Below are 144,179 nucleotides of genomic sequence, written 5' to 3'. Positions count from 1 at the left end.
ACGTGCTGTGACATGTCTAGAGTATGACATGCTCACTCATATTTGTAATACCAGGCAGACAGCAAAAAATAAAAAATAAAGCTCTGTTTGGGCTGGCAGACATGCCTAGTGGGCTCTGTTCAGCTTTGCAAGTCAGCAGTTCAGCAAGATTGTCTGACTCTGAATCCTGCAAGCAATTACAAGGTACTGGAAGCAAGTTAGTAAAAAAATAAACTAAATTAAAAATCAGTGTACACCAGTTTATGGCAAATAATTCAGCTAAGGGAATTCTCCAGGGCAACTAATCTCTATCGTCTGGAGGTCATTTTTAATTCTGGGACCTCTCTAGTCCCAAATGGAGACTGGCAATTTTAAATCCATCCCTGTTCAACAGACTATTAATTGATTGATAAGGCTGCCAGCTCTGGGTTGGGAAATACCTTGAGATTTGGGGAGTGGAGCCTGAGGAGAGCAGGGTTTGGGGAGGGGTGGGACTCCAATGGGGTGTAACACCATACAATTTTCCTTCCAAAGCAGCCATTTTCTCCAGGTGAACGGATTTCTGTCACCTGGAAAACATTGTAATCCCAGAAGGGAAGAGGGGCACATCATACTGCCCACCAAGGGTGGAATTCTAGCAGGAGCTCCTTTGCATATTAGGCCACAGACCCTTGATGTAGCCAATCCTCCAAGAGCTTCCAAAAAAAGAGCCTTGTAAGCTCTTGGAGGATTGGCTACATCAGGGGTATGTGGCCTAATATGCAAAGGAGCTCCTGCTAGAATTCCACCCCTGTTGTCCATCCATGATGAGTGGGAGGCAAAATCAACAGGAGGAAGACTGGTGGCTTATTCGAAGATCACTTACATGTACAGTAAGCCTTGTCATTCACATCACTCTGGGGCTGGGTAGATGATTTCCAATACTCCTTTGCAGGGCTTTTTTTGTAGAAAAAGCCCTGGCAGGAACTCATTTACATATGAGGCCACACCTCCAATGCCAAGCCAGCTGGAACTGTGTCCCTGTGCATTCTGGCTCAAAAAAAGCCCTGCTCCTTTGGAATATCTGAGTTCTCACTCTGTTTCTTCTTGGGCGGATCCCTGTTGCTCTTTTGGTGAGACATTCCCCAAAGCCTTCATCTGCAGTCTCCTACTACTGGCTGCCTTCCTGCTCTCTCCTCCTCTTCCTCTCTGCTCATCCTCCTTAATAGCAACTGCCACCTTTGCTCCACTCCTTGACTCCTCCCCATGCAACCTTCTCCTTCCGTGAGGTGTCTCCAATACTTGCCTTGCCACCTCCCTCCATAGTAGGCTTGCCAGTTAACCCCTTGCCCTATCCAGGACTAGCAGTTGTCCTGGCTCTCGACCAGTGTATTCAAGGCTGGCAAGCCAACTCCAGCAGGCCAATTTCTGTCTTCCACCAGCGGCATATAGTGGGTCAACTGACAGTCTGGTTTGTCCCCACAGCCAACACTGCTCCTGGTGTGTCTGGTTTTGCAGGCTTGTCAGATGGTGGGCTTCACCATCAGGATGGCATGTTGGCTTCTGGGCCCACTGTGTGGTTATGTCCTCAACCAAACTTTGGCAACAGGCGAATGCAGGAAAGCAACGTTGCACCTGGCTGCTCAGGCTTCTCCTTACACAAAGCCATTTGAGTTTTGCTGCTCCTTTTTAGGGATGCTACCAGCCCCTTCTCACTGTGATCTTTGTGGCAGTCTTGGTGCAGGTTAGCATTCTGTATGGTGTTGTCAGAGGCTGCCCTATTGTATTGCCTGTTTGAAACCCTAGGCAGCACACCTTTCAGTGGAAAGGTCGTTTATCTCACCATCAGTCCTAGGCGTATCTGACGGACTCCTCATGTGCAGGGCTTCTTTTGTAGAAAAAGCCCAGCAGGAACTCATTTGCACATTAGGCCACACCCACTGATGTCACCACTGTTTCACACAGCAAGAACTCACTTGAACATTAGGCCACACCCCCTGATGTCACCACTGTTTCGCAGAGCAAGAACTCACTTGCACATTAGGCCACATCCCCTGATGTCACCACTGTTTCGCACAGCAAGAACTCACTTGCATATTAGGCCACACCCCTTGGTGTTAAGCCAGCTGGAACTGAGTTCCTGTGCGCTCCTGCTCAGAAAAGCCCTGCTTACATGTGCGCTCCTGCTCAGAAAAGCCCTGCTTACATAATACTGCTTATTCTCTTTAATAAAAGAGAAAAGATTGGGCAAGTGATTCAAAAGAAATGGGTAAAACACAATTCCTCTGTCTGTTACCGATTCCTCAATAGCAGTTGCTCCGCCCCCAGGCTTCTGCTTTCCTCGGAGAAAGTGACCAATTCCCCACTAGTTGCTGCTTGGCCACATTTTGACTCCTGGCTCCCTCCAGTTTCCCTCATGGCAACTTGGGTCTTGTTTCTGGAGATCCAGAAGCTGCAAGAGAAATTGTTGGGAGTTAAATGCAGGAGTTAAATGCGGCCATGCAGCAACTAGTGGGGAATTAGTCATTTGCTCTCAGGAAAGCAGAAGCCCGGGGGTGGAGCGATTGCTAGTGAGGAATTGGTACCTCTCTCTAGACATGCCCAATCAAATGTTAAAATATAGAACAGGCTCCTTAGGACATTATAGATCTCTATAGTGTGATCATTACCTTGCAGCTTCTTCCAACTCTTCAGGCCAGAACATAGTTAATGGCCACCTCCTCCAGATTTCAGATTTCAGTCTGCTCTGATAGACTCAGCACAAAAGAGATCTTCATCCTTGCTTCTAAGGGTTTGATTACCTCTCTTTTCCCCACTCACTGATCAGGTCAAGTCAGAGAACTTTTTCCCTAGGGATTCTTCAGGAATTCCTTCCTTAGTCTCTCTAGTATTTAACACTTCCAAGTCTCTGTTCCCTGCTTGAAACGGGGACAGCTTGACCATCCCTTGTCTAGACCTATTACATTTGAATGAAGATGAGCTGAGGTAAGTCTGGAAGGCAACTGAACTGCTTGTTTTCTGCCCAGAGAGAAATTTTTTTAAAAAAAACTCAGAGTAAAGGTTTTGCTCATTTCAAAGAGGTCCTGTCTTTTAGAGACTAGGATCTTGTGTCATCACAGGCCTCACTCCAGTCTCCCAGATCATCCATGTCTCTGAGGCAGGGAAAGAAACTCCTACTTGGAGCCTCTCTCTACCTTGTGTCCAATTATGGTTCTTCTCATGGTGAAGAGAACTGTTCTAGTATGATACCATAGTTTCTATTCGATTGAGAACATGGGTTAGGTATCTCCTTCATTGCCTGGGCAGCACCTTATAAAGATCTAGGTGGCCAGATGGGAACCAGATGCTGCCTATTAGCCTATGGTCACCCAACTTCCAAAATATGCACTAGTAGTACTGCAGGGGAAAAGAATTAGGCTTGGGTATTTCAACTGCTCAGGCAAATTCTCCTACACATTATGAGGGTGATACTTTCTAATTATCAACCAGAAATCCAAAGAACTGTAACGTAATTCTTATTAACGTGATGGCAGGTTAAGAACTGAAAAAGATATAGGGAGGAAAAATCCCACCTGGCTTGTACTCCTCCATCTTTTCAAGAGTGTATTACTTAGCTACCACCAGCCGTCCACCTACGAACAATTATTTATCCTTCAGATCTAACTCAATATAATGCCTGATGGCAACCATAGCAACCATTTGCTTAGATTTCAGTTTCCTTCTGGAACGCTGTTCTTTGATAAACTGATTCGAAGACTCTTAAGCACCAAATTTCTGGTTCAGGAGGTAATCTTAGCCCAGATGGATGAAGAAGAAAGAGAATATGTACCAGGGTTTCTTGATATACATTATCACTAGGGGTGTGGAAAAAATCGGGGGTGGGGGGGTGGGTTGTATTTTCTGGTACTCCCAGATCCCAATATTGGTGAGGTATTCAGATTCAGGAGTTTTTGCGACCACCAGATAATCAAAGTTAAAGGGTATTAAAAAGGACTGTAGTCTCTTTAAATGCCCTTAACTTTGACTATCTGGTGTTTACAGAAATCCCAAATATTTTTGGGATCTTGGAAGCTTGACCATTTTGGATAGCTGAAAAAATATCCAAATCTATATCTGGCTGAAAGAATATCTGGAAAATACCAATAAGGTATTTTTAGATATTTTTAGGCTTAGATGTAGCTGATTATTACATATACACTAGAAGAAGAAACCAGCATTCCTGTAATGCCTTACTACGATTGTTTTGATAATATTCTCTGTGTTTAATAGCATGTATTGGACAAGCCCACAGTGCTCTAAACCAATCCAGGAGTAACATCTCTTCTACCATAAATGGCCTTGAACCATATTTTTTTAAAAAGATCTCGCAAGCTTTCCAATGGTGGAGTTTTCCAAAAGAAACCCACGTAGGAGATGATGAGTTGTCATCTGTTAAGTGGCACTTCTGTCTTCTGATTCAGCACAGAATGGGAGTTTGGAAGGACCATTTTTAGATGAGAATCAGGATTTAGTTTTTGACCATCTGTGGCTATTTAATATTTTCTGTTGTTTTCTCATAAGGATAGTGGGAAGTGTCTTAGCAAAATGCCAGTGTGGCTAATTACTTTTCTGCCTACTTAAAAAGTCCAGCCTCTTTAACGCAAAATAAAGAATTTTTTTTTAAATGGACTACATCAGGTTTTGTAATATGCATTGTAAAGTCTTACTGGGTGTCAGAGTCTAAATTACACACAATATGGATAGCTACTAATACATTAAAACTTGGGGGAGGGGATATGATTCAGAGGCATGCTTGGAATATGAAAAGTCCCAGGTTCAATCCATGGCATCTCCAGATAAAAAAGATTCTGTAGCCGTGTTGGTCTGCAGCAGAACAGCTAGATTTGTGTCCAGTAGCACCTTAGAGACCAACAAGATTTTGGGGGTGTAAACTGTTGAGAGTCAAAGCTCCCTTCATCAGATGAGGACTCGGTAATAAATCAGATTAGGATTACATATAAGTAAAGTGGTGTCATGGATCAAAGTACAGAATCCTTTTCAGGCAGAGAGACAAAGACTCAGGTAAAGATGGGGATGAGGATCTGACAACACCACGGAAAGAGGCAGTTGAGACCCCTTTGGGAACCCCCTTTGATGTACAAGATGAGCCCCTGGAGACTGAGCCAACCCTGTCACCCTGGAATACACCCTACCTGTGGACGTGGACTCTGAACCATCCACTCTAGAGACCTCTGCAACACCAGAGGTCTCTCCACATCTGAAAGCTCAAGACTCGTAGAGTCCTAATGTACTTTTGTTGTAGTGCTCACTGCAGTAATCAGGCCTGGCACCTTTAAGAACTGATGACCTGCTTCTGATAGGGCAGGGTTTGGATCTCTGTCTCCTTACAGAAGTATTTAAGGCCTCGGTTCACCCTACTCCTTTGCTGGAACAAGATCTAACTTCCGATATGGATGGCCCCAGTGCCTTGTCTCCTGGACACCGTTCTTGAGCAGAATGAGTGAAAGACCACTGTCCAAGACCTTGAGGATCTTCTGCTCGTTGGTGAAGACAGTGCTGACCTTTGTAGACCAATGGTCTGGCATAGAATAAAGCAGCTTCATGTGTATGCAATGAGGAAAGAAAAAGACGGAAAAAGAGGAAAGAAAGATAGTAACGCCTTTTGCTTAAAGATCAAAGATGTGATGGTAAAGAGTCATTGTTAGGGTCTTATATGGTTTTGTAGGGGAGGAGCTTGTACTAACTACCAACGATGTAGCTCCTTTGAAAATCTGCAGAAGTTACTATCTAATAACAGATCGCCTCTGTCACGGGCTGGGGCCGGGTCAGGCAAAATCCAGCGGCAGTCCAAGGTCTGTAGCCGGTGAGCAAAGAGGGTCCAAGGCGCCAAAACCAAATCACAGTCCAGGTATCGCAGGTCAGAGGTTCAGAAGCCGAAGTCAGGGGGTCCAGGAGTCAAAGCCAAAGTCAGGGGGTCCAGAAGCCAAAGTCAAAAGCCGAAGTGGATGCTAGAACGTCAGGTAAGTGACTAGTTCCTTCCACAAAGCCTCCTCCCAAAGCCCACAGCTATATAGCCCTCTGCTGTCTGTTGCCCATTTGGGCTAATTGCTGGCTCAGAGAGGCAGCCAGGATCCTGCTGAGACTCAAGCATCCTCACTCCTAGAAGGGCCAGAATCCTTTCAAAACTCAGGGCTCAGGGAGCGTCTTGCTCGTGAGCGTGCCACCCTCCTCCGATCCCTGAGGTCCTGACGAAGGTGGTCACACACACGAGCCACCCGAGAGGGCGAGGCAGGGGGGCTTGGATCTTCTCCAGCAGGAGGCAGGGGCACTGGTGCAGGTGGCAGGGGCACAGTTTCTTCTGCAGGCTCAGCTTCTTCTGCAGGGTCCCCAGTACCCACGACAGCCCTTACTGTTCTGCTTTTATCCTTGGAAACCCATTGCAACACAGAGTTGAAAGTACTGGGCTAGCTGGATCATTCCTTCATATCAGATGTGCCTGCCCTGCCCTGTGGGCTTGGCCATTCAAAATGAATGTTAAAGAAAAGGGTAAGCAATCAGCTACCCTAATCACACTTAACATCAAGGCTCCTTCTTTATGAAGGATCCACTCCGAGTGCCATGATGATAGGGTAGCAATTGTGATCCACTGGCCCAAAGCTTCCTAGGCCACCCCTTCCCTGTTAGATATCTGGCAACCCTCTCTTCCTCCACCTGTAATAAAAAGGATATCTCTTTTGCTACCACATTTTGATTCTTGGGGGAGTAGGGTTGCCAGCCCTGAATGGAGGAATACCTGGAGATTTGGGGCATGGAGCCTGGGGAGGGCATTGTTTGGGGGAGGGGAGGGACTTCAGGGGGGGAACTAGAGATCAACTATAATAATGGGAGATCTCCAGATCCCGCCTGGTGGTTGAAAACCCTATGGGAGAGGGTGGCACTTTTCAAATCCCTCAGATTTTGCTTCTACTGGAATCCATACAGGTTCCTTGAGGGATGCTGCAAAGATGGAAGAAAGTTATCACTTACCTGCGCCAATATTGCTGGATGCCTTGCACCATGCTGGAGTGATATGGGAGGCAGCCCACCAGGTGCATGGCCAGAGGAGATCTGCTCTCTTCTGGGTAGGAGATAAGAACAGTGTTCTCCATAGAAGTTGACATGCCCAAATAATTTCATCTAATTAATTGTCCGCTTTCATCCTTGCTTATAATTATGCCTATTTCTGATTGCCAAGGGACAGTTCTTGTACAGATGCAATCATTACTGTAATACGAGTTCTGAAATTCTTTTTCTGTTGGTAGCAGGGCTTTTTTCCTGGGGGGAATGTGGCAGAACAGAGTTCTGGAACCTCTTTGTGGAAACAAAAGTCTCAAAAATGTTTAAAAGGTAGTGAGGGGCACCTGTGTATTTCTCCTTTATTTCCCTCTCTTTTATTTCCCTCTTTTTTCCAGAAAAAAAAAAAAGCCCTGGTTAGTGAAAAGGTAAAATAACAACAACAACAGCCATTTCAAAGTAACCCCCTCAAAGTTAATAACAGAGTCTGAGAATGCAGAGCTGTCTCAGACAAAAAAACAAACACTGACAACTCAGAATGGTGCACAAAAGCATAGTAGATAATAAGAATGAGGATGTGGTCAGCACCAAGGGGAGGGGAAAGGAAACCTGAACTGGCACTGAATGAATGGAATCTTCCCTTCCCTCACAAGTCCTTGAATAGTTTAATATTATCAAAACCATGTTTTAAGTGCCCTTTTGGAAAAATAATTAAGGAAGTGAAAGAACTGCCAATTTTTTGGTTAGAAAGAGGCCACTTTTAACATTCTCTTGTTCTTAGTTGTGATAACAGATCAAAACGAGTTTTAAAAACAGAAGGGAAAAAACTCAGGTATCTTTCTAACACCAAACATCACCAATTATTATTTATTTATTAGTTATTTATTCTATTCAGCTTATATCCCGCCCTCCCTCCAAGCAGAGATCCCTACTGGTTAATTAAAGAGCAGTGTAGATTTGACCAGAGAAAGAAACTTTTGCAACTTGCCACAGTCTTGGAGAGTTGCTCTTGTTTTTGACGGGGTGGGGCTGGTGTTATTTTAGGATTAGTAATACCTGTAAGCATTTCTGTACCTATAGTACCACCTGTGCATGTTTAATTTCCCACTGCTCAACCTATACCTTTAAGCGGTTTACTACAAAAGGCAGAATAAGCTTCCAGGATTCTAACAAGGAAGTTCACAGGTAAGCCTACCATGTCAAATTCTGCAGTTTGAGAAAGGGAAGAGCAAAAACACTGTTTTAGATGACAGAGGTTTGCCCAGAAACCTTGAGTAAGAATAATGAAAAATGTCTCTGAGCATGTGCCAAATGTCTTTCCCTCAGGACTGAGAAATGACAGCCAGTTCATACTTGTATCTGGCAGTTGGGGGAAAGGACTACCTCCCAGGGCAAAACCACACAGATAAGATTTAGCTTCAGCTGTTTCAGGCAAGTGATGCACATAAATTACCACCAAGATTTACAACAATAATATTAACATGTGAGATTCTAATTAAAAATATTCCACTTCTGTGCCCTGGTACACGGACGTTAAAAAAAACAACAACCTCTGAACGCCATTGTTATACAATGTCCAGCCAGAAAATGTGTCTCTTTTGCAGAATACTTGGGGTTTGGTATAGGAAGGAAGTACTTCTTCACCCAAAGGGTGATTAACATGTGGAATTCACTGCCAAAGGAGGTGGTGGAGGCTACAAGCATAGCCAGCTTTAAGACAAGATTGGATAAAAATATGGAGCAGAGGTCCATCAGTGGCTATTAGCCACAGTGTGTGTGTGTGTATATATATATATATATATATGTGTGTGTGTGTGTGTGTGTGTATATGTGTGTGTGTGTATATACACACACACACACATATATTGGCCACTGTGTGACACAGAGTGTTGGACTGGATGGGCCATTGGCCTGAGCCAACATGGCTTCTCTTCTGTTCTTATGTGACACAGAGTGTTGGACTGGATGGGCCATTGGCCTGATCCAACATGGCTTCTCTTCTGTTCTTATGTAACACAGTGTTGGACTGGATGGGCCATTGGCCTGATCCAACATGGCTTCTCTTCTGTTCTTATGTGACACAGAGTGTTGGACTGGATGGGCCATTGGCCTGAGCCAACATGGCTTCTCTTATGTTCTTAACAATGCTTATTCACAATCCATTGAGCTTTCTAAGATTTGATCTCTTCTCTGGAACCAAGTCTAGTATTTTTCAAGCTTGCATCACAGGAATTTATTTCCTAAGAAACAACATAAATCTAAAGAGACATTTTACAAGGTTGACCTGTATCCATTCCTTGTTTCAAGCAATCTAACAAACAGCTGCAGGGAGGAGATCAGAGATTTCATTTGGATGTCAATAATCACTGTTTTCGCTTTTGGTCTAGTCTACCTAAATAATGTTAGACAGGGTGCTTTGTGTGTGGGGGGGAAAAAAGGTGCCAGGACTCTCAAGAGGGAAATGAAGGGGAAATACACGGGTGCTCATGAATTTTTAAACAATTTTTTACATTTTCCCTCCCCCACAAAGAGTTTCCAGAACTCTCTTCCACCAGAAAAAAAGCCCTGATCTGAGACACTAAGCACATCAGCAGTAATGGCTTGGTATAGTCAAACCTTATCTTATTAGTTGTATAACACTAATCTAACCAAAAGGAGGTGATTGTCTGGTTACTCTGGTAGACTGCACTGCTGCTTGCAGAAAAAGAGAGAGGGAATGCAAGACTATTAGAAAATAGCTGTTGCGGACTTACTCAAATATAGGATCTTTGTGGTCACTTCGTTTGAGAGACAGTCACTGCTATGCTATTTCTCCAGAAGCTCCACCTTCAAAGTGGGTCATTCTGTCAGCCTTCTGGTATATGGTTGGGTTATTCTTGTCATGTCCAGTATTAAATTAGTCACAAGCATTCCCTGCCTTTTCTTTTCCAGCTGTTCAGAAACATCACAGTGAGCAGGCGGCATACTTAAAAAGAAAGCTAGTTAATGAATTAAACAATTATCTATAGGCTACTTGATAAGCTTCCTTCCTTACCCCATGTCACGTTCTCAGGGCGCAGGCAGGCAGGAGTCCAAAGCTGGTCCAAGGTCAAAGTCCAGGAAGTCAAGCAGGATCCAAGTCACCAATGCAGAATCACAAACCGGAATCAGAAGTCAATGTCCAAAAGCCAAAAGGTCAGGGTGCCAAGGAAATCAAGCAGGTCAGGATCAGGAACGAGCGTGGAGAAGAATAGACTTCTCCAGAGAATAGACTTGTTGCTTCCGCAAGGTTACCAGGTCCTGGGTGGGAGCTATATGGGAGTCTCCATCAGCTTGCTTCCTGGGTGGAAGTGACTCTGCTAGAACTCAGGGCTGAGAGATCTGAAGCATTGGCGTGCCTCATGTCATCGCTCTGAAATTTCTTTCCGGAGCCTGCTTCAAACTCTTGAGATGGGAGGAGGAGAGCTTGGAGGAGATTGATCATCAACAGCTGACACTGGTGCCTGGAGAGTGATTGATGGGCCAGCTGCTGTTTGTTCAGCTGAGGAACTGGCTGGAAACCTTCCAGCTCCTCCTCATCAGGGCTCATGACACCCCATCTCTCTGTTGTGCAGAGAAAAGCCAGCCTTGAAGACTGACACAGGCTGCAAAGCCTGAGCTCCGTTTTCTTTCCTTCCTTCCCCCGTCTCTGTGACATAATTCCTGTCTCCCGGCTCCACCCCCAAATTTTAGTGGGCCATGAAGGAGAAGTGTAAAAATAACCGGGCCACAGGGGGGAAAAGTTTGGGAAACCCTGGACTAGAGCCTTTGTGAATTTGTTTCCACTGGGTTGCATTCCTATTGTTGCTTAAGCTTTTTACAAGCCGGAGCCCGCTTTGTCAGATGGATGAAGTGTTACTGGCAGTAGCAGAAATACAAACACATACACACACAGATATATATATATATCAGATTCAGTGGGAGCTCACAGGAGCACAGCTCCTGAACCTTTCTGAAAGTTCCTCCTCCTCCTCCTGAGAGTTCCACCTCCTTGTCTATTGAATAGTAAGTGCAGCTGCATAACAATCCCTGGATGGGCTCCACCACCTATTTTTCTACAAAATGACCGCTGTGTGTGAGTGTGTATATATATACACAGACATACATACAAAAAAAGGGTACAAACAGAAGGAGGGTGGAGGAGGCTGAGAAAAATAACATGGGCCTTCTGCCACCCATTATAATAACTTCTCCCCCATCCTCCTTCTGCTTGTCTTCTTGCACATATGCATTTATGCCAACTGAATACAACATTTCATGCGCTTGATTAAGTAGTCTCTCTCTCAACTTATGCTACTGCAAACCTGTTAGAGTTCATGAGAAAAGGAGGAGGAGGAGTTGGTTTTTATACCCTGCTTTTCTCTACCCAAAGGAGTCTCAAAGCAGCCTACAATCACCTTCCTTTCCTCCCCACAACAGACTCCCTGTAAGGTGGGGCTAAGATCTTGTATTTTTTAACAAAAATGACCTGTAGCATCCTGAAGGCTGACAAATTTATTTTAATTCAAAGTTGTATTTCATCATACGCATCGTGTGGATATGGAAGATGCTGGATATTCTGTGGAGTGAGCAATTTTAAAATGCCTTTTAGACATTTCTAATTGCCTGGGACACACACACACACATTTCTGAGGAGGGAAGCAGGGAAAGCTGAAGACTATGGGGGCAGATAAAGGTAGTTTGGTTGATGGGTGGAAGGAAAGAAGAGAAGGAAGCGGGGAAAGGAAAAGGCCATTGGGGGTTGCCAGGAGGAGGGAAAAAGGAAATAATATGGAGAGGAGGATAGTATGGAGGAGGAGGCTGAACTCTAAGGCATTGTATCCCACTGAGGTCCCTGCGCTCCCCAGGCTCCATCGCCAAGTCGCCAGGAATTTCCAACCTGGAGCTGGTAACCCTACCCCCTACCCCCCACCAGTGGCTGGGGGCACCTTGGAAATCTGCATCCTGCAAATACTCACAGGTCCCCTGATTATGAAATCTAAAATATACTGCATTCTGTACAGGGTTTCAGACGATGAGCTTTGGCAGTGTTTATTTTCTATCACCACATATTATTTATGTATTTAAAACATTTATTTAACACCTTTCTGCCTGAGTGAGCTCCAGGCAGCTTACAACATCAGGTGAAATATGTAAAACAAAGAACATAAAAACTTTAGAATCACAATTCCAGACTGCTAATAAATTTAACCAAAGGTGGTCCTAATTAAAACAGTGTTCAACTGCCTCTTAAAGATTGAAATTGAAAGGGCCAGGTAGACCTCCCTGGGGAGTATATCCCATAGCACAGTGTTTTAATTAATTTTAATGTTTATTGGGTTTTTAAACATTTTGCAACCTTAGGAAAGTTCCTGAAGAGGTGGCATAATCCCCCCCAATAAACAAACAAACAAATAATGAAATTAGCCAAGGTAGAGTTAGTACAGGCAGGTTAAGATTTTAACTAGTAGCCAGCAGATGTTATGGGAGACTTTTCAGTTTTATGAAATATGCACCAAAATGTAATTTTTATAGTGTTTTGATCTAGTTTCTCTGTATTTTATTGTACATTGTTTTATTGTTTATAACAACCATTGGTCCTATGCAATAAAACTGATCTATCTAAATGATGAAATTGCTGTGAGATCCAAGAAATTTCACAACCGCTATGCAAAAAAGATCAATATGCTTATTGTGCAGATGATAATAGCTTTTTTTGCTATTTGTTTGCAATTTTATTTGGTGGTTTTGTAATAAAGCTAGAGAATTTTGGAAATTGGCTACAGAAGTAAGTGCAATAATTTTTATGGGATGGTTAATGTTAGATTCTGTAGTTAGGCTGGGCAGAGAAGTATAAAAATAGTGAGAGTGCTGTTGGAATGTAGTTATCACAGACAACACTGGGCATTGGCTGTGACATCAGTAGTGATGAGTAACACATCTCTTTCTCAGTTAGTGATGACTAACATTGTGTAGCCTTTTGTAAAGTTCTATTTGCTTGTTAGGACTATTTTAGTTCTCAATAGACTGAGTGCTCTAAACTATGCCATTCCAGTCTAGGACTATTTATCTATGGAGACCACTTGAAAGTTAGGTCCCATCCTTCTTCAACATCACCCCGCTTTCATAATAACTTTTCTTGTTTCTTCCTTATTATTTTTAAAAGAGTAGCTATTTGAAATCTATACATTCCCTCTGCCCGCCAATGAAGTACTCATCTATCTTGATTTTTAAAGAATACTTTATTAATGATTACTTTGTAAAGGGCATTTTTTAAAACAAAGATGTGACCACAGACATCCTCCTGTGGCAAAGCTATCCTTTTTCTTATTACATGGGGTTTGGACGTTGAGTTTGGTCAGGATTATCTATAGTAATAATTCTCTTATCCCCATGGCCAAATCGAGGATGGCCATTTGCTGATATTTTGAGAACAAATTATTGGTTGACATGTCGGTTAGTGTCTCTGGCCTCCCACTGGCTGATTTCCCCGCCTCTCCTACTCAGGCCCAGGAATGCTGAACATACTGACATAAGCAGTCTTACCTCAGAGGCAGCCACATCTCTCAGCTCTTCTCTGTCAGCTGGCCTCAGAAAGGGCTACAGAGCTCCTGCAGCCTCACAAAAGGCCCTATCAATGGCCCACACAGATGGCCTCCTAACATATGCAGCCTCCGAAGGCTGCTGCAATAGTCAGGGAGCCTGGCACCGCCTCAGAGGACATGGCTGTCCCACCTTTACTATCTTTCACTCAATCTCTCCCTCCTCCCCTCAGCCTCACTCCAGGATGGTTGCCTGAGAAGGAAGCCTCACATGGGTTGTTGTTCAGATCAAAGGGGGGAGAGGAATGAGGAGAATGATGTAAGCTGCTTTGGTCCCCCCCCCTCGCACTGTGAAGAAAGACTGTCCCTTTCCAATCTAGAGGCTGCAGGGTTGCCAACTCCAGGTTAGCAAATTCCAGATGGCAGAGATCAGCTCTCCTTGAGGTGGTGGGAGTGGATGCCTTCACTTGAGCGGATGGGAAGACAGCAAGGCTAAGGAGGGGCACTCACCCAGGGGCCTTTAGTGATACCTTTCCAGGTTGGTGGGAAATTCCTAAGGTAACACAGACACACCATCCCAAGAGGAAGCCTTTCAATCGGAGACGGAAGCCTCCGGAGGTGGAAAGGCACACGGTCCTCTGGGTGCGGGGCTTCCCCCCACCGGCCAGCTGACTGGGGGCGGGAAGGAGCCTGGGAAAGCGGAAGAACCCTGCTGGGACCTGGGGATTGGCAAGCCTAGTGAGATAGTCCCACAGAACAGAGGTCTAATTTATGAACCTGGCATTGCACAACAACAGTGTTGGAGGAGGTGCATTCTCCTAACCCCACAACCAATATTCCTCAGTATGGGGCAAAGGTAGGAAGGGGATTGAGTATTTCTATATCTCTGCCTCCTTCCCACATTACAGCCTGCCCCACCACTATTTCTCCCCGGCCCCCTATAACTGGGATCCCCAACCCTTGCATGGCCCCTCTTGACAGGTCTTCTGGACTTAACTGATCCTCCCAAACCTATGCACAGAATCACCAGGATCAGATTCCCATACAGTCAATGGTCCACTCAATAACAATCCACGTCTAATTAAGCAATAAAATCCACAAATAACTTCCACAGCTCTACTTCCCACTGCTCAAAAGTCTCTTCTTACTCCTCCCCTTTTACCACTGAGTAAGAAAAATAAATCTAATTCTAGCTAATATCATAATGGGCAGGAACAATATCCAGCCACTTTAACCTAACTAGACCTAAAGTAAACCGTAATCTAATCTAAAAATGGCAGCAGAGATAAATCTTGCCAGGATTACAGCTCATCGAGGGACCACCAAACCCTCAACGGCAGATCGAGTAGTCCAGGAAAACTGGGCATGTTGCAGCAAACTGTTCTTCCTCAATTCTTCAAAACTGTCTAGAGAGGCCTGCCATAGTCCAAGGAGTCCCAGTTCTAGGCCAATCCAGGCTTTCCAGTGGTCCTCCAAATATCTCTAATCCACTAGACAGGCCACAGTTGTTCCAGAATCAGTAGACTCACAGTGGGAATGGAGAATGCCACAGTACAGCTGACAATTGCTGCAAAAGGAGCAGATGACCACCCAGCTGTCCTGAGGAACGCCACGGCCCTCCTGAGAGTGGCGAATGTTGTGGCAATGCTGGAAAACACCATGGCAGGAGCAACAGCAGGTGCCATGGCCAAACTGGACAACACTGTGGAAGCAGCAAAGATGGTCAGGGCAACCTGCCAATCCTTCCATTCTTGGCCTCACAGGTGGGAGAAGGAAATTCTGTGGTGACTTGCTGAACTCTTCTTCTTCAATCACCACTAGCGCCAATGGTGGCAAAAAGAGCAGTAGCAAGACCAGTGTTAATGCTGAACAAGCACTGAGGTAGTGGCTACTGCAGGGGGCGGGGAGCTTAAGATAGAGGGGCAGGCTAGGTTGGCTGTAGAGTGGGAAGGAGATAGGTTTGCCAGCTCAAAAATAGGAAATTGCTAGAGATTTGGGAGGTGGAGACTGGAAAAGGTGGAGTTTGAGGACGAGAGGGACCTCAGAAGGGTATAATGCCATAGATTCCACCCTCCAAAGCAAACATTACCTCCATGGGAACCAAAGTTGCCAGTCTCCAGGTGTGGTCTGGAATTACAGGGACTCTCCAGATGACAGAGATCAGTTTCCCTGGAGAAAATGGCTGCACTGAAAGGTGGACTCTATGGTATTATACCATGCTGAGGCTGCTTCCCGTCCCAAACCTCATCTCCACCCAAGGAATTTTCCAACCTGGAGCTGGTGACCCTAAGGGAGATCTCTGTAGTTCAGTTATCTGTTGTGATTCCAGGAGGTCTCCAGGCCCCACCTGGAGGCTGGCAGTCCTAGAAGGAGAGAAGGAATCAGGGAAAGGGGAGAGGCTATGGGAGCTTTCAGGAAAGGGAAAGAAAAAATGGGGGGAGGGGAAAACGTGGTGCCTCCTGCAAGTTCCCCCTTGTAGATGTTCTAAAAAGACAAGGGATGAAATTCACCAAGTTGACCTTTTATCGTTAACTGCTCAGAAACCCAGCAAACCCTCCAATGAAATGAACAGATGCACCCTGACAGCAGTATTTGGTGGATCGTGAGCCGTATTTGGAGATGAATCCCATTAACTCACTTTTGTGACTAAATCCGATGCTCTTTTTTGCTGGCGTGGATCTGAAGTGAGTATGGCAATTAATTTGTGGAGTGCTCAGTTGTGCTTGCCAGCAGAGCATTAATAACACGTTCTAAAAGAAACCTTGGAGTCTAAATGTCTTTGCTGTTAGAAGTCTACCAGTGAGAGAGCTGAAGTGCATGTTCAAATGCCAAGTGATAGATGTGGCAGCCAAGGAAAGCATTTTTTTCTTAGCCAAGTTGGAGGGGGAAATGGGCATAATGAAGCCAAAAGGATCAGAGTTGAAGAATCAATCCATGTTCAGTTGGCACAGTGGGGTATAAAGAATACACACCGGAACAAACAGGATGAGGATAACCACATCCCTGTATCTGGTGGATTTGAGTGTCCTCTTTGCTGGTATGTAGTTCAGATCAAAAACTAAGATCATGGCATCCAGCCCCGTCACACCACGGCAAATAGAAGGGGAAGACATGGAAGCAGTGACAGACTTCACATTTCTGGGATCCAAGATCACTGCAGATGGTGACTGTAGCCATGAAATCTAAAGACGTTTGCTCCTTGAGGACAGCTATGGCGAACCTAGGCAGTATAATAAAAAGTAGAGACATCACCCTGCCAACAAAAATCCGTATTGTCAAAGTGATGGTATTCCCGGTAGTAACGTATGGCTGTGAGAGCTGGACCATAAGGAAGGCAGAGCGCAGAAGAATAGATGCCTTTGAGATCTGGTGCTGGAGAAGACTCTTGAGAGTCCCTTGGACGGCAAGAAGATCCAATCAGTCAGTCCTAAGGGAAATCAACCCTGACTGTTCCCTGGAAGGTCAGGTGCTGAAGCTGAAGCTCAAATACTTTGGCCATCAAATGAGAAGGGAGCACTCGCTGGAGAAGATCCTGATGCTAGGAAAGACAGAAGGCAAAAGAAGAAGGGGACTGCAAAAGATGAGATGGCTAGACAGCGTTACTGATGTAACAAACACGAATTTGAGCAGACTTTGGAGGATGGTGGAAGACAGGAGGGCCTGGCGTGACTTTGTCCACGAAGTCGCAAGGAGTCGGACTCGACTGCGAGACTGAACAACAAAGTTCATATCATGGGATCTTTTCTGAAAATAAATACGATCAGCTTAGTTGCATAAAATGGTCTTCAACCTATGGGATGTGAACTTCAACCAAGTTGCCTTTAGAGCACACATTGAGATCTGCAGTGGCTCGAGTCACACCACATGCTGAGTTGTAAGCATCCATAGATCCAGCCCCCCTCCCCTTTTTGTCTTTCAAGTTGGCTCTAAAGAGCATTTCTTTACAGCTACACATTTTGCTGTAATAAACCTTCTGGTGATAACCTTTTTATCCTGAACCTCTTGCTCAACTACATGGACTCTGTTCTGAAAACTGGCATGCAGAGAAGCGTCTGCGGCCAGACTAAGCATCATTTTAATGCTTTTGCATATGATTTATTCAATGATGTAAATGTGTTTTCTTACGAACATTAATATTGCAAGGTGGGGAGGAAGTAACTTGGAAAGCTGAACAACCATTTGTGTGACAAATTCCAAGAGAAGTGCCTGAGTTAGTCTGTTGTAGTCAAAACAACTGTGTGGCTCTTTAAATATTTCCAAATGTATTGTGTCATAAGTCCGCTTTAAATATTTCTAAATGTATTGTGTCAGACGTTTGATCCACAGCTAACTTTGTCAGATGCAGGGGGTTTTTTTGAGCAGGAACGCCCAAGAATGCAGTTCCAGCTGGCTTGATGTCAGGGGGTGTGGCCTAATATGCAAATAAGTTCCAGCTGGGCTTTTTCTCTTAAAAAGTCCTGGTCAGATGTATGAAGTATTACTTTTGCTTGGTAGATACACGTACTAGGATACATACAGGAGGAGGAAGAGAGGTTATTGCAAAGCAGAAGTTCAATATTCTAAGATGTAGGTGTATTAGTGTTAACATTACATTGAAGATTTCAGGTGAAAATTGCATCCAGTCAAAAATGTAACGAGTCAAAGATGGTGTGGATCAGTTCAAGGCAACTGCCATGAGTTAATTATAACTTACTGTGATTCCAGAGCGTTTTCAAGGGAAGAGGCAAAAGAGGTCATTTACCATTCTCTGCCTCTGCATAGGGACCCTGGATTTCCCTGTTGGTTTCTCATCCAAGTACTAATGAAGGCTGACGCTGCATAGCTTCCAATATTGGGCTCACCCGGACTGTCCAGCTCAGGGTAAATAAGATGAATAGAGGGACAATTACTTTCCATACCAAGAACCATTCCCACTTTCTGTTAGGCCCAAGCCTGAGATGGTTAAATATGGATATGAATTCCCCACTCAGTGCTTGAAGTCTCCCTTTGAATTATTTTTGCTGAAATTTGGTAATCTTTTAATCTGTTGTGTACTTTCAGGGATTTATTTCTTTAAAACATTTATATCCTGCTTTGCCTCTTTGGACTCATGCTGGCAAGATATTCACCCACTGCTTTCTGAATGTTTCCTTTTCAAAATGGCTGATATGTGTCCATTGGTCCTCTTGCACAGAGAACTTGGCCAATGTAAATGGCAGAAAAGCAGTTATAGTCCGTGGCAGAGAATGTGCAAGTGAATGAGCCTTTGATGGTATGGCTTAGTGTCCTTGGATACTAATGGACGGTCGGCCTGACTGCGTCCCGGAAAACCTGGACCTAGCATTGCAGGCCATGGCAGGTTGGCTCAGGCTGAGTGGGCTGAAGTTGAATCCAATGAAGACAGAGGACCTTTGCTTGGGCCGCGGTGCCCTGGGAAGGGAAATCCCCCTTCCGGTTTTTGACGGTGTGCCGCTGAAAGCGGCCCACAGGGTCAAGAGCTTGGGGGTTCTTCTGGAACCTTCATTATCAATGGAGGCACAGATAGCGGCCACTGCCAAGTCCGCGTTTTTTCACCTTCGACGGGCGAAGCAGTTGGCCCCCTTCCTTGGTCGCCGGGACCTAGCAACGGTGATCCATGCAACGGTCACCTCGAGACTGGACTAGTGTAACGCCCTCTACATGGGGCTGCCCTTGTGCTGAACCCAGCGGCTGCAGCTAGTGCAGAACACGGCGGCTAGGCTGTTGTTGGGACTCCCAAGATGGGAGCACATACGGCCGGGGCTGCGCTGACTGCACTGGCTGCCAGTGTTGTACCAAGTTCGTTACAAAGTGCTGGTTATTACCTTTAAAGCCCTAAATGGCCGAGGACCTGCCTACCAGAGGGACCGTCTCTCCCCATATGAACCCCAGAGAGCGCTGAGGTCAGCTGGAAAGAACCAGCTGAATATCCCTGGGCCAAGGGAGGCCAGATTGAAGACTACTTAGGACCGGGCCTTCTCCATTGCAGCTCCACTGCTGTGGAATCAACTTCCGGAGGAGGTGCGGGCCCTGCGATGTCTAGACCAATTCCGCAGGGCCTGCAAGACCTACCTCTTTAAAATAGCCTTCACTTAATACCGAGCCAAGAAAGTCTCGCTGGATATGTTTTAGTCACTGAGTTTTATAGAAGATCTGAGTCATAGCACCATAATGTTAATTTTAATTCAAGTTGATTTAATGATTTAATGATGGTTTATATAATTGTAATTGTAATTATCGTGTATGGTTTTATTGTACATTGTATTTATGTGTTGTGAGCCGCCCTGAGCCTGCCTCGGCAGGGAGGGCGGGATATAAATAAAAAGTATTATTATTATTATTATTATTATATTGGGCTCTAACGGCATGGAAACTGAATTGGCATTGCCACTCTGGGTTTATTGCAGAAGCTGGCAAATGTTAGTAGTGGTTGGTTGCTGGTGAATATCAGGTTGAATGAGATTGAAAGGCTGTCTGTAAGCAAGGGCAGGCTGTCCCGCCAAGCCCCATCAGAGGGCAAGGTCATTTGTATTTGTGAGTGGCTAGTTTTACAAGCTGTTTGGTCTGTAATTGCCAGTATTTGCTCACTCATTTTTTTTTTTACTGACAATCCAGACAACATGGTGGTCAACCTTTTGCATTCTAGTATTTTTCACGGAGTTTTTTTCATAATTTTTCACACCTAATTTATGGTGACTTTCAGGGCTTTTTTTGAGCAGGAACCTGGATTGTCCAGCTCAGGGTAAATAAGATGAATAGAGGGACAATTACTTTCCATACCAAGAACCATTCCCACTTTCTGTTAGGCCCAAGCCTGAGATGGTTAAATATGGATATGAATTCCCACTCAGTGCTTGAAGTCTCCCTTTGAATTATTTTTGCTGAAATTTGGTAATCTTTAAATCTGTTGTGTACATTCAGAGATTTATGGGGAGGGACGGTGGCTCAGTGATAGAGCATCTGCTTGGCAAGCAGAAGGTCCCAGGTTCAATCCCTGGCATCTCCAACTAAAAAGGGTTCAGGTAAGCAGGTGTGAAAAACCTCAGCTTGATACCCTGGAGAGCCACTGCCAGTCTGAGTGGACAATACTGACCTTGATGGACCGAGGGTCTGATTTAGTAGAAGGCAGCTTCATACGTTCATATGTTCTAGCTGGCTTACCATCAGGGGGTGTAACCTAATATGCAAATGACTGTCTGCTGGTCTTTTCCCACAAAAAGCCCTGTGTGAAACAATGGTGATGTCAGGGGGTGTGGCCTTATATGCAAATAAGTTCCCGCTGGGCTTTTTCTATAAATAAAGCCCTGGTGACTTTTTCTTTTTAAACTTAAAACACAATTGCAGCTGGAGGCAATCCCATGTGGACCAGTCAGAGTGCTACTGAGGCTCCATAGGGCTACTGTCTCTCAAGTTCTTCTCCTGCCAGCCTAATTAGTTGTCTGAACATATGAAGCTGCCTTATACTGAATCAGACCCTTGGTCCATCAAAGTCAGTATTGTCTTCTCAGACTGGCAGCGGCTCTCCAGGGTCTCAAGCGGAGGTTTTTCACACCATTTTGCCTGGACCTTTTTAGTTGGAGATGCCAGGGATTGAACCTGGGACCTTCTGCTCCCCAAGCAGATGCTCTACCACTGAGCCACCGTCCCTCCACCGTCTGTAGGATTGCTAGCACTGGGTTGGGAAATAAATGAAGATTTTGGGGGGTGGAACCTTGGCAAGGTGGGGTTTGGGGAGAGGCATGACCTCAGCAGGGTATAGTACCATAGAGCCCACCCTCCAAAGCAGTCATTTTTTTCTCCAGGGAAACTGATCTTGATCTTATGGAGATCAATTATAATACCGGGAGATATCCATTCCAGGTAACGCTTGGAGGTTGGCAACTCTAGCTTGTTTGGCATTGGTTAGCTTGTAATGATATTATTACAATAATAAATAATAAAATTAAAAATGATCAGCAGTGGCTTTTGACTTGGTCTACTGTGTCATTCTTCAGTGACTCTTCTCCTGGTGATGTCCTTAGGGTTGTCTCTCTGACAATAGTCCTTTCACAGGCATTCATTGTGGTAGGTCCATTCCTCTGGGATGGCCTACCAGAACAGATGCGCCAGGAACCTTCATTTGCTGTCTTCAGGAAGGTGTGTAATGCTCTTCTGTCCCAGAGGGCATTTGGTGGAAGGTAAACTGGTTTGGGCTGTGTTTTAATCTACGCACACTGGCTTTTCACTGTGTGTATTAATTGTGTACTGGTTTTAACTTGTTGCTTTTGCTGTTCTATTAATCACTGTGCGTTTGTGGAGACAAGGCAGGGCATAAATATTTTAAATAGAATTTTAAAATTAACTAAAGTTCCCTCTTCCAGCAGCAGCCAATGATTAACAATTTGGCTAGTGAGGAAAGACAAGGAAATAATTAGACTAAGTGCAAAGGAATGGGGGGATATGGGTTTTTTACTGAATGAGATTTACTTCCAAGTGGAATCTTGCTGGGGGGGGGGGGGCAGGCACTGCCAGATTCTATGGGGAAATATAAGAAGATATTGGATTTATATCCCGCCCTCCACTCCAAAGAGTCTCAGAGCGGCTCACAATCTCCTTTCCCTTCCTCCCCCACAACAGACACCCTGTGAGGCAGATGAAGATATTGGATTTATATCCCGCCCTCCACTCCAAAGAGTCTCAGAGCGGCTCACAATCTCCTTTCCCTTCCTCCCCCACAACAGACACCCTGTGAGGTAGATGAAGATATTGGATTTATATCCCGCCCTCCACTCCGAAGAGTCTCAGAGCGGCTCACAATCTCCTTTACCTTCCTCCCCCACAACAGACACCCTGTGAGGTGGGTGGGGCTGGAGAAGGCTCTCACAGCAGCTGTCCTTTCAAGGACAACCTCTGCCAGAGCTATGGCTAACCCAAGGCCATTCCAGCAGCTGTATGTGGAAGAGTGGGGAATCAAACCCGGTTCTCCCAGATAAGAGTCTGCGCACTTCACCACTACGCCAAACTGGCTCTCCTTCTATAAGGCTATAGAAGTGCTATGCTGAACCATCCTTTGAATTCTAATTGCATCTTACAATGAGAAAGAGATCCTTCAGTTGCACAAAAAGGTCATAGTATGGAATCACACAAGTAGAGGGATGTCTGCTTTAAGCTCTGCACTATCTTCAGAATGAATTTCGTGACAACCTAGAATCCTGTTGGCAAAGAAGGTTGCTTGGAACCAGCCAGACATCTTTTTTTAAAAAATCCCAAAGGAATATTAATTTTTTTGTTAGGAAAAGTTAAAGGCAGCAGAAAAAGAGGAAGACCCTACACGAGATGGGTTGATTCGAGAGAGCCAGTTTGGAGTAGTGGTTAAGTGTGTGGACTCTTATCTGGGAGAACCAGGTTTGATTCCCCACTCCTCCACCTGCTGGCATGGCCTTGGGTCAGCCATAGCTATTGCAGGAGGTGTCCTTGAAAGGGCAGCTGCTGGGAGAGCCCTCTCCAGCCCCACCCACCTCACAGGGTGTCTGTTGTGGGGGAGGAAGATAAAGGAGATTGTGAGCCGCTCTGAGACTCTTCAGAGTGGAGGGCAGGATATAAATCCAATATCATCATCATCATCATCATCGATCAAAGAAGCCATGGCCTTCAGTTTGCAAGACCCAAGCAAGGCTGTTAATAGGGCTGCCAGCTGCATGTTGGGAAATACCTGGATATTTTGAGGGCAGAGCCTCAGGATGGTGGGGTTTGAGGAGGGGAGGAACATCAATGGGGTATAATGCCATAGACTCTAGAGGTTGCCCTCCGAAGCAGACATTTTCTCCAGGTGAACTGATCTCTGTTGCCTGGAGATCAGTTGTAATCAGGGCCGGTGTGTGGGAGTAGGCGGGGTAGATGGTGGCTTGGGTGCTACCCCGCCTGGGGGGCACCATGAGGCGCCCCCTTACCCACACAGAGTGCTCCTCCGACCCTGCCCTGAAGGCAGCATTGGAGGAGTGTTTTCCCCTGCAGTACGCTCAGTGCACTGAACTTACTGCAAGGGGAAAGAGGCAGCGCAGCAGCACTGTTGTGTACCGCCCGTTGCTCTCTCTCCTCCCTGCCACCCTGCACGATGATGTCACTTTTGGTGATGTCATTGTGCCACACGCATGCTTTGCACACACACGATATCAGCTCCATAGAGGGAGCTTTTCTGGGGGGAGGGGGTGGTGCAGGGGGCTGCCTCTAGCGGCAGAACCGCTAGCGCCGGCCCTGGTTGTAATTCCAGATCTTCAGACACTACTTGGAGGTTGGCAACCTTAGCTGTTATTAATACAGGGTTGCCAAGTCCAATTCAAGAAATATCTGGGGACTTTGGGGGTGGAGCCAGGAGACACTGGGGCGGAGCCAGGAGCAAGGGTGTGACAAGCATAATTGAACTCCAAGGGAGTTTTGGCCATCACATTTAAAGGGACAGCACACCTTTTAGAATGCCTTCCTTCCATAGAAAATAATGAATCTTTTTGAAACTGGGGAGGTATTTTGGGGAGAGGCACTAGATGCTATACTGAAAATTTGGCGCCTCTACCTCAAACAACAGCCCCCCCAGAGCCCCTGACACCCGCGGATCAATTCCCCATCATTCCCTATGGGAATGGTTCCTGGAGGTGCACAATGGCTGTGGGGGTGGAGCTTCCCCCGCCGGCCAGCTGGCTGGGGGAGGGGGGAAGCCTGTAAAACCAGGGGATTCCCTGCTGGGACCTGGGGATTGGGAAGCCTATATTAATAGGCCATTTTGGAGGTAATTAATTCATAGAGTCCCCAATGTTTTAAATGGTTTAAATGTCTTAAAATTTTAAATGTATTAATTATTTTAACTGTTTTTATGCTTAAATTCTATTTATGTCAAATTTTTTATGTTGTGAGCCGCCCTGAGCCACTTGTTGGGAAGGGCGGGGTATAAATCATAGAATAAAATAAATAAATAGAGTTACTGTAAGTTGGAAACAACTTGATGGCACAACATACACAGGGATATTTAACGTGGCATTCCCCATTGTATAAAAAAAAAGGTAAAGGTAGTCCCCTGTGCAAGCACAAGTCGTTTCCGACTCTGGTGTGACGTTGCTTTCACGTTTTCACGGCAGACTTTTTATGGGGTGGTTTGCCATCGCCTTCCCCAGTCATCTACATTTTCCCCTTTGCTGGATACTCATTTTACTGACCTCGGAAGGATCCCCATTGTATACACTAGGATAAAAATGAAGGCAAAGTGCAAAGAGGACAGCGGGCTGAAGACATTTTTGTAACGAGGCTTGTAATATTCCTAGTTGTGTTCCAAGAATCCTACTTATGTATTTTTATGGCCATTTTAATCTACTAGAACTGGGAGTAATTCCACCCCAGGTTTTAACGTTTGCTGCGCAAGCTGAACCAGGCCTAGCAGTGATGAGAACATGTAGGCCTCACGCTCCATTCCCTGTTTCTATTGGACATGTTCCAGCAAAGCTGATCTATTTATGCTGATTGTGTCTCTGCTTCTTCCTTTCTAACACTCGTGATTAGCTAACTGTTGAGCGTTTATCGCAAATTGGATGCTGCAATCCTAAAATAGCAAGTTGGGAATATCCAGTCAATGTTGTCCTGACAACTGTCTTGCTGTGCCATATGCCCATTGACTACCTCTCTGAGCTTCAGAACCCACCCCATCCGTAAATTACAAATACGACTTGCATACTTAATAGGTTCTTCAGCCCAAAATTTTCACAGAACAAAGATGGTAAGGAGATAATAATTAGGACTTATTCCACCCCCCCTTTAACCAAACGGTCTCAAGATTATCCATAAGAAGCAACCTAGAACAATGGGGAAAAGTTAGATTTTTGATGGTTTCCCTGAGATTTCCAAGCACGGCTAGCCAACATATCTGTCATATTGCTTGTGTATCTGCATGACCATTGACTTACCTTTTGTAATGCAAGCAGCAGCGGCAATACCCTCTTTGCAGAAGAAAGAAGTTGATTAAGTACTTGTTAAGTGGATTATCTTCAAAGGCTCTGTCAAGGCTGAGGGATTCCAGCTCTTCAATTCCGAATTGCTTCTATCACTGGATCTCAAAACTGTTCAAAGGGTCACCCTTGAGAAATAGTTGATTGCTTAAAGTTCACATCAAATCTAAATGTTTTATATTCCTTGGGAATACATGCACGCCACAATTAAGAACATAAGAAGAGCTTTACCAGATTAGACTGATGGCCTATCTAGTCCACCATCCTGTCTCACACAGTGGCAAACCGGTTCTTGTGAAAGGCCAACAGCAGGGAATAGAGGTGGAGACTTTCCTTGGTGTTGCTTCCTGGCACTGGGAATCAGAAATTGACTGCCTCTGAATGTGGACTTTTCTTCAGTCCAAAATTAAATATAGATTCAATAGGTGAATGCAACAGATATGCTAAAGAGTGTTCATGAAATCATTGCTACTCCCCAAAATAATATGATAAAATGTTCCCTTCCAAGAAATGATTGTATACTATTTTTTAAAACAGCTGCTTCTTTCACAAACACGTATGCAATAAATATGCAGTTTTGTTCATAACTGAACTTGCAAGAAGTATAGAAAGAAGTGTGGATGAGTAAACTCTCTGTAGCTCAAAGTAGTTTTGTTTTTCTCCTGTTGGATTCTCTTGTTTCTTCCCCCCCCCCCATTTCTATTCTGCTCCTCAAAACCACTATAGCAAAAAAGGGAAGTAGTAGTCTCTGAATGAAAGTGTTTGTTACAGAACACAGCTTCGTTTCTTCCACTTTCTACAAAAATATACAATTCTTTCATTCCCTAATGCATTACAGAATTTGTCAAGGATAGAGGTATAATTGTACTTGTACTATTTCACCTGGAGGGACTACCAGCTTCATTCTAAGTATAATTAAACACAAGTGCTTTGCTTTCTTTGCTTTAATTTCGGTTGATTTCAACTGTACTGAGGTTAACAAAAATGTAGCCAGTGAAGCAAAGATAAGAGATGAGGTCCTTTTGCTCTGTTTCAGATGTAAAAACTGGAAAAGGTCTTATCAGGTCTTTGCCAACGGGGCAGGTATAGTGTTAAATGGAGATTAGACATTCAGAGGCTGTGTCTGCCTGAATACCAAGTGAAAAAGATAAACACCTTCTCAGAGTCCAGTGCTGGAAACTGGATGCTGAATTAGCTGGATCCTTGATCTAGTTAGCAGAACTCTTTTTATTCAAGCAGCAGCTGCTAGTTTACCTTCAATTCCAGACACAAAGGAAACTATGCTGGTGTGGAACAATGTGCATACTTAGAAGTAGGACAAGCAGTAATGAAATGTCATTACTATAATGGAGATAGGAAATGAAGGTCCACCTACAAAAAGGAATGAAGGAATACAAGACAAGAGAACTTGAACAACTGACTGTAAATAGTTTTTATGTGGAGATGCCATAGCTTCAGCTTGGGATCTTTTTGGATGTGAAGCGGGGGTTATGCCAGAGAACTGTGCATCTCCCTTTAATCCATATGATCTCTATGAGAACAGAGACTGTCAAAATTATATCCCGTAACTGACAAGTTCTACAAATATAATTTTAATACTTGAAAGTTACAAATTGAAAAACAGAAAACTTACATTTAAAATCTATCAAACATTGTTGAAATGAGATCCAAAATATTGATTCTTAATATTTTTCTCATTTCCAAAACTATGTGGTTCTAAAGGGAACGCCAGTTAGTAATCCATATCAGAAGTATTATTTAAATGATAGACTATAAACTCAAAGCAGTCCCTAGTTTATGTAAACAGATATGTGAAAAGATTCAAAAAGCTCTTTTTAAAAGTTAGTATATAGATTTTTTTATATTGTCACTGAAAAAGCGAGATAACCTTTTTTTTTTAAGTAAGTAGTTCAGTTTGAGCCTGTTTAAATGCAGAATGTTTTTAGTAGTAAGACTCAGCTAGAATACCTAACAAGAGCCTCTGATCAACTAAATCCAAAGGTTATGAAATTTTAGGGCCGATATGGTTATAACATTGAGGAGAAACACATGTATAGTGTTCTATGCTCTTTGGAGACAGGTCAGAATAGAAGTGTGGTAGAAAGCTCATACAATACCCCTTCCAAGAAGGCAGTCGCTGCATAGGATTACCAACTCTGATTTAGGAAATACCTGGAGATTTTGCGGGTGGTGATTAGGGAGGTCAGGGTTTGGGAAGGAGAGAGACCTCACCTCAGTGGGGTCTAATGCCATAGAGTCCACCCGCTAAAGCAGCCATTTTCTCCAGGGAAACTGGTCTTGGCTGTTCGGAGGTCAATTGTAATAGCTGGAGATCTCTAGGCGTCACCTGGAGGGTGGCGGCCATACAGCCACAACCTTTCTCTTTGCAGAAACGGGGGGAATTCCGTAATAGCCAGAGGCCAGCCGTATAACGACTGTACATTTGACATAGACGATGCTAACGTATTCAGACTTGTGGCCTTTTTGCTCCTGTTCAAGAGAAGACGTTGAACAGAGCCTTAGTTTGGTTGTTAAGTTGAGTTTGGGGGGAGTGTTCGTATTTTTAAATTCATGAGGTTGCCTCTATAATGAACATAGGAAGCTGCCTTATACTGAATCAGACCCTCGGTCCATCCAAGTCAGTATTGTCTTCTCAGACTGGCAGCGGCTCTCCAGGGTCTCAAGCGGAGGTTTTTCACACCTATTTGCCTGGACCTTTTTTGAGTTGGAGATGCCAGGGATTGAACCTGGGACCTTCTGCTCCCCAAGCAGATGCTCTACCACTGAGCCACCGTCCCTCCCCCTAACGAATCAGTAATTGTTCTGTGCATTCTTTTATGGATTCTTATAGGTGCCATCTGGGAAAAAAAAAGAAGCAAGGATTGCTTAGCAATCTATATCTGCCTCAACAGTGAAACAAAACAAACCCGTTTGAAAGATTAGGAAACCTTTAGGAAAGCTTACGCTAGGGTAGAAAGAAGGTGTTCGTCTGGGTAACCAGACTTCTGTTTAATCATTACGCGACCTGTATTGTCCTCGGGGAGCTGCACTCTTGAGATAAAGGAGGGGATAAGGGAGGAGGCGGGAAGAACAGCCGAGCAGGTCAGAGGCAAGAAACGGAGCAGCTCCCAGACAGGTGCGGGAGCCCACCGGTGTGTGCGCGCGGCGGAGACTGCAGCGGCTGCGTCACGTCTGCCTCTGCGCCGGCACTGAGCGTCGATCTCCTTTTAGCCCTGCAGGGGGCGCCTGCGGCAACGCCTGGGTTGGCGCCGGGAGGAAATGATGTGCCTGCCGCCTGCTTCATTACAGCCCCGCACGCCCATTGGCAGAGCAGGGAGCAGCCATTTCCTCCTTCTGCTGCAGTCGCAGCCTCGCCCCACCTCCTCGGCTGGAGCCTGCCTTTGCAACTCGCCTTGTGCCAACTTTGGCTTCGCCGCGGCTCGACGGGAAGTTGGGCTCTCCCGGCTCGCGAGGGCGCCGCCGAGAAGGCAGCAGCAGCAGCAGCAGCAGACGCCGCCGGGAGATGCGGCGGGGAGCGGCGCAGTGATCAGAGCGCCGACGGGGCTCGGCGGCCGTCGCTGGGCTTCCACCGGGCGCCTCTTCCCAGCTCCCAGCCGCTGCAGCAAACCCATGGCAGGGAAGTTCCTGCGGCTGGCGCTCCTCCTCCTCCTCCTCTAGCTGCGCCTGGGGATCCCGCCGCGCCTGCCCCCTGCCGTCTTTGTCTGCGGTGCTATGTGGAGGTGAGCGGGGCTGGGCTGGAGCTTGGGAGGCTGGGGGGGGGACGGAGCTGGCCGCGTTCCTCTCCCCCTTCCGCTTTGGCCACCGTGCTTTGGATTCTCTCCCTCCTTCCCCCCCCAAAATACCTTTAAAGGTAACTCCCCTTTCCTCCCTCTCTGCATTTTGGGAATGTGCTTCTGGGGGTTCAGTGGCTGGATGTGCGCTTTCCAACTGGAGGCGGGCACGCCTTCGGAGGGGAAACCGCGAGACATTCCGCGGCTCCTTTTGCGCTTCTGGGATGCAGCTTTTTGGAAACTTGGGGTGGTGGAGGGAGGGAGGGGAGGGGAGGCAGGCGGGGCTCTTCCGCGCAGGAAGGGAGGAGGCGGAGGCGACGGGGAGGAAAGGGAATCTGTAAACTTTCCTTCCCTCCCTCCCTCCCTCCCCTTTCCTGGCTCCAGGCTGCAGCGGCATCAAAGGCAAGAATGGGGGGGATTCGTCTTCTTGAGATGCCCACAGGGCGGCTGTGGTTACAGATGTTACTGGTTACTGTGCCAAGTTGCAGGCCCTTCCTTCCCTCTGTGCTGTAATGCTGAGAGAGACAGGGAAGAGCTTGGGAAAGCCAGAAATAAAAACTGGGGGGGGGGGGGGAGGATGCGCGGGGGAGAGGAAGGGAAGGATAATTTTGGATGGAAAGGAGAGTGCTGCTTTCAAGGCCTGTTGTGCGGGTTTAAGGTTTTGTATGCGTGTTTGAGACTTAAGAGTCTTTAAAGTAAGAGGTTGCTCCGGGTATGACTTGCGCAGCGTCAGGCTTTTCCTGTGCCAAACTGCTGAGGAATGTTTCAAAAGAGAGTCGAGGGGTGGAGATCTCAGCCTTTTTTGTTGACATCCCTAAAAGAAGCGTGGGCTCTGCGTTGATTTTGTTTCTTAAATGCATTTGAAAGAACAATACGGGAGACTTGTGGCAGGTTGGGGTCTTGTCGCCGTATTGGCTTTGCTATGGTTTGCTTAGCAAGAGGTAGGGAATGGTTTACTCCAGAAGGGAGCCTCATGTTTGGGTCTGTTCCATTAGAGGAGTTTCCATGAATCTGCACAGCAGAATGAGAAGTTGTGTGGCTCTTCTAAGAAGAAAGTTCAAAGTCAGTCTAAGAAGTTGGGTTTTTTTAGTGAATGTGTGCCTTCGCCTGCTTCTTGTTTGTTTGTTCTGGTCAGCTGATATGCTAAAGCTAACCCATCCAGTGGCTGCTGAACCTCATTCACAGAAAACAAAAATGTATCTATGGGATTTTTATTCTGTTGAATTTTGATCCCATATATCCCTGAACTTTTATTTATGCTGTCCCTCATGGGTGTTGAAACCTTCATTTGCAGCTGACTGGCTGGTATGTTGTGTTAGGAGCTTTGAGAGGCAAAAAGCTTGCTGCATCAAGTGTGTGTCATGCCGGTTTACTAGACTACAAAAGCACCACAGTACTTGACTCTCTTGGCTTTTGATTTTAACAACTAGTAATCTGCATCTTGTTACACATTTGTGCACTTAAAGGACGTTGCAACGAAGCAAGGCTTGCGATAGCCTACATTATATATACGTATGTCTCAACGTCGGTATGAAGATACAGGGTTAACATACATTAGTTAACAGCAGTCTCATTAAGTTAGATGAATACCAATAATATAGGCAGGATAATCTTGTGTAGTCAGGGATTCCCTTCCCCCCTTTTTTGTGTTACTGATTCCCTCTCATGTACATGTGAAAGTGCAGTTCTGTAACCCACTCTCCAGTGTGGTGCCCTTAAGTGCCATGGAGCCCAACACTACTATGTTTCCTAGCATTTGTTTCCTTCTTTCCACAAAGCAAAGAGCCAATCCTGGTTTTGCTCCGGCTTATTGTAGCAGGAGGTGCTTCAGAAGAGCCCAGGAGGCGTCATGTATGTGTCTGGGAAAAGGACCACAAACAACTGCTTCTATTATAAACAGTTATCCATTATGAGATAGTGCTAGGCTTGAACCATGAGTTGGTTATGACTTGATGACTGACACGTTCTTCTTGGCTTAGAACCTTCTAATATCTAATTCCCCAGCTCGTGTAGCAGACATTTTGTAGTGGTGCCTGCTACCTGTTATCCAAATTCAAACGTGCTTGGCAAAAGATGTAAAATTATGTTGCTGAGAGATCTCACCAATCATTGTTTTCATCCCAGACTTGTTCGTCAAAAGTAACAAAGATAAACAATGTATCCAGAAAGCTTGTGGGTTTTACTATACTGTCATCTTGGTTAAGGAAACAAGGGTTGGGCTGAAGGCACCTTTGTGCACTATAAAGAAAAAAATCCAAGAGTACCTTCTCTCTAGCCATCAAGCTTTAACAAAATATTGGCAGCCATTCATGATCATACTTAAAAAGTCCTCTGAAAAAAGAATAGGGGATATGTGAACAGAAACCTGTTTATTTTAATGACATTTGAGAAGAACTTCCTGATGGACTACGGTACTCCTCTAATGGTCAGATTTGTCTGTTACCTATGCCACTGCAGCTTGCAATCTGAGGCAGTTGTCTTGACAACAGTCCACCAGGTAATTTAAGGCTCTTAAAATGAGATCTTAATCCCTACTCCTTCTCAGTGACATAACAATCATGTGTTTTGTTTTCACCAGTTGTGGATGGACATGATAATCAAGAGTTCTTACCATGTCAGAGAGGGTGACTATATAAAATATATATGGCAGTATGTTGTGACCTAAGCATAACTTGGTGTTTTAAGATATCTCTTCCAAAAGTGTTTAAACCGGCAATGATTTGAACCTCTTAGCATGAATTTTTTTAAACCGATTAATATGTTGTCTTCATTCTAGATTCCATCTCTCAGCTGTTCTGAGGGTAATAGAATTTTTTTTTAGCAGAGACTGAGCTGTATTTTTCCCTCCATTTTGAGAAAATGGAATACTTGCATTACTGTTGTGATGCTGTGTAGAAGTCAGTGGGGAGGGGCAGTGACTCAGTGGTAGAGCACCTCTTTTTCATGCAAAAGGTCGCAGGTTCAATTCCTGGCATCTCCGATTTAAAGGAAGACCTGAAATACCTTTGCAAAAGTCTGCACACGATACTGACTTTGATGGGGACCGATGGTTTGATTCAGTGTAAGGCAGCTTCATGTGTGCTCTGTGGCTGTTTGTGACACATCGGTGCTGGCTAATGGTACTACCCCCTATTTGTCACACATTGTTATCCACTTTTAAAAAAAATGTCCTGGTGACTGCATTTACACACTATACTTCTGAGGACTCATCCTGTACCGGTTTGAAAAAGCAGCAAAGCACAACTCACACTATTTTCTATGTGGGCAGAGGTACCATTTCACTGTGTGAAGGCGTAAGGGGTGATGGACAACAAGAATTCATGGCAGTGCTCTTTAAATGTTTTCAAGGCAATCGAAAGATCAGGTTTGGAGTCCCTGATGTGGTTGTTCCCACCCTTCAGAGTTCACCCACGTATTAAAAGGGACAGCACCATTTCTCTGGTGATGCCCTGTTTATGGAATATCTTACAAAGAGATGCTCATGTGGTGTTGACTTCATTGGGTTGGATCCCCATGGGAAATCTCCACTGACTGAATTGAGTGGGACTTCCTCACCTTCCACTGCGTTTCAAAATGCCCCTCTGAAAGACTCCTTCTGGAGGTATAGGGGCTCCTAGAAAGCCCATTGGCGAGGAGTTGGAGGACTGGGGGGGGGGGCAGATTTTATAATCCATTATAACAGTAGTTTTAGCTTCCCTTGCTTTTGCTAGTTGAATCGACAGTTGACTGTTTTTGTGTATCTGTTGGGGATTGGTAGTTTGTTTTTATGTAGTACTGGGTTTTATTCTTGGTTTTTATGACAGGATATGAAATACGCTATTTGTTTGCAGTGTATTTGAGATAACTTATTGTGTTTTAAAAATGCAGAATTTATGTAGTGTTTTGAAGACATAAACATATGAAGAACATATGAAGCTGCCTTATACGGAATCAGACCCTGGGTCCATCAAAGTCAGTATTGTCTTCTCAGACTGGCAGCGGCTCTCCAGGGTCTCCAGCTGAGGTTTTTCATACCTATTTGCCTGGACCCTTTTCAGTTAGAGATGCCGGGGGTTGACCCCTGTACACTTCATGACAGGCCAGTATTATTGTTATACCGCAGATGGGAATATGAAGCTCAGGCCACCTAATCAGTTCATATAAGAGGCCAGACTTGAACAGGGTGCCCTGGATTTCATCTTGTGTTCTTAGTTCATAATAACAATGAGTGTTACTTGGGTGGTCACTGTATACCAGGGTAGATTAATTTTGAATAAAGCCAGTGGGAATGCTTTATATTAATTAGGAATCCTACTCTGGCATGTATTTCCGCAACAAGCAGAGTTATGCCATTCTGAGGCCTTTGAGATTAGTTTTTCTAGGGTGTAACTGTGGAGGATTGCACTATAAATTTGCCTTTTAACTCCGTGGGTTTGCTAGAATGGTCATGATTTGCATTTAAGATAAGTCTTTACTGCTGGTTTGAACTAAATAAAGGTTTCATTTTCAGTTAGTTGAATTATACTTAGTTTTTTTAAATAATATTTTTGTATCCCCTGCTGTGCGTAAATAATTTCTGAACTTGCCACTGGACCGTTGAAATTGTTCAAGAATATTTTACAGGGAGCTAGAATGCTAAACTCTGTACATGTATATGTCTTTCCCAACAACATATGTATGTGTGTGTGAAAACCAAAATGAATGCCGTTGCTAGTCCAATATTAGCTACATATGATGGTCTCATAGTTGAAATTAATGATTTTAACCTATGATTATTTTAGGGATTGTGTGATAAGAGTAAATATGGAGAGTAATAGGCTACAACCTCAACTACTTGTCACTTAGAACAGATCTGGAGTCGAGTGACACCTTTAAGACCAACAAAAGTTTATTTAAGGTATGAGCTTTCATGTGCACACACACCTCAGAGAGTGGTTCAGATCAAATTCTTCATTAGCACGTGAAAGCTCAAAAAGCTAGACTCAGCATCTGTTCTGCTGCTTCAGACCAACATGGCTGCCCCCTTGGATCTACTTGTTGTTTATTTACAAAATTTATACCATGCTTTTCTGCTCTCATCAGTGCTGGTGAGGCATCTAACAAATTAAAAAAACAACAACCACATTTTAAACCAAGCAAAAACAAACAATTAAAACCCAAGCTAATACAAAATACAAAACAACAGAATATAGAACAAAAAGCAGGGATCATGGAGAGAATGCCAGATGAAACAAAAAAGTCTTTGTCTATTGGCAGAAGAAGAAGATGATGATGATATTGGATTTATAACCCGCCCTCCACTCCGAAGAGTCTCAGAGCGGCTCACAATCTCCTTTACCTTCCTCCCCCACAACAGACACCCTGTGAGGTGGGTGGGGCTGGAGAGGACTCTCACAGCAGCTGCCCTTTCAAGGACAACCTCTGCCAGAGCTATGGCTGACCCAAGGCCATGCTAGCAGGTGCAAGTGGAGGAGTGGGGAATCAAACCTGGTTCTCCCAGATAAGAGTCCGCACACTTAACCACTACACCAAACTGGCAACAGAAGGGGAGTCTGGTGCCATGACTAAGAAGGGCCTCTCCTTGGTTGCTACCCACCTAATCTCAGAAGGTGGAGGCACCTGAAGCAGGGTCTAGGAAGATGACCATAGCAGGTGGGATAGACTCATAAGAGAGCAGGCAGTCCTTCATAAATGCTGGTCCCAAGCCATATAAGGGCTTTAAAGGTCAGTGCTAAGACTGCAGGTCAAATTAAAGCTGAAGTTCATATTTATGTGTTGTCTCTTCTCCCACGGTGGAAAGGGATAGTGTAATCTTCTGTCTGCTATGAAACTAACAAGTAGTACAAGTGATAAGGTGCTCTTAAGTTATGTTGAAATAGATGAGTGGACGATCACATCCACAGCATATCACGCACAGCTCTTTGGATGTGCTAAAACAGGGCGAATTTGCATTAAACCACCATGGCTTCCTACATAAAAATGTACTTTTGTTAAAATTGTTTAATTGAAGTAGTTAAGCAAAAATTAAATTGCTGTCAACCAGGAAGACATGCGTGAATCAGCTGCCAAAGAAGTGGCCCTGGCTATGGCACAGACATCCAGCAGAAATCTTTTCATAATGCCAACCATAATAAAGGTGAACCATTCAAGTCTGCTATTGATGTTTTAAGTGCGTCACACCAATGAACTGGTAGAAGTCACTTAAGCATTTGGAATCAGCAGTTGTTAAAGATGTAGTCCCACTTTTAGCAACATTAGTTGCTTCAGTCAGTGTAGAAAGAATATTTTCTCCTTTTGGACTGTTCATTACAAATTGAGATATGATTTGGGACCTGAAAAAGCAGGGAAGAGTGTTTTTCTTTTTCAGATTATGAGCAAACTGGAAAATGAAGGTGAAGATGACTGGGTTACCTGGAAGGGCCAATGTTTTAAGCTTGCCTTGGTACCAGGTTTTGAATAGTTGCACAGAAATGGGCTGAAAGTGTTTACTGTGCTTTTTTAAAATTTAAAATCTGTAATTTAGATCTGTCATTACATATTTCTGTTTTTAAGATCTCACCCTGTTCCATCCAGATTTAAAGATCGTAAAACAAATATTTCCCTGCATTTTTTTTTCAAACTTATAGAAATAAGCTTCAGGATGCTGTTGACCTCACCATTTGTGGGGAGTCCATTCTGGAGAGTACCCCAAATGACAAAATCCCCAAACACTTTGAGGCAAACCAAATTTCCAGCAGAATGTAATAACATATTTACACTTATGGTACATTGGGAGTAAAAGCAGATTAGAGACGTCATGTGCTTGGACCACGATTAAGTGTAATAATCAGTCCTCAGATGGCAAAGGTCAGCTGTATGCAGCGTGTGTTGAACACCTCTCTTAAGCCCACTGTTGAGGGGGCCAGCAGCAGGCTGCCTCACCACTGTCAGCCTAGTCTAGGGCCTGCCTCCAGGAAGGAAGGGAGAAAGAAGGAACAGAAGGATAGGGTCACCTTCCTTGGGCCCAAACAGACAGAATGAGGAGGGTGGACACATGGTTGGAAGTCCCTTTGACTCTAGCCCCAGGAAGGTGGTCAGGCTCTACCCTAGGATAGGGAAATTGTGAGTTCCTGGGGACATCCCTCCCCCAGAGAAACCTTTTGAGGTGGAAAGGGGAGGAGCTGAGATGGATGGGCCAGAACACTCCCCGGACTAGAGGGGAGAGGACTGTGGAAGTCAGGAGAGACGGCCCAGAGTGTGAGTAAACCTCCCTTCTCCTGGAAACCAAGGCTCTTCCAAGATCCTGATGGGAGGCAAAGGGATTGTTGGACATCATGGTCCCAAACTCCCCCGCCCCCCCCCCCAAAAAAAACAGTTGGAAACTTATCTATGGTTGTTTCTGGGTGATAAACGTCTTTTTTCTCCTTGTTGCTACAGATGATATTCTGCACCTGTGGAACATTCATGATGTGTCTTGAGACACCATCATTAGCAGATAACTCTGAAACAATAAAAAAAGAGAGATGATGATGATCTTGAAGATGGGTAGTTCCCAGAATCCTGTATACATGGTGGATTGTCAAACTCATAATAGATTCTAAGCAAAACAAGTCAACCCAGTTACTTAATCATTATTACCCCCATATAGTTAATTTACTATTATTTACTGAGTGCTGATGAACGTCATACTACTTTAAAATTGAAATTGTAAAATGAAGAGCTGCATATTTCAGGTTCTTCTGTTTTTAATCACAGCTGCATCAAAAATGAAAAAAATGGTGGTTTTTTTTTGCTCTAATGTGAGAGTTCAAGAATAGTCTAGAAGAAAGACAAATAGTATTTAAGAAGGGAGTAAGAAATGAAGGGGGGAAAGTACCAACCTGAAGATCCTGCATGTATGGGCATGTTCTTTTCATCATCTTCAAAGTTTGGTGCAGCTTCCTTCCAGGGGGGGGGGCACTTCTTATGATTTATTTTCATTTTAGCAACTGAGCCTTGTAGTTCTTCGTTACACTGCTGCATGCTTGCTTGCCATACCCAGTGGCAGAGAAACTTGATTCAAATATTCACAAACTGGGTCTATTGTATGGCTGGCTGTCTTTTAGGTTTTCCCTTCTAGTGGAAGAATGGGATGCTAGATTTCAGATCAGTGCTGGTGGAAAGTAAAGTCTCAAACAACTTATGGTGGCTTTGTGGGGTTTTCGAGGCAAGAGATGCAGGTGGTTTGCTATTGCCTGCCTTCGTGTAGCGACCCTGGGTTTCCTTGGTGGTCTCCCATCCAGATACTAACCAGAGCTGACCCTGCTTAGCTTCTGAGATCTTTCTACCCTGAACTATCCAGGTCAGGGTGAATGAGTGGATGTTGCACTACCCCCCCCCCCCCCACAAACTTCTGGCATATGCGGCTCAAAAAATTCACTTCGGTTTGTGCTGCATTTTTCTCCTGTCTCACACTTTTTTAAGAAGAAGATGATATTGGATTTATCTCTCTCCCTCCACTCCGAAGAGTCTCAGAGCAGCTCACAATCTCCTTTACCTTCCTCCCCCACAACAGACACCCTGTGAGGTAGATGAAGATATTGGATTTATATCCCGCCCTCCACTCCAAAGAGGCTCAGAGCGGCTCACAATCTCCTTTCCCTTCCTCCCCCACAACAGACACCCTGTGAGGTAGATGAAGATATTGGATTTATATCCCGCCCTCCACTCTGAAGAGTCTCAGAGCGGCCTACAATCTCCTTTACCTTCCTCCCCCACAACAGACACCCTGTGAGGTGGGTGGGGCTGGAGAGGGCTTTCACAGCAGCTGCCCTTTCAAGGACAACCTCTGCCAGAGCTATGGCTGACCCAAGGCCATGCCAGCAGGTGCAAGTGGAGGAGTGGGGAATCAAACCCGGTTCTCCCAGATAAGAGTCCACACACTTAACCACTACACTAAACTGGCTCTCCAGACTTGCTTCCAGACTTATCCTTGTCCAGATCTATTCTGCCATTGTTAGTGTGTTAGCAGTTGTTTATGCCTGCTCTATTCTAATTTAAACTTAAGCAAGGTAAGATAAGATAAGTGCATGCTACATTTTCTTTAAATTCTTACAAGTATTTTAGTGAGAATAATTTCCAGATGCTTTGCATTTGTTTGAAAGTAATGTCCAAATATCACTTTCCCCCCCAGTGAAAGCATCTCAAATTGGCATCCTTTTTGTTTACTGAACATAAGTGGAAGAAATGCTCAGCCAGCTCATGTTGTATCGCAAAGTATTCCAATTCAAAAATTTCTAGGAAACCCACATCACTGCTTGTCTTAGGTGTCACTCAAGCTTCCCTACTGTGCTATAATACTAGATCACTATGTGTGTTGAATCACTTGCAGCGGCATGCAGCTGACCCCACCCCCATTTCCTCCAGGCCTCAATAACTCAATCTTTCAAGTGCCTCTAAGCATTATATAGAAGTCTGTCTTTGCGCCACAGATTCAGTTCATTGTAATATGAGAAATTTCCCGAAGCTCAGATCCTGCTTTTTGCAAGTTCTCTGGGTTGTGTAGGGGCAGCACTGATGGCAAATTGTGGCTATGTGGAGTCCTGATCCCCTCCCCACTTACCATACAGGATACACTATTGCAGTGACATGAGTATTGTTGCAGTGACTTTCAGCTGCCATCACTGTGTAAAAAGGCAAAATTTGGTAGCCTACACCAGTTCCAAGGGCATGTTATGTTATCAGAGTGCATAAATTGATTCTTTTTTCAATTCTTTAAAACAGTTGAAAATCTAAATCTCCTTTTCTTTTTGTGGTGCATCTTGATATACTATTGGCTTATGGCATAAACTTGTATTTGGGAAGTATGCCTCTACTTAAAAAGATGGAAATCTACACTTCAGATTTCTGTTCTTTTACTTCCAAGCACAAAAGGCTGATATCTATAACTATATTTGGAAAGCTGCTGTGATTTGAGTGTCTTTTGTATTTTCCTCCTATGGCTAATCAGAATTTATTGTTTAAAATGTGAAAAGAGAACACAAAGGGTTTTCTACCTTATTAGGTACTTAGTGTATTTTAATGCCCTATCCACGGTATTTTCTGGGCCACGTGAAATCATAGGAATTGCTGTTTCTTGTCATGCCCAACTTAAGTGTCTCTCTAAGGTACAAGAAAACAATAGTTCTCTCCTGCAGTTGCTCTGGCAAGGTCCATAGCTTCTGTACCTGGAAGTTGCAATTTCCGCATTATGACTAATTAACCTGTATACAGTTGTCTCATACCTTGCAAAGCCACCTCTGTCTCCTCATCGCGGACTCATAAATTTTAGAAGTTTAGTTAGCTTTTAGTGACGTACCACTTTCTTTTGTTCTGGATGTTCTGCTGCTTAGGCTTATTGGGTGAACTCAAGCTTAGGTATCATGAGAAAGGGCATCCCAAACATCCCATTTCAGAAACCAGTTAATTCTTCCACCTCTTTTTAACTTTAAGAAACCATTAGGAATCTCCTCCTACCATATTAAGGGCCTGTTTTCTTAAGTGCCCTTGAGTTGTACCAAAAGAGGGTTGCAAATGCACATTCATGGAATCTTCATGGTGGAATTTGTGCACCTGTGCTCTTGAGTGTGAATTTGAAGGGTTGTGTATGGGAAAGAACAACCCTTTAGGATCTTTTGTCGATGTACATCCTGGGGGTTTCTTCTGGGTTGTCCTATCTGTTGTTGACAAAGCATGTGTTCTCCCTCAGAATTCTGTGTATCATTACTTGGAAGCAAGCCTCACTGAACGCCGGGTGACTTCTGAATAAACATGCAGTTATTTTTGCTAGCTGTCCTTTTCTGGGACCAATTTGTCAAATCCCGAACACAGGTACTTGTTTGTAAATTTGGAGCCCAATCTTGCAGAACCGAGCTCCTAGTAGGAAGGACTTACATATGTGTCAGAAAAACTGTGGGAATAAAAATATTTGGGGGTTGTGCCCTATTTCTGGAATGCAAGGTAACTTAAGGTACATGTCTGTGCACCAGCAAACTCCTTGCACTTCTTGTTCCAGCAGGCCCCAGATTCCTTTTGCTGCTCCTTCATTTCCTAAGCCAATACATACTCGGTCGGTTGCTGTTGCTGCTCTTAGTGAAATCTTTGGCAGGCCTGTGCTCTTGCTGCTGGTCATCTCTCTGCCCTTGAGTCGTACCAAAATAGGGTTGCAAACGTACATTTGTGGAATCCTTGTGGCTGCAGTTTCTAGGAAGCCTATCTGAGAGAGTGGGTTGTATGAAGGGCAGAGAGAAGATCCTTCTTATGTAGCCTCTGAAGATAGTTTAAGTACCTCCAAGGATTTTTTGGGGATACCGGTTTGGGTGATTCTCTCCAGAGCTAATTGAAGTGCTGTTATATTGACGTAGTTCTATTTATTACTTATTTCATTTATGCTCCACCTCTCTCAGTGGGCATCCAGAGTGGCTTATGTTGTTCCCCTCGCCTCCATTTTATCCTTGCAACAGAGAGAGAGTGTGTGACTGGCTCAAGGTCACACAACAAGCTTCCATGGCACAGTGGGGATTTGAATCTGGGTCTCCTAGATATCATCCCAATGCAACACAGTAGCCTCTGCATCAGAGGTGTAAAGCTCATTTGTTATGAGGGCTGGATCTGACATAAATGAGACCTTGTCAGGCCATGTTGGGCTGGGCCGTGTGTGTACCTATTTAAGATTAGGTAGCAGAGATATAAACTTGATAAAGGGCACAGAAAATCACAATTGAAAGGTTTAAAAGTGCTTAAAACATTAGCACTCGTTGGTCTTAAAGGTGCTTTCTTTGTATTTCTCCCATGTGATCCAGGGAACTGGGCAAAGGAAACTCTGTCTCTTTCCTTCCATCCACAGGGGACCAGGAAGGGGATGAGCCTCAGCCAATAGAAGGAAGAGAGGCATGGCTCAGTAGCTCCGCTGTGCGATTGAGACACCACTGCTCTACAACATCCTGGCTCTAGTTGCAGAAAACTACCTCTGAAGTTGAACATAAAACATGTACTTCTTGTTGGTACTTGCAGGACAGTTTATTTGGTGCGTAAGAAAACTCGGGGATAACAAAAATCCAAAGAATCCATGTATTTAGAGCTAAAACTTTTAAGAACATAAGAGAAGCCATGTTGGATCAGGCCAGTGGCTCAGCCAGTCCAGCACTATCACACAATGGACAAAACCCAGGTGCCATCAGGAGGTTCACGAGCTGGGCCAGAACTCTGGAAGCCCTCCCACTGTTCCTCCAAAGCTCCAATAATACAAAGCATCATTGCCCCAGACATAGTGTTCCATCTATAACTTGCAGTTAATAGCCACTGATAGACCTCTGCTTCTGTGTTTATCCAATTTCCTCTTGAAGCTGCCTGTGCTTGTAGCCATCGCCACTTTTTGTGGCAGTGAATTCCACGTGTTAATAACTCTTTGGGTGAAGAAGTATTTCCTTTTATCTGTTTTAAGTCTGCTTCTCATTAATTTCATTTCATGCTCACGAGTTCTTGTATTGTGAAAAAGGGAGAAAAGTACTTTCTCTATCTTGGCTAGCCCATGTGTAATTTTGTAATCCTCTGATGTGTCACCCCTCAGTGGTCATTTCTTCAATCTGAAGATCCTTAACCTTCCTTCATAGGAAAAAATGTTCCATCCCTGTAAATCATTTTAGTTGCTCTTTTCTGCACTTTCCCCAATACTACAGTATCTTTTTGAGGTGCAGTGACCAGAACTGTACACAGTATTCCAAATGACGTCACACTATAGATTTATACAGGGACATTATGATACTGACTGATTTGTTTTCAACCCTCTTCCTAATAATCTCCAGCATGGCATTTGCCTTTTTTTAAATTGTAGTTATACATTGAGTCAACATCTTATCTGTCATGACTTTGAGATCTCTCTTCTTTATATTTATGGTTCGGATTTCTAGTCTAGTGTGCATTATTTTACACTTTCTGATTTTGGACCTTATTCGCTAAGTTGACTAGCACTTGGCCAACCTCCACAAATCCCTCTGGAGTGCCTCACATTCCTCCCTGATTCTCACCACCCTGATCAACTTAGTGTCATCTGCAAACTTAGCCACTTTACTGCTTATTCCCAACTCCATATCATTAATGAGCAAGTTTAAAGGGCTGGAACACTGATTGAATGATTCATTGAATGATTAAAGGGCTGGAACACTTTCCCTATGAAGAAAGGTTGAAACGCTTGGGACTCTTTAGCTTGGAGAAACGTCAACTGCGGGGTGACATGATAGAGGTTTACAAGATAATGCATGGGATGGAGAAAGTAGAGAAAGAGGTACTTTTCTCCCTTTCTCACAATACAAGAACTCGTGGGCATTCGATGAAATTGCTGAGCAGACAGGTTAAAACGGATAAAAGGAAGTACTTCTTCACCCAAAGGGTGATTAACATGTGGAATTCACTGCCATAGGAGGTGGTGGTGGCCACAAGCATGGCCACCTTCAAGAGGGGTTTAGATAAAAATATGGAGCAGAGGTCAATCAGTGGCTATTAGCCACAGTGTGTGTGTATATATATATATGTGTGTGTGTGTGTGTGTGTGTATATATATAAAATATATAATATATATAAAATATATATATAAAAATTTTTTGGCCACTGTGTGACACAGTGTCGGACTGGATGGGCCATTGGCCTGATCCAACATGGCTTCTCTTATGTTCTTAAGTTAAAAAGTGCCATGCCTAGAACCAATCCCCACAATACCCTGCTGCTTACCATTTTCTACCATGAAAATGGCCCGTTCATGTGCATTCTTTGTTTCCTGTTAATTAACCAGTTTTTAATCCACAAGAGGCCTTGTCCTCTTCATTATAAACATAGATATTTTCAGTGACTTGTTAGCCCACTAGCATTGTTTCAAACCCCGCCCCGCTGCAGTATCAAAAAAGCCAGCTGTTTCCCCAGAAATTGGCAGTCCTGCATTTGTGTGTCAACTTCTACATAAACACATTTAATAGCTTTTTAGTATTTCTCCTATTACACAGATGGCTGATAGTTTTTGATGCGCCAAACATTCACGGAAGGGTGATCAGGTGATGTCAGAAATATCTGTTGCTGACTCAGTTTTTGAGGAAATTACAAAACCTATGGGAACTGTTTTTGAGGCATGAAGTCTCTAACACCTTACTAACATTCCCCTCCCCTCCCATAACACTGTTCTGAATTCTTGCAAGACATTTACTGGATTTGTTTGCCCCCACAGATGGCCACTTTCCTTATTATTAAATTAACAACAAGGGCTATAAACTAAATAGACAGCATGGCAGGGCCAGGGGATGAAATACCCCTCCCCTGCCCCATGATGGGCGAGCCACCCTGCCCCTAGGTATAGCCAAAATGCATGGCTCATACCTGACCGGCCTAGCAACGGTTATGCCCTGGAGTTCCAACCCCCATCCGCACGGCTGAAGGGCGATCAATCCATGCAAACCCGAGGCAGTCCGCTTCATCACTCAGCTAGTCCACACGGCCCAGGAATGATTTAACTAGACCCTGTGCCCCAAAACTGGGGTGCTATTGGTGCTCACCGAGCTGCATAACGGAAGTTAGGCAAAAAACCCAGCCACTCCGAGGCCAAGTCTCTGCTTAGGCAGCTGCGCCCACTAAATGCCTAGCACTTTCCGAAGCCCAAGTTTTAAGTCATCCAAAAAAGTGTCGTTTCCCTTATCGGAAAGATGGACACCATCAATTCTGTATAAATCCATGCAATCAGCACAGATCCCAGGATGAGGGAGAAAGTGGCCCAACCCCCTCCCCCACACAAGGGCTTTTTAAATTTCTAAATTGGCTTTGCAATGAGCTTGTTCAGTCGCCCGTGGATCCTGGCGCGGGATTATGGCCGACCGCACAATCAAAACCAACGACTCCTAATGACTCGAAAGTCATCCCTGGCCTGCAGCACAAGGGCTTTACCCTTGAGCAAGCCTAGATCGTTTCCTCCCAAATGTATCACCACGACATGTGGTGGAAAAACATAAATGTTTTCAAAAAGCAAGGGCAACAGGCCCGACCAATGGAGACCCCGCCGTCCACGCCACTCTGTGGTAGCCCATTTACTGAGCCGCAGCTGTGAACCGGCCGAAGTCCTTCTGGCCTGGTGGGCAATCCAGAACATGAAGCTGTGCCTGCATATGAGGACGCGTCGTCTCTCCCCACGGACAACAGCACCTGAGAAAAGAAGAAAACAGTGAATAACCACGCCCTCAATAACCTGATGCCAGTTACTGCAGTGCCAGAGGGTGGACATAGCCTTTATAGGCCGAGGAACGCCACCTACCAAGCTTCTGAATGGATCGAACTGCCAGGCCCCTGCGCTGCAATGATATGTAATAGTGGAGTAAATGCTCCACTGGAAGAGTCCATTCCATGCTGTAACCTATGGTGCTTTTAAAATTCTCAAACTGGCTCGCTGCCCTTGTGTATGATTTTCTAGTGCTAGCAGCAATAACGATACTTATCGTTTTGCTGACCTCAACCCGCCAATTGTCAGAACTTGAAGAACTTCAAACGAAACTCATTACTTTGTTTCAAAAGTATAAGACGTTTATTGAGAACTGTGTTCAGGGAAAGCACAAGTTGACTCTAATAACGGGTTCAGCTATCGATACATTCTTTATGCAGTTGTAACAGAAACAATAAACCATTTCTCACACTCTGGAAGACAGTTTTCTGTTCCCAGGGTCCCTTATCTCCAAGGAGGAGGAAGGAGCCCTGCTGTGATGCTCTGGCAGGCTAGCTTCAACGGACACCTGCAGATGTTTTCCAGAGGCTATCTGTCACCCTTCAGTGGTTACAGTTTGTTTGAAATGCAAGGCATTTGGTTAGTAGGCCTGACTACAAGGACATAGGATTAGTAGGCGGTTACAATATGGAGTTGGTTAGGCTAATATCACCAAGCTCAGCATACATAACAGATACAAGTTCTGACACAGATCTCCAGGGGCATCCTTGTAGGAAGAAGATCTGCATCTGAGGCAAGCTGATGAAACCTCTGCATCTGTTTGCGAGAGAGAGCGTCATTATCCACCCCATTATCCACCCCAGGCACATGCCTGGCAAAAAAATAAAATATTCCGTTGCAGGCATTGCAGTGTGAAAGCCCGAACTAACCCCATAACCCCGGGTGATTTAGAAGTGAGGGAATTGATGACATGCACCACAGCTAAATTGTCACACCAAAAGTGGACTGTGTGGTTCGCCAACTCATTTCCCCACAACCAAATGGTCACCAAGATCGGGAAGAACTCTTAAGAAGGTCAAGTCCCTGGTCCACCTGGCATCTACCCATTCCATAGGCCTGTCCTCCGCTCACCAGTGTCCACGAAAATAGACCCCCAGCCCCAAGGACCCTGCAGCATCGGATGTAATTTGAAGCTCGGCTTCCAACCTCAAATCCTCCCTCCAAAAGGAGACACCACTAAATGAGGTCAAAAAACTGCCACAAGAAAAGGTCCTCCCATATTCATCCGGAAATCCTAATTCTGTGATGCGGCTGGCATAGACTAGCCATTGCATCACACAGCCTCCTCAAGAAAGGATGACCAGGAGCGACCACCTTACAAGCAAAGTTTAGGTGTCCCGCTAATTGCTGCAACCATCCCCTGGAGCCTCAAAATTTTTCCCCCTGGGAGGCGAGAGGTTTGCTGCAAGGAATCTAATTCAATACCTAGGAATGTCAATTGCTGGGTAGGGCCCTCTGTCTTCTCATGGACTAGGGGGATGCCTAACTCCTCAGACTGCGCTGTAAAGGCACCAGCAAGTGGGCACACTGGCTGGAGCCCAAGGGGCCGGCAAACAAAAAGTCATCAAGGTAATGCACCACATTGCTTAAGCCAGCCCTATGGCACACCCCCCATTCTAAAAAAGAGCTAAAGTGCTCAAACTCCACACAAGAAACAGAGTACCCCATGGGCAAGGCCCTATCCATGTAAAACTGCCCATCAAATTGGAAACCCAGCAATTCAAAATCCAAAGGATGAACAGGGAGAAGGCGAAAGGCAGACTTTATATCGCATTTCGCCAATTCAGCACCCACCCCACAGCGCCTTACCATGTCAACCGCTGCATCAAAAGATGTGTACTGCACGGTACACAATACCTCAGGTATGGCATCGTTCACCGACTCCCCACATGGGTAAGATAAGTGGTGGATCAATCTAAACTCCCCTGGGGTCTTTTTAGGCACAATGCCCAAAAGAGAGACCCTCAGAGAACTCACAGGAGGTGCAGGAAATGAACAAATCACCCTGCCCTCAGCCAATTCTTTCCCTATTTTTTGTAGAACTATATGCTCCATACCTATAACTGTCTTCAGGTTATTGGCCATAAACGGCCTTCTGGGTCCCTGACAAGGAATTCTGAAACCGAACTTAAAACTGTTGAACAAGTAAACTCTATCCTCAACCTTAGGATAATTATGGAGCCAGGCCTCAAGCACTGTCACCCTTATTGGGCTGGGGTCCTTTTCCAAAAGGCTTATTTGTCCCACTAGAGCCCTGCCTGCACAACCCCCTTCTGGGTTTACCCTGGGAACAATTCGTGAAGGAGTGAGACCCTCCACACAGAGGGCACTCGTGCTTAGATGGGCAGCTTTTCCTTCCACGCACCCCTTGCGACCCAAACTCTCAGCAGAGCAAGCGGTGTTGAACCGCCTGCCCCGCATTACCGCAGGAACCAGAAGCAGCAGCTGACCTTAGTTCTGAAGACTAGAACAATGCAGCTCCCAACCGGAGGCAGGCTGCACAGCCTTGTCTCCTGGGGCCGTTTTGCCCCTTCATAAGGAGGAGGAGCGGGCAGGGCATTATGGGAGGTGAGGGCCTCCCAGTCTTCGCCTCGTACTCGGAGAGCGGAGAGCTTGGATGAGCTCCTCCTGTCCTGCCTGGCACGGGGCCTTTCGACGCGTTGGTTTTCATGCTGCAGTGAGCACGGCAATCCCTCGGCTAAGCTTCAGAGGAAGGGGCTGTAGCTCAGTGGCGGTGGTTTCCTGGCGGCCGCAGCCGCTTTTAAGCATCAAGGGACGGCGATCACCTGGTTTTCAGGTGCATGGAGGCGGTGGGAGCGCTTTTTGGCATGGCGGTTTGCTGCTGGCTGGGTTTTTTTTAGCTTAGCCAGCGTTTTTTCTCTGCCTTTTCCTGGGTTTTTTTCCCCCTTTGTAGCAGGAAATATCGGGGTGGGTCTGCGGTCGGAGGTGGACACTGCAGCTTGGGTTCTTCGGCCCCTCGCTCCCCACCAATGCTCTCTTTTTGCGGGTCAGCTGTCCTGGCCATTTAGGGGGTCTAGCTTTGGGGCCCTCTTCATTCCCCCCCCTCCTGATTGTTGGGGTGATCTGCACTGTTACTGGGCAGGGTGGCAGCCATTTTCCCTTCTTATTACTTCCCTGTTGCTGGGCAGGGCAGCGGCCATTTTCTCAGCTTATTTCTCCCCTGTTGTTGGGTGGGGCGACGGCCATTTTCTCTGCTTATTACTTCCCTGTTGCTAAGCAGGGCGGCGGCCATTTTTTGTTAGTCTCTGCTAGATATTAGGTTCGCTAGCCATGCCTAAGGGGCAAGGAAAATTAAAGGGCAAGAGCCCTGCACCAAAATCCCAGCCTCACCGGTCAGTTTCTTATAAGCACCCAGGGCCTCAGCCTATGTCGTCTGATGACGAAGATGACTCCTTTGAGCAGTCTGTATTGGCTAGGTTGGCTGCTTTGGAGAGTTCTAGTGGCAAGCCCCATAGCACAGAGGTTGGGGGTAAGGGCATTTCATCCAAAGCTGTCAAGGCTGCTGACAGGAAATGGTTGCACTGTCTCACACAGTGGCCAACCAGTTACTTTGAAGGCCCAACAACAGGGCAAAAAGGCCAAGGCCTTCCCCTGATATTGCCACCTGGCAATGGTATTCAGAGGTTCATAGGTGCCTCTGAATGCCAAAGTTCCCTTTAGTCACAATGGCTAGTAGCCACTGATAAACCTATCCTCCATGCATCTATCTAACCCTCCTTTAAAGCCATCTGTGCCTGTGGCCATCAGGCTCTGTCAGCATTTTAATTTTGCATTTTAATCACTCACTATGTAAAGATGTGTTTCCTTTTTTCTGTCCTGAATCTACTGCCCGTCAATGTCGTTGGTTGCCTTCAAATTCTAGTATTTTGGGGGAGGGAGGAAAAAGTTCTCTTTGTCAGTGCTGTTTCTCAAAATATGCTCACTGTCACATTTTGTAGGGTTTTCTGTGCTCTTGCCAGGTTTTAGTAGATGTATCCAGAGCTCAGGTTATGAACTGTCACGACTAGGGATGTGCATTCGGTTCGGCCGAACCGTATATACAGCCGAATCACCACTGATTCGGCTGTATACGGAATCAGCTGTAGCCGATTCCCATTGAGGCCAGTTACGCGGCAGCCGAATACGGCTCGCCGTATACTGCCGAATAGCTATTCGGAAATATACGGCTGTCAGTGGAAAAGGCGGGAAAGTAGCTTTTGCAGCCTCAGGGGAGCTGCTTGCCTACTTTCCCGCCTTTAGTAGCCTCTTCCCGCCTCTCCCATAGCATCACTGGGATTGGGGGGGGGGGAAGGGGGAAGAGGAGCCCCAGCAGCCAATCCAAAGCATGCATTTGCAAAATACATTGCAAATGCATGCTTTGCAGGGCTGTTGTGTAGCTGATGGCCCAGCCATCAGCTACATTGTTGTTATTTTGATCTTTTGCTTACTTGGGTATCCAAGTAAGCACTGTTGTCTGGCCAATCAGAGAGCAGTGCTATTTTTTGAAATTGCTCTCTGTAGAGCCAGAGAACCTTTTTAAGGAGTCTTCCTGGCTGGATTCCTCCATTGCTGCTGTGTTGGTGTATGTGGGTTGGTGTGAGAGATTGTGCTGCTGCTGGCTGGCCCTTGGCTTCAGCTGCTGCCTGCTGCTCTCTCACTCAGCCTTACCAGACTTCCCTGGAGTAGAGAAGACAAGGTAAGACAGTTTTGGGGTTCTTGTTTTAGTTTTTGTTGGTAAAAGGACTAGAGTCCCTTTACTTGCCCAGATTTGGGTGGGTGAGTACTGGGTGGGTAGGGTAGCCTATTTGGGGTTGGGGTTAGGTTCTGCTGGGGGTGGGGGCCTGGGTTGGGGGGGTTGCTAATTTGCCCATATCTTAATTTAGTAAGAGGACTTTTAAAAGTGCAGTGTCCTTTTACTTCTGATTTGGGTGGCTTGGATTTCTTGGGGTTAGGGTGAAGGGGTTTTTTTTGGGGGGGGGGGTTGGCAAAGTTCCTGTATTGTTAAAAGTTGATTTTTGTACTGTTTTAAAAGTATTCAGTGTTTGATTTGTTGCTGCTGTGTTGTGCTGCTGCTGTTACTTTTCTCTTTAGGTTATTGGGGGGGTGCTGTTTGGCCTAATTTTCATTGTTCAAAAGGCCACTTTTGTCCCCCTTTTCCTGGTTCTGGTTTTAGGGGTGGGGGTGTTGTTGTTGACTGATTTGGCCTGAGTTTTCTTATTGGTGAAAGGCCACTTTTTAAACACTTGAGTTGCATGACCTTTTTTCCTGTTGTCCCTTTTCCTGGTTTGGGGGTGGGGGACTGGGGGTGGGGGTGTTGTTGACTTATTTGGCCTGAGCTTTCTTGTTGGTGAAAAGGCCACTTTTTTAACACTTGGCCTTTTGTGATTCTGCTGGTTTTGTTTTGGTTTTTTTAAATTACCTCTGGTTGGTGTGGGGGTTGGCGAGGGTGTGTGTGGACTGGGTCACTTTCTTGTTTTTATAGAGTAGATTGTGTGTTCTGTGGCAAGGAAGCTGGCACCTGGGTGAGAGACCCAGAACCAGCAGGCTTGTTGTGCTTGGCCAGCTCTCCCCGTGTTGTTTGGGGCAGGGCTGGAGAGCTGGCATCTGTAGATTGTGTGTTCTGTGGCAGGGAAGCTGGCACCTGGGTGAGAGACCCAGAACCAGCAGGCTTGTTGTGCTTGGCCAGCTCTCCCCGTGTTGTTTGGGGCAAGGCTGGAGAGCTGGCATTTGTAGATTGTGTGTTCTGTGGCAGGGAAGCTGGCACCTGGGTGAGAGACCCAGAACCAGCAGGCTTGTTGTGCTTGGCCAGCTCTCCCCGTGTTGTTTGGGGCAGGGCTGGAGAGCTGGCATCTGGGTTTGCTGCAGCCAGGTCTGAAGAGCAGACCTTGAGCCGATTGTGTTTTCTGTGGCAGTGATGTTGGCAACTGAGTTTATATTGGTTCCAGGCCTGCAGGGTTCATAGGGTTGATAGAGGGATGTAGTGCATTTGGGTCCTATAGAGATTCTCTGGTGTGAAGTTAGGTTTGGCTTTGGGTGCCCCAGGAATTGGACCCCCTGGTCCAATTTTTTTTTGGCCTTGTGGGTTTTGTGTGGGACAGTGCCCTGAAGCTGCACAGCAGTTTGGGGAGCTCTCCTCAAAACCCCCTGCTCCCCAGAGCCACTTTTCGCACGATAATTACAGTGAGGAAGTGGCTAATTGGGCTTTTCCCATCATTGTTGGCAATGTGCCTTTGGGGGAGCCCAAAGACAGGGACCCCCTGGCCCAATCTTTTTGGAACTTGGGGGTTTTGTATGGGAGAGTCCCCGCGGGTTTCCTGCAGTTTTTGGGGCTCTCCCTCAAACCCCCTGCCCCCCAGTAGCCTCTAATTATGCCCTATGTTGCCATTGATGTCAATGGCCCATAGGGTATAATGATGGAATAGGGGCACCCTCTTTGGGAGCCCCTGGAATGGAATCCCCTGGCCCAATCTTTTTGGGACTTGGGGGGGTTGGAGGGGGGAGTCCCCTGCAGGTCCCCAGCAAATTTGGGGGCTCTCCCTCAAACCCCTTCCCCTCTAGGCGGCTTCAAATATACCCTATTTGCCTTTGATTTCAATGGCCCATAGGGTATAATAGGGCCGTATATTCGGAAATAGCCGCGCATTTACCGTATATGCGGCTATTCCGAATGCGGTATTCAGGAGTATATGGGGATTCCGAATCCCCCCCCGTATACTTCCGAATCCGTGTAATACCGAATATTTTTTTTTTGCACATCCCTAGTCACAACATCACTGGCTGAAAAGGGAGCGCAGGAGGCAGAGAGCTGAATTAGCATATATGTGGTTGGAGCAGGATATTAAGTAGAGCTTGTGGAGTGATTGTCAACTGGAAATGGCAGCTTGTGGGTTGGTGGGATGTATGTAAACAAAAAGAGTCTGAGGTAGTTACTTTGACTTGGACTCTTGAAATGGCAAATCTGGCCTTACGCGTTCCTTGATGATTGCCTGTGCCCATTATTTCCTGTGCTTCTGCATTTTCTCTCTTTTAACCACTGTCTAACTGGTGGACTAATAAATAGCTTGTCAGTCTCCCCTTCATTGCTTCTCTCACTTCAGGCTGTGGAGATCTAAGACCAGTTAGGCCAAACGCAGGTCTTCAGCAGGGCCTAGCGCTGAACATTTCTCTCACACACTGCAGGGCAAGAATCTGCTCTGGCTTGATCAACAGCTGGGATTGCTGTGGGAGAAGAAATGGTACTTGAGCTTTTCTTGACTTGTTTAAAAGAAAGCCTTTGTGTGGAGGGAGAATCAAAATGGAAGCTCCAGTCGGCACACTTCCATTTTTGATGCTGGATCCTTCAGTATTGTATAGATATGGAAGGCTGAAAACTTTCCAGATAGAAATTATAAATTCTTTTCTGGTGAAGCTTTCTTTTGCAATATTTTATGGCTCCTTTCTGAGCTACTGATCAATAAAATTGTATTTTGCCACAGTTGGGTGAGGGACTGGCTGTGTGCAACCATGCTAGAAGGGATTGGCAGTTGGATGGAGTTCGTGGAAAAAACTAATAAACGTGATATATGTGCTTGGTGACTTAAATGTTAGACACTCAAAATAAGTGTTTGGGTACAGTGAGCTGGTGATCTGCGATAGGGTAAGGTCCTTTTATTGAAGTCTCCAGTGTTTGTACCGTTAACCAGCAGCATTTATAGATACACTTGTTTTATTGCATGTACTTTAGCGCTAAAAGCGGTCTGCAGGCTCGTATTTATCCCTGAAGTAACCCTGAGGCACAGTATGTAGCTTCCTTGCCTTCTCAACTGCATTTTACAGATGGCAGTATGGCAGAGTTAAGGTCGGGAAGGGTAACTAGACCAAAACTAGTTGGTGATGCTTTGATTAAGCATGGTTTTATACACAAACCTTCTGATACCAATACTTCTGATACTAATAGACACACCAGCTCCCCAGAATATGTGCTGTTTCCTACAGCAGTCTCATTCTGCTAACATTCTTTCCTGAATAGCTGTTTTGAGAAGCGTCTTGGGACTACTTTCAAATCGAGCCAGGCATTAGTATTTTGGTTGGCTACTTTAGGAAAAGGAATGCTGGAATATTTTAAAACACACAAGCCCTCCATTCCTCAGTAGAGCCCACGGTGTATAAGAGATTCAGCTTTTGGAACTTGCTTTTTAAAATCACCAGAACTTTCTAAGAAGGTCAGCAGCCCATAATATCAATAATTCAAAAACTCATAAAATTCAAACCATATATTACAGTAATTCTAAAAACTGGGAGCTGGGAGATTTACAGAACCTTCCCGTGAGTTCATTTCATGCCAAGCAATTGAGATTTGGATGCAATCTTCTCCCTTGTCATATAGTCAAATCTCCTTCTGACTGTTTGATTGGTTGACGGTTTCCATGTATGTAGTGTAGCCAGGAAATCTTGCGATTGCCTGGCTGCCAGAAGTTCTACTCTTGAGTGTTCTCCATAATGCACCATGAGGAGGCAACCTAGAATTGCATACCCATTGTATCAACTTGGTTACATACTTTATATTATTACTCACTTCCTCTGTTTAACTCTGCCATATGATAAATAAGGCAATGTGGGGGGGAGACACTGGATCAAGTTTTGGGGCAGCTGTGTTTCTCCAAGAGAAGGGGGCGCCTTTAACCAACAGTGAAAGCCAGCATGGTGTAGTGGTTAAGAGCAGCAAACTCTAATCTGGAGAACCAGGTTTGATTCCCTGTGCCTCCACATGAAGCCTGCTGGGTGACCTGGGGCTAGTCACAGTTTCTTCAGAATTCAGCCCCACTTACCTCACAAGGTGCCTGTTGTGGGGAGAGAAAGGGGAGGTGATTGTAAGCTGCTTTGAGAATCCTTAAGGTAGAGAAAAAGGAAGAGTATAAAAACCAACTCTTCAGCATTGATCTGTGAATTGAAAGGGAGGGACATTGGCTCAGTGGTAGAGCATCTGCTTGGTAAGCAGAAGGTCCCAGGTTCAATCCCCGGCATCTCCAACTAAAAAGGGTCCAGGCAAGTAGATGTGAAAAACCTCCACTTGAAACCCTGGAGAGCTGCTACCAGTCTGAGTAGACAATACTGACTGATGGACCGAGGGTCTGATTCAGTATAAGACTCCTTCATATGTTCATATGTAACTGGTATGTGGGTTTAGTTCATAAGGATGTTTGGGTCTATTCCAGGTCATATTGCCAAATTCTGTCATTCTGGCAGAATTTGTGCCTACTTCTCTACGTAACCATTTTGTCAGCCATGGCAGTGTGTACAATAAAATCCCAAAACCACAAGCAATGAAAATCAATCTGCAGGTTTTTTTTTTAAAAGAAGTGGTGTGGTAATAAAAATAGCGAGAAGTCTGGGGGAAAAGCCTTATTTTTTGCTTATTAAGCAGGAAAACAAACATCTTCCCCTAATGTCTGAGCAGGCACGGGGAGAGGTGGGGAACTACTGCTAAGAAGGTCACTTCTTGTATTGCAACCCACTTAATTTCAGGAAAGGGGTTACATACAGCAGGGCTTCCATTGAAGGTCTTGGGTTGCATGGGAAGAGGCCTTCTTGAGAATACAGTCTTCAGGGCTAAAACCCCAGTAAAATCAGAACTCTGAAATCTGCAAGAAAACAAATTGGAAACTAGTAGCAGTTTCTCAGAACTGGGGTATGTTCCTACTAACTTGTGCCAGTCAGCAGTCTGACTTGCTGGGTGCATTTTGGACCAGATGAAGTTTCTGCACTGTCTGATGTTTATTGCACAATTTTGTGTGTGTGTGTGCTAGAAGGGACAGCACTGGATTTGCTTTCTGAGCAACTGCTGTAGTGTCTAAGCCTCAGGTGGTGGTTATGATTTGGAGAAGTTATGATTCGGGGAGGGACGGTAGCTCAGTGGTAGAGCATCTGCTTGGTAAGCAGAAGGTCCCAGGTTCAATCCCCGGCATCTCCAAAAAAGGGTCCAGGCAAATTGGTGTGAAAAATCTCAGCTTGAGACCCTGGAGAGCCGCTGCCAGTCTGAGTAGACAGTACTGACTTTGATGGACCAAGGGTCTGATTCAGTATAAGGCAGCTTCGTATGTTCATATATATGTTCAAGTAAAAAAAGCAGTGTAGTAGAATTGTTACCCTGCTGGCAAGCCAGTCCACCTCACTATGGAAGCATTGTTAAAAGCATTTTTGTATATGACATTCTATAGGCTTGATTGTTTGTGGATGGTGCTGATGTGGCCTTATATGGGAATTGCAAACCGTGTAGAACAATAATGGTAAGGATGTGTTAATTGAATCTGCCGGGATATAGTCAGTGTTTTGAAAGGGTTTTAAGTTCTCTGCTTTGTGGAGTTGCAGTGGTGTTTGGAGATGTAGAAATGGAAGGGCGATTTTCACACATTTACAAATGCAAGTATTTGTTTTGCAAAGAAGGTTTAACAGTGCAGGAATACATCAATGAAAGAGGCAGCTGCTGCCAGAGAAATGTACTTTTTGGTGTCTGAATCCACACTAGGAATTGGATCATGCCCTGGCATGGATACAAGCACTTTATCTTAAAACGTAGCTTTGTGTTTTGGGTGGGATAATAGTACCAGTGTTTTGAAAAAAACAATAATGCAGACTCTGAACATGCCAAGGCATCCTCCTTACCAACAAAAACATGTTATAACATCAGTATTCTCTAATTGGGCTTTGCATATGGCTGAGCCACTGGTGAGAACAGGCCCCTAGGCCTTGTCTGAGTTACAGCTATAACTGAGTCATAAGATCAAGTTGCAACACAGCTGTCTGTCCCCCTGACCAGGCTGCTGTGCTGCTAAAGTGTGTAGTGCAATGGAGCCTGCAGAGAGGTATGCACAACTTTTTTTTTTTTTTGCTGCACTGGCAGTTTCTCCCGTCTGGTTGCAAGAGTCAGTAGTATTGTGTCTGGAACTCTTTTTATAGTTTGAGGCAAAAATATATATATAGATAGATCTTCAGTAGTATCTCTTGTGCAGGTTAGACTCTAGTTTTACGCTATTGAAATTTACGGAACTTTGTTACCGTGTACTAATGGAAGCCCTTTGAAGGGAACTGACTGAACCTGATGAGAATGACTGGAAAGGAAGAAAATTTTGTATAAATAGCACGTCTGAGCAAGGCTAAGAAGTCCTCCTGTGTTGTTTGGTGGGGCTTACTCCAAGGAAAGTGGCTTTTGAATTGCACGCTATTAAAGTTTATGGAACTTAAGTTACTGTGTACTACTAGAAGGCCTTTGAAGGGAACTGACTGAACCTGGTGAGAGGGACTGGGAAGGAAGGAATTTTGTATAAATGGGTAGTGCTTTTGAGCAAGGTTAATAAGGCCTGCGTTGTCCAGTGGGGCGTACGCCGAGGAAAGTGGCTTTTGGATTGTGGTTGTTTATCTTTCAGAGTTCACTCTAAATCCTTATTTTTAATGCTGGTTATTTTGCTGGGGGTGTTTATGCATGTTCTTGGCTTGGCAAATTTGAAAACATAGAATTGTCTTGAAATCCTATGAATTGCTTTTGTATTTTTTTCACTTCCCATCGGTCTGGCTAAAAAATGTTTTGCCCTTAGTTGTGTCTGGTTCCTGTGTGAATTGTTAAGATAAATGTGGGAATTTGGCAAAGTTGATAGCGCAAATTAGTAGTCGTTTGACCTTTGATGACTGCGCTTTGGGCCCTGCGGTCCTTTCCCAGGTGTATGTGTGTCTTTAAGGATCTGTGTCAGGAATTCATGTTTTATCTTTGTGTTGCTGGACACACATATACATGCCAGGCACAACTGCCATATTAAGAGTAAAGTCTCCCTTTAGCAACAGTTCCCTGTTTTGAAGTCTCCTAAATGTGGCTCGTGACTACTGAAAAAAGTGAGACTCCTGGCATGTTTTAAAATTTGAGATTCCCTAATTTAAAAACACACGATTAAGGTCTTTGTGGTTTTAAAAAAATTGTAGCACAGAACTGGAAAAGCCCTGAGTTGCTGGTGATCAATAGAGCTGGTGTGTTGTAGTGGTTATGGTGTCAGACAAGGATCTTGACAGCACAAGCTTATAGCCCAATCGGCCATGGAAGGCTGCTAGGCAATGTTGTGCCGGTCGCATGCTCTCAGCCTGCCCTACCTTGCAGGGTTGTTGTGAGGATAAAGCTAATGACAACTGTGTAAGTAACTTTAAGTCCCTATGGGGGAGAAAGTGGGGTATACATGAAGTAAATAAAACAGCATTATTTCAAGCTAGGAATAAGGCCCATCGGAGAGAAAAATACAACAGGTTCTAGAAAGAGGCTCTGGGCGAGTGCCCCCCACCCTTGCTGTCTTCCTACCCACCCAAGTGAAGGCATTCACTACCCCCCCCCCCACTCTTGGTGTCTTCCCACTCCTTCCTCCAACAATCACTCCCCCAACCATCTCTTCCTCTCAACTACCCCTGCATCCTTGGAACACAACTACTCCCCCACCCATGACATCCACTCCCCCCGCCCTTTTTGTCTTCCCACCTATCCCAACCCTTGGCATTCACTCCCTCCCTTTTTGTTTTCCCACCTACCCCGCAGCTGAAACGGACGTTGCCCTCCCCCCCCTCCCCCAATATGTGCATGTGTCTATAGTGGCTCAAAGCCCTGAAAGAGGCCCAGAATGGCGATAAGGAAGAATAATTGTGGGAGGAGCGAGAAGCATGACAGTGGTCACGCAGACACCCAAGCTCAGCACTCCCTTTGTTTGCAGTGCATTTTTGCCACCTTTCCTGTCATATTAAGCCTTGTGGCATTTAGCATAAATGTGAGCTTGTGTTATCTAGGTTTTTTTTCCCCCTGCCTTGGCTGTGTTACGGTATACCATAAAGTATGCGCTTCGAGGTGGCTGTTTTCCATAGGGGAATTGATCTGACTTCAGCTTTCCATCTCCTCCCCTCCCTGCGATAGGTAGTGGAACCAAGGGTCTTATCCACAGATCCATTTGAGCCGTGCTATTTCAGAAGTACTGAGATGCATGGGTTTGAAGAACCTAGGAACGAATGACCGGAAAAAGCTTACTGTTAGAGGCAGTAGAGGCACTATAATATGTAAATCCCAGTTCTTAATAGATAATTGTCTTTTCTTATGAGCCCCTGTATCTTTAAGCTTATTTTTCAGTTCGAAGTAGCTCGGGGGGATATTAGCAGTGAGGATGTTACGATAAATGCGATATACTGCATGCAGTTGGCGTTTCAGTTTTTGGCATTCCTTATCATACCATGGGTCTGTCTTCCGAACAAGGGGACTGGATTTAGCGGTCGATTGGTGTTTATAAAAGTTAATTATAGCAGAAGTTATATTGCTATAAATTTGAAGGGCCCCCGAAGGGTCCGCAGCTTCGGCCAGTTGCTGATTTAATTCCATTAATTTATTTGTTTGGAGCAACAGGTTAATGCTTTCTCGAGCTGTCTCTGTCCATCTGACTTTTGGAGGTGCAGGCATATCGACAGGGCCCAGAGATGAATGGCTAACAGCCTCAAATTTTAGAGAGAACTATCGCCCAATTAGTCTGCTTGACATAGCAGGCAAATTATATGCGAGACATCTCCTGGAAAAACTCACTTCATGGATGAAAGAGCAAAATCTCCCAAGTAGGAAACAGATCGGATTTTGTCCTGGCAAGTCTACAATGGACCACTGTATAATTCTTAACCATCTGAAAGAGAAATACAGTGGTAGAGGGGGAAGAAGGCTGTTTGCGGCCTTCCTTGATTTAAAAGGGGCATTTGACTCTATTCCCAGGGATCTTCTCTGGAACAAATTGGACATCATGGGTCTGGATAAAAGCCTACTTTTTCTTATTCGTAAAATGTATTCCCTTAATAGCTGCCAAGTGCGATATAACGACCTAGGTGCATTAACTTCAAAGATCATTTCCAGTCGGGGAGTCAAACAGGGCTATTTGTTTAATTTATTTGTTTAATTTATTCCTGAATGATCTGGCCCCCTCTCTAAATGCTATTGATGTTCACTCCCCCTAAATTTGGGCCATTCGTTATCCCTTCGTTGCTCTACGCCGACGATGCAGTTGTACTGTCACGTTCGCAGAAGGACCTCAAGCGCCTGTTACTCGCTTTTACTTCATACTGCGAGACAAATTTCCTGTCTATAAACTATGTAAAATCCCAAATTTTAGTATTTTCAAAGTCCCGGAAACCACAAAGCTGGTGCCTCAAGGAAATAATATTGAACAGGTAAAATCTTTCAAATACTTGGGGGTCTTTTTCCAATATAATCATAAATGGACAGTACAACGCAAGCAAGCGGTCATCTCAGCAAGGAGTAGTTCGTCTGCAGTGGTTAGCTTTTTTTACAAGAACGGCAACCAGTTTGTCCCAGCTGCCATTCATGTTTTTAATGCTAAAACAATTTCTCAGTTATATGGGATCCCCATTTGGGTTTGCGCCCTCAATTTCCAACTTGAGCAAATTCAGGCAGCATTTTTACACCGTATTTTAGGGGTCCCCAACTGTGTCAGCTATGCCGCAATGTGCTTAGAGACTAAAACCCATTTAATTGAGACCAGGGCATGGCTACTAACTATAAGGTTTTGGCTACGCCTACACTTTAGGAGAGACCCTGCTAGTTATATCCATATGATGCTAGCGGATTCCTTCGTTTCCACTTGGTATAGTCAGATCCAGAAGAAAATACATTCCATAGGTGTACCCTTGGACAGCCTCTGTATGCTAAGTGAAACGCAGGCATTCAGAATCCTGAAACAGGGGATCTTAGATATTGAGAAACAGTCCCTTTGTTCTTCTGGACATAAAACTTGTTTCATTTTAGCATTTGGTATCTTCCCAGGTCATGGGCTGCCTGCTGCCTACCTTTCCCAGATTACATGGGCAGACTCTATCCTGATAAGTGATGTTGGCAAACCTCCTAGACAATACCACTGAGGGTAGAACATCGAGTCTCGCTAACATAAAAGAGCGGCGTAACTGGGGTGAAGTAATCTGGGAAAGGTAGGCAGCAGGTAGTCTATGATCTGGGAAGATACCAAATGCTAAAGGGGAAGAACAAAGGGACTGTCTACAAGTATGTTGACAGAAAGGACGGAGTTATATCCATGTTGAAATTCAGAGCATCAACAAAGAACAAATTTGTGTAACTGGAAAGGTACAAGGTAAAGTTGTAACTGGCATGCTGATAATCCATTAGGGATGGGCATGATTTGAACCATGAATTCTTGCTAAAAATGGCTGTTTGGTAGCCGAACTGGTTTGTCTGATCCCCCCGAACCCAAACATGATATGAACCAGCCTTTTTTCTTGACATGTGGTTTGGTTCATGTTTGGTTTGATTTTCCAGATTTCTGGGTGCCAGCATGTGAAACTGACTAGAAGTGGAGCTCTGCTCTTCCCTGGCTTGTCAGCTGCCACTGAAACTGACTAGACGCCATAGCCACACTCTTCCCTTCTCCTTGCACTTCTAGTCAGTTTCCTGTGAAACTGACTAGGCACTGCAGCTGTGATCTCCTGGCCCCCTATAGCTTCTAGTCAGTTTCACAGGAAACTGAACAGAAGTGCAGGGGCAGGGAGAGCAGAGCTGCACCATCTAGTCAGTTTCCAAGATTCCTGGGACCAGAAGCTACATAGCAGCTTCCCTTTCTTTCCCAGTTCCTAGGAGAGCAGTTTATTGGGGGCACCTGCTTTTGGGGGGCTGCAGCTTGGCCCTCCAAAATCCAATTTGCACCAAACTTGGAAAGCAGGTAGAGGAGAGTGCGCTGAAGAGTCTACAGTGTTTGGCATCTCTAGCCCACTTGGGGGCCATTCTACACCTTTCTGAACTGAATGTACCAACAAACCATGAATTGTTCAGGAAATCAGAAAAAATGCAAAACAAACCACTCATTCAGACAACCCAATGAACCGTGAAATGAAACAAACCACCATTTGCATGTACTGTGCCCATTCCTATAATTCCTACATCTTCTGCAGCCCAAATACTGACTGTTGCAGTTATTTATAAAAAAGTGGCACGTACAGGAGCTTATAATAAATAATAAATCTTCAGTTTTCATGACTTGCACTTGGTTTATTGCCAGCTGTTTGGTGGTTTCCCATCAGGGCCATCCCTTTTTGGCTTCTGCGATCTGACAAGTTTGGTCTACCCTGGGCTATCCAGATCCTAACTGTTCAGTACTCAAACTCCAACTGAATTCAATCTAAAACCCTGAGGCTTTTTACTTCCCTCCAAGCCTCTCTCAATTTGCTACATTTCCGTTACCATAGCTGCGGCACAGCCAATCGCTGCAATGCTGTTCCCAGCTTCCAGGCTACGTAACTTGCCTGAGTGTCACAGAGTGCGTTAGGAGTATATCGATTACTGGTTTTTATGAATATGTAAGCTACCCTAAGCCTGCTTCAGTGGGGAGGGCAGGATATAAACTGAATAAATAAATACATAACATTTTGATATATTGCTATAGCAGTATATTGCAAAACTTGGAAATTCGGTTTCCAACTGTGGTGCTAGAAAGAGCCGTGTAGTTTGAGAGGGACGTAGTGCTTCACAAAAATAGATGTAAATGTTGTTTGAAACGGCCATTGCCTTGTTGCTTTACTCAGAGCCAAGGCAGCAATGGATAAAAACTGTGTTAAAACAAAAGTGTGAGAGAGCCCTAAGAGAAACCTGCGTTACCTGAGGAAGGCTTCAGACTTTGATGAGGGGAGTGGGTGAAAATAAGGCCAGTTTGTAGCATGAGGTTACAGTTTTCTTTCAAATCAAGTAGAACTCTGAATCTTTCTATATAAGCCTTTTCTGAAGACCAGTTTCCATTCCTTGTTAAAACACTGATACTTCTGTAGTTTAGACTTGAAGCTAATTTGTTTATGTAATGGAGGGTTACTTTAAGGATCATGTTAATTATCTTGTGGATTTTGTTTATTTTAGTTATTATTATTTATTTTTCCAGCAAATCTGATGTTTAAGGTGTTTACAGAATACATAGGAATCATTATAACAAAATTAATGGATTTAATTTAGCTAAATGATTTAAAAAGCAAAAATGTTTTCAGAAATGGCAACAAAACAAATTAATCTGAAGTAGATAGGTTAATTATTAAACTGTAGCTATTAATTCGGTAACAATTTTGATATAGTGGATAAAATGTCAGACAGAGGCTAAGGAGATGGGTTCGAATCCCTGCTCTGACATGAAGATTACCTTGAGGTCTTGCAGCTCAAATTGCCACCCAAACGTGTTAAGTAATGTTAGATTTGCAACTCACTGAGTTTTCAATTCTGGAACACATGTGATCTTTTTGGGTTGTTTCTTTGCTAAGTCATTAAAATTTGTTTGCTGTAATTGTTTTTTGGGGGGGAGGATTTCAGGCTGCATTTGGCAGTGTTTCAACAGCAGAGCAGCTTCCTGCAGTCTAAGAATATAAACTGTATAATTTGTCCATGGAGGACGGTGCAGTAAAGAAATGAAAATTCCTTTTCTTGACAGCATTTATTACTTAATGTGGAGCAACTTGGCTGTCAGAAACAGCTGGCACAGTAGGGTGGGACAATAAAGTGGGGGGGGGGGAGGAAGTGCTGATTCCAAGCACCTACTGAGAGAATCAGATTATACAGCCTGTCATTAACAACATGACATGATGCTTGAAAACACTATTTTATGTCTGAGCAGAGGAGTCTGCGGCTCAGACTGTATGTATTTCTATTGAACATCAGTGGGGGAAGGAAATCTTACCTGCTCCAGAGAGGTTTCTCAAATGTGTTGCATCACCTTGGTGGAGTGTTTTATGTCTGTCTTGTCATTGCAGCTGTGCGTAGGGATGGATTGCTCATTACAAGTGTCTCTTCAAATTTCTTCTCTTTGCCAGTGCATTTGTGAAAAATAGCTAACAAAATGTTTTTGTTGGTACGTCTTACAGTCCAGTCCTAAACCCCTCTGTTTAGAAGGGGAAACGTTCCCAGTGACTGCTAAGAGAGTGCCTATCACAGTGCTTCTTGGTTGGAAAAGAAGCAGGCGGGTTGGAATTTAATCAGGATTCCTGTCTGTACGATTCTCTTTCTGTATTGATTCTTGTGAGGCTTGAGAGTTGATTTAAGAAATGCATACTTAAATGACACTGGAGACAGCTGTCTGTTACAGTGGGACATGTATGCTGGCTACTTTGGCGCCAGACTGCCTTCTTGTCGATGTACACATTAATGTTCTTCTTTCAGTAAGGGCTCTTTAATTCCTTTGTTTTAAAGTCCCTGGTATGTTATTGTGCAACAGTCTTCAGTCTTCAAAGGGCAGTAGCTCCACCTTTCTGAAAATATATGCACGTGCTGATGCTGGCAACCCAAGTATTTCTGCTGTGTCCGATTTTGCAGTTGGTTTGGGGGCGGGGGAGATTGTGTAACACGTGTTACAATCTTACGGAAAGGCAGAAGGCAAAAGAAATACGAACTTTTAGTTGACTCCTTGGAGGGAAAAATTATCTAATCGTCGTGTAGGTACAAAAGCATAAAGTTTTTGTTCTCTGGAAGCTAATGTGCTTATTTCCCCCGCTTTCCTCCACAATAATGGCTATAATTCCAGATGTTGTTTGGATTAGAGATAACTGAGTAGAAAAAATAAGCTTTTCTGATGATAACAGAGCCGGACTGGCTGGATCTGCCCTGCCAGGGAAATAGATAAAAACTCCATTAATGGTCCATACACGGCCTAAGTGGCTAATAAAACAATGTTTGCTGGAAGCAAGTTCCAGATTGGCGGCGATCGTTGCCAACTGCACAGGGAGACAGCTACAGAGACCACTGAAAGTAAAGTAAGTTCGAGGGAGTGTGTGAGAAAGGAAGACTCTTAAGTGGCTTTAAGAGGAAATTGGTCCATCTTTCTGTGCTGCAGTTGATTCTTTCACAGTTTGGTACTTTTTGATTGCTGTATGGAAAGAATAGGTCATGGCCAATCTTCCCTCTAAGCTGCATAGTCTTGTGAGCTACTGGCATTAAAGTTATGAGTTACTGGCATTAAAATTGTGAGCTGCTACATAAATTAATGTGCTCTGGGGTCACCCTTCCTAAGACAAAAATGTGTGAGCTGGAGGCTAAAAATCTGTGGGCTAGCTCACAGTAACTCAGCTTAGAGGGAACATTGGTCATGGCTAGGCCTGTCTTGTTTTGGCTGTCAGAAGGAGAGTTTCAGCCAGGAGTTCTCCGTCCTGCCTTCTTCTGTGCCTGAGGCGCTGAAAGAATGGTGAGCTGTCTGTGACCCAAACCTTATCACAGGAGAACATGAATGTGGCTTGTTATATTATTGCATTTGTTTTAGAATGACTTTATTGTAAAGTCCCTTGGGTCCCACTGTGTGGGAGAAAGGTGGGTAAAGGTCTTTTAAAATCAAAAGAAAACATTCCTGTTTTCATAGCATAGATCTGTATGAAAGGAAGTGGATTACTTAAAGAGCTACTTAGGCTTGTCTGGTTGTTATATTTCAGGGGGGGAAATCTCAGTCCAGTATGAGCTCGGATATCTGTCACTTTCTGTCACTGTAAGGGGAAAATGATGTGCAGTGTTGTGGATCTCAGACCACAAATATGAAAACACCTTCTTTATTGGACCCAAAGTCCATCTGGGCCAGCAGCATCCTATTTCCCACAGTGGCCAACCATATGCTCCCAGGAACAATACAAGAAGCTGTCCCTTCACTCTCCCCCCCCCCCCAACAACTGGTATTTAGTCTGTATTATCTCTATTGGTGGCTGCTGATTAATTTATCTTCTGTGAAGTTGTGTCAGTCCCCTTTTAAAGCCATCCAAGGGCCCAACTAGACATGATGTCTGCCGTAAGTCAGATCAGGCTTCTTTGGTCGTTTTACAGACCGAACATTCCCTAGCACTCTGGGATTTAATTCGGTTCAGATATGGCGAGGGGGAAGGCTGAAAGCCTTCATTTCTCCCCATGCCACACAACTGAGCTGAATCTGTCCAAAGCATTTGGAAACGTTAGTGCCCTGACATCATGTCTATTGAATGGGTTGGGGAATCCTGACCTCATTCATGGCAGATGTAACATCTAATATTGCCCTAAGCTAGTAGATGTTACAACATCTTGAGGTGGCAGATTCTATATTTATATGTTGTGTGAACAAGTATTTTCAGATCATCGTTAGGTGACCCAGAATTATAGAATTGTGGGAGAGGTAGGAAAAAACTTCTGCCTCTGTCCTGTACATAATTCTATAAGCCTCTTTAATGTTGTTTCAGATTTCCCCCCAAAATGGGGGGGGGGGGCACATTTACTTACTAAAAAGGTATACCAACACTTTGATGATTTGGGTTGCCTTTTAAAAACTTAATTTTTTTTAGTTTCATTAAGGTGCAGTGACCAGAATTGTACATGCTGTTTCAAATGCCACCACATGACACATTTTAATGAAGTCTTTGGGATGTTTGATTAGGTTTCATGCTAATAAAACCTAGCATGAAATTTGCCTTTTTTTGCTGCTGTGCGCAGCCTTTCTTTCACGATCAGTCACAGCCAATTCAGACCTTGTCACCATAAAACTGAAACTATACATTTGGGCAGAAAAAATCCTGTCACTTCTTACTGGCTTACCTAGAGCTGTATTTGCCATTATGCTGCCACGCACCTTTCAGAACTCAGCGTAGAGCACTTCGTTGTTAGTCATCCTAAGTTGATGCTCTGCACATACTTAGCCAGTTCACCCACCCCCACCGGATTTGATATTACTTCTGAACAAGTTTAATAGCAGTAATCCCAATATAAACAACATCACTCTGCGTTGCAAGACCTGTCAGTTTAAATAGAAAGCAGATGGTAGTAGTAAGTAATAATACTCTTCTTGACTGGGATGGCCAAACTTGGGAGCCACATGTGGCTCTATCGCACATATTGTGTGGCTCTTGAAGCCCTCACAGCCCCAGCAACTGGCTTGGAGAAGACATTTCTTTCTTTAAATCACTTCTCCAAGCAAAGCCAGCCAGCGGCTTGGAGAATGCATGTAAAGTTATAGTTGCTTTCTTTCCACCCCTCCCCCATCTATTTGCCTGCCTGTTCTCAAACATCTGGCATGTCTTGTGGCTCTGAAACACATCTGAGGTTTATTCTGTGTGGCTCTTACATTAGCCACCCCTGTTCTTTACCCATCCAGCTATCCCAGGACTGCTAGTTTTCCCTCAGGAACCTGTTAGAATAGCTTGAAAGTCTCCTTGTCTACTCCGTCCTTTCTGTCAACATACTTGTGGACAGGGCTTTTTTTGAGCAGGAACACTATTCCTGCTGGCTTGGTGTCAGGGGGTGTGGCCTAATATGCAAATGAGTTCCTGCTGGGCTTTTTAAAAAAAACAGCCCTGCTTGTGGAGAATTTTGGAAATCTCGACTTTTGTTGAGGCAGGACTTCCCTTTTCAGAAGCCACCTTTTCTTTGAATTGTTGAAATTGCTTTTTGTTCTTTGTTACTTTGGAGACCTTTTGTTAAAAGTTTTTTTGGGAGCCTTGAGAGCGTCATAAACACACTTGATTTAAGGTTAGCATGTAGGCCATCCATTACCATGTTATTAATGGGAAGATTAGCAGTTTCCCCCTTCTTTGCAGTTAATGTGAGCAACTCTTAGACTGCAGTTAAAAATATATATTAATAAAGGAAAACATGGCCTTCAGTTTTCAAGACCTGAGCAAGGCTTTCGATGCCAGGACATTTTGGAGGTCATTAAATAGGGTTTCCATAAGCTAGAAGTGACTTGATGGCACATAACACACAGAGTTAAGGATATGCATTTTTGAATGAAGACATTTTTCAGGCAAGTGAAAAGTTCTTATGCAACCAAATGAATGTTTTCTGTTGGATTTTTGTAACTGGAGCAGAAGCGTGTTAATTGGCATTAAATGTTTATACTACTTCAATTAAAAAGTAGGCAATTTCCTTAAGGGGCGGAGGATGTGTATTTTATGTCCCCCCCCCCCTTGGCCTAGAGAAGAGAATAATCAGGTTGCCTCACACCATGAATTTCCAGTTTTTAAAAAAATGGTCTAAGTAATCTTCATGCAGAATTCAGGAAGGAACACTATTCTCTGAGAAAGCAACGCATTCTTTACTATAGTCCTAAAGCGCTCTTGGATCGTCTAAGCTGTGTGTGTGTGTGAAGGGGGGGGGGGGATGGGAGAGACAGGAGGAAATGCATTGTTTTGTGGGAAATTCCATGCCTTGTTTCTGAGTCATATACTTTACACAACTAGTTGTTTCTCCTAGTTTGATGTTCCTAGTTTGAAGAAAATAAGTAGTTTATAAGAGACTTGAGCCAGTTTACATAGTTGTTTGACGGACCTTATTTAGGAGTTGACAGACCTCATTTTGGTTTTATTGTGCTCTTAATTACTTGCTTCTGGGCTCCACTGTTTAAACCCCCTGTGAAAATTTTGCTGAACTCGATTTGACAAAATATCTAATATTCCCTCCCCACACACACACACACAAAATGGGAAAATAACCAAAACATACAAAGCAGGCGCATGGGAATCTTCATGTTCCTGTAGCCGCATAGGAGAAAGTAATTGGAAAAAAGTATGATAGGAGCAAGGTTTTATTATGTCAGTTATAACTTAAGATGCATTTAAGGTAGGTACTGAGCTGATATAATTTAGTATGTCTTCCAGTGATGTCAGGGGGTATGTGGCATATGCAAATGAGTTATGTAAATGAGTTGCGCTCATGAGCTCGGGCAGCTCTTTTTCTAAGAAATGGCCCCTAGCAGTTGATTAAATCAGTAGTACCAATCCTGCCTGGGTGTCTGGAAATGGTGCTTGGAAACAAACTGACAGCTGCTGGTTAAATACTGATATGGTGTATTTCTTTCTCTGTGTGCTAGTTAACAGCTTGGTAGTTTTCTTGTGACCCCATTGAAAGTTGTTCACATTTATACTTGTATAACTGATCATTGAATGTAGTTATTCAGAGATCACTTGTCATCTAAGTGGTAATCATTTTCAAGGGCATTTGTAATTAACGTATAATTTTCTTTTGCCACTCTTCGTAATTAATGCTTTAATTCGTAGCCATTATTAGACAATATTTGACTGTTCGAAGAATCAGCCGTTTCGCTTGCTTTTAAGGAAATGTATGCGCGGTGTCAGTCATCTTTTCTTTTTTCCTTTCCTTGTCATCTCCTTTCATTCACCAAGGATTTTTGTGACTTCTCAATCAAAGGCTACTAGGTTTTGTTCAAAAACGAAGCAGCTACATGGTCTTAAAAGCTTTTGATGGATTGTGAAGGGTTTCCTTACATTACAGTAAAGGTCAATACTTAAATTACCACTTTAGGTTTTCTGTAATTTTGTCATTGAAAAAGAAAGACGACTGTAATAATGGGGCCTTTAAAAATGTGAGGTGATATTTTGAGGATAGCACTTTCACAAAGGACTGACTTTATATTTAAGTGGCCTTGCTCTGAAAAGTTTCCACTGTAGCTTTTAAAAGTCTTCACCATCTCCTTGGAGGAGACATTTTATACTTCAAAATTCTGACTCTTGGAGGAAAGGCCTTTAGATGGAAGTAATTTATTATTGAATTTCTATTCCGCCCTCCTTCCTGCATGGCAGCAAGAGAGACCATTCATGATTCGCTCTCTGCTTAAAACCTCTTCCATCTGCCCCCCCCCCCCCAGCTGATTGGGGGTGGTTTACTTCAGGCATTTTTGTTGCTGCTTCCACCCCCTCCTCCTCTCCCTTCTGCTGTCACCACTCCTCTGCCACCTCCTTCCCTCCAGTCCTTTTACCCTTGCCTTGTTGTTGTCCTCCTCCTTCCCCTTTGCTTTTTCCTCTATTGCTTTTTTTTAAATCTACATTTTAATGCTGACTGTTACATAGTGTGAATATAGGTCAGAGTTTTTCACTTGTGTTGCAGTACGCAAGCATAGGTGTTTCTTTGCTTGTTTTGGTAGTCTAAAAAAGCCCCCTAATTTTAGATTTTTCTGCAAACCTAGAGTTTCTGGTTTTTTGGGGGGTGGGGGGTGGGCAGAGGACTTTGGATCATTGTTCAGAATTACGTGGATCAAGCCTAAGCAGGTTTACTCAGAAGTAAGTATTTTGTTCAGTGGGGCTTGCTCCCAATAAAGTGTTCTTAGGAATGCAGCTAATATTTATAAACTAAACCTTATCAAACTGTTATATTGTGTTGTATGCTTTAATACTTGTGAAGAGCCCTTAGGCTGGCTGCTTGAAAATGGTTTGCTTGTTGGTAAGCTAGTGAGGAAGCTTTTATAAATCAGAAGTTTATTTCTTGTTGTCTCCAGGAATATAATGGAGGTAGAGGGGCGTGTGAAAGAGAGAGAGAGGCTGGAAGATAATGTGTTAGAAAGGATGGGCTACTTAACTTCTGTAGACTAGTTTGCAAAGCTTTACAATTCTAACTCATTTGTTACAATAAATGGGACTTTGTGCAGGCAAGCTGCATGTGTCCTATTGTATTGCCAAATACTATAGATATAACCTTTATACTGACAAACACAATTAAAGATGTTAAATTTTACCTAAAATACAAACATGCTTAAAATACTTGTGATATTTTGTTTAAAATGGAAAAAGTGGGGGGAATACCAGGATTTAACAATGCAGATTTTAAAAGAAAAAGAAAAAAACACCAGGAACGCAAGAAAAAGCACAAAGATCACAGCAGAAACTAAAAATATAAACGAAAAATATAAAATGCTCTGAGCCTAGAAAAACAATGACTGGGCATTGTAAGCTTCTCCTTCCCCACACCTGGGACATTTAATTGCATATATAGTGTTAGAAGATGAGCAAGTGAATGAGCCTGAGATGGTGTCGTTGCTGTTTGGTCCAGTGATCATGTTATCTAGGTGTATGTGGCGACAAGGTTGGCATTTGGATTTGTTGCAAACTTTGGTACCGTTATTCCTGCACACAGAAGCTCATACCTTGAATAAACCTTTGTTGGTCTTAAAGGTGGTACTGCGCTCTAACTTTCTTCTACTGCTTCAGACCAACATGGCTGCCCACCTGGATATACGATTTTATGGCATGGATTTATTTCTGTGAGCGCATGTGGGATGTGTACGCAGAGTATGCATCACACATGCTTTGATATAATATATAAGTAATGATTGCATGTGATGGAAAAGTGCTGGGTGCAACTAAACGTTATCCCAGTCTATTTTCAAATTACAGTCTGCGGAGAATGATGTGTGTAGGGGGAGCAAGCTAATGCCTGTCTTTAGTATATCCTCTGAATAAAATCCTACTGTATACATTTGGACTTTGTGAATGTGATCAGGAACCCTGGGAAATACAGGTGCTGAACAGGTATACATGCATTGAGCAACATAGACTAGGTTCTTGTCCTGGGTGTGGGCTCATGGCAGTAGACTTGATCCTGTTTCCTCCAGTCCTATTCCTTCAGTATAACTTGTGAAAAGTCCCTCTGTGTGCTAATTCTACAGAGAATTCTAATCCTATCTTATGTGAAATATCTGCGTAAGAAAATTATTATGCTTCGAGGATCTCAGGGCAGCATCGAGAGGAAAATCGACTGGGATTTGTACTGAGTTCAGAATCTCAAAGCTTCCTGCTCATGTTGTGTAAATAGTTTGAGCTTTTTCCAATTCTGTTCAGATAGCTGTGCATCAAATAGAATTTTAAAGAGAGTAATCTGAGAAGTCAAATTGGGGCATTCTAAATGCAACGTAAGCATCTATACATAGAGCTGAACTGAAATAATTATTATGTAATGCTTAGGTCTATTTTAGTGGTTGAGTGTGAAGCCTATGGTTCAAATCTTACCTCACCCATGAAGGTTAAGTTGCTATATATTACTTTTTGCTTCTCTGTTTTATTTGTGGTAAAATGTAAAATTGGAACTTCCAAAATTCCACTCCCGGAAGCAGAGGGGCAACAAAAGGTGTTCATGGTTATTCTCTTACAGAAAGTTCATACATATACCCTAGAGAATCTGTAATTCATAGTAATATCTCTAAACTTAATGTGTGACTATTCCCTTTAAGGTAGAATGCCCCCTTTCCTCCTTTCTACCTCTTCCCTAGAATAAAAACAACAAATATTGCATTGCAAAAAAAAGAAAGCAAACTATTTTCATGTAGGGATGGAGGCAGGGAACACAAACCACACTGCAATGTTTGGTTTAGGTTTTCTGAATGCATTTTTAATTAGACAGTCATGTTTGCATATGGCCCACTCTCTGGGAGAAGCCAGCACCCTTTTAAAACTGTCTTCCCCCTCCCTGTTCTTGTATAATTAGCCAGCTTTTTGTCTCCTAAGACATTATACTATCCTTCCCTGCTTGTGTTTATATTTTGGGTGGACATATTTAACGAACAGCTGTGTGTCTGAGTCACACTGCACATTATCCAATTTTTCTCTCTTCCACAGTAACACAGTAGTCAAAAACATTATTTTCTAGCTGAGCTGTAAAGATAATTTCAAAAACATTATTTTCAAGCTGAACTATAAAATAATTTCATCCGCTGCTCTGGAGAATACTGGTAGATGGTAAGAGCTGTAACATTCAAGACATTAATTAGTTTGTAAACTAACATTTCACTTCTTGACTTGCCAAAAGAGGGAATATGGCAGTGAAGGCACCCTTCTGACTGAATCCTGAAGAAACAGGTACTTAGAATCTTAGAGTTGGAGGGGGACCCCCAGGGTCATTTAGCAAAAGCTTTTGTGCTAGAGAAAACAGTGCTGCCTCAGATGAGCACTTCAAATCTTGTCTTAACTAAGAGTTGACTTCTGAAATCCAACCTGATATTGGCCCCTGAGGAAAAGAAACTGCCTGGATAAAGCATACATGAGAGAACAGAACTATAAGTGAGATTTTCTTTAATCTGTGTCGTTTACCCAGTGGTCTGACCTAGCCTCAGATGGTTTACCCAGTGGTTCAACCATCACCAGTGGTCTGACCTAGCCTCAGATCGCAAAGCATGGAGGCACACCATCCACCAGGCTGTCTCTTCTTTTGAGAACGCACGCATAGCTGGTCTTGAGGACAAAAGGAGATTGAGGAAGAATCGCACTGCTACAGCACCAACCCTAAATCAGACTTTTCCCTGCAGCCACTGTGGCCGGACCTGCCTTTCCCGCATTGGTCTTGTCAGCCACCAGCGAGCCTGCAGCAGACGTGGACTATTGCACCCTTCTTAAATCTTCGTTCGCGAAGCCAAGCCGAGAGAGAGAGAGAGAGAGAGAGTAGTTTACCCACCTTTTATTAAAACATTTTTCTCAAAATGTGTTGGAAAATACAGGGCTGAGGTATTTTGGATGAGCTGAGCCATGTTTCTATTGTGATGTCTGTTTTAATCACAGAAAGGCCACACAGTTAAGATGGAACTTGGAACTTCTGTGCTAGTTTCCACCTGTGAGGCGAGATTATTCCTTTACACAGCACTGGTACACAAGTCAGAAGGCAAAATATACCTCTCTCGTCTGTTAGGTTGATTGCCATAAATATTCAAAAACCAGAGATAGCAACTGGTAACTTCTTGGAAAGGGGAGGGGGGGAAATTCCATTAGCTAGAAATGTTCCTGCTTTCTATTTATGGCAGCAGTCCTTCTGTAAGTGTGAATACAACACATTGTTAACACATTTTAAGTAGCTTGGTGGTTAGAATAGCGTGTCCTTCGTACATGCATACTTTTGCTGCTGCCTGGTGGGCTTATAGTGTGGCAGGTGAAAGGGATGTCAAGGCTCCTGCTAAAAACTGACAAAAAGGTAGTGAAGAAGCTGATTAAGAAGTACATAGTCTGTGAATTAGCCATTGCGAGGCTCAGACATGAGCGCTTTGCTTGTTGGGCTACAGCTTGGGAACTTGCTGTACCATTACATTGCTTCTAGGCCAAAATTAAAACATCTAAAATGCACACAGACTGACCCCTTCCAAATTTTCTCCACTCAGCAATGTGTCAGCCATGTCCACCTTTATGTCCATCTATCCTTAACGTTTCAACCACTGTGCTGTTCAGGCTGAAAGGAGGAAGAAAAAATTACTATGAACCTTCCTTCCTAAATCCTACACTGAGCGTTGCTCATATGAATGTTAACAAAGTAGAACACTCATGTCTCCTTTCCATGGTAACCTCTTTCTGCTTCAGTTTGAATGGTAATGAATTCTGCAGTATTACTGTGCATGGTCACACGATTCTCATGTGATTGTATCTTTGTGTAACGTGTTCCAGAAATCAGGAGGGCATGCCTCACAGAAATATCTGGAGCATTTGCATTATGTCAGCACAGATGTTGCAATTCTGTTGGTTGAAAGATGTTGAAAGATTCAGTTATACGGCTCTGAAGAATAATGTGTCATATTTGGCCTGCTTAACCTACATTAGCAAAATGACTACTAGAAATTGGAGGGAGTGGCTTCCAACTTGTTTACTGTATCAAGAAGAGATCGGATCCAGTCAGCTTTCCCTTTGATCTCAACCAGTTCTCCTCCTTACTTCAGTTTCCATCTATGTGGCTGTTGTCTGTACAGGTCCTGTGATCCCCAGTGTAACCCATTTGAGTAGATAGAGGGGAACATATGAACATATGAAGCTGCCTTATACTGAATCAGACCCTTGGTCCATCAAAGTCAGTATTGTATTCTCAGACTGGCAGCGGCTCTCCAGGGTCTCAAGCTGAGGTTTTTCTCACCTATTTGCCTGGACCCTTTTTTGGAGATGCCAGGGATTGAACCTGGAACCTTCTGCTTCCCAAGCAGATGCTCTACCACTGAGCCACCGTCCCTCCCCTCCTTTTCCCTTCCTCATCAACAATAACATAATTAGGATATAATCACAAAGTTTGAGTATTTTTTTTTTAGGGGGGGGGGGGATTAGCAAGCCTGCCTTTCTTTCTGAAAACTGGGATCCAAAGCAGGTATTGAAATAATCCGAGCAGGTTAAAATAATATGCAACTATGTCATAACATACAATTAGGAAAACAGACCATGGCCCAGTAAATCACCAAGGCAAGCCTTCTAACTCTGGCAGAGAGAATCACATAGCATGGATGGTTCCTTGTATGAAGTCAAGAAGCAGCTCCTACCTGCTTGTTACTTCAAGGAAGACAGTAGAAATGCACATCTCCCAGACAGCACCTTCGATGGATATATCCATTGAATATATCTTCCGATGATGAAAAGAAGTAGCAGTGTCATTGGTGGCTAGAGCCAGTGGCAGGGAGATGTTGTACACTTTGGGCTCTGTCAGGATGGTCTGAGTCTCAGGTAGGGAATCTGGGCTGCAGAAAGCTATCATCAGACTTGAAGGCAGATGATCAGAATGGAGTTAACAGTGATTTTTGTTGTGTTTGTGGGAGGGAACTGCTGTGATGAGGATGAACTTCCCTCTGGGCATTTTATTAGTGGAGGCATAGAGGACTTGTTCCCTTTGTATCTGGGAGGCAGTGTAGGAACACAGAAAGGACGGAAATATTAAATTTTGGTTAGAGGCTCATGTGCCCTCTTATACTGTACCTCATGTGTATCCTCTCCAAAACAACAACCAAGTGTGTTCTTTGCCTCTTTGTGTAGTGGGACATCCAGAACTATTTTGCAGAGTGGAGTTGCCACGCTGGTTCATACAGGAGAAAGTGGGACTTTTGCAGATTGTAGAGAGAGAATGTTTATAAAAGGTAATATAATATGCAGGCATTCTTTTTGTGGTTTAATTTATATAGGGTTCTCTGTGTGTGTTTTCCTCCTGGATGGGGCTTAGAAACTGCAGAATACTTATAGTTACGGTATGTGTTCTTGCTGTCTGTTTGCAATGAAAAATGAGTGGTCACCATCACTAAGAATTCATAGCAATACCAATGCTTTAGCTTTCACTCCATGGACTGATAGGAAGATGTGGTATTTAAGCTAAATCCAGTAAAGGAACAGCATCATTCTTCTTTTTAAAGAAGAAGACAGCCTTTATTGGCATATATAAGAATATAAAATAGAGGGTCGGCCAGGTTACATATTAAAAGAATGCACAATCCATACAGAATAAAATTAGGATTACAAGATAAAAATGAAGTAGCAACATAGTAAAACCTGATACATAGTACTACTTATCATGATGAGTAACCATGGGTCTATAAAAAAAACCCTTTGCTACTAATTCTGTTATTTCCGGATCAGAATTATCTAGCAAGAAAAACACATTAAAATCATCGGAGGTCTGTAAAATTTGGGCCAATATGAAGTATAAAAGATCCTGGTGATACGCCAAATAGAGAGGACTTTGGAGAACAACATGGGGAACAGTCTCAACACAATCCATTTTACAGGGACAGCACCTACTTGAATAGGGAGTCCCTTGGAATCTGCCAAATAAAATGGCTGATGGAAGGGCATTGAATCTGGCCAAGGAAAAGGCTCTGCACAAATTTGGAGCTAGAAATTGGTAGAGGTACACAGCTGGAATATTTGCATTTGGAACAATCCCTAAATTTAGCAGAGAACAGGTTCTGTTGGCAAGACTATAAAGAGTTTGTAGCTCTGAGCTCAGTAGACTAGATTTTATTTCTTAAAAAGCCTCAGACTCAGAAAGCAAGGATAAGGCATCTAAAGATAGATTCAGGGAACTTATTTTAGCTTCAATGTAAGATAGCCAGCTAGAATTATCAGATTCAGAAAGTAACTGGTAAAGAAAACTAAGTGGATCAAAGTTGAAATGGAGTCGTAACCAGAATGTAATAGTGTGAACCCATGCCTTAGTAGCCAACAAATTCAGACTGCACTCCAAACATAAAACAACGTAAGAAACACACATAAGTACCCCCATGATCTTTCGCAAAAAAGTGGAGTGGACACGTTCAACTGAAATGTCAACTGCATCAGTCCAGAGAGGTACCCCATACAATAATTCTGTAAATGTCTTTTATATTGGATGGAATGTGGTCCAGTATGGTCAGGTATCGTAATCTTCATGGTTTATAGATAATATGGTAAATAAAGGGAATATAATAGAAAGTAGTAATCTGTGAGTGACTGTAGCTGTGCGAAATTACTAGGAAGTTGGCTTGTGAAAAGTACAACCCGGGCCGGCACGTGGGAGTAGGCGGGATAGGCAACTGCCTAGGGCACTACCCCACCTGAGGGTGCACTCCCATAGACTCTTCGGAGGCTTCCTTGGAAGCCTCCGAAGAGTGTGCTGTTTTAGTGACGCTCTGCCGCTTTTGGAAAGCAGCTGAGCAGTGCCTTTCCATGAAGGCGCCGCTTGGCCGTTTTTATCTCGAAAGTGGCGGGGCGCAGCTAAAATGCCTTGTTCTTCGGAGGCTTCGAAGAAAGCCAGGTTGCCTGCATGATGATGTCAGTCTGTGCACAAGAAATGACCAGAGCCGGGGGCGGGGGGAGGCACAGGGGTTGACCAGGAGCGGCAGAACCCCTAGTGCCGGGCCTGCGTATAGCCTTACTAGAAAATGAAATGTATAACATGTTACTTTTGGAGAACATCACTATCTAAGCTGAAAATGGTATCACATAATTTAATTTAAATTTATACCCCGTTCTATCCCGCAAGCAGGATAGTTGTGTATCTACAGCAGTGATACCCATGGGCACCACAGTTGCCCACTGATGTGTTTACTGTGGTCCCTTTCTTCTTCCCAAAAGCAAAGAGCCAATCCTGGCTTCTTCATTGTAGTAGGAAGTCCTGCAGAAGAGCCCAGGATGTTCACACCCATCTGGAAAGAGCTGCAGCCTGCCTCCACAGGAGGAAGTTTAACTTAGAAACTTCAAACCTGTTGTGATTGGACCCAGCATTCCTGGCAGCCATTTTGTGGTGCAAATTGCCCATATGAAAAATTCTGGTAGTGTTCACAAGTTCTATAGGGTTAGGTACTCCTTATGTATGTATTATTTTCGATTTATAGCCTGCCCTTTCCCAAATGGGCTCTGACAACAGTCAATAATACAAGGTTAAAATCAGATACATATGATAAAACAATATACAATCTAAAAACAATATAACAGTCTAAAAACACTCCAGTTCTGCAGTTGGTGGTACCAGTTGCCTCCGCTCCCTCCATGCATCCCCCAGCTGGTATAAAAATAAATGGGTCGACAGAGTTATTTCATCAGGGTCCCTGCCACAGAATGTCTATCACTTCAGTTGAATACCTGGTGGAACAGCTCTGTTTTATAGGCCCTGCGGAACTGCCAACGGTCCCTGCAGTGCCCTAATCTCCAATGGGTGCTTGTTCCATTAGGTAGGGGCCAGGACAGAGAATGCCCTGGCACAGGTTGAGGCTAAGTGGACTTCTTTTGGGTCAGAGATTACCAGCAGATGTTGATAAATGTAGCCATGTAGGATGGCTTCTCCCCCTGCCCTCAGTTATTAAGCTAAGATAAGTCCTAGTTGCTTTTTTTCTCATTTTTTTTTATTTGTACCCCATTGTTCGTTCCATGTTGCTCTCTCCTCCATTGCATCCTCACAGTTTACCTATGAGGTAAATTCAGCTGTGTGACTGGTCCAAGGTCACCAAGCAGGTTTTCTTGGCAGAGTGGGGATTGAAATCTGGGTCTCCCAGAATCCTAGTCTGACACACTAATTGCTGCGCCCCTGGTTTTTTTTTTTATAGATTTACAATCCAGAGGCCATAGCAGGGTAGGAAAATGATTATGTATAAGGTGCAAGTAACTAGATGGCGCTTAGCTCTCTCACACACACCTTGCAAGTACTACTACTTGTTCTTGTAAGACATGAAACTCAGGTGGGGGGTGAGTACAGATTACTGTATATACAGCCTGTTGCACTAAGGTGGAGTGTTTATTCTTAGTAGCAAATAAGGTGTCAAGAAATGGGGAATGGTGATACTTGGTTGGGACATAGCTGCTAAAATATTTACTGGAAGACATGTCTGACAGATCATTGGAATAAGAAATAGTAGTGAGCTGCTGTCTCAAGCTTTATCTTGGATTATTGCTCCCCTACCCCCCCCCACCCCCTTAATGTTTTGCTTTCTCTGCTTGTTGCAGAAGAAGACTGCTCAGTTACAGATGTCCGGAGGGTTGTGTTTCTTCTCTAAACACTCAAAATTCTAACCTCTGATTGTTTAACAGTTCTCCTCCTAAGGGACTCGTTTTTATCTAGAATAGATTAAAGGCAGTGATGGGACTTTTTTGTTTGAATTCTTGGCAGCTGTTTGTGGGATCGGTGTGTGTGTTTAAATCAATGGATTTTCTTTCAAGGTTTATTTTTAACTAGCTTGAATTAACAGGCAAACAGCAGATCCTGCATTCTCTGAGCAAAATGGCAGCCAGCAAAAGGATCTTGACATCCTTTCCAAAAGTTTTTTGGCTGGCTGTCAACTGTCTAAATAGTATGTTTGCTTGTGTTAGAGAACTTCATACAGTGATACCTTTAGTTCTCTTGCTGGCTAAAGTCTAATTTTTAATAAGCATTTAGTTTATTTTGCTTTATCACAGCGGGAGCAATGTGACTCTTCTTCCCTGCCCCATGAGTATATTGTTATTTTTTCCCCCTTTTGATTAATGGGACAACTTCCTGCTAAAATGAATACTCTTTTATTTTCTTCCTCCTCCCCAGTTCTTTGAAACTGAATTCAAAGAACTTTGAAACCTGAATATAAAATTCAGGCTGATATTGTAACCCACCCCCCTCCATTCCACTCTTTTCAGGTCAGCATTAACTATGGTGCTGTAAGTTGGCATTGAAGGCTGTTTTGGCAACTTGCCAGATGCATAAAGACTACAATTAGTTTTTGTATATTCTACCCTGGATTTCTAATTATTACATTCCGGCATCTCGTTAAAATACATCTGTTGATCTTTGCTCTTCCCAGCTGACCCTCCTTCCCTTTTGATTTCTCTTTCAAAATGTGTCTTGTCTTTATAATAATAATAATAATAATAAATTTTATTTCTATCCCGCCCTCCCCACCTCAGCAGGCTCAGGGCGGCTAACAACATTTTATAAAAACATACAATAATAATAATAAAACCTTTAAATTTAACAATATAAAACATCAACAATAAACTTAATAACATTAAAACCAGTTCAATAAATAGAGTTATTCTGCGGTATAGTTCTTCAACCGCGTTGGCGGCTCCTTAATTTCTGATCTTCCTAACAGTCCGGGTGTGCAAATTTGAAAAGGACGGTCTTTTAACTTGTAAGTATCTGTGTGGGTCTTCTTTTTCTTTTATTTATAATTTTGTATAGTGCCTGTTTTAGCCATTTCTTTATCTAGCCAAAACCCATAATTTGTGTATTTATGTGTTACAGATATTTACAGGTGAAAAATTGTTTAAAATACTTTAGCCACAAAAAGGTATTGTAGGCTTTCTCCGTATTGCGATATAGATCCAGGTGGGTAGCTGTGTTGGTCTGTAGCGACAGAATAAAGTTAGAGCCCAGTAGCAACTTTAAGACAAACAAAGTTTTATTCAAAGTACAAGGTTTCATGTGTACACACATGCTTCTTCAGATACAGTGGAATGAAGAAGAAGATGAAGATATTGGATTTATATCCCGCCCTCCATTCTGAAGAGTCTCAGAGCGGCTCACAATCTCCTTTACCTTCCTCCCCCACAACAGACACCCTGTGAGGTAGATGAAGATATTGGATTTATATCCCGCCCTCCACTCCGAAGAGTCTCAGAGTGGCTCACAATCTCCTTTACCTTCCTCCCCCACAACAGACACCCTATGAGGTAGATGAAGATATTGGATTTATATCCCGCCCTTCACTCCGAAGAGTCTCAGAACGGCTCACAATCTTCTTTACCTTCCTCCCCCACAACGGACACCCTGTGAGGTAGATGAAGATATTGGATTTATATCCCGCCCTCCACTCTGAAGAGTCTCAGAGCGGCTCACATCTCCTTTCCCTTTTCCCCCCAGAACAGACACTCTGTGAGGTAGATGAAGATATTGGATTCATATTCTGCCCTCCACTCCGAAGAGTCTTAGAGCGGCTCACAATCTCCTTTCCCTTTTCCCCCCACAACAGACACCCTGTGAGGTAGATGAAGATATTGGATTTATATCCCGCCCGCCACTCCGAAAAGTCTCAGAGCGGCTCACAATCTCCTTTCCCTTCCTCCCCCACAACAGACACCCTGTGAGGTAGATGAAGATATTGGATTTATATCCTGCCCGCCACTCCGAAGAGTCTCAGAGCGGCTCACAATCTCCTTTACCTTCCTCCCCCACAACAGACACCCTGTGAGGTGGGTGGGGCTGAGAGGGCTCTCCCAGCAGCTGCCCTTTCAAGGACAACCACTGTCAGAGTTATGGCTGACCCAAGGCCATTCCAGCAGCTGTAAGTGGAGCAGTGGGGAATCAAACCCGGTTCTCCCAGATAAGAGTCCGCACACTTAACCAGTACGCCAAACTGGCTTTCTTGGGACAAATGGGAGAATTTGTCTCAAAATGTCTACATCATATGCTACTTTTTCAACCCTGTCTATAACTTTGAATTATTTTTTCCCATTTCACTGTATCTGAAGAAGTGTGTGTGTACATACAAAAGTTTATTCTTTGAATAAAACTTTGTTGGTCTTAAAGATGCTACTGGACTCTAACTGTATTCTGTATTGTGGTGTTTAGTTTCTAGGTGGGACTGTATTGCCCATGCTTAGTCACAACAGTCCTCCTCTGAAGTCCAGGTGGGTGGGAGAATTGGCATTTGCCAGATATGGTGCAAATTTGCCAGGTATATATATGAGTGTCTTCAGATATCAGCTTCCCATACATTCTGTAGAGTGCTTGCTGATGGGAGCTCCGTATTTTATGATGAATAGCAAGCCTTATTTTTATGACTTCTAAAAGTGGCTTGCAAGAAAACTCTCTATATTAACGGGGTATGTGCTTCTAGAAAATATACTTTTAAGATATTGGTTCTGTGACCTTCAGGGTTTCTTTACATGGCAAGTTTGGAGAGCAGAGTTATCAACATGAAGAATGAACAATCCATATATTTTTGGAGAAATCTGCTCTGTTTTTCATTTTTGCTCTTCAGCTCACAGGAAAAAAAACCACACATTTGGTGTATCACACTTCTCGCTTTTGAACTAGAAACATTTGGCACATACCTAACATTTCTGATAGTAGAGAGCCAGTGCAGGCATAATTCTGCAAAGCTGTCACTTGTGAATTTAAACCAGTCTGTGGGAAGTGTGCCTGTCTTCCTTACGTGGTGCAGTCATTCCATCACTGGGTTTACCCATGAATTTAGCATTACATCCGGACCAGTGTGAACTATGGCTACTGCTAAATAGGTTCCTTCTTCATAACAGTTTGCAAATGAGCTCTCTTCTCCACCTTTATTAGATTAGTGGTTTCATAGGCTGTGGGAATTGTTTGTTCTGAATGAAATTGCATGCAATTCTTTTGATTTTTCGATTGAGCAATATGAACATCGTGTGGTAGCTGTCCGGTTTCCTCTGGTAATACGACATTGTACCCAACAATTCATTCTACAAAAAACTGATCTATTTTTGATCTGTATTTAATTTTTGTTTTGTCCTTGTTTACTGTGATTTTCATATGTCAGATTTGAGGTGTGCTAAATTGTTGACACTTTGTAATTATTTTATGTAAAGGATAAATAAACTTTATTATTGTGGGGGGGGGAAGTAACCTCCAACTTTTTACTTTTGAAAACATGCAGCGGAGGCCATTCATTAATCATTAAATCAATATCCCGAATCAATCAATTCTATGGAGTGAGTTTGTATTGCTGTGTTATATACTATTTCTTTGGGTTTCCAAGTTCAGTTCATGAGCTATAGCATACAAAAAGATATCCTGAAAATTGTTACTTCTATTAGTGGTTCTTCCAGTCTTTGTCAAGTGGTGATCGTAGAACTTCTCATACAGGATTTGTTGTCTTTGGTTTCCAAGTTCATTTCATGAGCTATAGCATACAAAAAGATATCCTGGAAATTGTTACTTCTATTAGTGGTTCCTCCAGTCTTTGTCAAGTGGTGATCGTAGAACTTCTCATACAGGATTTGTTGTCTTTGGTTTCCAAGTTCAGTTCATGAGCTATAGCATACAAAAAGATATCCTGGAAATTGTTACTTCTATTAGTGGTTCCTCCAGTCTTTGTCAAGTGGTGATCGTAGAACTTCTCATACAGGATTTGTTGTCTTTGGTTTCCAAGTTCAGTTCATGAGCTATAGCATACAAAAAGATATCCTGAAAATTGTTACTTCTAATAGTGGTTCCTCCAGTCTTTGTCAAGTGGTGATCGTAGAACTTCTCATACAGGATTTGTTGCCTTTGGTTTCCAAGTTCAGGTATTTGCGTATCACCACTTGCTCATTTCAGTGCCCAAATATTCCATCAGGATCGGGAACCCCGGGGTCTGTTTTAGAGTGACAAATCCAAGAACTAATTCATTATGAGGGATGAATCTGACATAAATGAGACCTTGTTGGGCGAGGCCATGTGTCATAAAATGTAATGCCTGATAGTGGAAATATAAATTTTATAAAGGACACAAAGATTTTCTAAAAAGTTAGAATAAAACATGCTTAAAACATTAGCATAACTTGACATGGTCTTCCCCCCCACCCCACATTTTTCTCATTGGTGAGCAAATGTCTTAAGAGCTGAAGTTTTAAAAGTTCATGGTAAAGTTGGAATGTATCATAACAGTTTTCAAGACTGGCCCTGCCCTTCCTGCCTTGTCAGTGTAAGAGAGGGGATGAGAGCCAAAAGGTGGGAGAAGCATCAGGAAGGACCACTGCTGTGGAGAAGCTGATAGATGCTTCTAACTGCTTCAAGAAACTGGGGTTAGTCTATCAGAAAAATATCCCTGACTCTATACCTCTTGAAACCACACCAAAGTTGCAGTTACTAATGCTTATTAAGCACACTAATATTTAGCTATGTGATTATCTTTATATCTGAAAGCAAAAACCTATTCAGTATTAAATACATAGGGAAGAAATAATGAGTCTAATTTTGTTAGTCACACATTATGTTCCATTAGTCATAAGCAATATTGCATGTAAAAAAACCTTCACACAACACCTTATCACTTTTCTGTGATAGGAATAAATCCCACATTTTTTTTCTTTTAATTTGTTAAGAGAAAAAAATACTTTTATGACTAACATAATGAGTCGAACCAATTACAAGCATTGTTGGCATAACGTCAACTGATTTTGTTCTATAAAAAAAATGGAAGAATAGGAATATCAGTGCAATAAATCAGTTTGCCTTTTGCATGCTTTCCAGTAGAGGTCTGTAACTGAAAATTAGAAAAGATTTAAGGGAACTATGACTCATTTTTGCATGTCCTTTTCCAGCAGGTTTTAATCATGTGCAAATTGCCATTGCTGCCAGATTATTTTACTTTGGGGAATGTTATCATTGAATATGGAAGCCATGTATGATTTCTGTTTTTGCTTTTTATTACTGAATTACTTCCTCAGCTCTCTTCACTTAGACATACACACCTCACTTAGCACCAACTCTCACACAACCTTCTCTCTGCACAAAACAGTCATCTCTGCCCCCTAAGCTACAGCTACCACCCAGTCATAACACATTCACCTATCCAGCCCTTCTCTTTCTTACTTTACAGGCCTACATTTTACATCATAGCAACATACATATAAAACTCCACATTAAAACATAGAAGTAAAACACATGCAGTGTTTACATTGCAAAACACCGCAACAGCCTTCAATCATGAATTAGGATATTGTTTGGTGGGGGGCTGGGGGGGGGGGGGGAAGAAACATGTTCAGTATGATCATTACGCTTGTAGCCTTGAATGGAAATCCTTTTCTGGGATTGCTTGCCTTGCAGTTTTGCTGCAGCTGTGCAAAACCAAACATGACTAAATGATCTCTTGAAATGAAGCACCTTTTCTTGGGAAAAAAAGCAACCGTGAATGGCAGGAGCCTCTACCGAGTACTGGTTAGAATGCTGGACTAGGATCTGGGAGAGACTAGCTCAGATCCTCACTCTGCTATGGAAGCTTTTTGGATGATCTTGCGTCAGTCTCTCTCTCTCTCCCCACCCCCTCCTCTCCCTAACCTACCTCAAAGAGTTATTGTGAGGATAAAATGGAGGTGGGGGGAATAATGCTGTGAATTGCTTAGATTTCCCATTGGGGAAAAAAGTAGGGTATTTCCCCATCAGAAATCAGGTCCTGTGGAACTTCTTATTGTTCTGAAGAGCGCACAAAACACAGCTGTTCCGCCAGGCCTTTGGCTGAGGTGGCAGGCGTCCAATAAAATCTTGGCCTCCCCTTCTGAAGCTCACCATCTTTAAATGGCCCAGGCGAAGAAGATCTAGAGACCATTGGTGCCAGGTGGAAATCTCTGCACATAGACAAATGGAGTGTTCTGTTTTCATCTGTGATGTTTTAAATTGTTTTACACTTTATACTTAAGAGAGCCAGTTTAGTGTAGTGGTTAAGTGTGCGGACTCTTATCTGGGAGAACCGGGTTTGATTCCCTGCTCCTCCACTTGCAGCTGCTGGCATGGCCTTGGGTCAGCCATAGTTATCACTGAACTGTCCGTCAAAGGGCAGCTTCTGGGAGAGCTTTCTCAGCCCCACCCACCTCACAGGGTATCTGTTGTGGGGGAAGAAGATAAAGGAGATTGTAAGCCGCTCTGATTCAGAGTGAAGGGTGGGGTATAAATTTACGGTCGTTTTCTTCTTAATATGTATTGAAATTCTTTGATATGTTGTAGATTTTGTTTGTGATCCACCTTGAGCCCACTTGTGGGGAGGGTGAAATATAAATTTAAAGAAATAAATAAAATAAAATTCAAATATATCATACCTATGTGCAGGGAAACAACAACAATTATTAGTGGATCTCACCACGGACTGTCCTGCACCCTCCTTTCAATGAGAGAGGCCAACAATATAATATGATCCCATAGTCTGTAGCCTCATGATTTTACTGACCCCTTTACGTTTGGGAGAAGAGCCCCATGGCGCAAAGTGTTAAAGCTGCAGTATTGCAGTCCTAAGCTCTGCTCACGACCTGAATTTGATCCCTGGTGGAAGCTGGGTTTTTGGGTAGCCAGCTCGAGGTTAACTCAGCCTTCCATCCTTATGAGGTTGGTAAAATGAGTACCCAGCTTGCTGGGGGGGAAGTGTAGATGACTGGGGAAGGTAATGGCAAACCACCCCGTAAAAAGTCTGCCAGGAAAACGTTGTGAAAGCAATGTCACCCCAGAGTCAAAAACGACTGGTGCTTGCACAGGGGACCTTTCCTTTACTTACCTTTGGGGTGTCTGTTGCTAATATTTACCAATGTAAACAAACTTTTATTAAATATATAGTGTTCTGGAAGCTTGGAGTGTCTCACATATGGTTCTCAGTGTTGTCCCATCTAAGTGTATATAGCAGGAATGAAAACCATTTTAAATGGAAAAATGGCCACATGTGCTATGGGAACATATTTGGCATCCTGCAAATATTAATGTATTGGTATAGTTCACTTTGCATTCATTTTCATAGTAATTCTCACACATTTTGTAAGGTGGGCCATATTTCTTATGTTGAAGTTACAGGGTGGATTGGAAACTAGTGGATTACCTGGGGTGATATTTGAACTGACCTCTTTAGCAGTGTAATAGCATGTCTGTAAGTTCACCAGCTCTAATTTATGTTCTGTGCAGGCTTTACAAGAAAGTATGTTAATGTAGCTTCCTTTTGAGAGCTGTGTATGTGTCAATGAATAGCCATTTTGTTTTCATATTTATTTTTTTTCATATTTATTTATTTATTTTACACTATATTAAGACATACAACATATAACACCCAGTGTCACTTTTCTCCACACCTCGTGCATTTCGCCATTCGTAGACCTTTAGTTGTCCTTCTCATATCCTAAATGCTATTAACAAAAACTGACCACACTCGCTCGAATTTCGCCCCCTGTCCTTGTCGTACACAAAATACTTTTTCATGACATGCCAGTTGTAACATTTCATCTTTCCATTGTAACAGAGAGCCAGAAAAAGGACCTTTCCATTGTCTTAAAATGATTCTTTTAGCTGTTATCATTGCCCGACATAACATTTTCTGTTCCCTTGTTAACCCCCACAGTGCCGGAACATAATTTAAAATATATAATGTCAAAGGAAACCGACACTGTAGGTTCAACACACGTTTAACATATCGAGTAATCTGATACCAAAATTCTGATAATATTGGGCATTCATATAACATGTGTTTTATGTCTGCCTCTAAGTTATTACAGCGCCAGCATCTCGAATTCGGTTTCATACCACGTTTATAAAGCTGCATCGGCGTCCAATAAGTTCTAAAAATAATCTTTTGATGTATTTTTGTTTTTGTTTTCATGATTTCTGAGGGCATGGAAATACTGGAGTTGGAAAACCACAAAGAATAAAGGTGTGTGGTGGTGGGGGGGGGGGGTAGTTTCTGTATGTCTTTCATTTTAGATTCTGTGAGTGCATCCAGAATTTTGAGGTTTTTAGTGCCTGGTGTGTTCTCTTTAAATGTGTTTATGGGGATGTGGGGACAACGCTCAGCTTGCTTGCTCTAGAGCCATATGCATTTTTAAATAATTGCTGTAAAGTCATTAAACAGTGGCATGGAAACATGGCACTTGTTAGTGGAAGGGTTGGATCCACTCTGGCAGGGAATCAAAAAGGAAAAGGACTACTTTAATGTAGAAAAGGGCTATGCTGGGGATCATGAGACATCCATGAGCAAAAATGATATGGGACAGGACTTATAGTAAGAATGAAGATTGGATGAGAGTGAGTGAAAAAGCTGTCTGAATCTCTTGAAGTAAGCAAATTGTTTGAAGTTAGTATGTTGCTCCCTGTCTTGATAAGGCTAGTTATTTCTCCTCCTACCGACATGTTATGTGACAGTTTAGGCAGCATGGTACTCCAAATGAGGGAGGGACGGTGGCTCAGTGGTAGAGCATCTGCTTGGTAAGCAGAAGGTCCCAGGTTCAATCCCCGGCATCTCCACTAAAAATGGGTCCAGGCAAATAGGTGTGAAAAACCTCAGCTTGAGACCCTGGAGAGCCGCTGCCAGTCTGAGTAGACAATACTGACTTTGATAGACCAAGGGTCTGATTCGATGTAAGGCAGCTTCATATGTTCAAATGCCATGATACTGATTTAGCTCAACTGTTGTTTCATTCCTATTCCCCCTCGTGTGGTTTTACATTAAAAAGACCAGTCTGTCAAGCTTGTATTTTTATCTTGTCCTCCCTTGGACAAACTTAATGTGGCTTATGTGGTTTTCTGCTCCCACTTGGTCCTCACAACATCTCTGCAAGGTAAGTTAGGCTGTGACAGACTGAGCACTCGGTGAGTTTCATGGTTATGTGGGCATCTGAGCCCAAGTTCCTCGTTCCTAGTCCAACACTCTTGTCAGGCTCAGATCCAGAATGCAGCTGTGCATGTTCTGGGAATGTCTTTTTGAGCCCATATATAACTGGTGCTCCACCTTCACTGACTCCAGGTGGAACACAGGACCAGATTCAAGGTCTTGGTGCCAACCTTCAATGCCCCAAACGGTCTGGGACCAGCATACCTTTGGGACCACCTTTCTTGGTGCATCCCCCAAAGAGCGTTCTGCTCAAGAGACAAAAGCTTACTGGTGGTCCCTGGCCTAAGGAGTGTCCAGCTGTCCTCAACCAGAGTCATGGCCTTTTTGGTCCTGGCTTCAACCTGGAGGAACACTCTTTCCACTGAGATCCAGACCATGTAGGATCTAATGCTATTCTTCAGGGCCTGTAAAACAGAGTTGTTCTGCCAGGCTTATGTCTGAGGGCAGTGTTAGTTCTCTATCTGGAGAGCCAGTTTGGTGTGGAGAGCCAGTTTGGTGTAGTGGTTAAGTGTGCGGACTCTTACCGGGTTTGATTCCCCACTCCTCCACTTGCACCTCTTACTGTAACCGGGTTTGATTCCCCACTCCTCCACTTGCACCTGTTAGCATGGCCTTGGGTCCGCCATGGCTCTCGCAGAGGTTGTCATTGAATGGGCAGCTGCTGTGAGAGCCCTCTCGAGCCCCACCCACCTCACAGGGTGTCTGTTGTGGGGGAGGAAGGTAAAGGAGATTGTGAGCTGCTCTGAGACTCTTCGGAGTGGAGGGCGGGATATAAATCCAATATCTTCTTCTATCTCTGATTGGCCTCCCGTCTCTTTCCTTCCTCCTGCTTCCCTCCCCTTTCTTCAGGCTAGACAGATATTAACATATGTACACTCCCTGGGGTTTTACACAATCTTTAATATTATGGTTGGTTATATTTGTATGCTGTTCTTTATATTATATTTAGATTTAATAATGTTTTAATTATGTAATGTCTTATATCAGGGGTGGCCAACGGTAGCGCTCCAGATATTTTTTTTTGCCTACAAATCCCATCAGCCCCAGCCATTGGCCATGCTGGCTGAGGCTGATTGGGAGTTGTAGGCAAAAAAAAAAACATCTTGAGAGCTACTGTTGGCCACCCCTGTCTTATATGATGCTACCCATCCTTAGCCCTGTTCTGCAGGGCAGGGCAAGTTATAAGTCTAAATAAATGGTTGGCAACATTTAAAGAAATAATAATTGAAAAAAAGAAATAAAATCTCTTGTTACCTGACTCTAGGAACTTTGTTGGTTGAGTAGTCTGGATTGACTTTTAAAGCAAGGATTCTTTTTTCTTTCTCTAGGTCTACAATGATAAATGGACTTATTCTTCCTGTACTGATCATGGTGTTTTTTCCTTCACCCAACATGGGAGGTAAGCACATTTGCATTATAGAAAACTGGCCTGGTAATTCAGTGGCGTCCTTCAAGAAGAATATTAAAAGTGCAACAGTCATCATGACGGGAGGGAGAGAGCTACAAAAGCCTGAGACACATTCTCTTATTTGCCAGTATGGAATAATATAGGAGTTGCACTTTGGGGAGTCAGAAGTAGGTAGACTGTTTGAGAAGTGTAACAGAATATGGAAGGCCGAGCAGATAGCAAGGAAAGTAAACTAGTGTCAACATGTGGGATAGGGAAGTGTGATAAGATACTCCTATGAATGGGAGTTAGGGAGGATCTTTTGGCTCATCTCCAGTACCAGCCTAGTGAAAGCATCTGCTTCCTTTTTTTCCACACATGCCTGTTTGCTGCCTTGTATATCTGGTGAGAGATCCGTATGATTGGATGGGGAAAGAAACAGTAGATTCCCACTTCTGTCATGACTCCTGTGTGGGGGCACTGGGTTATGTTTGCAGTTGGTGGATAGACATTATTTCCACCTCATTCTTCACCACTGCAAGCCATCCTGTCCCATGCTTTTCTTTCCTCCTCTCACTAAAGCTTAGCTTGTCCTAACCAAATAGTCACAGTTGAACTAGAGATAGTTGTCTGTCTAAAAGCAAATGGATGGCAACCATCCATATGAAATGTATAGTGGAATATTCCGTAATATAACATTAGTAGTCCCTGTGATAAACATGGTTTTTGTAGCACCTCTGAAGACTTATGTTTATTCTAGCATAAGCTTCTAGAATATTCTACAATAGAATATTTTAGTCTTTAAAGTGCTACAGAGTCCTGTTTGTCTTTTGCTGCAACAGATTAACATGGCTGCCTCTCTGGAATTAGCTCCTGTAAAGCTCATCTGGGGTGTCTCTGGTTGCAAGTGATTGTGGTGTTTTAATCTTTAATAATGAAGGAATGAGTACCCTAATGCAAAATTCAAAGAGGGGGAAGAGATAGGATGAAAATTTTGGTAGGTGATAATGCAGCACAGATTAGGTGATACTTAGATGTTAGATAATGAGAGAATGTACTAAGTTCATTTCAGAGCAGAAAATGGAAGGCTGGGATGGGGGAGGGTAAGATTCAAAAGACAGCTTTGACTGAGGGGGGAACTCTTTACCACCAGTATATAGTAAGAAGTATCTTTCTGGAGGGGGCATAATCTTTTTGGTCATGTCCCTGTACGTGTGTTTGAATGTACAATCCATTCATAGTATATACTTGATTTATTTAAATATGCACTCGTGTTGACTAATGTTATATTCAGTGTATGTGCAGCTGAATGAGCAGTTTATTCTCCATATTGTCCTGGGTACTGATCCCCCAGTTTTATTTTTGATGCAAATACCTCTTGGCTCTTTCTTACAAACAGATGTACTCATGTACATACAAAATATATGTGTATTCACTATAGTGTGCTACACTTCCTTTTGTTGTCTGTGTACACAATCAAACACATTTGCATCACAGAATTTGCCTGCTGATGAAAGAGGAAGAAAATGCAATGCATGGTTTCATTTTTAGTCTTAACCTTATTTATTTATATATATATATGTGTGTGTGTGTGTATATATATATATATGTGTATATATATGTGTGTGTGTGTGTGTATGTATATATATATATATATATATATATATATATATATATATATATATATATATATATATATATATATTTAGACTGCCCTTCCTTGTGGGTGTCAGTTTTAAAAAATCAATAAAAACATTCACATCACTATTAAAAACTACAGTAATTACCCTAAACTTTTTGTTTTTGGTTCTGTATGCCTTCTAAACCCGCCTTCTAAAGTTTTTGGTTTTTTGTTCTGGATGTCTTAAGCTTCAGAATGGTTCTAGAAGGTGGAGGTTTGGGGCAGAAAATATTTATAAACTGAAGGCTTCTTTTGCTTATGGAGTACTGAAGAGCTGGTTCTCAGATATATAGATACATATATATTCCTTGCTTTTCCGCACATATATGTTCCTTGCTTTTCTCCCCAGTGGGGCCGAAAGTGGCTAATAATACAAGGGAAGAAAACAGGAGAAGGAGGGGATGTCTTCTGAGTAGAGATGTACACTTGAATAAAATTTGGTAATTTTCAGATTCACATTTCAGGAATTAGTTTCTATTCCTGTATTCCAGATTATTTGGGTCTACAATACCATTTTAGAATTCAAGGTGGAATTTTTTGGGGGGTTTGTCAGAATTACGATTTTTTGTGTGACCATTATTCCCTATTGGGAACTATTTCTGGGTGACTGGAGTGGCTTTTTCCCCAAGCAAATGACACTAAAATTGCAGGGAAGCTAGTCCTGCCTCCCTACAAAAATCTGTGAATTGGATAAAGAGGTCCAGTTCTGAGGACCTCTGAACAGAGTGCCCCCAGCCACTGCACTTCTCTCCATTGTTTTCAATGAGGAAACCAATAGCCAAACATACAATAGCAACCCAAAGCTTCAATATGCAAACAGAATCAACAAGCCTAACAGAACCAGTATCCAACTAGAGAATCCCAGAAGCACCACTGACAATGTGGTAAATCGAGCACAACCAATGGTAAGCCAGATAATCCAAGCCAAACCAATTTAAGGAAGGGACATGTTGCAACCCTAACAGAAACCAGCATCAAGCTAGAGGATCTTAGACCCCTTCAAAATTAAAACCTTTTTAGGAACAGTGAAAATGCAAAGCAGTTAAAAATTCTAAAGCAAGCTGAGAGAAGATAAACCAAACCAAACCGCACAATCCTTTTAAATCCTGTTAAAAACAGTGCAAAACAAAGGAAAATTATTTTTTTAAAGAACAAAATTCCCCCCAAAAGTTCCTTCCCCCCAACTACAACCCATAAAAAAAAAAACTAAACAGGAAAATTTGAGATAATATTTTAATAACACTTTAAAACCAAGCTACTATGAGCAAAACTAGCCTGAAGATGCCCAGGCACAAAACAAGAAAAAGATCTTTGCAAGCGGGTAGCAGCTGACAGTAGAAATACCGGGCACAGGTCAGAGCAACATCAAGCACCACCAAGATTCCAAAAAAAAATAAAAATAAAAAAAAATAAAAAAAAATCTCACCATGAAATGGAGTTAAGTTTCAGGACGAATCTGCTTTTTATCATCTTTGCCCATGCTCAGAGAGCCATGGAGGATTGTAAGAGAGTCATCATGATTTAATGCTCCCCCTAATATCTGATCCCATTGCTTGGGAGAACTGCCTCCCCATCCCACTTTCTCCCATAATCTGGAGCTGCATCAGACCAGATTCCTCTGAATGCACCTCCCTGTTTTTGAGAGCCAACCAGGTTTTCTCTTTCTGATAGATGATATTTTGGCCAACTCAGGTTTCGGATCCTTAGGCTAAGAGACAAACAAGTGCCGTTTGGCTCACAATCAAAGATTTGTTCATTCTGGGTATGGCTAGGCCTTAAGTACCAATACGCAGAGAGAATAAACTCCTCAAAGGTGTTGCTTAACTATGGCTAACTAGCAGGATCACCAATGGGGGCAGATGCTAAGTAGTAACAAAGGCCTGAGGGGGAGGGGCCACAACTGAGTGGCACAGCTTCTACTTAGCATGCTAAAGGTCGCAGGTCCAGTGGCTGGCATCTCCAGTTAAAAAGAGATCTGATTATAAATGATGTGAAAGACCTCTGCCTGAGACCTTGGGAGAGCTGCTGTCAGTCTTGAGTAGACAATACTGACCCTGATGGCTTGATTCAGAATAAGGCAGCTGTATGGGGGAGGGACAGTGGCTCAGTGGTAGAGCATCTGCTTGGAAAGCGGAAGGTCCCAAATTCAATCCCCGGCATCTCCAAAAAAGGGTCCAGGCAAATAGGTGTGAAAAACCTCAGCTTGAGACCCCGGAGAGCCGCTGCCAGTCTGAGAAGACAATACTGACTTTGATGGACCAAAGATCTGATTCAGTATAAGGCAGCTTCATATGTTCATATATATATGTTCATGTATTTATGTGTTCAGAGAACACCCTGGTTTTATGGCCTTCTATATGGATTGGTCAGCAGTTTTGATTGGGAATGAGGATTTAGCTAAAGTGATACTACTGCGGAAGACAGTGCGTGTTGTGGTAACTAGTATGCAGGAAAGGAGGTTATCTACTCTCCCCAACCCTGGAAAAGCAGCAGTCTCCCCCTCTCTCTGATCAAGGCAGAATTGTGATAAAGCAAATGTATGCTTTTTGTTACTCTTTTCCTGCTTCCAGTAGGTATGGAACTGTAAATAAAGAACTTTTTTTTTTTTTTTCATTTCCTTTCCTACTGATCTTTGGCTAGGAATGAATGTGTTCTCTACCTGTTTTTTCTGGGGGTTTCCAGGGAACTAGATGATGTTGGGATGTGTGTGTGTGTGTGCATGTAGGGCTTTTTTTTGAGCAGGAATGGACAGGAACACCGTTTTGGCTGTCTCTGAAGTCATGGTAAATAGAATGTGTTATCATGGTGGCATTCTATTGCTAGAAGCTGTGCTTTTTTGTGCACAGAGCATGCAGTGCAACTATTGCTGTGTTTAAATGGCACAGCACAACATCTGTTGGTTTAGGACCGGCACAAACCAAGTTGTTGCCAGATTGATGTCCACCCCATTCCCTTGTCTACTGGCTGCAATTAAAAGCTGTAGGGCTTGGGAAACATTTTATGAAACCCCAGTTTGCTGTGATGAATGCAGGTACCTGGAAGAATAGGAGTTTGTTTTCTCCTCAAAAACCAAGATTATACTCTGGATTAACCCATAGTTTAAAAACCTGGTTTCAGGGCAGGAAAGAGATTCCAGTTTGGCCAGGTTTTCACATTTGAATATCATGGAGGGACGGTGGCTCAGTGGTAGAGCATCTTCTTGGTAAGCAGAAGGTCCCAGGTTCAATCCCTGGCATCTCCAAAAAGGGTCCAGGCAAGTAGGCGTGAAAATCTTCAGTTTGAGACCCTGGAGAGCCACTGCCAGTCTGAAAAGACAATACTGACTTTGATGGACCAAGGGTCTGATTCAGTATAAGGCAGCTTCATATGCTCATATGGAAAATGGGAGTGTGAAAGCTTTTCAAACCAGGATACTTGTAGTTGTGTTCCTCATGGCACACAGTAGTGTGAGGAAGTGCATGAACACACTGGAATAAGCTGTGCTTATCCTTGTCATGAACAGCCAGGTTGTTATGATGTCTGAATAAGGCTGAAGCGTCTTGGTAAACTGAAAACTGGGAAGACTTTGGCCATTCTTCACATGTAATTAAAGTAAAAGGAAAGGCATTTTCAAAAATTCACTCTCCCCCCCCCCCAAGCTTTTGTTCCATTTTTACAGCTTTCCCAAAGTTGAATTACTTAGATGTGGAATTTGTGGTTTTATCCTCTTGCCCAACATTAGCACTTTAATTTCTAAGTACTCTCTAAAACAAAATGCAGCAGTGCATTGCTTGGTTATCCTAAGGGTAAAGCTGCTTTGAGTGGGGCAGAGTTTGCGAATATGAAAAGGACAGTATTCTCCATGCTTACCAGTAAATCTTGCTGTATTACCAGAAGCTCCAGCAAATTAAATGTAAGCCACCAGCTGAGGAGATTATAACTATAGCCTCTTGTGTGCTGCTGTGATAACTTCCCTGAAACAGAATCATTTTGGGGAAAAGATGAGGTCATCCTGCCCAAGTGTGTCTGTTGAGCTGTATAAATAGATCATTGACACAAACATCACTTTCTTTCCAGCTAGAGAGCTGAGGGGAAATGCGTACCTAAAAATCTAGGCATGAGTGCTGTGTTTGGTTAGCGGGAAAGTATATGGAAAATGTGGTGTAGCATGAGCTTAGCTTCCCTTCACCACCACCGAGCAACCCTTGTGGTTTTCATGGAATGTCTTATCCCACCCCTCCATACATATTGGAAGTTAATAATAAATTTTAACTGCAGGCTTGGTCATTTATTCACAGGTGATCATAATAGGCTCTTCCTGTTTCAGTTTTGATAAGCCAGGAGGGTTTAATGCAGCCTATTATATTCTTATCTGTATAGATTCCTGCCATTTGCAGTCTGTTACTTTAGCTAACTATAGCCCTCCTTTAAAAAAAAAAAATCTTGGCACTCTACAAGAAGCAACTTTTTCTTAGTAGAGAGGGAGAACTTGTGGAGGAGAGAAGCTCTACAGTGTGTAAGACTGAAAGTCATCTCCAGATCATGGAATATAAAGGTTCTCTGAGTATGGGGTGCCACTGCTGAAAGAGATGCAACCTCCACTCTAGCTCACATCCAGAATTATATATCAGAATTTCATTCCTGAAGCAGAAGGTGGCCACGCTTTCTCTGTTGTAACCTGTAAGCTTGAGGTCAAACTACAGGACAATCGGAGTGCCACGACTGTAGTTCCAAATCTTTTCTAAGTAAGAGCTATGTAGGGTCCCAATTCACATGAGTACCTTGGAAGGCATGAATCCTTTATCTTCACATTGTTTCCCCAGCCTCAAATGTCCCTGTGAAGTTGTTACTTTGTTGGGATAAACACTCTGTATGTAGCCTTATTTCCCTTCCTCCAACATGGCAAATAAATGCACTTTAGGGTTTCAGAAAAATCACATGGGAATGAAGTAAATAACAAAAAGCATGGGCCAAATCTGAATTGGGATCCTGCAGAGCTACCATTCATTCATTCATTAGTTCAATTCCTGACTTGCTCTCCTCTGCTAGTGCAGACCTCAGGGTAAGTAGCAACATATTATGATACAACGATAAATTAATTGGAGCAATCTTAACCATTTTTAAAAGCTCAGATTTAAATTATTAATCATAACAACAGATGGCATATACTTACAATAATACATAAAATTGCAATTCATCAGGAGAAGAATTTAGTCGTGCTGATACTGGGGGAAGGCCAGAAAGGACGACAGCAGGAGCCTATCAGAGAACGTTTTTATTCTTCTCTGTCAAAGGCCTCGGCCATAGGCCTGGTGGAACAGCTCTGTTTTGCAAGCCCTGTGAAACTGAAGGGTTTAGAAAAAAATAATTACTCAGAGATGATCACAGAATTCCTTGTGTCGCATGTAGCTTAATTGTCAGGTAGCTCTGAATCTCTCCTTTACTTGGAGTTGGTTCTGATCTCCTGTGACAGATAAAAGTAGGTTGGCTGTTGGGTGGGAAGGAGGACAGAAAGCAGGAAAAGGGAAGAGAAAAAGGAAATAGTGGGATAGGGATGAATAAGATGACTGCCTTGTGGGTTCCTGCTTGTCTGACTTGTTTGTGTCCTCTGACTGAAGTCCCAGTGAGTTTAGTAACCAAGTTGAAGTTTGAACCAGGGACTTACTGGTTTATGGACTGATGACCCCTTAGTCTGTTTGAATATCTTTGATAACATGAGGTTAGTCAAGCAAAATACAGGATGCTGAACCAAGTGGCTACCTTGTGTAGACCCCAGACCGTAAATAGTTGAATGTATTAACTGTGTTCCAGTTAGACCTGGCTTAGGCCAGGTATTCTGATTTGGGGATAGATTTGGGGGAATCACTCCAGATAGATATTGTTTTTAAGTAAATGATGATAGTGAAGTTGTTGTTCTGCCGTTAAGTGCCCCACTGAAAATGCAGCCTGTATCGGTAAAAATAAAACATGTGCTGTAGTGACAAACTAGGGTTCATACAGTGAATTATTTTTAGATGCTGCTTTGTGCATTAGCTTTGTTTTGCTCTGTGACCATATGCTATTTTTCTCAAGTTATGTCAGTATGGTTATAATTAAAGCTAGGGGTTTTTTTTAAAAAAAACTTGACATGTTGCATTGCTAGCAAGTGGGCAGAAAGACTCCTTTAGTTCCCCCCCCCCAGAAGTAGTTCAATAAATTTTGCCGAATAGCTGTTTTCCTCAAGTCTCAGTATTCTGTTGTATATCTTCAAAAATGAATGGTTTATCTGTGAACATGCATCTAGATCGGTGAGGCAAAAATACCTAGTGAGGTGTTGAGGAAAGAATATATGCAGTTTCTCAAGCTGTGCTTTTTTTCAGCATCGTATGCTTATCCTAAAAACTCCAAAGCAGATTTTGATCAGGTAGTTGATATCAGTTCTAACGGTTTTCTATAGAAGAATTTCTAATTTTCGGTAATGTACTTCTAGGCCTCCCTGTAATGAATGGCCGAGACTAGCCTGATCTCATCAGATCTTGGAAGTTAAGCAAGGTTGTCCCTGCTTAGTACTTGGATGGGAGACCATCAAGGAAGTCCAGGGTTGCTACGCAGAGGGAGGGAAAGGCAATCTACCTCTGTTCATCTCTTGCCTTGAAAATGCCACAGGATTTGCATAAATTGGCTGTGACTTGATGGTGCCTTCCACCACTGCCAATTTTAAGTCATGCCTTCTCGATAGTGGCTCCCCAGTGGTGGAATCAGCTGCCAGAGGAGGTGCGAGCCCTGCGGGACCTTAACCAGTTCCATAGGGCTTGTAAAACCGTCCTCTTCCAACTTGCCTTCTAAGGTGGAATCTTGGTAATGACATCCTGCCATCTCTATATATATATTGAACTGTAGCACCATTAATTTATACTGGTTTTAACTTATTTACTTAATTTAAACTCATAAATTTGTAATTTAACTGTATTTTAACTGTATTTTATTGTATTAACTGCATTTTATTGTAAAATCATGGTATGTACCATGTCTTGTAAGCCGCCCTGAGCCTGCTTTGGCGGGGAGGGCGGGATATAAATAAAAATTTATTATTATTATTATTATTATTTTATATATATTATATATATATATATATATATATATATATATATATATATATATATATATATATATATATATATATATATATATATATATATATATGTAATAATAGTGACAGTAAGAATCTGTTTTTCTTCAGTTGTAATGACACTTGTGAGTTTTTAAAATTTTCCACATTAAGTCAACTTCTTGAATCTTTTCAGCAAGTGAATCATGTTTTAAAATTTAATCCATTCAGTATTTTTAAAATTTTAATATGCCATGGGTGTCTAGATTTATTTAGTACATCTTATCCCTTTCTTTTCCAAGGAGCTCTTTCATTTCCTGCACAGAAGCCATGAGGTCAGGTAGGGTGAATGAAAGTAACTAGCTCAGGCACCGAGTGGGTGGGGGTTTGAATCTGAGTCTTCCAGGTCCTAACTGTCAAGTTCCCAACAGTTCAATGATCAACGACAGTCTATTGCAAGAATAGCCGTTTATCGATACATGACAGGTGAGGGCAAGATGGTCCTTGCAAAAACTGGCTATGGTGGGCAGATGCCCTCTACTTATAGTTCAGGGTTAGACCGTTACACATTCAAACCTTAAGGCACGAAGCGAGCAATCCCTTCCCCATTAGTTCTTTTCCAGGCCTCTTGCAGGTGCAAACATAATCAGACAGATATGACCTTGGCCATCCCCAAGATGAGGCAGAAAAAATGCTTCACTCATTACACAGAGATAGGAGTGGCGCAAGGCAGAGACAGTGGAAAGTGACAGTACTCCCAGAATAATGGCAGGAGTCTTTCTTGACACTAACTAACATGGCTTATTGGCTGTCCACAAACTGGAGAATGAAACAATCCCACTGTCTCCTACATGCTAAGTTATGTTCTGGAGTGACCTCCTATTGGGGCTACACCTAGGAAGCAGACCTGAGACATGTGGTAGAATAGGTGATGAAAAAACATCTAGATGTTAACTTGCTGTGCTACTCTGTGTCTTAGATAATTGGTAATGACACCGGTGAGTTTTTAAAATTTTCCTACTGTGAGTACATTTCACTTGCAGGTCCTCTTGAGACATTTTGAATTATTCTATAATCTCTTGTTTAAATGATAGTAAGCAACCTTGCTTCCTTCCTTCTTCAATAAGAAGTTAAAATATTAGTCATCTGATAGGAAGTTACTTCTTTTGTGTAACACCTAATAGGCAGTACCTCCACACAGAAATAGGTCCTGTTGCAAAAATTATGGCTGGTAATTCCGGCTAGAAGCATCTGGTAGTTTTGTGGTTCTGCTCTCATGGAAAGAGATGGAGACCATGTGATAGGCTCTGGGGATATTCTATTGCAAATGAACTCTGGCTTTTGGAATATGAGTGTATGAAAGCAAAGTAGAGTCTGACCAGATGTGAGATAGCAGCTCAAGTCGGGCATCGTGCCAAACCACAGTTAAGGAAACGTAACTGTGGTTTGGTGCGATACCTAAATGACAAAGCATGTGAATCCATTCTAAAGATGAAGTCTGCTATTATTGGGAAAGCTGATAGTGTATAAAATAGAGATGATTGCAGTATCTTCTGGGTTTGGTTGGAACTTCCAGTGTGCGTTTTCATACTTTTTGGCTTCTTTTAAGGGGATAAAGTAACTATACTTCTATAAATCAGGTTTTCATGCAGATTTGCATACACTATTATTAAACTCCATTAAAATTTTGGTGCTGATTTGCAGAGTACCACCCCATACATTTGAAGTGGTACTTACTACCCTTCAATTCTTGGGTTATACCTTCAAAATATAAGCTTGTCAAAACGCACCAACAGTGGTGTTCTGTTTAGAGTTATTCCTATGAATCTCTTTGCAGGTCAGAAGCCTTGTAGTTTGGTTTCATTCTGTTTTCCATATTAGACAGCCATGGGCATGTATGTATGTATGTGGGCACACGCGTATGCACACAATATATGTGGACAGAGTCACTGAACCAAGCAGATATTTTGAAAATAAAACACTTGTGCCCATGTAATTTGACTGGTGAAATGGTATTACTCATTTCTTTCTTTTCTGTCCAGATGCTGAGCAGAAACTGAACTTTGAATGTGTGTGCGAAGGCATGTCCTGTGCGAATGGTGACCGCTGCATAGGCCATCGATGCTTTTCCTCCTTGAGCATCAACAATGGTGCCAAAGTATATCAGAAGGGATGCTTCCAAGTATATGAACAGGGGAAAATGACCTGCAACACCCCCCCATCTCTTGATCAAGCTGTTCAGTGCTGCGAGGGATACCTCTGTAACATAAATATCACAGCACAGCTGCGTGCAAAAGGTGAAAGCTTTGTGTGTGTTTGTTTCTCTTAAGGGGCAGGGTTGTCATTCTGTTGCTTGGTAAGTATTCAGCTTTAGTTTGAAGTCTAGGATTTTGGGGGAACCATCTTGAATTTTTGGCTTTGGAACACAGTGTGGCCTTTATGAGCCGCATGTGAGCAGAGAAGATGTTTATGCTGTATACAAGTTGTCTTAAGCAGGTCAAAAAGTGGTGATGTGACAATGCGGGGGGGGGGACTTTTCTATGTAGGCAGTGAATAAATTTAGAATCCAAGCTGCAGAATGAAATGTGTTGTTGGGATTAGCCCTCAACTCAGGTTCAGGGGAGGGATGGTGGCTCAGTGGTAGAGCATCTGCTTGGCAAGCAGAAGGTCCCAGGTTCAATCCCTGGCATCTCCAAAAAAGGGTCAAGGCAAATAGGTGTGAAAAACCTCAGCTTGAGACCCTGGAGAGCCGCTGCCAGTCTGAGAAGACAATACTGACTTTGATGGACCGAGGGTCTGATTCAGTACAAGGCAGCTTCATATGTTCATATGAATGTTAGTTCAAGGCAACATGAGAGCAAGAAGCTGCATTCCACATTAACTGCCAAGGAAATTGTAGCATCTGAGTCATTGCTTCCCTTGACTGGGAGCATAATACTTGCTGGGTCCCCCTTAAAATGCTGTAGTACAGAGTGAAGCCATTGTGCTTTTTGTGCAGAAAGTCCAAGGTTAAATTTCTAGCATCTCTGGTTAAAGAATCTGAGGTAGCAGATGCTAAGGAAATCCTTCCTCTGTCTGAGATGCTACAGAGCCTGTTGGAGCGCATGAGCTAGATGGGCCAGTGGCCTGATGGTATGGCAGTTTCATTGCTTATACAAGGAAGAAACAACATAAGAGCTCTGGAATGAATAAATGGCTTGAGCAGGAAATAAATTGCTATCTAAAGATGAGAGACAAGCTGAGACTAGGGCGCACAGTTTGACTTAGTAAAATAGGGCCCAGCTGTCCAAGCAATAAAACGATTTCTAGTTGGCTGTGCAAAGTTTGGGAAGAAAAGAAATAAAACTGATCTTATTCTTTCAGATCACTTGTCACAAGTACTGAGTAAAGCCCTTTGTTAGCAATTTGACTGTTTCTATATTTGGCTTTGTGAACCTCAAAATCTGTTTTTAGGTTCGCAGTAGGAGGTTGGTCAGTTTGTTATTTTTACCATGTGACAGAAACTGCAATTAACACAAAGGACTTGGGAGGGTATTTATTCCACTGAATCAACAAGAGTGGCTGAGTTCTACATTGAAATTGCGTAAATATGAGCAAGCAAATCTATTTTTGACTGTCCTTGTATTATCTCTACAGTTGATTGTGTCCAAATTGTCATTATTCAGTTTTAGTTTGTGCAGAGAATGTCTCACTGTCTTCTTTATTTTCCCTTGTGTAGGGCAGCAGAAAGCAGTGGGGTACACCAAGGAAATGCTCATCGTTTTTATACTAGCTCCAGTTATAGTATTGATAATATTTTCAGCCATAGCCGTGCTGATCATCCGCAAAGTGCAGCAGCACCATATGGAAAGGCTCAACTCAAGAGATGCGGAGTACGGAACGATTGAGGGACTCATAGCCTCCAACGTCGGTGACAGCACACTGGCAGTAAGTAATCTTGTCTCATGATCTGTTACTACTCATGTCAGCTTTTCTCTGCTTCAGTTTTTGATCACATGGCCGGAAATGTGATTCATGAAATGTTATGTACTACGCAACTTCTTTTTCTTACTACCTTTTTGGATCTAAACATTATGTAGTATGGGGGATAAAGTATTGGGCTTTGACTGCTGATACCGGTGTTAAAATTTCCACCTGACTGCAGTGTTCAGAATAAAACATTTTGTTAATTTGGAATATAAAAACTTCTTAAATGCCATTTAAGTCATATAAATTAAAGGGGGCACCCATTCCTTCCCTCACTTTCGTAGGCTGAGGAAACAGCCAAAATATTACACCGTGACAGGGTGAGACGGCCAGAGTTCTTCAGGAAAGAAGAAAACAGACAACTAGGGTTGCTCAGTAGTAAAGGAAAAGAAAAATGGAGGGAAAATCTTGCCTCTGAGAGAGGGAAGTAGACAAGGGGCATCATAACTCCCTGTCCATCACCCAGTGCATGTCATTTAGCAGGGTAAGCAAGGCCATTTAAATCCCATAACCAGACCTGAAACGAGATAGGAATGATTAAAACAGTGTTTCATTCAGGTCTCACCGAAGTTGTCCAGCCACTATGCATTTAATCACCTTGCTCAGGTATGGTACACTTGAGACTAGACAGTTATTCATCTCTCCTGGGTCCAGAGGAGGCTACTTTAGGAATAGATGCATCAGCATCCCCTTCAAGACGAGAGCAACTACCCCCTCTCTCAGAAAGGCATTTACTGTCCCCCAGAACTAGTCTGCCAGCCCTCCCGCCCCCCCAAGCAGGCTTACGCAGCCAGGAGGGGCAACGGTCATGCAAGCAGGTGGTGGGTCTCAAAGTTCTAGGAATCCTGTCCCATCCTCAATGCACGTGCTGAAAGGTATTCCACACAACTGGACCACTCAGCATCCTCTGACTGACCATCCCAGGGTAAATAATAATAATCTTGAAGGACCGGTGGTCTAATTCATTATAAGGCAGCTTCATGTATCTTTGCATAATTTACTTCATGGGATGGTTTGTAAGGACAAAATGAAATAAATCCTATATATGCAGCTCTGAATTTTATTTGCCCACCTGACCAAGATGGGACATTTTTTTAAGAAGAAGATTAAAATAAAGAAAAATACAATACTAAACATGATTCTGATTATAGTACTGTGAACTTACTGCATTTTACTAAAATATAAGGAAAGTGTATTAAAACAGGTTGCAATAAACAGTGCAATAAATCCCACTGAATGCATGAGGTCCAGTTTTTCTGCTTCTTTCCTTCTTTCCTTCTTTTCTGCTTCTATCTGGGGAAACATACCGTATTCCTCGTATGGCCTTCTTTGTGGCCCAGTGGGAGTGCTTCTTAAATTGCAGTTTGTGACTTCAGAGCTTGTGAGAAACTGCAGTTGGTACGAACTCTTAATTGTTGAGAAACCTTCTGAAATGCTGCTTTGAAATTTTGGTTTAACTCCAATGAATGAACTCCAGTTTGCGGACTTTCTAGAATCAAATGTCAGAATGGACTGGAATTTGATGAAACCATCATTTAAAAGGCACAATTTATTGTGATGGCTGAATAAATCGTTACTGAGGTTTTTTGGTAGATTTGCTTTCTACAAAATTATCACAATACAGAATGCACACTCAGAATTCTGATTTTCTCCCTCTTCAACTGCAGTCCCATGCGCCGCTGCTACCAGATGCCCCAACCCAACCCCCCCCCCCCCAACCCACCACTTATCTGATTTGTGCAAGGCTAAAAACTGACTTTCCACACAACTGTGGGGCAATGTCATTTTATTTGAAAAAAGTCAGAAGTTCACTCTGGACACCTAGAACTATTTGTGCACTTCCCTGGAATTATTCTGTTGTATTATTTAAGACCATACGTTTAAAGATTTGCAGGGTCCTTTCAGAAAAAAGAGTGGCTGAAACCATTTTGAGTGTGTCCTTGTCTTTGGAAGCTGAGAAAGTCAGTTTCCTAGGTTTAAGATTTTAAAAAAGACCCCATCTGGATGTCATTTTAGTCTCCACATGTCATAATGGAAAATCGGTAATTCTTTTTTAAGTGTTAAAAGCTTTCTAGAAATTTAGCATATAGGATGGGAAGCTGGGTCTTTCGGACAAGGGAGTATGGCTTGTGATGTGGCTGTTAGCCTCTTTCCTAGAATGGGAAGTAGATTGAGCTTTCAGAAAGGATTGAGTTCATCACAGACCTTCCCCTAAACCCTTAAGGAGGGGAGATAGCTCTGCTGAAGTCCACATATCCCCTGTCTCATGACAACAGTGAGCAGCTGAGACATTGGGCATATCTGTGGAACTGATGGTACCACTGGCAGAATGGAAGCTAGCTAGCTGGTAGGGATAGGTCCACAGGATGTTTCTGTCTCTTCCTTGCTTCTGTGCAGGGAGTGCTTCCACAATAAGGGGCAATTGAAATGATGAAACAGGCCTAGATTTTAAGGGTGGTGGAAGCAGTTTAAATTGGTTCCCAAGCCCATTTTAGAATGTTCATCTGCAAACCCTCAAACATCCTGAGCCTGGGGTATCTCAAGGGTTGTCATCTATACAGGCTCCCCTTCTCCCATGAGGAGTCAGTGAGGCCCTGCTCAAAATGATGCTGTCTGTGGATGCAGGAGTATCACATTAGGAACAGGAAATGTTTCAGTGGTTGCCCCAGTTTTATCAAAAATGCCTTTCTTAGGAAATATGTGAGCCCTACTGTTTGGCTCCTTTCGGAATCTGACAAAAATGCTCTTCTGCCAGGTCTTTTCCATATATACCAACTGTGTAGCAGCATTGCCAAGAAAAACAGGGCAGAGAATAATTGTTTGCTAAGGGAGACTTCCCTGGAATCCTGGCACCCAGGTAGTCGGGTGGCATTTTCCTCTACAGGCAGCAGAATTGAGCAGAGCAATTACAGTCTGCAAAACATGCATGCTAATGAACTCTTTCTCACTTCTTGTCCACTTTCCAGTGAAAACTTGGGAGCTGCCGCAGCTATCGATGGAGGGAGAGGGAAATGGTTAGATCAGAGTGCGCACTGTGTTACTGGCTTTGTGGGGCTTTTACCTTTTGCCAAGATGAAAGTCAAGTATTGGCGTGGCATGCTGGGCAATTGTGTGGGGGTCAGGTATTTTGGCTTGAGAGCCAGTTTTGTGTAGTGGTTAAAAGCACAAACTCTAATCTGGGATATAACCAGGTTTGATGCCCCATTCCTCCACATGCAGCCAGCTGGGTGACTTTGGTGGTCACAGTTCTCTCAGAGCTGTCCTCTCCAGAGCAGTTCTGGAAAGAGCTCTCTCAGCCCCACCTACCTCACAGGGTGTCTGTTGTGGGGAGAGGAAGGGAAGGAGTTTGTAAGCTGCTCTGAGACTCCCAAGTGAAGTGGAGGGTATCCAATATCATCTTTTTCTTAACCAGAGAAAAAATCAAATGTTGTCAGATTCACTCATGAAGTCAATATTGCCCCTGCATATCTCGGCTTTAGTTTTCCAGAACAATTTCATTATAGTGTAAATTGTTAATGCGGGACAGAGCTAGGGCGGCTTGAATCCTACCTTGTGGCACTGGAAGAAGAGGGAATCTTTCTTTTGTAGGCATTCTCAAGCTAAAAAACACAAGCAGTCGTCAGTAGTAAAGGTCACTGGGCCACACATACAAATTAACCATTATGAACTGTGATGATGAAACTGAGATGAAAATTTTGATTCCTTTCTGTTACGTGATATAAATATGTTGTTCTAATGACCATTATTTAGCAGCATTCGACTTGGCCATATGCTGAACCCTTGTCAAATGTTTGTTGGTGTTTCCTGACACAATTGCTCCCCACCCCAACAAATACACCTTGCTACACCTTGGGCCTTCTTACTTATCCAAGGGTTTTCCTTAATACCAACTAACACACTATCCCCTTCCTTCCTTATAAGCCAAGAGACCTGAGGGAGCATATTTAGAGGAAAAGGGGCAGTGATTGACAATCTGAGGAAAAGTGACATGAGAATTGCTCACACCCTGCTCAAAGAGGATTTCTCTTGAAATGAATGGCGCACAAAGAAAATAATGGCAGCTGAGGGACTCTGGGCAGCTCACAAGAGTTCTGTAGCTTGTATCCTGTGGTGAATCTCTGCTGACAGAAGAAATGTTGATGAGCAAATATGACTGTTTTGTCATCATCCCCCTTCCCTCGGAAATGCTGCTTCTGGGGGAGAGGGGACCACCAAACAACAGCTTGAGCGTGCTGTCTGAGGTATATAAAGGTGAATCAGCAAAGTTTCCCCTATTTTCCATTATTGGAAATTTACCACAGGATCCAGCTGGGTTTTCTGAAAATAGAAAAAAATGTATGTTATAAATAGCTATTGGATTTTAGTATGTTGCTTACTAATGGTAAGTTAGTTATTCAAAATGCTAATTTTAAAAGCTATATCTCTTGAGTATTTCTAGTATCCAGCGGTAATTGAACTGCCATACTGTCTTGGGAAAAGCATTTCAATGAAGCACATTTATTTTTTAGGGGGGGGAGGAGAAAGAAGGGGCCACTAAATGCTACACAAACATTTCATATATCTGCTTCCCATGGAAAAAAGTTTGAAATGGCCCAGTGTCCTGGCGCTGTATCAGTTCAGTATGTTGCTGATGAATTTTATGAAATAATTAATTGTTTAGAAACAGAGGGTTTTCTGCAGAAAATGTCCCATTACAGAAAACATTCCCCTCATACCAAAAGCCCAAAAAGATGGGCTTTTGCAGGAGGCAAGTGAATTTTGCATCTTGATTGTAATTTATTAGTGAAATATTTGGCTGCGGTGAGCTGGATAATGTGCTTGTTTTCTGAGAGGCAGCCAGTGGATTTGGAGGTACAAAGTCTAGTTGGTATATATTTATTTAGGATGTTTTTATGCCTGCTCTTCAGAGTGCTGCTAGAGGAGGCTTAGAATCATATTGAGGTCTCTCTTCAAAGTTCAAAAACCATGTTGTCTTTGAATTTCTTTTTTTTTTTCCTTTTTGGTATTTTTGTGTGTGTGTGTGTGCGCACCAGGGAAGTCATGGCAACCTCTGGTGACTGTCCCCTATTGCCAGAAAGGTGGCTGAATAAGCCTGCCCCTGCCTGCCGACTGCTGGTATTTCAAGGAGGTCTCCCATCCAAGTTCTTGCCAGAGTCGACCCTGCTTAGCTTCTGAGATCCGACAAGATCAGGCTTGCCTGGGCTATCCAGGGAAGGGCAGATGTTTGAATTGCCTTTGGTATCCCCAAGTTTCCCAGCAGTGTGTATGGAGACCAAATTGTTCAGCAAGGGTTTGAAAGTGAAGAAATGGATGAGAACTAAACGGTCATTAAAAGGAGAAGCTGGGAAAACATCAGAGGGCTCGAGCAGACTTGCCCTTGCATTGCGCTTGATAAGTGATTATTACAACTATAGTTTCTTTTGCGTAGTCTTACTTAACGGATAGGGATGTGCACACACAAAAAAAACTTGGATTTTTTGGATTTGGATGGATTCCAGAAAATTCAGGATCCCCCCCCCCCCAAAAAAACCCAACAACAATAAATTCCAATGCCAGCATGCTATTCAGATTCCTTTATTATTATTATTATTTTGAAATCCTGATTTATTTATTTTTTAAACCTTGTGGGACCGTTATACTCAATGGGGAATCTGTCTGGGGGTTTCCAGGGGTCGGGGTATGTGTGTCTGTTTTATGAGGTAGAGGCACCAGCATTTCAGTATATCTTCTGGTGCTCTCAAAAGATCCCCCCCCCTCCGCAAGTTCCAAAAAGATTGGACCAGGGGGTTCTGCAGGGCCACATGTATATGCATTGGTTCTATTTGGCTTGGGAAAATCCCCTCCTCACCATCAGTTTCTACTGCAGTCTCTCTGGTCTGACATCAGTCCTTGTTTTTTGCTTTTTTCCCATCCATTGGAAAAAATGGAGGATGGGGGCACCTTCTTTGGGGACCCATAGAATTGGATCCCCCCCTCCGGGTCCAATTTTTTTGAAACTTGGGAAGGCCTTTTGAGTAGAGGCACCAGAAGCTACACTGAAATTTTGGTAATCCCAAAGTAGCTATGCTTGATAACCAAGAATAATAGCCAGTAAATCCCGATAAGGTATTTTCCAGCAATTTTTTTCAGCTCGGATAAAGCTAAATGTACCCCCTCCCCAGCTGCAAGTGGTAGGAAAGAAGCATCCAGTATGATGTGGCACCATGTATTTGGCTGCACTGATTAGTGTAGTGTAATGGTTCGAGCCAGACCAGTATCTGGAGGACCCAGGTTCAAATAACCTCTCTCTGCTGTGGAGTCTGCAAGGTGACCTTGGCTCAGTCACATTCTCACCCTTACCTACTTCACACAATTGTCAATTTCTTCTAGTCTCCATTTTATCCTGTATGTGGTTTTCTCAGCATCTTGGAGGAAGTGCAGGTTACAAATATGTGAAATAAAAATGATTTCTATAGTGAACTAGGAATAAAATGCTTGAGTTAAAAAGGTTGGTGAGAGGGGGGGGGGGTGAGACCTTCTTTGGCAGTCCTGTTTTGTTTTTGTTTTTTTGAGCAGAGATCCATAACAGCCCGGCTTTCTATGAAGTATTAAAGCAAAAATTATTTTTTTTAAATGATCACTGTTGGGAAGTGTTGGGAAGCAAAACTAGATACGTGTTGGGAAGCAAAACTTTTAAATAATCACTGTTGGGACCGTGTTGGGAAGCAAAACTAGAGCTCCATCTGCCAGATTTTAGAATCGTATTAAGAATAATAATTTTGGCAGTCTATTCAGCTAATATAGTTACAGGTACGCTCCAGTGAAACACACTGGGTTTTTGAGTTCCATATAATCTTGCAGATATCCCAGTATTTCAGGTAGACTGAAAATAAGCAGTCAGAAAATCTTATACCTTGAATAAAACTTTGTTGGTCTTAAAGGTGCCACTGGATTAGAATTTTGTTACCCAACTAAACACAGTTCCTTTATGTTCTCAAATGCTTAAAAAAAAAAAAGTTTTGAGATATTCAAATGCTGCCACCTTGTGGACATACCAAGGGGATTTCAGCTAGCACATTACTGGCAGAATGTATTGGCTGCTTGACTGCTTGGTTGACTTTGTATAACAGTGCTTAAGTTCTCAACATTTCGTTTTTCGTTGTTTTTTTTAAAATATGGACAGCTTCAAGAACTGGCTGTTACTCTGTGCTGAAGCCAAAACAGAAAGCTTAGAAGGGTCAACTTTCAGTCACCGCTAAGGATTTGCAAGGGTTTTTGTTAGGCTTTTAAAAGCAGAATATTGGCAGTTCTTCTCTTTTTTTTTTTTTTGGCTGCTGAAGCCCTGTTAACGGTTTGCTGTCAAAGAACAGCTTTCCTTTCAGGAATTGTTAAGTGTGCTTTCCCCCCTAAGGTTTGGGCTGAGGTGGTGTTTGCTGAACTTAACGCTGTTTCTCTTTGATTAACAAGACACCTCTCCAAAATGCCATGTTGTTCTGACAATGCGGTTATAAAAAGATTGAAGAAGCTCACTGGAGGTTTGTGTGGCTTAAATAAACTGTGCTGAGTAGGAGCGGCTTTCAGAGCCAGGGTGATGCGTTCTGCGTTGGAACGTGAATGGATAGTTAGAATCATGTTTCGGTCATCTTGGCATTAAGCATTCACAAAGCCAGCTCCTTTTCTAATAGATATTTTTACGAACATAACTTGAAGAGTTCAGTTACTAACTGGCATTTGACTGCATTCGTCTTTACACATTTCTTTGAGCTTAAAATGATAGTCCTTGCTATTTTAGGAAATTATTCATTTGCTGGTGGGGGAAAAAAAAAATCTCTCTTTCTGGCCTGTCTTGCCAGTGTAGGTAGCCCTGAATTTTTGATGGGATTCGGTGTTTGGGTAAAACAGGAAGGTGCCCCCAAACTTCCAACTGATAAATAAGGAGTGACGATATTGAAAGTAGTTTGAATTTCATTGCATACAACAATTAGACTACTGTAAACTAGGAAAAATTATGGATAGGAGTAATTGGGTTGGTTCAAAGATTTATAGTACCACAAGATCTTTAAAAAAAGATCTCAATCTGATCTAGATGGAAAATTACCAGAGACTGTGGGTGGAAGATGGGAACCCTGTGGATGGCATGCTGTATTCCTTCATTTGAGGCAGAAGTACACTAGGAGCCATAATTACCCATTAGGTTGAACAGGATCCTAGCATGTTAGTATTATTAAGCAACTTGGATTTACCAAAGCTTTTTTGCTGATGGAAGGATTTTCTGCCATTGAATGTGACTCTCCCCCCCCCCCCCCCCGCTGCACCCCAGAATGCTCCACAAAATTCTGGTGAGAGAAAATTGTGCTCCACAGGCAGAATTTCTTCCGTCTGTGGAAGTACTCTGGCGGATCCAAGCCAAAGGCATGGAAGAAATGCACATCTGCTTGTATGGTTTCTGTCCCTAGTGGCAGAAGTAGTGTTAATCTCCATACACTGAAGTCCAAAGTGCATGCGAGTGTCATCTCTTGCTCTGCTTGAACATCGGTACCCAAACATTTAATCTTATTTCTCCACAGGACTTACTGGACCATTCCTGTACGTCTGGAAGCGGCTCCGGTCTCCCCTTCCTCGTTCAAAGAACAGTGGCCCGCCAAATTACGCTGTTGGAGTGTGTGGGTTAGTACATGTTAATTTGGATTTAGTGTTTTCAGTTGCCCTTCTAGGCTGTTGGTTGTACGCTTCCTCCTGCATTTTGATCAAGAGTATTGTGGAATATAGTTTGTATATAATTTTAAAAATCTGATTACTTGGAGGGAGCAATCCCTGAGGTTAAACATCCTGTCTGTCTGTGGGATGATATGCACAGCAAATAAAACTTGCAAGTCTAGAAAAAATGTAAGTGTAAATGGTGCAGAAAATGATGATCAACCAATATAGTAATCTCGTTAAAGGCTGGTGTTCTAACCAGTGTCCGCAATACTTAGAATTTATCAGAAAGCCTTTTAATGGTGATCTTTCCCTACAAATTGCTCCTGCGTTTGTGTGTATTTTGTTACTGAATCTTCCTGTGAGCTAGTGAATATCTGTCTAAGAGACCAAATGTTAAGCCTGTATTGGCTTGGCAGTGGAATCTCCGGACAGGAAGTGTGTTCTATATAACATCAACGCCTCAGAGGTATCATGTATCCTGTTACCCTGGATTACACCTGCTTCTGATGAACATGTGCCAGAAAAGAGGTAAAGCAACGAGACCAGCTTCAGACCTGTATTGCTGCCAAAGACAGCAGGTGGCATTGCACTGATGATAAATTTATTTTAGACTGTTCAGGTTGAACCATGGGTCGGCAGTGTGCAGGTCACGTCGTACCCTCATGTTTAGTACAGCTGCTTTTTCACTAGACATATTGCTGCACAAATTTCTCTTGCGGCCTTTATGTGCCAAACACGCACAAAGATGTTTCATATGCATCGTTTCAGGCAGGCAAGCTATGCGGTTGGCAGTAGAAGATCAGAATTCAACTCCGGTAGCACCTTAAAAGACCACCGAGATATTCAGGGTGCAAGCTTTTGAGAGTCAAAGCTCTGGTGTGACTGTTGAAATGAGCTTTGGCTTTTGAAAGCTTGCATCCTGCATATATGAACTTATGAAGCTGCCTTATACTGAATCAGACCCTCGGTCCATCAAAGTCAGTATTGTCTTCTCAGACTGGCAGCGGCTCTCCAGGGTCTCAAGCTGAGGTTTTCACACCTATTTGCCTGGACCCTTTTTTGGAGATGCCAGGGATTGAACCTGGGACCTTCTGCTTCCCAAGCAGATGCTCTACCACTGAGCCACCCTCCCACCCCTGCTCTCCAGGGTCTCAAGCTGAGGTTTTTTCACACCTATTTGCCTGGACCCTTTTTTGGAGATGCCAGGGATTGAACCTGGGACCTTCTGCTTCCCAAGCAGATGCTCTACCACTGAGCCACCGTCCCTCCCTGCACTACTTGTTGGTCTTTGAGGTGCTTGCTGTCATTGTTGCCATGAAGTCACAGGGTTTTCCAGGAAAGATATTCAGAGGTGGTTGGCCATTGCCTACCTTTGCATCATGACTCTGGTATTCCTTGGTGGTCTCTCATCCAAATACTAGCCAAAGCTGACCCTACTTAGCCTCTCCCTTAGACAGCCTGGGCTATCCAGGTCAGGGCTCTCTAAGGTGTTGCTGGATTCAAATCTTGCATTTCATGTGTGCATCTCTTGGAGAGTCTTCATGTGACTCTTTGTATTTCAGATGAAAGGCCGTAGCTTAGTAGTAGAGCATGTGTTTAAAGTCTTGCATGCAATCCCTGAAATCTGTACTTAAAAGAGCTCAGATATGGGAAACTGGTTTCACTCAGTGTAGATGATACTGGGATAAGAGACAAAAGATCTGGCTTGGTATAAGGCACCTATCTGGAGAGCCATTTTGGTGTGGAGAGCCAGTTTGGTGTAGTGGTTAAGTGTGTGGACTCTTATCTGGGAGAACCGGGTTTGATTCCCCACTCCTCCACTTGCACCTGCTGGAATGGCCTTGGGTCAGCCATAGCTCTGGCAGAGGTTGTCCTTGAAAGGGCAGCTGCTGTGAGAGCCCTCTCCAGCCTCACCCACCTCACAGGGTGTCTGTTGTGGGGGAGGAAGGTAAAGGAGATTGTGAGCCGCTCTGAGACTCTTCGGAGTGGAGGGCGGGATATAAATCCAATATCTTCATCTGCCTCACAGGGTGCCTGTTGTGGGGGAGGAAGGGAAAGGAGATTGTGAGCCGCTCTGAGACTCTTCGGAGTGGAGGGCGGGATATAAATCCAATATCTTCATTTACCTCACAGGGTGTCTGTTGTGGGGGAGGAAGGGAAAGGAGATTGTGAGCCGCTCTGAGACTCTTCAGAGTGGAGGGCGGGATATAAATCCAATATCTTCTTCTTCTTCTTCTATGACCGTTGCTCTATGATTAACACTGCAGTCCTGTTGACAGCTAACTCAGTCTTGGATTTAGACTGAGATTTAGTTTAAAATACAGTAGATCCTAGAATAAAAGAATCACCTTCCAGCCTCAACTGAAAGTGCTCTTTGGTGAAAGAGGTGCTTTTGGATGCAGGCGTTCTTAATATGTTTGGGACATGAGTCCCTATTTTTCTCCCATCTGGCTTGAATGCAAAGTCTTCACAATGCTCAGGCTTCGAGTAACAATCCGTAACGTTTTGGCTTTGAATTAAATTGCATGTCTTTGATCTGATCTTAGTGCAAAGTGTACTTCTTTCTCAGCCAATGAAATCCACCGGTACAATCTTTTGTACTATTTGTTTTTACTAGGAAAAGGTCGATATGGAGAGGTCTGGAGAGGACAGTGGCAAGGAGAAAACGTTGCTGTGAAGATCTTTTCTTCCCGAGATGAAAAGTCCTGGTTCAGGGAAACAGAATTGTACAATACAGTGTTACTGAGGCATGAAAATATTTTAGGTAATGGTTATCACTTTGTACCTGGGCAGGTGTGGGGCAGTTGAGAATACTTGGAACGGGGGCCCTTCCTGTGTCTCATCTTCTTACTTTTAAACAAAGGAAGTAAAACCTGTTCTCAGAGTCAAAGGTGGAATTCTAGGAGGAGCTCCTTTGCATATTAGGCCGCACCCCTCTGAGGTAGCCAATCCTCCCAAGAGCTTACAAGGCTCTTTTTTTGTAAGCTCTTGGAGGATTGGCTATCAGGAGTGCGTGGCCTAATATGCAAAGGAGTTCCTGGTAGAATTCCACCACTGCTCAAAATATCAGATAAGATCAATCCCCCCCCCCCCCCGTGCCTCCATTTCTCTGTTGTGACAGGATCACAGGGGGGGCCTCTCATAAATGCTTTTATTGAATTCTTTTGTCACTTGCTGGCAGAGCACTCACTGGCCTCAGGGATCTGAGCCTGCCAAGCACCCAGGTCCTGCCTACAAAGAACAGTGCATGCTTACCTCTTCACTAGATTTTTTTTTGGGGGGGGGGGTCTGTTCCTTTAAGGGCTCTGAGGATAGTAGGTGCTGGGTCAGACCTGTGTGCCAAGCCTGCGTGTGTGGCCCCTGACCTGTATTCCTGCTCCCTTTTGGGAGAGCCAGTTTGGTGTAGTGGTTAAGTGTGCGGACTCTTATCTGGGAAAACCGGGTTTGATTCCCCACTCCTCCACTTGCACCTGCTAGAATGGCCTTGGGTCAGCCATAGCTCTGGCAGAGGTTGTCCTTGAAAGGGCAGCTGCTGGGAGAGCCCTCCCAGCCCCACCCACCTCACAGGGTGTCTGTTGTGGGGGAGGGAGATAAAGGAGATTGTGAGCCGCTCTGAGACTCTTGAGTGGAGGGCGGGATATAAATCCAATATCATCTTCTTCTTTTGGAAGTCCATTTTAGGAGTGTAAACAAGAACGCTCCTGGTACCTGAGCCATCAGTCCTCCCATATTTTACTTTTTAACATTGGGAGAGACTGGATCAGATGTTTTTTTCCCCCGGGTTTGATATTGACGTTACTGAATCAAAACTCAAGTCGCTGGGCTCTAACCCATGAAGGCGTATGCCCCGATCAATCGATTTAAGATTTCACAAGACTGTCTTTTGTTTGCTGTGACTGACAAACAGGCTGATGCCGCTGGAATTTGTTTATTTAAATATTTACTCAGGAAACAGGGAAGGAGGAAATTGGGAGAGAGGGACTGCATAACAATCCCTCTTGCGGACTCTTGTCCTGAATATTTTTATCTGAAATGTCTTAAACTTAAGTTTGAACATTGGAGAGGTGATATGGAGTGGAATTGGGTATAAGGCTCCCAGCCCGGGACAGCACGCCACGGATGCCATCCCAGAAGGTGAAGAGTCTGGTAGTGATCCTGGTTGCCTCACTTCCTATTGAGGTCCAGATCACCATAATTGCCAGGTCAGCCTTTATCACCTTCAGCAGATCGGGCAGCTGGCACCCTACCTTTCACCTCAGGACTTAGCTACAGCGACGCATGGCAGTGGTCATTTCCAGACTGGACTACTGTAACTCGCTCTACGTGGGCTTGCCCTTGGGGCTAATCTGGAAACTCCAACTGGTGCAAAACGCTGCAGCACACCACCTGACTGCATTGCCTGTGCGAGCATGCATTCAACCGATACTATGCCATTTGCACTGGCTACCTAACTAGTACCGGATTTGCTTCAAGGTTTTGGTATTGACCTTCAAATCCCTGCATGGCCTGGGACTGACATATGTGAGGGACTGCCTCTCCCCATATGTACCCCGAAGAGGTTTACGCTCAGAAAATCAACATCTGCTGGATGCCTCCGGCCCAAGGGACATCTGCCTAGCCTTGACTACGGCCAAGGCCTTTTCTGCCCTGGCCCCAGCCTGGTAGAACGTGCTAGGGATCAGGGCTCTGTCAGATCTGTTACCATTCCACAGAGCCTGCAAAACAGAGCTGTTCTGCCAGGCCTTCAGATGAGGCAGTGAGCATCCAAATTGAGTTGGCCTCCCTTGCCGAAACATCCCTCCTTTAGACAGCCCGATTAGAGTCTGGCAGCATTCTGATGCTTTACCAGTTCCAGCTTGAAATTGTACCAATCTTGATTAATTTGTCTCCTGTTTTTAATTGTTTTAATTAATTTTATTAATGATTTTAATTGTAGTTGACTTTGTTGTAATCCACCCTGAGCCCATTCATAGGGTAGCGCAGAACAGAAATCCACTAAATAAATATTGATCAGGAATGGGAGGGGGAAATCTCTGAGTTCCGTTACAAACGGCCAGTGAAACCAGCTGTGTTTGAAGATGGCCTCCATATGTCTCTTCCCATGAAGTTAGCAGTTCGGTGGGGGGAGGAGGGGGCCTTTGTGGGAGGTAATTCCAGAAATGGCTTAGATAGTATCTGACTTGATCACCTGATATCCCCCACCCCCTGCGTATTCCCTCCCCTTTCAGGTTTCATTGCCTCAGATATGACTTCCAGGAACTCCAGCACTCAGCTGTGGCTAATCACACACTACCACGAGATGGGCTCCTTGTACGACTACCTTCAGCTCACTACACTGGACACGGTCAGCTGCCTCCGGATAGTCTTGTCTATTGCTAGCGGCCTTGCGCACTTGCACATAGAGATATTTGGGACCCAAGGAAAACCAGCCATTGCTCACCGAGACTTAAAGAGTAAAAACATTCTGGTTAAGAAGAACGGACAGTGTTGCATAGCGGATTTAGGTGAGTGGGTGTCGTCTTCCTGTCTTGGTTTTTCTGCTGCATTTAAAATATTGAAAGACTGCTATAAACATGGCAGAGTACTTGAGGACACTTCCTTAGCTGCAACTAGGGAGTTTGGAGTTCCTTTGAAAGATTCTCTAGCATCCACTAGAGGGCACTTACAGTAACTTTGTAAACCTCCTGTTTTCCAGGTCAGCTTTTACCAGAGGTTACAACTTTCTAAAGAATATGTATTATGCAGTGTTTTGAAGACTTTGTGTAGGAGGGTGCTAAATATTGGGAACGGTGGAAATCAGGAGAGCAGTATAGCCCTAAACTGATACTCTTCTAAGCCCATTGCCTACACTGCACTTTTTATTTATTTATTTATGATTTATATCCCGCCCTTGCCACGAAGTGGCTCAGGGCAGCTTACAACCGAAAGTCAAACATAAAGTTAAACTAACATTTCAATATATAAGCATTTAAAACCTTAGAAACATTAAACCTTAAGCCGCCCTGAGCCTGCCTAGGCGGGGAGGGCGGGATACAAATAAAATTTAATAATAATAAAAAATAAAAAAAAACCTTACAACAGTATGTATAACAGGAGTCTGGTAAAGCTACATTTAGTTTCTCATATCAGTTAGGTGTGGGCTAGCCGGAAGAGGGTTGTCTTGCAGGCCCTGCGGAACTGAACAAGGTCCCGCAGGGCCCTCACCTCCTCCGGCAGCTGATTCCACCATGTAGGGGCCATAACAGAGAAGGCCCTGTCCCTAGTGTAGAAGGCCCTGTCCCTAGTGTACACTTAGAAGAGTGTAGCTCTTTTTTGGATTGGCTTGTAGATGAGACTGCCTTTGCTGTTTCAGGCGATGACCAGAGAGAATCCTTTGGGTGCTGGATTTAGGATTCAGTCTGGAAGTTCCATTGCTGCTTTGCACAGCAACCCTGTTGTGTAGTGTTGCCCGGTGGCTTTTCTGCCATGTTGTAATATTAGTCTTCATCATACTATACCATGCATAGTTTAAATTAAAGCTGCTGCTGTGGCAGGCCTTTGGCACATGTGATACAGGCAGTTGTAGCCCAAGCATTTGTGCATGTTGCCAGCGAGGCGGGATGTAGTGCATGTTGTAGGGACCTAGATAGGGCCTTCATTGTAGTAGGGGAGGTTTTGTCTGAAGCCTTTCAGCAGATAACAGAAATGTTACTTGGATGGCTTGTAAGAGTGTATGTATAGAATAGAGTCAGAGAAGAGGGGGGTATTGCCAGTTTGTTCTATGCCCCAGAACACATTGATTGTGGCCCACAGGGCAGCAGGAATTTGTGAGCTTCAGGAAAAAGAGGAGGAGGAACTTTTGGACTTGATTGGGTGCATCTGGAATGGCTACATGTGTACTCTTTTCTGACCAGCGCAAAACTACTCCAAGGCATTTGGAATCATGGTGGCCACAATGGCACGTGGATCACAGCATGCACATGGGTGATGCCATCCAAAACTTAATCTTGACTTATGGCATTCTGCTGAGAAGGCTAAATGCAAAATATTGGTTTGTATCCAACCTTTTTGCTCAGCAATGTATTTGTAGCTTTCCTTCTGCTTAAGAGAGCCTTCCTCCAACAGTACCAGCTCTTTTGCTGGTAGAAAAGTCACTTCCATCATAGGAACGCTTCTTAGGCCAGAGGAAGCATTCTACCTTGATGAGTGGAGTGGCCAGATGAAAGAGATTGAATGTGGGGAAGAGCTTGTTGGTGGCCAGGTATAAGGTAATTATAGTAGGTACTGTGGCATGAGCTGTTGTTTGCATTGCTCTTGCTACAGCAGGTATAAAGGATCAGCCTGTCCATGAGGGATTTTTTTAAAAAATAGGTAGGAAAATAAATAGTGTATGGAGTTGAGATCTTATTTACATCTTTGAATCTTACATGAGATTGCTTGGTTATTATGTAAAGTTTGTCATTTTTGTAAAAGTTTGGTTTGTGTCTTAAGATTTTGAAGTAAATGCAATTTTAAATCTTATGTGCTCTCTGCCACTGATGTTTTATTGATGGACTCATGCAATCAGAAGTTAGATGGACTTGTTAGAGAGACTAATCTTCCTAAGGAAGGAGTTCCAGTTTTGGGTGCCATGTCTGAGAAGGCCCTTTCTCAGGTTGCCACTTGTCTAGCCTCAGACGGCAGGGGCACCAGCAGCAGGCCTTCTGGAAATGCCCAAAGTGGGTGGGTGTGGGTTCATATTGGATAATGCAATCCTTCAGATATGCCGTCTCCAAGCTGTATAGGGATTTAAAAGTCAGTACCAGCACAGGGAGGGGCTGTGGCTCACTGGCAGAGCATCTGCTTGGCATACCGAAGGTCCTAGGTTCAGTTCCTGGCATCTCCAGTTAAAAGGATGAGGTGGGAGGTGATGTGAAAAAACCTCAACCTGAGACTTTGGAGAGCCATTACAATCTGAATAGACAATACTGACTTTGATGGACTAAGGGTCTGATTCAGTATAAGGTAGCTTCATGCGTTAATGTGTCCTTGAACTGGGTCCAGAAGCTAATTGGGAGCCAGTAGCTGGAACAAGGCTGGCATTATGTGGTTCCTATAACCCACTTCAGTTAGCATTCTGGCTGCAGTGTTCTGTACCAACTTTAGCTTCAGGCAGTCTTCAAGGGCAGCTCCACATAAAGTTTATTACAGTAATCTAATCTTGCTGTAACCAAGATGTGCACCTCAGCAGCACAGTCTTTACCACCAAGGATGGGTCACAGGTGCCTCAACAGTCAAACTGATGAAGGACAGCCTGGTTACTGCTGCCAACTATTCATCCAATAACAGGCCCAAGTCCAGCAGCACCCCTAAGGAACAAACCTGCTCCTTTGGGGGGAGTCCAAACCTATCCAGAACAGGAGAAATCCCATTTTATCTGTAAAATCTCCCACACACACACCAGTAACACCTCTGTTTTGCTGGGATTGAGTTTCAGTTTGCTAGCCCTTATCTGTCCCGAAAGTGCCTCTAGGCATCTGTTCAGTTTCCACAGCCTCCCTGAGATCTGCTAGATAGAGCTGAATGTCATCTGAGTATTGGTGGTAACTCAGCCCAAATCTCTGGATGAGCTCTGATAGAAACTCTATATCAGTGTTGAAAAGTGTGGGGGATAAGATAGAACCATGCTAGACCCTATGAGCCAGCGGGCAAGGGCCTGAGCAGCAGTCTCCAAGCACCTATCTTCTAGGTAGGACCGAACCTACTGCAAAACAGTGCCTTCCAGTCTCAGCCCTGAAAAGGATACCGTGACTGATGTTATCAAAAGCTATTGAGAGGTCCAGGAGAATTAACAGGATTGCAAGTTCACCTGAAGAATTTAAATTTATTCTTTAAAAAAAAAAAAAGTAAAGGTAGTCCCTTGTGCACGCACTGGGTCGTTACCGACCATGGAGTGACGTCGCATCAGGACATTTTCATGGCAGACTTTTTACAGGGTGGTTTGCCATTGCCTTCCCCAGTCATGTACCCAGCAAGCTGGGTACTCATTTTACTGACCTTGAAAGGATTAAAAGACTTCAGGTTTTCACGGCTGGTAACATCATTAGGGTTTGTAGACTCTTTCGGGCTCAAGTGCCGTGTTCTACTCCAGTAGAACACGGCACTTGAGCCCGAAAGATTCTACAAACCCTTGAAAGGATTGATGGCTGAGCCAACCTTGAGCTGGCTACCTGAACCTAACTTCTGCCGGGATCGAACTCAGGTCGCGAGCAAAGCTTGGACTTGCAGTACTGCAGCTTACCGCTCTGCACCACAGAGCTCTCCAAAAATTTTTGTTATACTACTCCTTAATTAAAAACTATAATTGTCAAAGGTTTATCCCTATTTGGTTCTGTTTAACAGCAGTTCAGCATTTTGACTTTTTTTCAGTGACAGTAATAATATTGGAATTGGCGGCAAGCCAGCTGGGGTGAGGAAACTTGCCTTTACTATCTGCTTGTTTCACATCATTTGTGGCAGTTCCGACACTTGCCCAAGGTTAAGTGCTGGAGATTATGCTCCGCTGCCTTAGGCGTGCAGTGTTTTCCTTCCCTAGCGGAGCTCCCCTTTCTCAAGCTGTTAACTTGTCTGTGTTGTCTCATTGTTCTATATTTGTGTGATCTTGCTTTTGGGGCTTTTTTGGGGGGGTCATGCTTATTTTGGGAAGTTCTCTATCCTTTTTTCTTGATGGTTAATTTCACTCATTCTATAATTTAACGGATGGGTTTGACTGGGTCTTTGAGTACGAATCTTGGCTTAAAAAAACCCATTCCGCTCTCAGTCTCCCTTTCAGTTGAGAATATTAATATCACAACTTGCCATGTTTTGTAGGCCACGAGTCCAGTAGTTACTGTGAGCTGCCTTGCTACCTAACGTGTTAGCAGTATTAATTTTTTAATAACAAAAACAGACTTTTATCAAATCCTCTGCTTTGGATTACAGGCTTGGCAGTCATGCATTCCCAAAGCACTAATCAGCTGGATGTGGGGAACAACCCCCGCGTGGGCACTAAGCGCTACATGGCCCCAGAAGTCTTAGATGAAACCATCCAAGTGGACTGTTTTGACTCCTACAAAAGGGTTGATATTTGGGCATTTGGACTGGTCCTTTGGGAAGTCGCTAGGCGCATGGTTAGCAATGGTAAGTATGTATATTTAAGCGGCTTGTCCTGTGACATATGAAATGAATCGATGTTCAATGAGTAAGCATTAGGGATGGGCACGAAACGTGAAATGGTGGTTCGTTTAATTTCATGGTTCACTGGTTTGCCCAGTTCGGTGGATCAGTTCATGGGTTTGTTTTTTTCCTTTTCTGAAATAATTGTGGTTCGTTGGTTCAGAGGCTAGAAAGTGCTGGCGTGCCATGAACATGCCCGGTGTGATGACGTCACCTGGAAGTGGCACTATCTTTTTATTTTTATTTTTTATTATTATTTATTTATTTATGATTTATATCCCGCCCTTCCCACCAAGGTGGCTCAGGGCGGCTCACAACACATGGAATCCAACATAACAAAATTAAGCTTAGGCATTTACACAATTAAGACATTTAAAATATAAAAACATTAAAACAAGGCAAAGCAAAGCATTAAAACAAAGCAGAAATCTAATAGCTACACTTAGTTTCCTATGCCAGATTAGTTGTAGGCCAGCTGGAAGAGGGTTGTCTTACAGGCCCTGCGGAACTGAGCAAGGTCCCGCAGGGTCCTCACCTCTTCCGGCAGCTGGTTCCACCAGGAAGGGGCCATTACAGAGAAAGCCCTATCCCTGGTAGATTGCAGGCGGGCTTCCTTTGGCCCGGGGATAATGAGAAGATTTTGGGTTCTCAGCACTCTCTGGGGAACATGTGGGGAGAGACGGTCCTTCAGGTAGGCATCGGGCACATTTACTGGGGCGACATGCCTGGCGTGATAGTATCACTCTTGGGTGACATCATCACACCGGGCATGTCATGGCACGCAAGGAGGATCACCTGCCGATAACACAGCCTTAACTGCTCAAAAAGCAAGCCGCTTTGTTTTGCAAGTCATGCGTGGCGCAAGTAACCTGAACTGATTCAGAATAAACCATGAATTGGCTATTTTAGGCACAAATCAAAATTTGTGCTTCGATTAGCGCCCATCCCTAATAAGCATCTATTGTACTCTTTTAATTGTAGATGTGTTCCAAGTAATCCAGACTTCTACCCCATACTGAACATGTTGGTATTGTCACAGTAATTGATGTTCCAAACACTGCTGTCAGTTTTGACTTCTGAAAAAGAATCGCTTGTTGAATTCCAAGTTTTAATTATGGTTTAACTCTCGTTCGCAAACCAAATTAAAAACATGGAATCCACTTATCAGAACTGTTGGCTCATTTTATGTGAAAGGGTTTCCTTGCTTTTCCCAGATGTCTTTGACAACTTGTAAGTGGCAATTAAGGGTGGATCACAGTCCCTTAGATTGCATGAGACTTGAGCAACAGTGATTAGTCTGTGGGAAAGATAGTAAAATATTTAGACAAAAACTCAAGATAGGATTGGGTTGATAGTCTTCACTGTCTCACCCCTTAAGGAATGGATTGCTTCTTTTGTGATAGACATTTGCAGCCTGTGTAGTACACTTTCGAAAAAAAGTTTCATTATTCCTATTTAATGCAGAGAAATGGCCTTATAGATCCGAGGAGGATACACATCTATTGTGGGTTTAGGAATGTGAAGTCAGAATGTGAAGCCTTATGGAGAAATAACAAAGAAGAAGAAGATGATATTGGATTTATATCCCGCCCTCCACTCCGAAGAGTCTCAGAGCGGCTCACAATCTCCTTTACCTTCCTCCCCCACACAGACACCCTGTGAGGTGGGTGGGGCTGAGAGAGCTCTCCCAGAAGCTGCCCTTTCAAGGACAACCTCTGCCAGAGCTATGGCTGACCCAAGGCCATTCCAGCAGCCGCAAGTGGGGAGGAGTGGGGAATTAAACAGTATGGACGTCATTCGTATAATTTTCATTTCTCCGTCTTGTAGCCAAAGGCTCATTTGCCATGAAGAAGACATTTTCAGCAATATCTGCTATCATATCGTGGCAATATAAATATTATTTGTGACCTTTGGACAGGTACACCTCTAAAAATGCTTGAATAAACGAATTACAGCTTTGAAGTACTTTATTTGCTGTATCAGTTCCTAGATACGTTATTTTATTTAGCAGGTTTGTTTGCTTAATCCCAATTACGTGAACAAGAAAAGCAGAACATGTGCTTAAGTATAATGAGAGCAACGCCCATCAGAAACAATGTAGAACGAATGTCACCATCTATTCGTGTCCACTGAAAAACATTTGTTTAGCAGGAAAGGGCTGTCATAAACATTCAGTTAACTATATTTCTCAATTCTTGGAACAGTGTGTGTCACTTTGAGACCCCTGAGAATTTGATCTGTAATTTTTAGGTTGTTATGTTGATCTTTGAGTTCTGAACTTTGCCTGAAATTGCGTGCTATAGCTGTCTTACTTAAAAGAACCCAAGTGTTGTAGAGCTGAGGGCTAAATTGTTGCCTCTGCAAACAAGAGGCTCCTTGTATTTTGTTTGTTTTTAATTTTATAGTAAGTAATATTTCCTTTGTGCCAGTAAATTCTGGTAAAATGTGTAAGGTCAGATCAAATTGTTTCACCTTCTGCCCCTTAATTTGACCAGCTGCAGTGGTGGGACAATCTTATAACTAAGTGGCTTCTGGAATTTTTCACTGCAGTTGGAGTAGGAGCAAGGCCTGCTTGCTGTTTAAGAATGTGACTTATCTATACCCTCTCACCTCACTTTTCTCAGGGAAGAAAGGAGGCCTTTCTGGCTTCCTAAAACAATGGAAGGGTTACTGGACTAAGTCCGCTGACATTAATGGGTGGAGCAATTGAAGATATATGGGAGTGAGAGTTCTTTTCAACCTGACCCTTGCACCCTGGTCTTTTCAGTCTGGCTCTTCAACCTGACCCAGTGGCCTTTGCACTCAACTGCTGGTCCACATCAGAAACTACATAATATTAGGGATGAGATTCGAAGTCATGGCTTCGGATCTTAAGATGTCAGTCCAAAATGTGGCCTGCCCTGCTTATCCAGTCAGTAATTGTGTTGCTTGAGAAGTTTACCTTTAGTCAGTAGGTGCTCTGTTGAGGTGATAGATTTTGTTATGTAGTATGCCAGGGATCTCCAAATTTTGAGGCTGCAGGACGCCTTTGGAGTTTTGACATAGTGTTGTGAACAGTCACAAAATGGCTGTTGCAGGAGGTGGAGCCAGTTTATTTTCCGTCACACAGCAAAGATGCCAAGCAGATTTCTAATTTATTTATTTATTTATTTACTTACTTACTTACTTACTTAGTATTCTGCCCTTTCCCAAGAATGAGCTCAGGGCAGATGACATCATATTAAAATAACAATTTGAATTATACAGTTTAAACAATAAAATAAAAGTCTAGTTAGCTAAACACAGCTCATAAACCAAATTTGGATGGTGGTGTGGTTAGATACATTTCAAGCATGCCAGGGTCTGTGACTATAATTGAATGCTCTACCACTGAGCCTAAGCTCCCCAACCTAGTCATCTTTATGTTTATATTTATATCTTGCTTTTTCTCTCCAATGGGGACATAAAGTAGCTTACAACACAGTTCTCCCACATCTATTTTCTCCTTAGAAAAACTGTCCTGTAGTTTAGACTAAGTGTAACTGGCCGGTATTACTCAAGTTTCTACAGTTGACTGAGAATTCATAACCAAGATCCTAGCCCAGCACATTGTTCCTCTTCTTTGTTGGAGCGTTTTGAGGGGGGGAAATGACCTGGTTTGTATAATGAAGAAAGTTTTTGCTGTGCTTGGGGCAGGCTAGGTGTGACTGCAATATATGTATAAGGGAAAGGGAGGGGAAGCCAGACATCTCATCACAAATGTTTGACATCACATTTAGTTTGACTTCCAGTATGTGAGAATTTGAGAGCAGTTTGTCAGCTCTGCTCACGACCTGAGTTTGATCCCCGGCAAAAGCTGGGTTTTCAGGTAGCCGGCTCCAGCTTGACTCAGCCTTCCTTCCTTCTGAGGTCGGTAAAATGAGTACAGCTTGCTGGGGGGAAAGTGGAGATGACTGGGGAAGGCAATGGCAAACCACCCCCTAAAACTCAATGCACAGCAGCCAAGAAGGTCTGAGCGCCTGCTCCGGCTGCAACGCCACTGAGGAAGTTCTCCGCAGCTGAGAACGAAACGTCTGGAAGGAAAACTTTCTCCAGTAGAACACGGCACTTGATCCCGAAAGAGTCTACAAACCCTAATGATGTTACCAGCCGTGAAAACCTGAAATCTTTGATAACACCCCCTAAAACGTCTGCCGTGAAAGCATAAGAACATAAGAGAAGCCATGTTAGATCATTCTGTGTCACACAGCAGCCAAAAATATATATACACACACACACTGTGGCTAATAGCCACTGATGGACCTCTGCTCCATATTTTTATCTAACCCCCTCTTGATAAGAAACGCCACCCCAGAGTCGGAAATGACCGGTGCTTGCACAGGGGACCTTTCTTTTCCTTTCCTGTTTCTACTATGGCTGAATCCGTTCCTTTTAGCCCTAGGGGTGGAGAGGGAAAATGAACAGCACAAATGACCAGCATGTGAAGCAAAAGAACAGTAGCCATGAGCAGTTCTCCTGCGTGCTCTTTCCCTTTGTGTTTTCGATAGTCCCACAGTAGCTAATCCTGGAAGATGTAGGTCCCGTTCACTTTTACGTTCTTTCAACTCCGACTTTGCTTTTCTCATCTCCCTTGAATTGAATAGCTCACTGCTAAAAGCAGCGAGAAAGATAAAGTGCTGAGATTTCAGAGGTGGAAAACTTAAGAGGAATTTAAAGGCACTTGCCTATTAGAAGTTTTAAGCTATTATTTAGGTCAGAAATCGGCCTCTTAATCTGTAAAATAATTTGTCTCGTAGATTCTCTGTTGCTTCTTTAAAGTAATGCATTTTCTCTTCTGTTGGTGTATAAGGAGAGGATGTCAGAGTTCATAATAATAGTGTTATGACAGTGTAGACCAGAGGTTACGGTGCTTTGCTAGCTCTCATAGGTAACTCCAGAGCCAAAAATATTCCCTTAAGGCCCATAATGCTTTGGCTATATTAAATATGTTTTTTTGAAAAAAAAAATAGAGTAAAAGCCAGACAATTGCTGCTTCTACTGTAATACAGTCAACAGGATACTCTTTAAAATAAGTTTATGAATGTTCATTTGTAAAGTATTGGTGTCCTTTAGAGGATTAAGATTGGAAGGAAGCACTGATATTTTACTTTAGAAATGTATTAGTCACTTTTCCATGAATGCTCAGAATGATCCACAAAATGCTAAAATAACTACTAAAAACTGAAATAAATAAATTCACGTGTCTTCTCTAATAGCTCTAATGTAATTTATTTCAGGTTTGGTTTTTTAAAATCCCTGACAGAATTGTCCAGGTTGCAGCAGGATGCCCAACATTGTGTAAATTATAGTGAGGACCAATGAATCCTGCCAGGGAAATTGTCCCAAAATGTGGGTGCCACAACCAGCAAGGTCCTGCTCTGAACGTTAATGGCTCTGTTACATTAATTCTTATTGTTTTCACACAAAAAAGCTAACATAGCAAACAAGTCCCATATAATCCACCCCCTCTCTTCCCTAATAGGTCCTGTTAGCAGAGAAGGAAAGAGTAGGTGGGAAGAGTAGGTTAGGAGTGTCTTTTAGGAAAGTAAGGTGCAACATTATGGATTCAATTAAATGGGGAATAAAAATGAGGAGATATTGTTCAGATAGGTACAAGAATTCATGTAAAATGGAGGGGAAGGTTCTGGGAGCATTCTCTCTTTTGTGCAAAGGTCTAGCATATTATTGACCCAGATACCTACAGAGGAGGATTCTTGAGATTTTCAGTACTGCAGATTTAGCAATTTATGCTGCTCTTTGGATCCAAAATATGTGATACTTCTAGAGTGGCCATAGAGTTGGTACATATCCTAGGATTAGATTATTGGCTATGAAGTCTAAGCAGGTAATGTGAGATTGATCCTGGATATAACCTCTTGCTAGAAATGTGTGATTTCAGGGGGAATTCCAAAACATGTAAATGAGGTCAGGTCCAGACCTCTTGCAGCACCAACAGGAATTATGCTCAATGAAACCGATGTAATAAAATTTAGTAGGGTACCACAACACACAATAGAGGTCGGTTTTCTTTTGTTTTGTTTTTTTATGGAGAAACTTCAGTCATAAATCCACAGAGGCGGATTTAATGGCTTTCAGTGCAGTTTGCCATTGGGTCAGTTGAACTGGAATACTCAGTTCTAGGTTCCACTGGGAGTGGATATAATCCAAATTAAATTTGGTTTGAAATCTTAGAAAATTGTATATAAGGATAGGTTGCCTCGGAAAGATTTCTAAGAATGGAAGCAGGCAAAACTTAAATTCCTTACCCCAGCTTTTCATACCTTTGATAATTACCTTTCTAATTGTCGGATAGCATATACCAAGGGGTAACAGAGGACAACTCTGCTGTTTGCCAGGGTCAACACAACCAGAAAATAAAATGTGCCTTCATTTCATAAATCATAAGGCACATTAACTGGCAGGGGATCTTCTGGGAACTGAGTATTGGTTGTAAATTCGAGAGGCAAGGATAAGGTTTCCCCACTGATGAACCTCCTGATGGTGCCTGGGGTTTTTTGGCCACTGTGTGACAGAGTGTTGGACTGGATGGGCCATTGGCCTGATCCAACATGGCTTCTCTTACGTTTTTAAAGTTATTTTGACACACATGTACATATAGTACAGTAAAGTCTGCACTGTACTGGAACTGGCAGTTTGAATGTATTCGCCTCACTGACCTAACGGAAAACCCATCCAAGGGCCATATCTGCTGCCAGATTGCTGCCCTTGAGTGTTGATTGACATTTACTGCTCATCTTTTGGGCTCAGGGCCATGCTGGAGCAGTTGCATCAAAATAAGACCATAGTCCCTAAGACACTGAGTTAAAGCAATGGATGTAATGGGATGTGCAAAGATTGGAATGGATTAGAATATAAATAAGAGTTACAGAATTATTTTAATAACTTTATTGTCAAGATGTATCTATGTTAGCATCTTGGAGATAAGACTGTCGTCTTTGTCCAGATGTTATGGGGAAATATGACTTTGTCTGCTGATATTCTCCTCTTCCAGCATAAAAGTTCTTTGTGTCAAATCAAAACCTGAAACCATTTTGAAGTGAATATTAATGTATTGGCTTATTAAAATATTTGTATCCTTTATTTCTCTGTGGCTCAAAGCAGCTTACATGACACAGAAGTAAAAACATAATCTAAAACCAATCATCTATCTGTCTGTCTGTCGTCTGTCTGTCATCTATCTGTCGTCTGTCTGTCTTCTGTCATCTATCTATCTATCTATCTATCTATCTATCTATCTATCTATCTATCTATCTATCTATCTATCTATCTATCATCTATCTATCTATCTATCTCTCTCTCTCTCTCTCTCTCTCTCTCTCTCTCTCTATCATCTCTCTCTCTCTCTCTCTCTCTCTCTCTCTATCTCTCTCTCTATCTCTCTCTCTATCTCTCTCTATCTCTCTTTCTCTTTCTCTCTCTTTCTCTTTCTCTCTCTTTCTCTCTCTTTCTCTCTCTCTTTCTCTCTCTCTTTCTCTCTTTCTCTCTCTCTTTCTTTCTTTCTTTCTTTCTCTATCATCTCCTTTCACCTTTCACCTTCTATCGTTCCTTCCTTCCATCCATCCATCCATCCATCCATCCATCCATCCATCCATCCATCCATCATCTGTCTATCTATCCACTCTAGACTTTTATCCCGCCCTCTCCACAAGCGGACTCAGGGCGGCTTAACAACAGTCGTTTACACGATTTAAAACAATAAGTCAATAAAATCTATAAAACATTAATACAATTAAAATTTAAAAAGTATTTATTTACGTACTAAAAGCCCTGTGAAATGAAATGGCCTTGCATTGCCTCCTGAAGATTTCTGATGCCACTCCCATCACCTCAGGGAGGTAGTACCTTGTACCAAAATACCTCACTGCTTTCAGTAGCTGGCTTGTATGGAATTCCTGGATGTTTCTTAGAGAATAAGGGGCAGCCTGTTCCTTATATTCAGACTGTCATTTTCTAAATTTCTGCTTCTTCCTTTCACTTAGCATCTCTCACAGGCTCCTTGTTGCCCATTTTAGTGTCTGTGTGTGTTTGTGTGAAGTATTATCAGATTGAAGCCAATTTATAACGACCCCATAGGGTTTTCAAGGCAAGAGACTTAACAGAGGTGTTTTGCCTTAGCTCACGCCTGCATAGCAACCCTGGAGTTCAGTCGGTCGATCAAACCTTAATGGCATACAAAGAGAACGAAGACAAAGTACACTGTCAGAATGAGAGGAAGAAGAAAGAAAAAGTTATACAGTTAAGCTTTAAATATAATCTTCACTGTGCCTTGTCTTGAAGGATCTTTATGGCACAGAGAAAAAAATGAAGCAACCTTCTCAGTTATGCCAGGAAAAACATCATTTAAAATACATTGAACCTTAGTATGATCAGACAGTCCAATCTAATTTTCAAGAATAAATCATGATACTTAAAATGAATATTTGCACTAAAGGGGCAATAAAAGAGGGATATGTATGATTGTTTCAGTATATTTTAACCTGTGTGAGCAAAGTCTAGCGGAGTAGGCTACCTTCTTGGTGGCCCCCCATCTAGGGGTGGCCCTAGGTACACATTGCCCTAGGCAAAGCCCCGCCTGCCACCCATCACCCTCCTCCGCAGTTTCCTGCCTGCCCTCCTCCAGCTTTGTCCACAGTGGGGGGGGGAAGGGTGCAGGCAGTGGCATGGTATGGGCATGTGGAGGAGGGCAACACGCAGTGCAGCAGGGGGGCATATGCTTATGGCGCCAGGCCAGGAGGCAGGAAAGAACCCAGTTTGGTGCCCCCCAGCCCGGCACTCTAGGCAAATGCCTAATTTGCCTAGGGGTAGCGCCGCCTCTGCTCCCATCCAAGTACTAACCAGGGCTAACCAAGTACTAACCAAATACTGATCCAAGTACTAACCAGGGCTTACATTCAGAATGTAAGCTTTCGTGTGCTAGAAGCGCATTTCATCAGACAATAGGACGGAATGGCGAGCAGTCCTAAATATAGAGAAAGTGGGCTGTGAATTAGTATGCAAAATCATAGAAATGTTTTTTTAGCAGATTAAAAGAATCACAGGTTGGGGTCTGGTGATTATTAGTTTGTGTTGACTGTGCTGAAACGACGAGGGCAATACAAGGCAGAATAGCAGATTGACGTCTGTCTCATTAGGTATCCTCGGTGTGAAGTGGAATAAATAAGAGGCTGTTGTAATGTTAGCCCTCATTTTAACCCAGAGCTGACATTACAACAGACTCTTATTTATTGCACTTCACACCCAGGATACCTAATGAGACGGACATCAATCTGCTATTCTGACTTTTATTGCCCTTGTTGTTGTTTCAGCCCAGTCAACACAAGCTAACAATCACTAGACCCCAACCTGTGATTCTTTTAATCTGCTAAAAAATATTTCCATGAATTTTGCATTCTAATTTCACTGCCCACTTTCGCTATATTTAGGACTGCTTACCATTCCATCCTATTGTCTGATGAAGTGTGCTTCTAGCACATGAAAGCTTACATTCTGAATTTGTTGGTCTCAGTGGTGCAACTTGACTCCGGCTTGGTTCTGCTGCTTCAGACCAACACGGCTACCCACCTGGATTTATCTACAGGGCTGACCTTGTTTAGCTTCTGAGCCTGACAAGATCAGGGTAGCCTGGTCCATCCAGGTCAGTGCGTTTTATGTTAGTGTGTGAAAAATCTATTTCCAGCTTATTCACCAAGACTCAGTAGCCTTGATCTGTTTTCTGCCTGCTTGGGCATGTGTGATTCTGTAGTTACAGAGTAAAGCACTATGTTCTAACCCATAGGGAGGACCAGATAATTAATATATTGTGCTACGAGGGGTTCGTTTCATAATACTGGTGAGATGTCACAATCATTTCATGTTGGCTAAGCCTGCTGAATTGTAATCTTCTGAACTTTGTACTGCTAATGAAGATTCTGGAATATGTTAGTGCCACACCCAGCATGATCCTTTTCCCCCCTCTTCTTTTGGAGAGCCAGTTTGGTGTAGTGGTTAAGTGTGCGGACTCTTATCTGGAAGAACCGGGTTTGATTCCCCACTCCTCCACCTGCACCTGCTGGAATGGCCTTGGGTCAGCTATAGCTCTCATAGACCTTCCCCTGTAGTGGTTAAGTGCACGGACTCTTATCTGGGAGAACCGGGTTTGATTCCCCACTCCTCCACTTGCACCTGCTGGAATGGCCTTGGGTCAGCCATAGCTCTGGCAGAGGTTGTCCTTGAAAGGACAGCTGCTGTGAGAGCCCTCTCCAGCCCCACCCACCTCACAGGGTGTCTGTTGTGGGGGAGGAAGGTAAAGGAGATTGTGAGCCGCTCTGAGATTCTTCGGAGTGGAGGGCAGGATATAAATCCAATATCTTCTTCTTCATCATCTTCTTCTTCTTCTTTGCAGGCATTGTTGAAGACTACAAACCACCTTTTTATGATGTTGTTCCTAATGACCCCAGTTTTGAAGACATGAGAAAAGTAGTCTGCGTGGATCAGCAAAGGCCAAACATTCCTAACAGATGGTTTTCTGACCCCGTAAGTATGGGCAATCTGTAGTATTCTATCATATAACTTTTCCTACCCAAATACCTGCTTTTTAAATCCTATGTAGTTTGATCTCAGTTCAGATAAGACTAGATGTTAGAAAGGCTGCTATTTTTATTCACTTATATTTCCTGTTTGTGCGTCAAGTAGGGTGCAAGTTTTAGCATGGGTACATGGGTACGAACCTTCCCCTGGCCCATCGTTCAACCAGTTCCTTGAGTCTGAATCACTTTGAATACTGGCATGGGGTTGAAGTGAACAGGGGAACTGAGCATCAGATCGTGGAGAGGGAGCTGAGGAAGGAGGGTGAAGTTTACTCATGCCCATTTGATAAAATTTTATCTCATCTTCTCCTTTACACGTGAAACTGCCTTATACGGAACCTGAGCATTGGTCCATCAAAGTTAGTATTGTCTACTCAGACTGGCAGCAAGTCTTCGATTGAAGTATTTAATCACCTGATCCTTTTTAAGTGGAGATGCAAAAGCAGAGGCTCTTCCATTGAGCCACAGTCTCTCCCCTAAGATATAAATCTAGTAGTACCATAGAGCTCAACAAGATTTTGGGGGTATATGCTTTCAAAAGTCAAATCTCTGATTCTTGAAAGCTTATACCCTGAAAATCGTGTTGTGTCTAAGATGCTGTCAGTCTTGAATCTTAACTCTTTCACCGCAGACCAGCACAGCTGTCCTCTGGAACTGTATCCCCCAAGGTGTTACTTCAAGATCATGCTGTGTGAGCCCTGAGCTGGATAGCCTAGGCAAGCCCAATCTTGTCAGATATTGAAAGCTAAACAGGGTCAACTCTGGTGAATACTTGGGAGACCTCATGGGAATACCAGAGGTGGGAGGTGGGGGCAGGCTTTATTCAGCCACCTTCCTGAACATTTTCCATTCCCCAGTAGGGGTCAGTCACCAGAGGTCGCCATGAGTTCCAGGTGCAGACGCACACATGCACAAGCAGACATGCACATATAAATACAAAAATACCCAAAAATGTTAATTAAAAAAAAGATTATGCTGTGTGAGATGAGAAAGATACTTGTAAGCCTGAGTGTTACTTTTTTTAAAACAGAAGGAAACTGAAAACCAGCAGTTCAGTTACAAGGCCTTTCAAAATACATGGAACAGCTACTTTCTGGGTTATGTCCTGTCTCCTACAAACAAGTCCCTTCTCCCTGTCTAACATTATCACCTCATAATATTTCCCTTATGTCAGTTTACTTAGAATTACAGCCCATCCAATCCTTTGATACTTTAAATATTTACAATATGGTAAAAATAAAATGACCTATCCTATGAAGGATCTTGATATGTAATATATAGACATGGGCACGAACTAATCCATAAATCACGATTCGTGCATGAATCAGGCCGATTCATAGTTCAGTCATTGGTGCTTCATTTGGTTTATTTTTGCAGTTCATTTTTTTTTTCAGACAGCCTGGTGCTTTTTTGAATCAGTTCTTAGGCAATGCTGGGGTGAACTTCTGGGAGCCCTAGAAACACACATAGCAGTTGTCCATAGCTTGATTGGCAGCTCTAGGAGCCAGTCACAGAGCTCCCATTCCTCAGCACAAAGAGAGAAGAATTAGTTGTCATGAGACCTGAAGCTGAACTTTCCTGGGGGAACCTGTTTTGGGGGGCTGTAACTCAGACATTCCAAATCCAATCTTCGCCAAACTTGGAGGGCAGATGGAGGAGAGCTGCTGAAGATTCCCAGTGAGTTTTACACCTCCCGAACCAAACGAACCACAAACTGGTTTGGGCAGTGTATCATGAAATGAACCACCATTTCCCCAGTTTGTGCCCATCCCCAGTAATATATGTAATTTGCTATCATCATGAGATATGGGGTCTGAAGGTAAAAGTGTAAAGATTGTAAGAGTGAAATAAGGGGTACTGTCATAAAGTATAATTGGGGGGCCTTGTTTTTTTTTTTGTCGTTTTTCTTAACAGTTCCACATAGCTGCTCTGAAGTTTACCCCCCCCCCCCTTTTGAAATTTTTGTTCTGCATTGCAAGAAGATGGGAGACATGCTAGAGAGATGATAGCGCTGGGGCAATACCTTGTCTTGGGCTGGAGGAAATTCTTCCAAAGGAGTCTTTGTCCAATTTAAAGTGACTTCTTTCATTGAAGGAAAAACTGCCAGTTTGGTGTAGTGGTTAAGTGTTTGGACTCTTATCTGGGAGAACCAGGTTTGATTCCGCACTCCTCCACTTGCACCTGCTGGAATGGCCTTGGGTTAGCCATAGCTATCGCAGGAATTGTCCTTGAAAGGGCAGCTGTGAGATAGCTGTGAGAGCTATCCTAGCCCCACCCACCTCACAGCGTGTCTGTTGTGGGGGGGAGAAGATATAGGAGATTGTAAGCCGCTCTGAGTCTCTGATTCAGAGAGAAGGGCTTCTTCTGCTTACGTTTCAGGAATTCTCCTTAGGCTAGCAGTGATGTCGAACTCATTTGTTACAAGGACTGGATCTGACATAGATGTCACTTTGTCAGCCTGGGTCATGCGAGCCATAAAATGTAACATGAGGTACCGGAGACCAGTGTTCCCTCTAAACTGAGTTAGCATGAGTTAACGCGCAGATTTTTAGCCTCCAGCTCACACATTTTTGTCTTAGCTCAGGAAGGATGACCCCAAAGCACAATAATTTATGCAGCAGCTCACAGCTTTATTGCCCATAGCTCACAATGTTAATACGTAGCTCACAAAGTAGAATTTTTGCTCACAAGACTCTGCAGCTAGAGGGAACATTGCTGGAGACATAAACTATATAAAGGTGATTTCAGATGTCGAATGGCAGTAGCTGGTGAATTACAATAGTAGGCTTGATTGGATTAGGTGTAATATGCAGAGCGGGGTAGTAGGCATGGAGATACGTAATGAGACTGGAAACCTAGTTGTCAATTTGGTGGAGGATTCCGTCCAGGAGGATGCAAAGAATAAATGGACATAAGTCTGACATCAGAAACCACAACATTCAAAAACCAGTGGGGGGGAGGGGACATTTTAACCTTCCAGGGCGTTCAGTTGCTGACCCAAGAGTAGCAGTTCCCTTTTAAAGGAATTTCAAAGGGAGATTGGAAAGAGACTGTGGAATTGCAACTGATGATGAAGTTCAAGAGAATGCATCCTCCTGGACTGAACTGAGACCTGGGTTTCCAGTCTTATTACCAATGCCTTCTATTGTCAATTTGCATCTGAAATCACTCCAGTCTCCAAGATATAAAGGCCAATGGACTCATATTCTAGGTGTTTCTGAAGAAGTAAGCTGTGACTCATTAGAGCTCATACCCTGCCACAATTTTTTTTAAGTCTTTAAGGTGCTGCTTGACTCTTGCTCCTTTCTACTAATCAAGATCGTAAGGTGTGCTGATGATTTCCTTTTTTTCTTAATCTGTTAGAACTGGATAGGGGGATCTCCCCAAGTGAAATAATGTGTTGATTTCAGGCTGGGCAAAATCCACTCAGTGCTAGTGATGATAACGAAAGAGTTACAAAGCAAAGAAGGGGGGAGTTTAATGTGAAGAAAGACAGCCAGTGAGGTGGGAAAGGAGAGAGGGAGACATGTTGAAATGGAACATACGGAGCCATAAATGTATTTTTAAATACCCATCTACATCCAGTCATTAGCAATGGAATCCAATCCAAGTGTTGCAGTTCCTAATCAGGGTCTTTTTGAAAGAAAATAAAATCCCAGATAGGCACAGAGAAATCTAATAATTAAAAAAAAAGTTTCAGAATATGCCAAAATAATTTCCTTTTAGTTCTCCTTTCCCCTTATACCAAAACCTCTTTCGCCATGCCCTTTCCTTTTAACATGTGTATGCGTGTGTGATCAAGTCTGAAAGTAAAAAGAGAAAGGGGGAAGCATGATATAAAATGTACAAGTCAATCAGAAAAAACTACAACCACCGTGCAAATTAAGTACAAAAATAATAAATTGTAATCATAATTCATAATGCAATAAATAGTCCATATAGTACAAAACCATATGGCGTTGACTCTTTAAAAATTAACCAGTTCAATTTTTCATACAATTTACGGGGGACATGTTCATTAGCCATTCCTAGCACTGTTTGTCATGAAATGTATATAATTGGTTATAATCCAGCAAAATCATCAAATCCAATTGAAATGTACTGACACTTGTACCGATAACAAATCTGCAGTTTGCTACAGTTGTCCTTTCACAACTCCAAAACTTCCGTTTATGCTTTGAACACAGCAAATATTAAATTTCTAGGGACATAACGTTCAATCCATCATAACGTGCATTATCGGTGCAAGTGCCAGTACATTTCGACATGCCCGCCATGTTTAATTTTGAAAAGAAGAGTTGACACTGTGTGATTTTGTGAACTATTTATTGTATTATGAATTATCATTGCAATTTATTTCATACATGGTTTTCATGGTGGCTGTAGCTTTTCTTGATTGACAGTTCTCAAAGTAAACAGTGGAGCAGTGCACTCACAATGTAAATTGTACTTGTCGGAAGAATCCCCCCTCCTTCTCGCTGAAGAATTGTGTGGGCACACAAAAACTTATGCCTGGAATAAAACTTCGTTGGTCTTAAAGGTACCATGGGACTGCGGGAGCTGGGCAAAAACAAGGTGTAATGCAGAAGTAACAGCCCTGGACAAGCAGGAGAGAGTGATTGAGGGTGCTGAGCAAAAGCGAGCTGCAATGCAACAGAAACAGGAGATGGGCACATCCACAAACCAATTGCCCTTTCATCACACCCCCTCCAACCTAGAAATAGCAGCTCTCCAGCAGCCCTGGCCCCACTCAATGCACAGCAGCCAAGAAGGTCTGAGCGCCTGCTCCGGCTGCAACGTCACTGAGGATGTTCTCCGCAGCTGAGAACGAAATGTCTGGAAGGAAAACTTTCTCCAGTAGAACACGGCACTTGATCCCGAAAGATTCTACAAACCCTAATGATGTTACCAGCCATGAACACCTGAAATCTTTGAGAAACAGGAGAGACACAGTTGCTCACAGGCCAGATACAAAGCCCTGCAGGGGTCAGTTCCAGCCCACAGGCCATATATCGATACCCCCCTGGCCTAGAGGAAGGATTCAAACTTTGAACAGTTCACTGGTAGTATATAGGTCAACATTTGCTCCTGCTGACTGTATTGCTTCCTTGGAATATGTGTAGCGTAGATCAGAAAAATGGCACAAGTGTCATGTTTTCCCCAGTGCCACATCCCTGGTCTTCAGAGCTGCCAGTAATAACTGAAAACAAAAAACTATAGGGGCTCTCAGTTGCAGATCTCTTGTGTTGCATTGTGAGGTCAAGAGTCCCCTTGGAAAGGGCTGGTGTTGAAACATAATCCTGCTGGGACAATTTAACCTTTCCTTGAGAAGACCACTCTTATCTGGGAGAACCAGGTTTGATTCTGCATTCCTCCACTTGCAGCTGCTGGAATGGCCTTGGGCGTCAGCCATTGCTCTTGCAGAGGTTGTCCTTGAAAGGGCAGCTCTGTGAGAGCTCTCTCGGCCCCACCTACCTCACAGGGTGTCTGTTGTGGGGGAGGAAGGGAAAGGAGATTGTAGGCCGTTCTGAGACTGTCCTTGAAAGGGCAGCTGCTGTGAGAGCCCTCTCTAGCCCCAGCCACCTCACAGGGTGTCTGTTATGGGGGAGGAAGGTAAAGGAGATTGTAAGCCGTTCTTGAGACTCTGATATTCAGAGTGAAGGGTGGGGTATAAACCCAATATTGTCATCCTCCTCTTCCTCATTCTTCTTCCTTTTCCCTTCTCAGGAATAAGTATTCACTACACGTGTATGTTCCAGTGCTTTCAGAAGGGGAAGCTGTAGAACAGAAGTGATGAGAAATAGAACGGGCATGTAACTGTTCTCCTGGGTTCCCCCCCCCCCCCCCTTTCTGTTGCACTTACATGCAAGCAGCTTAGTGTTTTTGGAAATATTTTTTTGGGGAGTGAAACTGCACTTAGTGAAAATGGTTTAAGTGCTCCCTCCCTCGACATTCCTGCTTTAAAAATGAAACACCATTTTGGGCAAGACAGGATAGTTTGAAGTTGACATACGCATTATCGTTAGCTTTTCTGCAGATGGAGGCTAAGAAAAGAGAGGTAATCCTTTGGATGTAGTAAAGATGTCAAGTGCATGCTACTTCAAACCAGACATGCCTTGGGAATTTATTTCAGTGCTATATCCTTGGAAACATGTATATGTCACACGGTGTGGGTGAAAAATATATCTGCATGGTGAGCTACTTCAAAGAGCTTTTCAAGCAACTCTGCCACTTCCTGTTTTGTGCGAAACAGAATTTGTGGGGAACGTTTCAGGAAGCTGCACAGAACCATCATTTGCACTAACCATGGTTTCAGCATCCAAACAGAGGTTTAAGTTTTTAAATTATGGCTTACTACTTTTGTTCTCTGCCTGCTTAGTGCTCCCATTCCTACAGTTTGAGAGCCAAGCGGTAGCTGCAGTGGATTTTATTAGTTCGGACATCATATTAAATCAAGGATCCCCAGCCTTTTTGAGACGCCATTGGAATTCCGACACAGGGTGGGAGGAGTGCAGTGACAAAATGGGTTTTGCAGGAGGCGGAGCCAACCACAAAACGTTAGGGAGCAAGGTTATGCATGACTCTCATAGTAACTCTTCAGCATTTAAGGCGGAAGCTCTGTTTAACAGGATGCCTTTTAAGCTGCCCTGGCAGTCAGAAGCCCTGCTGGGCATAAGCCCCACTTGGTTGTGCCCATTTTCTAACAGCATTTGGAGGGCACTAGGAAAAGTATTGGTTGCCACCATAATTAGGGACCCCTGTATTAAACCATAGTTAACAGAAACCACGATTTGTACCCCTGTATTAAACCATAGTTAACAGAAACCAAGATTTGTAGACAAGGTTCTGATCCTGATTTGTTAGCTTTCCGTTTCAGACATTCAGCCGAACCAGGTATAGTCAAGCTACCTTAACAGTGATCTGGATACGATGCCAGGCTGTGCAAACTCAGTCCCTAAAATAAGCTATCTGCCAGTACTTCAGAATTTTTTTTTGTTCTGAACATGTGTTCTTTTCTCTTTTCAGACATTAACTTCCCTTGCCAAGTTGATGAAAGAATGCTGGTATCACAATCCATCGGCGAGATTAACAGCTTTGCGTATAAAAAAGACCTTGACCAAAATTGATAATTCCTTAGATAAGATCAAAGCTGACTGTTGATAATCGACCCACCTGATGCTGGAAAGACAGAAGGCTTACCGTCCAGCACAGAGAAGCAGCTGGGTGAATTCTAAGACTTGGTCCCAAGTGGCTTCACAGATAGGCGGACGTTGTTTTACCTGACCCAGCTGTTTGAGAGGAAATGGAACCATTTGAGCCTTAATTGGTGACACTTGTTATTTTACAAATGGCCAATCTTTAAAGACTTAAGCTGGATCTATGGCAACCTATGGAAGGAAGACACAGAAATCCTAAAACAAGATTGGGGCATTAAAACAGTGGCTTTTAATAGCTTTTTTTATTTTTGGAATAATGAAATGAACAAGTCAGTTGTCTTCTTGTGGTTCCCAAGTTCAATGAGTGGACACAGTCAGTTCTAATTGGCAATATTGCCTGTGCGTCTCTTCTTTATTGCACTAGGGATTCTTTACATTCTTTACTTGCACTGTTACTGTTAATTTTAAAGACATGACTTGCCAAAAAGAAAAAAGAAAAAGATTGGCTTATGTACTCATCAGTCTGTGTTTATAAACTAGGGAAAATCAATTTGAGAAATTGAATCTGTAACTGACATCTTTTTTTTAAAACTGCATTTTTACATATGTGTACTGTTTACAATAATGCTGGACAAAAGGAATTGTTTATAAGGAAACTTTCAGATTTTATTTATTACTAGTGCACTTAACAGTTTTAAGAAACTGAGGAAAGTGCATACAGTTAAAAGCTTATTTTTATGTGGCTTCTGTCATTATTTCTTGCAGACGGTCTAACCCGAAACACTTCCTTCCTTCTTCCCCTGTATTATCAGTTACATATTTTAATCACTTTTTAAAAGTGCTTCACATTTTTATGTGTGTGGTCTGTAACATTATATTTTCAGTTCATAATATACAGAACATTTATATCTATATCTATGTATCAAAATATAAAGCCATTACCCACGTGATGCCACATATAGTACCTTATTGATGTAGAGGAGGGAAGGGAAGCGATGAAGGGAAATAATATGTCATGGAGGTTATAGGAAAATGCGCTTTTTTTTTTTTTTGCAGCTTATACGTAACGTGCATTTAAACTTGTATCAGGGACAAAAACTGTATTTTTTTAATTTACTTTTTGTATTTAGCAGTTATTTGTATAAATGAAATAGAATATTTTCAAGTCAGTCGGAAGGGAATTTTCCCCTGGTTGGTGCCTTCCGTGGCATAAGGTAAATATAGCATGTGGTCTGCCTCACCAGATTACATCCTAAGATTCCCACCCCCTTCCTCTGCAAGTTAAGAATTGAAGCCAACAGACTAGTACTTTGGCTGACGCATGACTGAGGAACTTCCACGTAATCCTTTATACAGAGATGCTGACACTGAGGGGAAGGGGTGGTGGTCCATGCCAAAGCCGTAATTTCACAGTGATGTGAATTGTTGTGTAATGGTACCTGAACAGGTTGGGTCACCGACGTTCTCACCATGGCTTTTTATCTTGAGTTTCCTGAGTAAAAAGTTTGATCCCAGTGCCTTGCTTTGCCTTGCCTTGTGACTACACTGCTGTTTTCCCCTCTGGAACCCTCTTAAATAATTGCTAAGGGGGCTGAATGTAAGGATGGTTGCTCTATAACCATTAAACCAGCATCATACTAAGAAACAAACGAGCTTTATTTATAACTGGTGGCGTGAAGAAGACAGGTTGCTCTGACTTCCATTTTGCCCCATTTGCTTCCCTGTGGTCTTCAGCAGTACCCGTTTGGAGACAAGTGTGCAAGAATTTTTGCAGCTGGCTCCATTCTGTGTAAAATGTTGCTGCTGTCTCTGAAGGAGAAATTCTAGCTTTGCATCGAAAATGTCATAGTTGCAGTCCTGAATTTCCTGGATCTGTTCATGTCTGCCACATGGTTCAGCCAAAAAAAGATGGCGCCAATGAATCAAAGGTAATGTATGACTCGTTGGCATGCTCAAAATTCATGGAGGATAGGTTCATCAGCACCTAATAGCCTTGAAACCTCCATCCTTAGAAGTAGTCTGTTACTGAATACTAGTTCAGCAACAGCACTGGAAAGTTTCATGCTCTGCTTAAGGGCTTCCTTGAAGCTTCTGACTACTATTAGAAATAAGATGGTGGGATCTATGGACTTCAGCCAGATCCAGCAGAGTGGTTGTTTTGTGGGATAGAACCAGCTAAATCAGTATGTGATGAAAGGAACTGAAAGGCTTCATCATGGTATACTTCAGTGTGCTGAGGGGTGCTTTACATAAATGTGTATTCAGTTATGCAATCCTTTGTAAATGCACTGTAGGCCTACCTGATCCAGCACAGCCGTTCTTATGGTCTGCGGTCTGAAACGGTACAGTCTTAGGAGGGCATTTTCTATGTCTTTGAATCCATTCTGAGGTTATGACCATCCCAACTATGCAGCTTCAAAGTGTGAATTAAAAAGAGAAACACTGGAAGAGCATTTCATTTTTAGGCATTCATTTCCAGTATTTCTATAGCTTCGAAGACATAAGCCTCAGTATTTTCTTTGGAGAGTCACAGCTTCTCCAAAGTATGTTCATTTTGTTAAAATGGGAGACAATCATACGGAAGAAGTGGAAAACCAGGCAAAACTGAATGGCAAAATTTATTCGAATGAAACTTTCCAGTGGATTGTTGGGAACAGAGGAATGACTTATGGCTCAACTATTTGAAACCAGGCATAGCATACTTCTTGGGGACAAATGTTTAAAATACACAACTTATAAAAGGCCTTCATATTTATTTATTTGGATTTTTTTTCACTGCCCTTTGCTCAAGAAGGTTCACAACAATTTAATACAATACAACATAAAACAAGACTATAAAAACATAACATTTAAAACATTTTAAGAACAACATGGCAGTGCTAGCATTCAGTCGTTGGAGGTGGGGTAGTGAGGGAAATGTTTTTGTTGGGAGAAAGACTTTCCTGTTGATGTTATCAGAGAAAGTTACTTTTTAGTGAGTGAACTGAGAACGAGAAGCCATCTTGGGGGAGCGTAATGGGGTTTAGAGCCCCCAGGGGGTGACTGGAGATCTGGAATTACAACTGATCTCCAGGCTGTAGAGGTAAGTTCCTGTGAAGAAAAGGGCTGTTTTGGAGGGTGGACTTTATGACATTATACCTTAATGAGGTCCTATCCCTTCTCCAAACCATGCTCCCTTCAGTCTGCCCCAAAATCTCCAGGAATTTCCCAACCCAGAGCTGGCAACCCTAGGCATGATCCTGTGCATGTTTAGAGGTAAAGGTAGTCCCTTGTGCAAGCCCTGGATCATTACTGACCATGGGGTGACATCACATCAGGGCATTTTCCATGGCAGACTTTTTATAGGGTGGTTTGCCATTGCCTTCCCCGTCATTTACACTCAGGGGTAAATCAACAGGGATTTGTCCCGAGAAAGTGTACCTTTCTGATCACTTCCAACCCATCTATGCCACTTCATGTCTGTTGCATCAGTTTGGTACTAATAAATCTGTTTCTATTCGGCTCATTGGGTTGGCATTGTAGCTGGTATGGGTGCGTCCTCACTGAAATGATTTAGGGGATCACTGCAGACGCAGTAGAAATATGGTGGAGTATTAAAATGTTATTCGTTAGGGAGAGCGCATATGAGCCTGTTAAATTCAAACATATTTGTGAACAGAAAGGCAAAAATACACCTGATACTAAGCAATCGATCATCAATCCCCCATATGTAAGTTCGCTGCAAAAAGCAACTACATAGGGTTATCTCTTATATATCTCATTTAAAAAATCCGCCAACCTATTTCTAGTAGAGAAAAGAGAGCTAGAATTCAAGAACTTGCCATTTTCCCCCCTAGAACAGCATAAAACAGCTTGTCCAGTCTGACATCACAAAGGAGAAGAGGCAGGCAAGAGGGTCAGAAGGAAAAAGGACCCCCCCTCCGCCCGCTCACAGTAAAGAAGATGATATTGGATTTATATCCCGCCCTCCACTCCGAAGAGTCTCAGAGCAGTTCACAATCTCCTTTACCTTCCTCCCCCACAACAGATACCCTGTGAGGTAGATGAAGATATTGGATTTATATCCCGCCCTCCACTCCAAAGAGTCTCAGAGCAGCTCACAATCTCCTTTCGCTTCCTCCCCCACAATAGGCACCCTGTGAGGTAGATGAAGATATTGGATTTATACCCCGCCCTCCACTCCGAAGAGGCTCAGAGCAGCTCACAATCTCCTTTACCTTCCTCCCCCACAACAGACACCCTGTGAGGTGGGTGGGGCTGGAGAGGGCTCTCCCAGCAGCTGCCCTTTCAAGGACAACCTCTGCCAGAGCTATGGCTGACCCAAGGCCATGCTAGCAGGTGCAAGTGGAGGAGTGGGGAATCAAACCCGGTTCTCCCAGATAAGAGTCCGCACACTTAACCACTACACCAAACTGGCTCTCCACAGAGGTAAAGGTAGTCCCCTGTGCAAGCACCAGTGGTTTCTGACTCTCTGTGACAGGCTCAGTTAACATCATGAAGACGTAGGCAAGGCCACTCCTGAGAAAGCCAGTGTTGTAACGTTTCAACGTTGTTAGAGTATTAGAAAAGATCAAGGAGACTCAGGGTCTGAATCCTTGTTCTGCTGTGGAAGCTCACTGAGGGACTTTGGACTGGTCACTCCGTGTAACCTTCCTCACATGATGGGTGGGTAATGTGGAGGAGGGGAGAAGTCTATTCTAAGCCATTTGGGGTCCTGACAGGAAAGAGGTGAGATTGATAACTAATCAAATGAATTGAACAAGGAAGTGGCATGCGACGGCAGAGCTAAGACAAAATTGGCCCAATTGTTGCTGGCTTTTGGGGAACTTTGTATCACATCGGGGGCCCTATTCACAGACCCACAGTGCCGTGTGTAGCTGACTCTGAGGGTAGCGCCATGACGATCCATGTGCAGGACAGGTATTAATTGTGGTTAATTTCAGTTCCACCCTTCTATTCAAAGGAAGACCAGGATGCAATGTATTATTTTAAAAATACAATTAAATTTCCACCAAACCTACAACAACAAAAATTAGTCCTCTCCTTTACCAACTTTTATACATGAGTTTTAGCTCAGTGTTTGAAGTACTTTTGTGAATTGCCTCTTGTTCATTCTGCAGCTGTAAAACACCTAACATGAATTGTTGGCAGAGTTTGGTGTAGTGGTTAAGTGTGCGGACTCTTTATCTGGGAGAGCCGGGTTTGATTACCCACTCCTCCACTTGCACCTGCTAGCATGGCCTTGGGTCAGCCATAGCTCTGGTAGGAGTTGTCCTTGAAAGGGCAGCTGCTGTGAGAGCCCTCTCCAGCCCCACCCACCTCACAGGGTGTCTGTTGTGGGGGAGGAAGGTAAAGGAGATTGTGAGCTGCTCTGAGACTTTTCGGAGTGGAGGGTGGGATATAAATCCAATATCTTCTTCATCCATGCTTTGGGTTGCAGTGTTGAGCATGCTTATTTTAGTAGAGTCATGGGGGTGGGGTGTTGTTTGGGGCTCATTATTGTTTCATTAAAGAAATCTTAAAACAGGACACTTGTGTTAAAAAATATTCCTTGGTATAATTTACATACACAACCAGCAGTGCTGTATATATGCATATAGCCTTTTAATATTTTAACTGCCGTTGACGCTCCCTTTACATTTTAAGGAAGGGGAAATAAGTGTGTGTGTAAATAAATACTGCTGGGTCCCTTCATTTTAAGGACTCGGGTGAAAAAATGTAGCACCAAATGTATTTCACAAATTTAAGTTGCCGCTTGTGACACAAATGTCACACAACATTTGGTTTGTTGTACCTTGGCATGTAACTTGATATATGCCTACACTGTGTCTGGGTTGCATCCAAGCCTTAAGGATGAGTTTCACAACATCTCTAATGCTGTCTCCCCTTCACATTTGCTAGGTTTATTTGAAAAGATGGAGACTGGCAGGGGAAGCACAGTTTGGTGGGGAGTTCATTATCTGAGCTGGAGTTTGCATTAGTGGGCTGGGCTCATAATGGCTGCAAGGGTGAGTTGTATATACCTTTTTCACACTAGAGCCCCACCACCATCCCATCACACTTTTGGCCACATCTTTAAACCTAATGCATGTGTGGTAGGGCTCATTAACAGGTGATGTCATTTTTTAATGTGCATTGACATCCATTACAGTCATCTGTTGCATAGAAACCATGTAGAAAGTGGCAACAATAAGTGGAAGAAACTGAAGATTGTAAATGTGTTTTATCATAAATGGATAAACTTGTTAGCAAAATCCTCCAGAGTACAATATTTAAAAGTCGCAACATGAATGAGGGTGGAGGTGGATTGCCGTTTCATTGACTGACTTCAACCATTTTCTCTTCTCATACTATTTACTCTAGATGGGTATTGCAATCTGGGCTATTGCAGAATATTTTTAAAAATGAATTTACTTTCTCCTGGGATGAGAAAATTCATGATAGAATTCTGGATGTTGGCAGGTTGTGTTTTTTTTCAAAGAAACCAAACCAGCTGATTTTAAACTCTGTGGTTTATACTTCACACCTTAGTGCATTTGAAGTCTGTCGTTTTAAATCCATCAGATATTGAATGCTTGAATATATAGGTATTTGTACACACTACACTTGATCTTAGCCAAAAAGACTGAGAAACAAT

General features: G+C 43.2%; 1 protein-coding gene and 1 non-coding gene across 2 annotated transcripts; both read left to right on the top strand.

Annotated features, from left to right (window-relative positions):
- Positions 1–28,855: 28,855 nt before the first annotated feature.
- On the top strand, positions 28,856–139,191 carry ACVR1 (activin A receptor type 1). The gene is made up of 10 exons (XM_060257363.1): positions 28,856–29,256; positions 88,158–88,228; positions 99,006–99,260; positions 100,682–100,890; positions 109,476–109,575; positions 112,226–112,372; positions 114,837–115,112; positions 119,548–119,745; positions 130,202–130,332; positions 137,412–139,191. The coding sequence occupies exons 1-10, from the start codon at positions 29,249–29,251 to the stop codon at positions 137,544–137,546; spliced, it is 1,530 nt and encodes a 509-aa protein (XP_060113346.1). The 5' UTR covers positions 28,856–29,248; the 3' UTR covers positions 137,547–139,191.
- Positions 99,584–99,658, top strand: TRNAA-GGC (transfer RNA alanine (anticodon GGC)). The gene has a single exon. It is a non-coding gene; the product is annotated as a tRNA-Ala (tRNA).
- Positions 139,192–144,179: the final 4,988 nt, after the last annotated feature.

The sequence above is a fragment of the Heteronotia binoei genome, chromosome 16 (genome assembly GCF_032191835.1).
Source record: "Heteronotia binoei isolate CCM8104 ecotype False Entrance Well chromosome 16, APGP_CSIRO_Hbin_v1, whole genome shotgun sequence".
NCBI classification, from domain to species: Eukaryota; Metazoa; Chordata; class Lepidosauria; order Squamata; family Gekkonidae; genus Heteronotia; species Heteronotia binoei.
Note: the sequence above shows the minus strand (reverse complement) of the source record. Positions and strands in the feature narration are given on the sequence as shown.

Coding starts and splice junctions, on each gene's coding strand:
- ACVR1 (XM_060257363.1), top strand. Junction 99,261..100,681: donor AGCACAGCTGCGTGCAAAAG/GTGAAAGCTTTG, acceptor TCCCTTGTGTAG/GGCAGCAGAAAGCAGTGGGG. Junction 112,373..114,836: donor GAGGCATGAAAATATTTTAG/GTAATGGTTATC, acceptor CTCCCCTTTCAG/GTTTCATTGCCTCAGATATG.